This window comes from Lathamus discolor, chromosome 6 (genome assembly GCF_037157495.1).
Source record: "Lathamus discolor isolate bLatDis1 chromosome 6, bLatDis1.hap1, whole genome shotgun sequence".
NCBI lineage: Eukaryota > Metazoa > Chordata > Aves > Psittaciformes > Psittacidae > Lathamus > Lathamus discolor.
In genome coordinates, this window is record NC_088889.1 from 38,766,108 (window position 1) to 38,909,118 (window position 143,011).

Consider the following 143,011-nt stretch of genomic DNA (forward strand, 5'->3'; position numbering starts at 1 on the left):
CTCTTGGTTGTTTTTTTTTAATTCTGCACATTCTGAGAAGCCTCACAAGCACTACAAAATGCACATGGACACAATTCATGTCTCAAAGGGTATGTTTCTTTGCGCTTTTTAGATGTTCACCGTAGCAACATGGTCTTGACCACTGCTGGCTTTTTTGGCAAGTGTGCTTGGTATACTTGCTTCTGTGCCTGCTCTAGACAAGCACTTCTGTGTTGCGCCCTGCAGTTTTAATTACCTGTACTATATGTCAGGACAGACAGGCATGCTCACAGCAGTCTCCTGCCCCAGCCCATGTGGCCACTTTGTTGTTAAAGCCCAAGTGCTCTCCACTGTCAGAGCTTAAGAAATAGGGAAGGGGTGGTTTTGTCCCACCCAGCTTCCCAACTGCCAGTGTCAAAGACTAATAAGACAAAGACTTTATCTTCATACTGTAAAAAATCCTGTTTGTTGCAGACATGCCTCATCAAAGGCAAGCATCACAGAGCCATGACTCCTGCTCCTGTGTCACAAACCCATCTATACATCTCCAAACAACACTACCAGTTTTGAGGAGTGATGGGAGAGTTGCTTTACATTTCCACTTCCCCTTCCCTCCCTCTGTAGTGGCAGGACAACTGTCCCTCTGTAAAGCTCAGACAACTGAAAGATACAAGTACCAGTATGCATGTAGTAGGGAATAACATTAATACCTATTCACCTCAACCACTTCTGTAGTACCATGTCAGTCCTTTCATTTTCAGTAGACTTTTATTAACTGTTTCAGTTTGTTTTCACATCTATTCATAAAGCTGCAACCATCACTTTTGGCATGCAGAGAGAGGTCCCTGTTCAGCTAAACAAGGACAAAAGCAGCTGGACTTTTAAAACATGGTTCACATGATTTAAATTTATACACCTTTGAGATTACTCAAGTTAGAAATAATTTAAAAATGGCTATTGTACAATGGAAATCACTTATTCACAATATTCATAGTTATTTCATTCTTTATTTACAAAACGCTATCCTGAGGATTTTCGATTAAGCTTCAATTTGAGCAAAACCTAAGTAACAATGGTTACTTAACATAAGGAGAGATGCCAGTTGCAGAGTACAGGAAGGGTTCAGCACAGCACTCAAATGACTGTCAAGTCTCCTGCTGTGGGTCAGGTTGTTCTACTGCTGATGAATTTGACTGAGGTGGCTCAACTCTGTTTTCAGGAGGAGGTGGTGGAGGCAAAAATCCAGGGTGTGGTGGTGGATAGTGAGGATAAGATCTCACTGGAAAAGGATTTCTTACTGTGGGATAATCAGAGCAGTCCAGTTAGCATCACACTAACCACATCCCCGCTCCTCCCACCCCATGCTACTGCTGCTCAGCACTGACCCACCTAACTAGGTGGAGTAAAGGTAGTGGGCAAAGTAGACTTAGGTCAGGTGTTAGGCTTCCAAGAGACAATGGAAGGAGGAGGACAAAACAATCACTTTTCTCCACAGTTACCTGTGACAGGCTCACAGCAGCAGCCAGTCACTGTTAATGGGCTGCTGCTGCCACCATCCCGTTTGGTCTGCTCTAGCAGCCCTTAGTTGTCATACCTCCCCCTTCTATTTTGCAAGACAGACAGCTTAGTTCTTCACAGATTAATCAGAAAACAGCAGAAGGCAGAAAGAAGCCCTTCAGTCTGATACTTAAATATCTCTCTGCTAATGCAGACTCCAAGGAAAACCAATTAACAGGTATGTCCCAAATGCCTGCCTTTGCATGGACACTGAGTCAAAGCTAAAGGCTGAAAACTTCAAGATCTATATATGATGCAACCTTGTAGGAGAAAAAGGATTAAGGAAAGCATCTACTTGCTTTCCTACTCCAAATAACCCTTTAAATGCTGAAGAGTATGTGTATGTGTCTTTTCCAGCCAAAGCTATCTGTAAAAACTTTTATCAACGAACGTGAGCAACTGTGGAAAAGAAAGTGCAATTAACCTTAATCAAGAAAGATGCCCTGAGTTGGCTGAAATGAGAAGTACGTGCAAGCGAAGGTGTAAGTGTTCACCGAGCGTGGTTACTCACTGCCTGCACAAAGCACTCATGTGCATCAGCTTGAAGGAAATGCTGGCAAAAGCTACGTACTTGGCAGTGGAGGGCGTGGCATCCCAAAGTCTCGCACTGGAAAACATTCACGTGGCCCATACATGCCAGCAGAGGGAGGGGGAGGAAAAGGAGGTCCCCGTCGCATTAAAGGTGCTCTAGGATCCACAGGCATCATTGGAGGTCTGACTGGAGGGAAAGGTGGAGGAGCAAACCCTGAACTGACAACATCGCCTTCAGATGCCAGCGACTGATCAGGTAGTGAATTCTGCAACACAATGAAAACAGGGAAGTTAGCTTAAAAGAAAAAGCTAAGGAGAGGAGCATCCCCAACCCTACCAGGCCCACTTCAGTGTAGGCTGGCACACTTAGTAACAGCTAGTTCCAACTCTTCCTCAGCTACAGCATAATCCTGAGCAAGGCTATCTGTGTGCATTGGCCATAGTTTAATCGTTTGGGTTTTAATTAGTCATACACCAAAATTAATTGACCAGACACTACATGCTGTGATAAAAGTATACATATCATTTTATAATTTGGACTGCACAGTGCAACGTAATGTGACCAATGTACTGGAGACAAGTTTTCCTAGATATTTCCTAGATATTTTGCATAAAATCAAGTTTCTTTTAGCTACTTACACTAAGGCTAGAATGGTCTTTCATCCCATTTCCACTTGGTTCTGTTCGTGGGCTATTTTCAGAAGACGTTTGTCCATCTGCATGCAAAAGTTAAACATGTTACTCATTGCAGAGCTCCCCTCCACCACCCATTGCTGTATTTTTCAGCACTGTTCTTCTGAAATCAGGATATATGGGCAAGGAGAGAAAAAAAAGCTACAAAGAAAAATACTGCTGTACCCAGAAACTGTTCTGCAGGCGGCCTAAAAGACAGCTGAGGAACACAAAGCTAAGCCCCAGTATTGACTCCCAGCTTCTGTACAAGCTACACGTGGATTACAAGGTTGCAGCTTTTTCCAAAGTAGTTACTTGTATCCAAATAAGGCTTTTTCTTCCATTTTACTATTTTTAGAAGTTATAAATGCACTTGCCCAGCTATACATCTTAACATTACTGTCACAGCTCCACTCTTCCCCTCCCTTCTGGCTAATATTTTATTTCTTTGGTAGAAATCTCACTCTGGGACTGCCCTATGATAGGCTCTTGGCATAGAGCTTGACAGCAATCCCATTCAAGTCCGACAAAACCTGGTTCCTTCCTTAGTGGCTAAACATCAAGGAGACTTTGATAACTACACCAGTTCTGGATGAGCACTCAGAAATAAGAAGAAAATAGGAACTTCAGCATTTTTACCTTTATACTTCCCTGAGAACAAAAATTTTCAGTAACTGGAGAAAATTATTAAATGGAATTGTCAGAAGAGAGTCTGACTGGATACAAATATACTAAATATGGACACTAAAGGTACTCCTTTCTTAAAAAATAAATTAAAAACATAAATCAAAAACCCCAGAAAAAAACCCAAAACCTGAGATTTAATAAATGCCGATTTCTTCCACTTCTGCCTGAATCAAGACAATACTAAAAAGCACAAGACCGAAACCGTACTTCTAACAAGTGACAGATTTTTCATCTACGTGTTGTATTCCTTCTCCTTTGAAGCAAACAAAGCTCTTTTCTTAATGAGCAGACAGGTCTTTTCCAAAAATCTGCCTTGTCATTTCAAGCAGGTGCTGCCTTTGTCAAAGATACTGTTACTTAACTGTCTGAAGCATTTAAACTCTCTGTCACATAGAGAATATTCATGCCCTGATAGTGCACAACACTTTCCATTTGAAATCCCTGGAAAGTTGCTCACAAACTCTGTCAAGCTTTAACCTTTCTTTCTGATGAGACGTTTCCTGCTCCAGGTACCTGCTTCAAGTCGAATGCTTATGTAGAGTTAGCCACCCCAGCTTAGGGAAACACATACTGGTGTGTTCACTTTAAATAACGTTCTCCTTCGAGTTGGAGCCTGGATTTCAGTACCGACAGACATGCTACTGTTCTGCAGCCAGGCTCTGTGGGTTGGGGGGGGGTTAATTTGTTGGAGGTTTTTTTGCTATTTTTTACAAATACCCAAGTCTAGCGAAATTACATGTCTCTAAAATGCAACATTCACATACACTTCATGACTGCTGAACGCCAGCAGTAAGATTATCCAAAACCCTGTTTCCATTAAGTAGGTTTTGAACTGCCCAAGAACTGAATACAGCTTTTACATTGTTGGGGATCTTTTTTTTAACTGTTGCTTGCCAGCAGCTGAACAAAAGGGTAAAAATGGATGCAACAAGTGAGTGCAAAGAAAGCACACCTCTCCTGTTTCTCGGTCAGCATCCAGGTGCTAGAAGAGAGACCTCAGTGGAACACAAAGTATTAGAAAGCCGAAGTGAGAAGTGAAACAGAATCATGGAATGGTTTGGGCTGGAAGGGACCTTAAAGATCAGCTAGCTCAAAACCCCCTTCCACAGACAGGGACACCTTCCACAAGACCAGGTAGCTCAAAGCCCCATCCAAACTGGCCTTGAACACTGCCAGGGATGGGGCAGCCACAACTTCTCTGGGCAACCTGTTCCAGTGTCTCATCACCCTCACAGTAAAGAACTTCTTCCTAATATCTAATCTAAATCTTCCCTCTCCCAGTTTAAAGCCATTTGTCCTCATCTTATCACTACATGCCCTTGTAAAAAATCCCTTTCCACATTTCTTGGCTTGGGAAAGAAGGTAGGAAGGTGATTTGCTATACAGAAACAGAACTGTCTTCCAGTAGAGAACAACTTACTGTAAAACCTGCACCTTCAACCTGAAACAGAACTCAGCATTCCCAGTTCTCACATCATTACACCAAGTAACAAAGCTTCTCTCTCCTACTGCCAGAAACCGGGCAGCAAGTATGGTAACTCACTTCTAATTGTATCAGTAGCTGAATGCTGTGTGGCAAAGTTTCTGTTGTGATTTAATGTCTTCAGCCTAGCTGATGAATCAGACACATGTGACTTACTAGGCATTACATAAGGATGAAAACTGCTTAATAAGTATTAGGGCTTAAAGCTCTTAAAACTGTTTCAGTGATGAGGTTTAAGTCACCAAAACTTTGCCTCTGAGCTTCTGGCTGTTGCTAAGTACCACAAACTAGAATTTATGTAATCGGTCAATTTAAAACAAATGGTACTTGGGTCAGTGAAATGTGTGATCAAGTTGAGGGCAACTGCACTGTGAGCTACCAGTTGATAGTACCATGGAAGCAATTCCCACCTATTTTATCAAAAGACTGCACATTGTAAGATCGTAGTTCTGCTGGTCCAGAAAGTCTTCCAGTGTTCGGAGGATTAGGGAAAAATCTTTCTTGTCTTCGAGGAGGAAGAACTGGATCAGCATAAGGCTCACCTAGCATTGAAGAGATTGCAAAACAGATCAGTGAAGATTTATGCCCCCATTCCATACAATTTTAGGCCAGCAAAAATCTCTGGATATGTTATGCTTTTGTAAATATCCAAAGTCACTATTAATCAGGGTGAGTAAACAAATCCTAGAACAACCTCAAACACAGGATCCCACCAAGTATATAGTATAGCTTGTTTGTAAGAGCTGCGAAAGAGGAAGTTCGTTGATATTTTGGTTTAACACAGTAGCATTTCAAAAGTTATGACTGCCTAAGTTATAAACAGTGAGACCTTGAAATGAAGGTTCAGCATAGCAATGAAGGTGAAAAGCAAAATAAGTACTGCACATATTAAGCCATTCTTAGACAAAAGTGCTGTTTTCTGTTATGTTTCATAGTGCTATAATGTGTTTTCACCAACTTCCTAGCATCAGGTGTAGCAATCTATCATGCAAGCTACAAGGCAAAAACTGTACGAATGAGATCCAAGTACAAAGATGGGGTAAGAGCACAGCTCAGGTCAATGAAACAAGACAACCTCTCTGCAGTATCATGTCAACAGATCAGATCTGGCAAATGTGAAACTGCATCCACAGTGGACTTTGAGTTTTCTAATCATGCTTTCACACAAAAAGTGTAGCAACTACAATACTGCTTGCTGTATCTAACAACTGAGGCACCGTAATCTGTGTACTTTACCTAATTTATGTGTTTAGCTTTAACTTTTGTAGCATTTTTTCTACTTTACTGTAGGTATACAGGAATGTTGTCCTTTCCCCTGCATTGTTTACTTGAGATATATCAGTAGTATCCTTTCTGATCCATGTCTGTCTTCCTTGAGTGATAAGATGCAGTACAGATGTTTAGCTGAAGAAGTGAGCTAAGACTAATTTTATTGTTAATTATCAAAGAGGCAGTATCAACATGAAAACGTGTCAAACAGGTTGACCGTACCACGGTACTCCTGCACTATTAATATAAATGTTTGTTTGACAAACATAGTATTTTCCAACATTAACTACCTTCTATTCATTTGTTTCTTTATTTAAAGCTAATGTACGATTGAAAGTTTACACTTTCTCAGATTTCTTATAAACTATCCACCCAGACCGGTCTTTTGATGCACTAAAACTCCCAGTAAAACGATGAAACTGAATGTCCTGGGTTTACCAGGAGCCGTTTTGCTCCTTCTTAGTAACTGGTGCAAGCTCTGTGTTTTGACTTCCAGCCTGGGCAGAGAGCTGATAACACCAATTGGTTTTAATTGTTGTTAAGTAATGTTTATTCTGGCCAAGGACTTTGTGAGTCTCATGTTCTGCTGGGGACGAGGGGAGGCCGGGAGGAAGCAGAGACAGGACACCTGACCCAAGCTAGCCAAAGAGGTATTCCATACCACAGCACGTCATGCCCAGGGAGGTAACTGGGAGTTACCCGGAAGGGCATGGTCTCTCTTTGGGGGGGTCGAACTCATTCGGCGGTGGTATCGTATTCTCTTGTTCTTTTCTCTTATCAATATTATCATTGGTGGTAGCAGCAGTGATTTGTGTTATACCTTGGTTACTGGGCTGTTCTTATCTCAACCCGTGGGAGTTACACTCTTGATTCTCCTCCCCATCCCTCTGGGAGCGGGGAGGGTAGGGGCGGGGGGTGAGTGGACGAGCTGTGTGGATCGGTTTAAACCACGACACTGAACAGTTGACAGTGCACTGCTAGTACCAATATAGATTTAAAAGATAGCATAGAAGTGCAAGTGAACCACCCTATTCAAAGAAAGGGGAAAAAACTACTATAAAAAACCTTTCCAGTGGAGTTGCACACACAGTTCCGAGAAAACATTTCATATTTTTAAGCAAAACATACTTAATTATATACACTGAAAGTCAGTAACTCTATTTTTCCATAGATACAGTAGCTAAGCAGATTTTTGTACCTGGTGGAGGCAGAATTAGTCTGCGTTCTCTATCCCAAGGAGGAGACAGAGATCCAGTATCTGAAGGTGGTCTGTGGGGATCAGAACTCAGCTCTCCTCTTTCATCACCAGCTTCATACATTGGTCCTCTGGATCCTAATCGAAGAAACAGATAGTTCTTTACCCAGGTATTTTAAATCCTCTATTAAGGCTTTCTTCCTTAAGCCTGAAAATAGTAAAATAAATCAAGGAACGCCAACACTGTCAACATATGAGAGGCGCATGGCTCCACAGGACTCTCCAGCTGTTTGCTGACGACCAGTTATGTTTACTAGAAGTGTTTAAAAGGCTGGTTTGGAATTAAAAACTTTGCACTCCTGTTGAACTAAAACTAGAGTATCTGCATTTATTTTTTTTTAATAATAATTTAAGAGTTTCAATTTACTCAAATCAGAGAAACTACTGCCCTCATGAGAAATCATTTCCTCAGGACTAAAAAACATGCTGCTAAACTAAAAATTAGCACACTGAAACTTAACACCCTCATCATAAGAAAATATCCACATTACATTCAACACTTCTGGTTCTAATTCTTTATTCAAGAAAATAAATAAGAACACACCTGCTCAACACACAAGCAGGTGCAAGAGGAAGTGCAACAATGGGTGATTTTAGGTTGCAAGCTTCCTTTAAAATAGAACAGGTCTGAAGAATTACAAAAATACTGAATTCTGGTCTAATTCTCTATCCTAAAATTCAACCTAAATTTGACGCCATTTCATGACTTGTGTAAAGTGAGATGAGCAGTATAATTGCTCTGCAGCTGCCATTATTTAAACACATCATTTGTTTAATCTGCACAAGTTACCTTAGTGCATGACTGTGAAATGGGCAGTGGTTATGTCTTTGCATACATAGTCTCTTTCCTTGCTAATACTGCATCCTGAAATGCAGTTTTTACTCTTCCTGACCAGGAACAGCTGAGCTACAATTATAAGATACATTGGACAGCTCAGTTTCATTACTTACTGTCTCGCTGCAAATGAATTGTCAAGTATGATTTTCATTGTGTGTGGTACAGCTACAGTTGAACACTGAATCTCAAACTTTTCTCACTTAGAAAATTAACCAATTTCCATATGCACCCAGATATACTTTTTACGAAGAATTAAATAAATAGTCCATGCTGGTCTTTTAAAAATCAATGTTGATTAATTAAATCCTTACAGAAGAGACAGTTAGACATATTTCCCATGAAACATGTACAGGCTTCAAAGGGTTTAACAGTAATAATAAAATAAATAGTATCTTCTTTATTACCTGTAACAGATGCTGAACTCCACTCTAGCATTCATCTACATTATCTCCATCAACATCAAAAATATGAACAGTGTTTTTTCTTCCCTTACAACCCATGACACCACAGCTTGCTTTTACCTACTCCTCAATCTCTGAATTTTACTCTTTACAGAAAACCTTCCTGGTCCCTTTTATCAGTAGGAAAGAAACTGTCTCCACATATAATGACTGCCTCAAATTTAGAACAAAGGGAGGAAAACAAGCATCATGACCCCCAATAAAATTAAATGTTTTTGACAACACAGGTACTCTCTCCTCTTGCCAAATGCAGACTTAATGAGATAGAAGAGGCAGTACTCTTTCTTCAGAAAGCTAATCTTGTTTACATTAAAATCACAAGTCTATTTCAGCAGAATCTCATCTGTCCAAGAAATAAACCAAGACTGATTACATTTGGCTTTTCACTTTCCTCAATCTATGCTTCTAAAGTGAATCCAACTAACCTAATACTAGTAACAACTGCATTTTCCATTGTACTGTTTCATCAGAAAGCTTTAGAAGCAAGTTGAAAAAACAGGGAGAATTTGTCCTATCAACTGTTTATATTGAATTAGATGTTTTAATACTTTTTGTCACCAGCAAGAGGAAAAGGCGTGACAGATTTATAGTAGAGGAGAGAGAAATCCAGAATAGATAGATTTTCAAGTTTAAGAATTGTACCTCTTCCTCCTCCTCCACCTGGAAGCATAGGTGAAAGCCTTAAAGGACCCTCCAATAAAGTTGGAGGAGAAAGAAAAGCTCTTGTTTCAGATGAAGGCCGGCCCATTGGTGAGGGTCCATATGGGGAATGCTCTGGAACAGTTAAAACAAAATACTCAAGTTCACAATATTTAGTTTAGCAAATTGTATAATTAACTTCTCAGGTGAAGTTGAAAACTAAATTGTAAAGGTGAAATGAAAATTGTGCTCTACACACGTGTATCATGTTCCCAGTCTACTCTCATCAACACTACAAACACTCTTAGTTTCAACAAAATACTCAACATGACCTAGAGCCACTTGTGACCCAATGATTCTTTTTAAATGACTGTTACTTGCACATACACATGGCCAAGACAGTTTTCAAACAATTACAATTCAATACTGTACCTCTGCCAAATGGTCTAGCTGGAACATCAAGAGCGTAAGGATCAAGTTTAAATTCTGCTTCAGTTAATCTGCAAATAAACAACAAAAATGTAGTAAATAACCAAGAAGTGCAAAAGTTTCATTGGCCTGCACTGTTTACTGCTGGGTTTTCTATTTCAAGGGTTAATGAAGCAACATATTTCCTAAATAAAAAGAAAAAAGACAAGGATGTCACAGAACTCTAAACTTAAGAATTCCTGTAAGTATTTCTCTATGCTGCTGTATTTAAACTGTAATTCAGAAGTCAAAGTGGCATGTTAGATGTCACATTTCCTAGCATGATATTAATGTCATGAGTACTCTAAACTGCATTCCAAGTACTGGTTAACTTCACACCTAAAGGCTTCTACCAACCACCACCACCCGACTGGTTAGCTCCGTATTAACTTCTCAGATATATAAGTTGTAAAATCACTAGGTAACCACAACATTTGGTGGAAACATACTTATTTAAACCAAACAAACAAACCAACGCACTCCTAAAGTCCTTGAGTCCCAGTACTACATTCTGCTTCATTCCTGAAATATTTCAATCCTTTTCATAGCTCTTAAGTTCTTGCTTTCTTACATGTTATCATTACAGGAATGCTCAAATGGCTCCCTTTCAGAACTCCAGTGGAACACTACACTCCCTCTGCGCTGTTTAGGCCACTACTGATTAACGCAGGTCTAGAAAACACCAAACTGCATCAATCCAGAACATACTCACGTGCCAAATTGTATTTGTTCACAGTCAGATCAGGAGCACACTTACTTTTGTCTGTTATGTGCATTTTCTTTTTTTATATCACTGAGGTGTCTTTCAGCTGCTCGGGCTGCAAGCTTTGGGAAGGGACAAAAGTCAGATGCTTAGATATTGCTATTTAGTAATTAAATGCTTCATATATGTGACAGGTCCTAGATCCAAGACATTTTTTTTTCCTATCTGAAGTGTGATACGACAAGATATGACTTGTGTATAAAGCATGTGAAACAGAGCCTCAGATCTGTCACCAAATGACAGTAGCAGCTCTATTACCCAAATTTTTGAGGAATGTCATGGCTTTCCTGCAGGTTCTTAAAACTGCAGAAATAAAATTCTTTGGCTACAGCTGCTTGAAGCATCTACAGAATATGTAGAAGATTTAAACTCTCAGATTTTATAAAATAAAGTTTTATTTTAAAATTGGATAGTAAGCACTGTAAAATTATGACCATGAAGCACCACAGCTTTTAACGGGATTCTATCTTACACAAACCACTCTGTGAAACTGCAGAATGTACTAGTCAGGAGATATTTTGAGGTTTCCTGTTTGGAAGAACAGGTAAAAATGGATTTTGCAGCAACATTCTTAGGAAGCTGTCAATGGAACACACTGTTCTCACAGGACATAATGTTTTCTATTAGTAGATAAAACGAGTGAAGTACATCCAGAGAAAATACCAAAATGGCATTGAAACAAGGCCAAAAATTTTTATTATTAGAAAAACGTCACACACTTGTTAAATGGTAACGTGTTATTTCAGCAGATTTATTGCTACAGCAAATAATACTGTAACATCAGTGTACTGTGCTCACAGGTAGCTGGCTTAATTATTCCAACTGTTTTATATGATAGAAGTATTTTTTACATGCTTTTGTGTTGGTGACAGGCTAGAGTTAATTTTGATTATCTGTTTTTAATAAGAAACAAAAAAGTGATAAAGCAAGCTATTCAAATTGTGGAAGACACACAAAGCTTAGAAGATCCAGTAGCTGGAACTTACCCAATTATCATGAGCTTTTTTCTCATGTGAAGTAATCTGTGAAAGAGAGATTCATTAGATCATTATCCACGTAAAACAAGAGAACTTCAGATTGAGTATATGCTCTTATTCATAAATTTAATGTGTGGATAATCTATAATGAGACATCTAAATGTCAAATTTAACTTTTTAATAAAGTTATCTGGTGATCTCTGCTATGAAATTGTGCAGTCAGAACCAGATGACAGTGCTGGGGGGAGGGAATGGCAAAAAAACACCCAACAAAATCAAGCCAAACAGTATCACAACCTCGCTGAAAGTGGTATTTCAGTTGCAGTAAGATCCCATCTACTTGGCTTAGCTGGTAAGTAACACACAGCATATACCTGATTCTGGTAAGAACGAATGGTTCTTTCTAGCTCTTCCTCAAGATCTTTTGCTCGCTCTCTGTAACAAAATTGAGGTTTATAGCATTGTAATAAAATGTGGAGGAAAGTAATTTTAAATACAGTAAACACAATGGTAAACACAATGTATAATTAAGTTTGGGTTTTTTTTTTTTATCCAAACACAGTATTGTCACTTAGGCCCATGGAATACATGAAAATTCTAAGTAAATCACTAAGGGCGAATTCTGTCTTCCTGTATGAACACTGAAGAATATCCTCAAGAATTTTACATTCTAGAGATAGAATTAATCTAATCAACATTTCAGGAAGCATTGTTAATCAGCATCTTTCAGTTAGAGTCAATACCGCATAAACATTGAAGGGAGGTGGGGAATACGCATTGCAGATTGAAGAATGATGCCATAGTTCCAGAAACAACAGAAACAAATTAGAAGTACACAGCTGGTGTAACACAAAACAGAGCCAAACAGTAAAAAAAAACCACAAAGCCCCAAAACAAACTACAGAAAATATTCCAATATTTTACCAAAGAATTTCTAAACAACAGTCCTATTTTAAAAGCTCAGACATACAGAAAAAGTATACTGTAACTATAAAACATACATGTTAGGAAAACTGAACATTGTATTTACTTCACAGTATTCTCCTAACTTCATATTTTTATCTCTGTTCACTAAAAGGAACTAGATTAAAGACCCACTTCTACCATTCCACTAAAGCTAACATGTCAATACAATTAGCATTCTAATGGAAAAAAATGTTGCTAATGGTCTTAAATACCCTAATTTTTTAGCAAAGCAAAAGCTTCCTTAGTATATATTAGTACACACAAACCAGCACATAACACACACACACAGAGCACAAGAAACTGCAAGAAAATACATTCACTTATGCTGGTGTTTTTATTAATTCTCTATTGCCTTTTGTTCACTTTGGAACAAGCGATTACAGCAACTGAAATCTGTAATTACCTGTAGCTGTTCAGTTCCTCAGCAGCATGATTTATTTTTTCATCTACTTTAGAAAGCTTTTCTTCCTTCTGTAGGCGTTCTCTCTCTTCTACTGTCAGCTTTCTTTAAGAAAAATCAGAAACGATGGTTAATTCTGTTTCAAGTCAACAATTTTGTCATTGGTCTGTCAAGAATGTATGATAAATACATGATATGTATCCAGATAAAAAGTTTTACAGGCACCATATGAAGTGTCATAAATAGCACTAGTTTGTATTCCTATCAGTTTATTCAGTTCATTAGCTGTTCTACATTACACAATTAGATTATCACTGTTCCTAAAAGGATTCTGGAAGACAATGCACATTACCAAAGAATATTTCTATATGGGGGCAGGAGGGAAGCAGATACAAATCAAATCAAATAAAAATAAAACCCAAACTGCACTAACTTTCAGTGATTTGTTCTGGTACTTCTTTAACATTTTAATGTAAAAACCTTTCCAGACAAGAAAAAAGGTTGTTATCAGCTATTACAAAATAGTTAATAAAAAAAATACATATATTCTTTACAGGTCTGTCTTTAACGCCTTATTGGACACTACAGAAGAGAAACCCCACATTCCACATCACAGAATATGCACAAGGCAATTCTGCAGAACACACGTGGACACTACTGTTGCATACAGCCCTGAACAGGTAAGCTGGTCATTTTCCTGTAAACAGCAGTCCTTCATAATCAAACTATCTAAACAACAGATCTTTTGAATATGATATAAACTTTTACTCAATCTTTATTTCCCACTTTTCTATTTCCCTTGTTTTGAAAAGATGCCTTGTTAATACTAATAGCCCCTTTTATTCTGCTATCTCACTTTGGCTTTTCTAAAATCTTCAGTAAGCAGCATACATTTGCTGAGCTTCAGTGTGGTATTTTTAAATATCATCCACACAGCCTGCTAACATTTTTCCTTTCTGACTGCCCATCATCGCTTCTTTTTAATAGGTTCCTTCCCACTCCCCCCTGCATTTTAAAAAATCAGATGTTAGTGTAGTGGATTTCTAGGTTTTGCTCCATCTACAAAGATATTTAATATCTATACAAACATAGGTATTTCAGAGCAGATTACTGAAAATAATACTTAAAAAGGTCCTGCATACTGCTCAGTAGAGGATCAAGACATGTGCTGCTTCTCTTGCTGCCTTCGTGATTATGTCTGCTCCTTAAAGAAATAATTTCTGGCTAGCAAAACTGTAGTTCTACCACTGCACCCTAAAATGGCATATGCTGCTCCTTCCCTTCCCCATACACAAACACACACACACACACACACAGAGTTCTGAAGGTTATTACATGCTCTATCCCAACTTATTTCTAGACCTTAACATATTTCTGATTTCAATCTGTAAGTCTTATTTCCTATGATCATCCTGACTGTGAGGCAGATAGTACAGCCCTCATATTCTATCCTCCTTGGTGAGGAAAGCCTGATTCACAGGGGTTCTATGTTGCTTACTGAAAACAGCTTGCCTATGTTTTAATTCTAAGCTTAACTTTATAAGAGCAACCCTCCTCTGCTGTTACTAGCTCTCTTTACTACATAAAATACACCTCAGTTAAAACAGCTACTGTTTATCATTCTTTCAGCAACTTTGATAGCCTTACTACATAATAAAAAGTAATATTTTAAATAAAATTTATTATTTTCAATAACTTAATAATCAACCTTTCCCACCTTAATAATCAAACTTTACCCACCTTATTTCATAGATTAAATATTTGTTACTCCTGGTTTTATCTTTGTTTCTGTACTGTACTTACTGTGGGAAAGTCCCAAAATAATATACCACTACTTTAGTGGAAACGAATTCCATAATATTACTGTGATCACAAATGTAAATGAAGCTGAAACTCCATGTAACTTCATGCACAACTTTATCGGATCTTCACAATTCAGAAAACTCTGGAAATCAGTACTCAAATTTTCAGCAATTTTCAGCAACCCAAAAGAGGAACAGGCACCTGTGTAGTTTCATTTCATTTTCTTGATAAAGCTCAGTCATTACTTTAAGTTTCTGCTGAAGCTTTTGAACTTCACTTTCATAATGTTCATTTTCAGACTGCAAGGAAGCCTGTTGACTCTGAAGATGTTCTATACGTTCTGTCAAATTTAGAAATAATCATATTAGGATAATGCATAATTTACAAAAATCAAAATATTTGTAATATTTTAGTACATTTGGATTCTGCAAAACTCTTTGATCCTATGTTGATTTAATAATATAAGCAATACTATATTAGTGCATATCTGAGCTTATATCTAGCCTTTGCTCCAAATTGTATAGCTTCTTTGAAAACACTGCAGTTTTATAATTCATATTATAAATTTTCATTTAGGGCTCTTATTGCTATTACTCTGCTACAGAAGTAAAATCGGTACTATCATACACTCTTTGCAGATTTACCTACAGGTCTTATTGAGTAGCCTGAAGGGCTACTACCCTAACTACCTTATCTTTCCAAATTGAAATCTGTCATGTTTCTTTTCCTGTTTACTATTTCTATGCCTCTCCTCAAGAAACATAGAATGCTTAAAGTAAGTTTAAATACCTTTATAGGACAGAATTACAATCAATTTGGGAAACACACTAACACAAAGACTCAGTTTAAAGGATTATCAAAACCTGAGAAATACAGTTGTACAGAGCATTTCATCACGCAGAAACCAAATCATAGTACATTCAAATGTGATGGCTGCACTGCTGGTTGTTCTCTATAAAAGTAATAGCTAATGACAGGCTTTAATTTGAATCAGGGTGGCAGTGTTTTCATTTCATAAGGTTTAATTCAGTATGTTCTACACGACAAAAGAAAAAACAGAAAAACAGAGCAAGATGCTTTCAGGTACAATTCTCTAAATGCAGCATTTTGGATTTTAAGAAGTACTGAGCTTGCATTCATTACAAACTAATAACAATTAAGGTGCCATTTTTAATAGATGGTTTTAAAATTTAGATTAAAACTCCATTATGTCCAGAAATTTTGCAATGAAGGTATTATATACTTATTAACAACTCTGTCCATTTAAGACGTGTAACTATCACGTTATAGAACATTCCAGCAGAGTACAACAAAATTTATGAAGTGCTTCAGCAACTTCAACTGCTTTACCTCTAAAATCAAATACTTAAAATAGCTAAGCAACTTAAACTCAAACAGGCATTTTAAAAATCAAGTAGAGCTATTAATGTAAGTTTAATTCAGTTTTTCCTGGAAGTAACACTTCTGGTCTGTAACACCACTTCACAAAAGCAGCACCTTATTAAATTTTAAAGGCGAAACAACGTTTAATTACCTGTAAGTTCTCCTTTAGCTTTATTTTCATCAGACAGTTTTGAATACATTTGATCTCTTTCTGTTTCCAGGGTCTTTAAACAAGCATTTAACTGCAATCAAAATAAAATCAAACAAAAAACAATCAGAAACTAAGCACTTTAAGACTACCAGAAAATTTGCATGAAAAAATATCTAATTAAACATTAAAAGATGCTGAATTCTGTGTTACTGAGATCTATATGCAATTCAAGTTACCCAAAAAATAAGTGTTATGTTCCCTCTAGTTCCCCCAAGTTTCTTAAAAATCACATACCTTTGCAGCATAGATCAATTTCTTCACAGTTCGTTTTTGCTGATCATCTGATTGACAGAATAGAATAAATCACATAAAAAGTACTAAAAGGCCTGTGACAGAGCTTGCTTTTATAATAAAGCAATCTTCAAGATATCATGAGAGGCATAGCAGATTTGGGGGAAAAAGAAGAAAACAAAAAGCAGTGTGTGTGTTTGGATATGCCATGCCTGTATTTTAGGGCTTTGTTTGCCAATCAACTGCCAATCAATCAGACTTAGAATGCTAAAAGTGAGATGTTGAATACACACTGTAAGTTTTACTGTGATGTGCCTTGTGGAATAATCAGCACCAGAATAAAAAGAAGCTGCAGCAAGAAAAAGGTGAGAGAAAGGCTTTTCTGTGCTGCTGTTTTGAAGGGACCAACATCTATGCTCATCTGACTCCAGTGCTATTATACTGCCTGCAACAAGTAATAACACCTGCATAAGGACAAGGAAGCAGAAATTAGGCTCTAAGGACCCTCAGTGCTATTGCCGAGAGAAGTTTCAAGAAGAAACGAAAGCAAGATTTCCATCTACAAACGTTTGAGAATCACTACTTAATACTAATATAGGCTAAAGTCACTCTGTAAGAGACTAAGTACTGAGTCTTTACATTGCTCTATGGTAATACATATGCTTTAGCTATATCCACACACTACCAAATAGTAGCATAGGCTGTTATTCTGAAGGTGTCCAACCATCACTTAACTGTCTGACACGAATAACAAGTGAGTTTCAAAAATCTGACTTCTACAAAGCTAATCCTTCAACTTTCCTGGAAGTTTGTTAGTTCTGTATTTCCAGAACATTTATTAAACTAATGCTTAAGATGAGAAGCTATACAAACTGTACCTAAATGCTCTCCATTCTCTGTTTCACCCTTTATATCTGTGTCCCAGTGATTATCTTCAGCATCATCATCTTCTCTTATTGCTGAACTCCAGTCTTTCATCTTCAGTAAGTATTGTGTCAGCGACTAAGAAAAAGCCCAGACAAAACACAAAGAATAACATAAATACCAGCCATGAAAATGTAGTTACCATTACAATTACTTTTTTAGGAGTTCTGTCCTTTATTTAGTTCCCTTTGTAGATTAAGTGAGTCCCCCTAGATGTCTGATATGACTTCTATTGCAACATACACCTGCAGGTCAACAGGTGTGTCCTTGTGAAATTTTCAAATAGCCAAGCACGCATGTGTTTAGCAGGGCTTGATGTACATGAGGTATGCACACACATGCAAGCATACACCCCCGACTCCCAGCTCCAAATAAAAAAAAACCAAAATAAATGCAAATACTCGATCAGAACTAGAAGTTTTTTCTTTAATGTGCTTCCAAAACTATCAGACTGCTGCACTGTGCTGCTAAGCAACCCTGTTTAGCAGGAAACAAGACATTAGAGGATGGAAACAGCAAACAAAACCCCAGAACAGCTTAATGCATACTTAGACAAGGAGATTTTGTTGACTTTCTTGGAGCTCCATTATTAGCATCAGTCTGAATAATTTAGTTTAATGCTAGCTGTCATAATTTACCTTGACTTGACTCTCTTTATTTTTCAGTACTTCTTCTATAGCTGCTTTAGAAGACTCAAGCATCTTAGTTTGTTCATTTAATTCACTAAATCGTTCACTCCATCCCTCAGCTTCTTGTAAAAGCTAAAAAGAAAAACAGCAGATTAGCACTGATTGTCTATCACAACCAGGAGTCAAGGATGAATAGTACTTGAGCCTGTTATCTATATTATCTGTACATAAGCAGAATTTTAACCTCTCACCCGTCAGTAAGAATTAACAGAGATAAGACTACAAGACAGAAGACAGTTAAACCTTGAGAGTTGAAAAGTAAGACTTTACTGTTATTGTCCAGTTGCTTTACCTGCAACAGCTCTCCCCTGTAATTAGTTGTTAGGATATTTTTAAACGTTTGTAAGAACAGTTCAGTTAATATTCCACTCAGTTAAAAAACCCTGATGTGACAAAAGCAATGAATACAAAATAGCAACAATTTGTGTAACAGCTACAAACCCTGGCGATTGGATTGAGGGAACACTCATTCTCCAATATGCACACACACTTGTGAAATTCTACCTGGGTCTTTTTGACCTAGTAAAGACTGGGAAGGTCAGGAAAAACAGGAAGCTTTTTAGAAAGCTATTTAAATTCATGTGAATTGTAAAACTGTACTATGGCAGGGGTTTGGAACTAGGTGATCTTTAAGGTCCCTTCCAACCCAAACAATTCTGTGATTTCTTCTAGTCTTGTCCATACCTCTTAGATTTTAGATTTTTAAAACTTTATTTTAAAAAAGCTTCCCTGTTAAAGAAAGTCACAGCAACTGCATGCATTCAACACCTGCTAGTATGTATCTTTGTAACTAACTGTGGTTAACTAAAAAGACGAGTAAATTCTAAGGTTATATTTTAGACATTCCCTAGAAAAATCTCATTTCACAAAAATACTTAACAGCAGTAAAAGGATTAGCGCACTTAAGCACCAGATCATTAAAAATAACTACTGCAACATATTATCTAATTGAACCATGCCTTCATATTGTGAGAATAAAATTGAACTGATGCAAATTTCTGTTAAAACAAAACATGCAGTACAAAACATGGCGTACAGCACAAAAAATTTTGCCTTAGAGTCAAAAGAATATTGCTTAAAATTGCACAACAGGCAACCAATTTGAAAGCAGTGAATGTACAGAAAGGAATAACTGGGTTGAGCAACAAGAACAGCCAGTTATACTAAAAATAAAATCAGAAAATGGTAGTTAAACAGGGGAACTGCCATGCAGATAGACAAGCAAGCCTGAACACTACTTATCAAAGATAAACTAGAAGGCATAAACAAAAACATGTGACTAGAATTGGGTGAACCCCACTTGGCAGACAACTGCACCTTTTCATGCAGTCAAAGCCATGTATGAATTTGCAGCCTCATGCAAACTATGTTATTATAGATAAAACAAAAATACTCTTTAAGCTGCTTAGAAGATGTACACAGGCAACTACTTTTCTCATTAATTGTCATCCTCACAGGGAAGCTAAACTTTAAGAGATTCCTTCATCATGAAGCCAAAGAGAAAATAAATAGCCGTGACTTTATGTACCTGTAAGAATTTCAATACAGAGAAATAGCAAGGATTTGCAATAAGCTAAAGCAATATATATTTCTGATATTCCTGCAAAAAACAAAGCACAGAAAGTTTGGAGTTCATAAACAGTTCCCTTGTTCAAACTAAAAGGCCCAATCCTCTCTCTGACACATCATAAATCTGAGACAGCACATCTGTTAGAATGTTTAAGCTATGATGTGCCAGAAGATGATGACCCATTAGTGCAAATGGACAGAGGAAGAAAGTACTCTAGTTTCTGCGAACAAGTAACACCTTTGTTACCTTTTGAGCACAAGTGAAATTCCATCTTTAAAAAAAAAGTAAGAAAGAAAAATAAAAACGGGGTACAGGTATTCTAATATAGCAAACTGACTTTCACATGCTTAGAACAACCTCATAAAAGCAAATACAAATAAGCAAAGCAAATACTTTCCCTTCTTCCCTTATCAGCTTCCATTAACTCTAATCAGGTTATTTATCTGCTAAAAAGCATAGCAAAATCCAACATACACAAATGTTCTCACATTACTAAACAAATGCAACAAAGCTCAGTTAACAGCGAAGTTTAGTTATTTTTCCTAAATAATATGATTAAGCAACTATGCCCAGGCTATTTTACTTGGAAGGAGTGCAAAAATCTCATTCTTTTTACCTAGGAACCTCGTAATTACATCCCAGGAGTTGGGTTTACTGGTTTCCATGCCCCCACCCCTAACCCACCTGAGTATCTATAAACTGTATTGTCTTACTCCAAGTACTATTTTTTTAATAAAAGATGAAGAATCTTTTCACATGCATAAAAATAAATCTCTTCTTTCTTGTCAAACCCAATAAATTACCAAAGAAAAAACACGCACACACACAAAATCCCTCTCATAAAATTGTGTACTGCTTCTCAAAATGCTTTATGTAAGTATACTGTGACATTTGGAATAAAGAAACAAGACCAGATCCTTCCTCCTCACAGAAACTAACAAAAAGGTTGCACAGATTAAGTGGAAAAGACTCCTGAAAGAAAGTAATTCTCATGCAACTCCATCTCACAGTGTTAACACCCAAATCTAGTGGTTTTCCATTCACAGCATCTAATAAAATTGTATTCCCTTTTTTTTCAGATATACACATGTACTCCTTCTAAAATTAGAAAAAATTAGGAAGTTTTACTGCTAACAGAGTTCTGCAAAGATGAAATACTCCTGCAGAAATCTTTTTATTTCCAGTAACTGTTTTTTCGCCCTCCTGAATCAGTAAGTCTGATAAGTACAATGTTTTGATAGAGAGGACCAAAGCACTCCCAAGCTTTTTATGACCGCTAAAACACAACAAGCCTGTACTTCTACTCTTTCCCCACCTCCCTCCCAAAGATATCACATTAGCATTCAGACAAAAAGGAGATCAGGAAAACAAGCACATATCCCTGAAACAAACAAACAAAACACAACAGAAAATCCCCCAAATAAACCAAAGCAAACCAACCAAAAACCTCAAAAAAACAAGAACATTCCATGGATTATTTAATGTCCAGACAGAATATTTTTTTGTCAGGGAAAAAAGAAATAATTGTAAAATCTGTTAATGCACAGGACGAGTACTGCTTATGCTGAACATTTTAAAATAATCAGCTTTGGGATCTGACTACAACACTGAAGAAAATTAACAGCTAAAATTTGGGAAGTAACAGCCCTTTCTGTACCGTTGTACTACTTATCTGTCTTTCCATTAATTCATGCATAGTGACACTACAATAAATATTTTACCTGCCTTTTGCATACTCTGCAATTTCTTAGTTTCTTTTCTTTTCTAGATTAAGTATAAACATTTTCTCTCTGCCTATATAGAGGATCCTAGCTGTGGACTTGCTCAAATCTTTTTGCTTTCCTCCATGTCTCAGAAAAACTCTTACCAGTCTTACATTACCATATGCTCTCTTTCTCACTGAAATCTATGTGTGCTTCCCCACAGACTCAAATCATTAATTTTCTTTAAAAACAGGACTATTTCAGACAAGTTACTCCAACATAAAATCAATTTAAAACTATGTCCTCTTCGTCATTTCATTTACCAGAACACACAAGGGGTATTAACAAATACATCTGAGGACGAGCTCCTTGGAGAAATTGTATTTATAGTATTATAAGAAAATACGGTATTTCTAAGGACACCTAGGAAGAACCTACCTGCTTTTCACTTTCCTGGAGATGGCAGTTTTCATCTTCTGCATCTTGAACAGATGTCTTGAGTCTCTCTGTATTAATCTGATATACTTTTAGGGTGGACTTGGCCTAAAGTGAAATAAGGTGTGTTATTTAAACACTATAGGTGAATATATAAATGGGGTCATAATGGTATTATTTTACTTATTCTTAGGTTCTCTAGCTGTGCTATAAACATGTTCTCAGATTTTCCCTACAATTTCAACAGTTTTTGCTGATTCTAGTTTTGCAACACTATGCATCATTGTAGAGTAAGAAAGCAAAGACAAGGTAACTGTGCTTCCCAGTAACTGCTGACCATTATATGAAATTCAAAGTTGCTAAATCAAGTCACACAAAAATGCTAAGACTTATAAAGTCTTGGTTTATACAGCACATTATTTCTGCACCCTGAATAGAAAAAAAACCAACTCAAGCAATCCACCAACAGATCACCAAAAAAACCGCACCAGTAACTACATGGAAAGCAGATACGGTAAAGACTGGAAAACAGAAACTATGAAGACTGTACATACCTCATCAATCTGTGACTGGAGAGATTTTACTTCATTCTCTAAAGACTCCACTCTCTCCTGACTTTCAGCCACCTGAAAAATATTAGTTGTCATATAGCTTCTTCCACAGATTTGACTGAAAAGGTCTAGGCAATTAATAAAGTTATTTTAATTTTCAAACTGAGAAGGTTCTACTGCCACATCAGTAAACACAGATTTCATCTTTTGAGTATCTTCCTTTATGGGTGTCATTTTTCTGATATGCCACAAGGACTATGAAGGGACACAAAATGGGAAATATATTTTTTGTCTGAAGAAAAACAGATTGATTTGTCTTCTCCACTGAGATTTTTATTGTGGGATATTTTTGTAATAAATAGTAACACAAACAGGATTCCATTTATTCTTACCAAGTTATCATTTTCTGATTGCTTTGATTTTTCTTCTTCCAGTTCTTTTTCTAAATTCTCTATTTCTTGGTTGAGTTCCAAGTTTGACTTGTTCAGTTTTTCATGCATTTCCTAAATGCAGTTGTTTTGACAGATAACATAAAATATTTGACATTAATTATATATGAAGATGACAAGTATGTTTTAAATACGACAGCAAAGTATATTTAACAAATTTAACTATATCAAGGGTAAATCTCAAAGTACTCTAGAGACTCTTATATGTTAACAAACCCTGTAACAATCAGCTTTATAGGATCTGAGGTGCAGAATGAAATAAATCTATTTGCTTGTCAATTACATAAACTTCACAGAGCCTACTAGGTATTTGATTCACTTTTTTTGAACTCTTTTACAAATATACTCTCAGTTTGGGCGATATAAACAATGTAGTGGTAATTTCTGTTTACAACTGTGCTCCAGTAGCCTATAAAATATAAATGAATTCAGACAGATTTGAGAAAAAAATACTTCATGCACTACTCCCTTAGAAACAATTTACTTTTTAAAAAAATAAATATTGTCTAACATGCCATTTGCTCCAGTATCAATCATTTTAATGCAATTGCTAAAACAACTTCTCTTCATTTAAATATCTTACTTATGTCATTTTCAGTAATCCAAGACTAAAATAACAATGCTCTCAAAACAATTAAGGGGTTTTCTGCTTTGTTTGGCTTTTTTTGCTTATTTGTTTTTCTTTTGTGGTTTTTTTTTGTTTGGTTGGGTTTTTTTTTTTGGTTTTTTTTTTTTTTTTAGTACAGGCAGCATTTTCCTGAAATACTGCCTTAAGCTGTGGAAATTACAATTTCTATTTATCTTTTTACCTCAAAAAAAGACGTGTCTGTTAAGTCTTTCATAACATTACCATCCTTCAGGGACAATTCTAAATCTTCAAACTGAAAAGGAAATATTTTATGTCAGAATGTATATAAAGAATTGGCTGAAACAACAATATTAATTTATGATGCCCCAGTCTGAAACATAGCAACCACCTAAATATTCACAAATATACTTTGCTGTAAATGAGGAAGGCCTTAGTCCTATTAGATTATTACAGTGCCATAAAACAAAGCCATTTTGAAGTTGCTTCCAGTGAAATATATTGCATTAAGAGTTAAAGGTAGAACTTTCTAAATAATTGCACTTAAAGGCACTGACAGGAAAAAACATTTGAAGAATCACTTTGAAAGCCTTTAAACATCTTACTTTTACATAAGTTTAATACTTAAAATACTTGATAAATAAGCCCATTTCTGTGACACATCTGAAAGCAATAAATGAGAACCATTACCTCTTTTTTGCAAAGGCTGAGTTTTTCAAGAATTTTGCATTTGTCTTCAACTAGTTCAGCAATTTTATTGGCAAGCTGTTTTTCCCTTCCTAAAAAAAACCCAACAAAAACCAAAGTAAACCAAAACAAAACTGCAATAGTTAAGTGTTGAAACACTCAAATAATTCAAAGGAGGAAAAATAAAAGGAAAACAAAAAGTCATACACACAAAAAAACAAACCCCAAACAACAGGATGAAAAATAAGCTTACCTACAGAAAGTCGACTTCTAACCTGAAATAAAAAGAATAAATACTGAAAATGTTTGATCAATTACTCTTCCATAGTATCTGAAAAGTAATCTTTTAAGCTGCGGTTCCACAATCAGTTTAACCTTGGAACTTTAAAAAAAAAAAAGAGAGAGAAGTACAGGCTGCTGTTAAAATGGGCAACTGCATCCTCTGCTCTTGCCCCTTCCATAGCTATGTTTGCCCTGTCCTTCTCCCACTCTAATTAGACAGAAGAGGTGAAAGGAAGTTAGTTGTCACCTGGATCACTTTTATAATACACCTCTGTGTCGTCATCATATAACCATGACTGTCAACAACATGATACAACAAAATGGTAGTGCACATACATAGCCAAAAGAGCAGAAAAGGGGAGGGAAGGGGAAGCTCCACTTGCTAGCTCAGACTTAACTTCCTATGAGGAAAAAAAACCCATGTTATAATACTTAACAGTTAGAGCTGGAGTCATGGTACTACTTGATGGGCATCCTGCCCAGATGCAACGTGGTGGGAAGTGCCAAATCTGCAGCTGCCACGTGGGGTCTAGTGCCCTAGAACCAAAATCTAACAAACTGTGGGACAAAATCTGTCACAAATGGCCTGGACAAGAGATGCAGAACTTGGCTGAACCTACAGAAACTTTGTAAAGTCATAACTCAGCAACCTTCTCAAGGCTAGGCCTGGATCACGTGCCTAACATACAATGGGTCCCTCAGATTTACTGTTTCCTCCTTATTTAAAGACATGGGATGGCCAAGGAGTCTAAGTAACAGAAAAAGGGCAAGAAAGTTAAAAGTACACCTTAGCCTATCATCCCCACAAAACCAAACCTTGTTATTTTTGAGTAAATAACAATTATTCAAAGAGCAGTCAGTGCAGTTTTAAGTATTTTCTAAGCTATCAGTAACTTCCATAATATCTAACACTTTAGTGACGTGTTTAGGAGGAAAACAATACTAGAGCTGCTGCTTGACTGATTTCAGCTGAAATGCCTCTTTCATACCACCTAGAGGGATGCTACTAGAAAAAGGAAGGAATCACCCAAATTATAAATACATTTACTTATATGAATATAGATCCCCTTCCAGACCATCTGAATCACTGCTGCAGAGTTAGGTGGTATTTTTCCAGATTTAAGGTGATGTTAGAACCCTAAAAATGCAATTGCTCATGTCTGAAAAACTAAACTACTATGTAACCCATCTTCAAACATGAGCATCGTTACATTTTGCACCAAAATCACATTCAGAATACTGAATTACGGACACTGACCCCATTTCATTAGTAGGGAGAATGTGGTAGGCAGCTGTTACTACAGAGATCCTTATTTACTCAGAATAGAAAACCCTTACCTCAAAAATATAATCTGTTAAAAGGTTTCAGTACTGCATTTCTCAAAGGCATCAGCTTAGTGCTCACAAACAGCACACAGTGAAATTGCTTCAGTATTCCAGTAAACAGAAACAAGGTCACTGTCCAAAGAGTTTTAAAATTACCCCCTTGATAGGAATCCATCTGGATTGCTTTTGCTTACAATTAGCTTGAAAGATCTGAGCTGGTCTGGTCATTGTCAAGGTAATCAGAGATATCAATATACATACACCCTAGGGAAGACCTCTGTATCCCAGAGAAATAACTTAAAGGCTGACTTTGAAAGTCTGGTGTAGAAATTGAAAATGGAAGAAAAAAAGCCTTATTACAACAAGTTTCATTACATTTGCTCTAATGATAGCAGTCACTTAGTACATGTCCAAACGCTTACTGTCTTGACAAAACAAGCTACTTCTCAGTTTCTCTTTTAGAGGGCTTCTAAATTCAATCACAACAGATTTAAAACTCTGAAACACTGTATATTTTGAAAAGAGTAACGATTTCAATTCAAGCCATTCAATTCAAACCATTAATGCACTCTACATGTCTGTATGTAATTTTAACATTGCTGGTTTTGGCTGGGATAGAGTCAGTTTTCTTTATAGGAGATACTATGGGACTCTTCTCGATTTGTGCTGAAAATGGTGTTGCTAACACAGGGATGTGTCCATTACTGCTGAGCTGTGCTTACACAGAGTCAAGGCCTTTTCTGCTCTCACCAGTGAGTAGGCTGAGGGTGCAGAGATTGGGAGGGGATGCAGCAGGGAATGCTGACCCCAACTGACCAGAGGGATACCCCAACACCATATAAAATCATGCTAAGCATATAAAGCTGGGAGAAGAAGGAGGAAGGAGGGAACATTTGGAATAATGGTGTTTATCTTCCTAAGTATCTGTCACACATAATGGAGCCCTGCTTTCCTGAGGATGCTGAACACCTGCCTGACAATGGGAAGGGGTGAATAAATTCTTTGCTTGCACTCACAGCTTTTGCTTTACCCATTAACTGCCTTTATATCAACCCAGAGTTTTCTCACTTTGACTTTTCCAAGACTCTCCCCCATCCCAACGCAGGGGGAATGAGTGGGAAGGCAGCTGCACCGGGCTTAGCTGACAGCTGGGGTTAAACCGTGACACTTACCGATTGGTAACTTCTGTACAGGAACAAAAGAATTGTAAAGGCTCCAGCAATGCCAGCACAAATCACTATTTCGTATGGGAAACCATACAGATCAGGACCAGGTCTCATATCTTCTGGCAGTGAAGCCACAGCCTGAAAAACAAAGTGAAAAGTTTCAACTAGAGGAAAAGAGGTTAATATTTTCAACAGAAACAGACATTATACGTTGGCTCAGTTTACATCTAAGGCTTGTAGAGACTTGCAAATCTATTTTTTTTTCAAAATTCTGAGAAAATTATAACAGAAGCCTTTGGTTTTTAAGTTACACATATACCAAGTGAAGCAAAAAAATAAGAAAACTTCCAACAAGATATGATGATGAGATAAAGCTCTGAAAACTTTTCCTTCTGAACACACTAATTATGCAATTATGGCAAATTCTCCTTCATGTGGTCTACACACTTTGCTGTTAGAAGAATCAGTACTAATAAGTATTTATTTATAAGTATTTTATGATTAAGTGGTAGAAAAATTGCTTGGTATGAAAACCACCTCCTCCTCCTAAAATAACACACCAGTCAAATGATTTAACACATTTAAACACTTAAATACACGCACATTTTATTTGTAGATGCATATCACTATTTGCTCAAACACCTGCTTAATGCAGCTCACATTTACTACGTGTGACCTGTGCTTAAGGAATGTGTTACTGTAAAAACTTAAATCTCGACTTCTGGGGGTGGGGTGTGAAATCAGAGAGCGTCTGCTTCACTGGTTTGGCTCTTTGGGACTCCTGGCATTCCCAAAGAAAGCTTCAGCTTCAGCAGGGGCCGCTCAGCCCCGGTGCCGTCCCCGCCTCCACTTCCCGGCTGCGCAGCCCTGGGCAGGCTGCAGGGCCCGAGCACACACCACCGAGGCGCTCCCCGGCTCACAAGGCCTCTGAGCCACACCCGCCCGTGCGGGTCCGTTTCTATCAGCCTCGGGCCCCTCGCCACCCCCGACAGCGCCGTTCCCCTCAAAGCCGAGGGCCGCGGCGCAAGACCCCAGCTACGGCTGAGGTGTGCCGAAGCCAGCCGCGGGCGGAGGTGTGTTCCGGCTCACCCTGCGCGCCCCTTCCAAGGCCAGCCCGCAGTATCGCTGCGCGCTCTCCCGCAGGCCCAGCCATAAGCCGGCAGTGGCCACATCCAAACCATCGCCGCGGCCGCCGGCAGCCATCTTGCCGCGGGCGGCACGAGCCGACCGCCGTGCGGCCCCTTCCGGACACCCGCTTGACAACCGGCCTGTACCACTACCGGGGGGGAGGGGGAGGAAGGAAAGACCACTGCTGAGACGGAAAAGGGGGGGGAGCAGCGCGGGCACAGGTGGGAGAAGCCAGGAGAGCCTGAAGGGGGCGGCAGATTGTACCACTGCGACAGGAATGGGGGCGCAACTCCGCTGCGGGGGGGACGGAGCGGGACATACCACTGCCGAGAGAGGGCGGCGGGGGCAGCAGGCTCGGGTTCTGAGGGCTCTGCCTCAGCCCAGAGCGGAGGTGCCGCTGGCCGCGGCTCCAGACTACGGCGCCGGCACGGCCGGGGGCAGGTGCGCCGCAGGGGTGCCGTCGTCCCCCCGGCGCAGCCGGGCCCGGCTGGGGAGCCGCTGAGTCTCCGGGACCCCTCCCACCAGACTCTGCCCTTCGCACTTCGCCCTCCGACGAGAAGAACAGCCAGCTTCCCTCAGCGCACCGCCACCGCCCCCCCTTCTGCTACCGACGTTACCCCTCTGCCCCCGCGCCGACTGCCGTTCCTCCTTAAAGTTACGCGGAGGGATACTCGCCTTCCCTTCGGCCCCCGCAGCCCCCATCCGCCCCGCGCGGCAGCCGGCCTTCACAAAATTAAAACCGCCGGCTGCGCTCCCCGGGCTCGGCCTGACCCGGGCGGCAGACGTGCCACCCCGAGAGGCGGGCACCCGGAGCTCGCATTGGCGCGGCAGGCGGCGGGGAGGGCCGCAGGTGGCTCAGGGACCGGCCGCGGCCTCCTCAGTGTGCGCAGGCGGGAGGCGGTGGCTGCTGTCCGCTCGGACCTGCTCGGCAGGAGCTCGGCGTGGCTTTGGGCTGAGTTCTCTTTGGAAAACTGGTCGTACTGGGGAAGCTGGCACACAAATGCAGGGAAAGATGCGAGAAACAGCAGCTGCAGTGCTACAGAGCAGCGGGGTCTTTTCATCTCGTTCGCTAGGACTATTTTGATACCGTATTTATTAAGTTTTTACCTGCGCTTAACTGCACTTTGTTTTTGTTTGGTTTGTTGTGGTTTTTGTGGGTTTTTTTTTCTTTGTTTTGTTTTTTCCCCTTTCTAGCATGCGCTAACAGAATACTCACAGTGCAAGAGTTGAGTGACTTGCCTGGAAAGCTGGTACCACCTAAGTGAAAGTGATCGGTAAACGGTGAAGTGGCTTTTTTAGCCGTGTCAAACAAGACAAGAATGATAGCAGTGAACTGGCAGCGAGCATCGAAATCCAGTTCATGAGGAGAACAAAGCAAAGCTTTTCAGTTTTTGTCTCCTTGGTTGCAAAATTTAGCCAGAATCTATAGAATTTGGTACTGGAAATCAGGAACAAATTCATGTGGTGGTTAAACTTCAGTTACGAGTCAAACCAAAGTAACAAAATTGAGTTACCATATACCACTTTAGCTGATACGACTTTCGTTTTTAGAGATGGCAGTGCAACACTGTCTCCCTTTCCTCACATACCTCTGACAGCATTGTTTCTTATGCAGTTATGTCCATTAAAGTCCACCTTCACTCTGTCCCTATATTTTGATACTTAAGACATCCCCATAGCACTCATAATCCTATTTTATGTTGCTTATATTTGCTTAGAGAAGTTTTTTATGCAGTTTTGAACTATAGGGATGTTTGGAATGAAGGCTTAGAAAGTTCAGGTTAGGATGAATAAAATAACCAGAATACTTTGTCTTTAAAAATTTCAAAGTCCAAGCAAATCTAATGAGTACTGTCATGGGAACTAGAGGGAGCTGTGAGTTTCATTAAAACAAAACCAGAAGCAACAAAAAGCTGGTATGTTGACCACCGAGGTGTTTCCTGGCTGTGATGTGAAAAAAGCCAACACACTGAGGCCATCAGATTCTGCAGTACCAGCGACAGAGGCAGATGAGTAACAGCTAACCTTAAATTTTCTTACTCTTTCTCATTTAGCATCCCCCCTAGAAGCAAGGGGACTGCAAAGGGTTTATTTAAAAGGCTCTTTTTCTTTTTTTTTCTTTTTTTTTTTTTAGGAGATTCGTTGCAGAACATAAGGGATAACTGGCTTAATGTCGCATTAACATCAACACTATCACATAAAGAATTCTTACCTTTTTGATGGCACTTCTTGTGGCCAAAAATACAGATCTGATTGATTCCCTGATCTCAAGATCATTCAAGCACAGAAGTATCTGATACACCCAGCCTCCTGGTTTGTTCATATGTAAAAAAGGAGAAAAAAAAAAAAAAAAGGTTTTACATGACAATTGTCCATGTCATTACAACTTCTTTTAATACTGCATATTTATTTTTCTTACAGTTAAGAAACTTAATGCTTACCATTACTTGGGACATAGTTCTGGATGGCATCTGAGAAGGGCTTCTCGACATCAAGTGGTGAGTCAACTACTGAACTGTCCATTTTTTCTTCAGAATTTTCTGAAGGAATCACTATTGCTTTTGAATATTGGTCACTGCGGCCTTCACTGACTGCAGCTGCATTCATTTCATATTCCTTCTCTGGTGTTTCTCCTAGTAGCTTTCTTCTACTGCCTACTCCTGCAAATAGTTATGAAGGGAAATCATGCTTATTTTCAGAGGATTAAATTTATACACACATACTTGTATGAGATATTAACCTTTACCAAGATTTTCATTTTTTGCTTCTATTTTCCTCAAAGGCAAGCACTAGAGTGCTACATGAGAGTAAAAATCTGCTAGAGATTTATGATTTAAGAAATACTTGTTCAAATAGTGGACTCAACAGACTCTGGAGGATAAAGCTAAAGCTTAAAAGCAAAACTTGTTCAAGAAAACATCTGCTTAGTTTTGATAATTAGCCTATAGATTCCCTGTTCAGGATTAGTAGGTGTCTTTCTTGCATTATCCCAAATACAGCTGGGAAAGCCTTTACAAAAACAACAATTAAATATGCCATGTAGGATTAAAGATTAACAACTTTCACAAGATAACAAACTTCACTGCGAAATACAAGAAACCACAGGCATGTTGATGGAGAAGTATAACTGAAGGCACCTTGCTGCCTCAGTTTCAGTGACTTGGAGTAAATTTCCTAAAGCCAATAAAATACTGCTTCCAAAAAAATACCATTTACAAATTGATTCCTTTGTTAACAAATTGATTAATTCTGTGCTTCACGACAGTACTGGCCAAAGATGCCACAAATAGTCCGGTAGTCAAGAGACAGAAAGAGTAACTGGCTTTCAAATAGCTTTCGACTGCTTTGCCTTTCTTAGATGTTTCCAGACTCAGTCTTGGTTCACTACCACATAAGAGTTGTCTTGATGCCCGAATGATTATCTGCTGTTCTTGGTATTTCTCTATAGCTTGGTAATTTGCCTTCTGAATTTACAGATTCTTGAATACACAAGTCTGGGTTTGTGGGGTTTGTTTACACTCTTTTAATGGTTTCCATATTTTCCCTGTAGATGAGTTCTAGTTTTCACTCTTATTAAAAAAAAAATTAATTTTGAAAGTAAATGTAGAGAATCTTTGGAGACAGTTCATTACAGTAGCCTTTTATATTGGCGTTTTCCTGGCTTTCACTACTTTTAGAAACATTTTTTTCAGCACTGGAATCTAAACAAGGGTACGTATTGTCTCTGAGATACTTCAGGTTGTACTACTGCTTCAACAGTGTCCTGATTTCTGCTGGGATAGACTTATTTTTCTTAGCTGGTGCAGTGCTGTGTTTTGGCTTTAGTCTGAGAATAATACTGATAGCACACTGATGTTTTAGTTGTTGCTAAGCAGTACTTACTCGAAGTCAAGGACTTTTCAGTTTCCCATGGCCTGCCAGTGAGGAGGGGCACAATAAGCTGGGAGGGAGCATGTACTACCCAAAGTAGCCAAAGGAATATTCCAAACCACAGAAAGTAGCATTCAGTATAGAAACTGGGGAAAGGTGGCCACCAATCACTGCTCAGGGATGGGCTGAGCGTTGGTCAGTAGGTGGTGAGCAACTGTACTGTGCATCACTTGTGTTTATTGGGGTTTATTCCTTTCTCCCTGTTATCTCCCTTTTCATCATCATCATTATCTTTATTTCAATTATTAAACTGTTTTTATCTCAACACACAGAATTTGTCTTTTTCTGATTCTTCTGCCCATCCCACAGGGGGCTGGAGGCCAACAAGCAAGCAGCTGTGTTAGTGGCTTAGTTACCAGCTGGGGTTAATAGTGATGCATTTGTGAAGCATCACTATTGCTAAACTAATTTCACGAAATGTTTTGCCTTTTCATTACTGTGTTCATTATTTTGCACAGCTAGTGAGCAAAACGGATTGCTTTCCTGAATTGCACCCATATCTTCAGACAGCTCCTCCCTAGCTCTCTGATTTACTTGTACTTTCATTGCTCTGTTACTATTACCTTGTAATATGTTACCATAACTTTCAGTTTGAAGGGTTTCTTCACTAAATACATCATCTTGCAAACTCTGCACTTGTTTCTCTTTGGCTGATGAACTTCTGTATGTCTGCAAAGTGACTGAAAGAGAAGAAACGGCTCTGTTCTTCAGCTATGCCAGGCTTCTCATCTGTATTTTTTTGTCTGAGGGATCACAATTCTGGTATGATAATCCCTGCTGAGTATAATATATGTATGTGTTACAATTAACAAAGCTATTTCAGATATTTGTATACCAACCTGACTGTCCATATTTACTTTCTGACTCCTGATTTCTCTTTTTAGCTTCAGTGTCTTTCAGCAGTTGGCTTTCTGATACCAAGTCTTGCTCTGAACTGTAAGGTTCAATTGGCTTCTGTTTGTCACTTGTTGGCATATCAAAAAATAATTCTGTGCTTCTGGTGTCACTAAGAGTATGCACACTTGCTGCTATCTCCCCAGGATTTGGGATGTTTGAATCTATTATTTCTTGTGCATAATACTCTTTATCATCTTCACCCATCACTGCTTTAACCGTCTCCTTAGATTTTTTGTCCATGTGTGATTCTTTCTGGTCTGAAGTTTGCACTTCGTTATTATTCGCTTCATCCTGTGTTTCTCTGCTTTGCTGGTCTTGCACAGCAGTTGCAACTTTCTCAGCATGGACAAAATTAAGAACATTACTTAAATCCAAATTAAACCAATTTGATACAGATTCTTGGCTTTCACTCTTTTCTTCTGTCAGTAACTCTGTGACTGCTGTTTCCTGTTCATTATTGAAAAGTTCAGGCACACCAGAAACATCATGGATTTGTAGATCATTTTTTTCGGATGCCAAACCAACATCCACATTCTGTTCACCAAAATACAGGAAATCCGTCAGTCCACCTTGAAACCAAGCAGATGCTAGGGATTCCTGTTCCTCCTTATCATTTGACTCCTGTAAATCATTTTCAGCAGTTACCATTATTTTTCTGCTTCGGTAGGTATTTTCCCCTAAAGGTTCTGTAATGGCTTCTAAGGGCTCTCCATCATTTTTATTTCCTGTGGTGAACCATCCGGCAATCCAGCTGGACTGAGTTGGAATGGGTTCTACTGGGAAACTGTTTTTCATTTCTGGCTTTTCAGTATCATCTCTTCTGTTCTCATGTTTCATAAACAACTCTTTGCTTGCAGACTCCTCCTGAGTATGAGATTCCTTGGAATCATTTTCAGAAACTGATTCAACCTTTTCTTCCTTTTGCATAGATTCTCTTGTATACTTGAAGAGTTCATTTTCATGCAGCTTTGATTCTGCATCAGATGATGAATATTCTCTTTCTTTGTTGCGATCGTGTAATGCACTATTTTCATTTTCATGAGTGTACTTATGTCCATGAAGACAAAGGAAATCAGTTTCCTGAAAGAACAAGATAACTTTTAAAGTGTCTTCATGTGTAATTTTCTACAGCTCCATGTAGCACAGCAATATCTTTATTCTTTTTCTTTCTGTATAGTTATACATGTGTATAACCTTACACAAAGGCCTGTAATTACATTATCCCTAGTGGTTATGATTTATTAGATAAAAATTACTTTAAAGAACAATAAACATGCAAATGGCACAATAATGAAAAACTTGTTTTGATTTATCTGAAAAAAAAAAATGCGCATTGACACTTTAATTTCTACCTGGATATTAGATTTTCAATTGCTGTGAATTACACTGGAAAATCCGGTGATGTTGGTTTACCTTAGTGAGCACTTCAACTTCTTCTACAGTAAAAACTTCCTCAACCTTCACAGCATCTTTTGGGAAATATCCAAAATCCTTTCCTTTCTATAAAACATATAAAAGGAATGAGAGCATTTGAACTTCAGTGATAAGTATGGTGGGTACTTGCATTCATGCTAGAAAAGTATGAATAGACACTAAGTTTATAGGGCTGCTTCCTAACCCATTCATTATGTTTGGTCAAAAGACTGGTTTATTTTTCCTTCACCGAAGTGTTCCATTTGCCAGTTCAGAGAGCAAAGGGAAGAATATTAATCCATACTATTATTTTCTGTATTAACTAACACATGTTGGCCAAAACCAAACCAGTAGCCTTAGCACTGCTTCAAGTGGAGACAGTGTTGTGAGCACAGATGGTCTCAGCCAGCTTCTACTAGAATTGGCTACAAATTTGCCATTGACTCAAGGGGGATTAAAAATCTGCCTTGATAAGTAATGACCCATAACAGGCTGCAAGAAAAGTAGGATATGAAATTCAGGTGCGAGGGCAGCTGCAGCTGAAGAGAAAATGCCAGTGAAGATGGCAACACCACAGAAAGTTCATGATAATGCGCAGAAGAATCAAGTAAGAGTCAGTCCTACAAAAAAACCCAACAAACAACCACTAGCTTTACATCAAACCATTGCACACAGCTTTTAAATAGAGGAATGCAACTTGGAAAGCAAAGAATAGCTAGGTACCTGCAAAGATACTCTCGGATGAAAGAAAGGAAGACGGAATTTCATCGTTACACAATAAATGTGACAGATCATTTACAAAGAAAAAAAAGTTTACCAATATCTTCCAGGTTTGAAGGACTGACACAGTTTTACTAGCAGTTGGGTTTGGATCAATGCATCTATTCCTTCTTAGCTATAGCGTAACTACATGGCTGTTCTACATTATACATTGTTTGTACATTGTCAATTGTTCCAAATCATTAAATATGCATGATAACTTCTCTGGGAACTTTCCTTGGGCACTGAACTGTGAAGTCAGGTCCCAGTGTTGGACTGCTGACTAAATGACTGAAAAACATTCCTCACAGACCTGTGGGTAGGTACCTGACCTGATAGACCTGAATGTTTTTAAGGGAACCAGATTAAATCACTATAGCCAAATGTTTAAAGGAAGGAGACAGAACACTTGGATTCTGATCCTGACTTTTGTTTCTCCGTGGGTGATCTTGGCCAAGATTTGATTTTCCCTTCCTATATAAAGATGACAACAGTGACACATCTCCCAAATACTGTACTGACTATAATATTAACTGATGGTTAATATTACAGAAGAGACGGAAGATTCCTAAAAGCAAGCAGACCACAGTTGTTACGCTATTATCATACTAGCTAAATTATGGGAAAAGTCTTTCAGATTGAAGTACTTACACTTCCTATCCACAAGTTTTCATTTTTCCTTGAAAGTTTGGAGTATACCATTATCTCTTCCCCTGTTTTGAAGTTAAGATACCGGCAGTCAGGCCCTAAGTAGTCTGTAGTGGCGTAAACTCTGCTCATTGCCGCTGGAAAAGTATGTAGGAAGAATGAAACAAGTATAGCAGCTGTAAGTCAGATAGGTTACTGAAGAAATCTAATATATATAAATACATTAAAATGTTCGTTAATACATCAGTGTGCTTTGTTGAGGCTAATGCATTTATATCATCAAACAAAAAGCAGCCCTATCCTGTCTTTTTTCAGGGAGAAAAACAACTTGTCCTGTATGGAAATTTTCCCATCCTTATTCAGCAAAGCTTTCAAAGCCTAAATGCATGTGGAGAATCAGCAAGGTCAAATACTAAACCCAGATCTAAACAGCTAAAAAGTATTTCCCAGGTATGTTTATATATTTTAGAAATTCTAAGTTAAATCTAGTAAATATTTCAGGGATTTTATCCTCTATATTGAATATGTTTATTTTATAAAGAAAATAAGTTTAAACACTATAAACATGTTGTCAGAACAAAGTTTCCAATTCAGTTTGAATTACTTCAGATTCTCTTTGTCTTCACCCCTGCCTCCCCACTGAAACCACCACTACTCATGTGCTCTGGTCTGTTTGGAGCCCATTCCATATGGTGTTCTACAAAGACAGACTTCTCTTAGCATGCAGACTGAAGTCAGTGTGGCTGACAGTAAGAGTCCATCAGCAGAGGAAATCTAAGGTCTCTTCCACTGCAAGATAAGCTGTCCACATGGAAGAGTAACAGTTAAGGCTGCCAGACCAATGGAGGCAGCTTAGAAACAGTTTCAACTGCATATGGTTATGACAGGCTTCACAATGGCAATCAACAGATAATAAATGGGGCATTGTTTATTGCTGCCCACTCGTGATTCAGTGGCTCCACCTTCCACAGAGCTGTCACTCCCCAGGAACTGCATAACTACTCACTGCTCTTAGTTCATATTGAAGAAGAAAAAAATAAGTAAAGAAGATATATTGTCAGGGTCTTTTGTAAAAACAAACAGTCTGCTCACAGTATGAAAACCTGGAGTTTTGCAGGATGGGCTTTGTACTCTGAACCCAAGGTGTACAGTTTTCTCTCTCAGCCTAGAGCCTATCATTTGGGGTTTTTTTTTAATTTCTTTTGTACCTGTAAAGAATGAGTTTAAAATAGTTTAAAGGTGCTTTGTACAGCCCGTTTTGAGGAAACCCGAGAAAAAATAGCCATTCAAGAGTATTTTCACTGAACTTTGATCTTTATGTACTTACACAACGCAATTTGGTAAGTATTTTTTTTGTGGTTTTGTTCGAAAAGTTTAAGCCTATTGCTCATAAACTTACTATAGTGATAACAAACATTTTCTGTGGTTACTAATTTTCAGTCTGCCTCATTGCTGATTTCAGCATTATGGTTTGTAGTAACTGCACATACACCATAGACTCCTTTTAAAAACAACAGCAACAAACTTTTTTACTTACTCTCACATTCCTGGTCACCACAATTCTTCCATTCTGAAAGTACGGTGGTACTCTGCAGACTTGCTGAAAATGAAATTACTAAAAGCAAAATTCTCTGATCCAAGATCCTTGACATTTTAGGTTAAATCTGGAATGCACTGAAACTGGAAACTGCATCAATGTGTAGATAGCAAGAATATTCTACATTATTTTTCTTAGCCTAACCAAACACTGCAAATAAATTTATAAACCTTTTTTCCTTCTCTCATCTGTTTAAATAGAAGTACACTCTGCTAACCTGCTCGGCAAACTCAGGTGTCCTGATCATACACACACATTTAATAATTAACTATGTTCTGATAGCTAGACTGATGTTTTGAATAGAGAAACTAGTTCCGGTCACATCAAAATTTAGTGTATCAGACAGCTCAATTTGTACTGAGCTTGTGAAAGACTGTTAGCAGAAACTCATCAAGAGCTTTATTAGGATTTTTCTGGATTATGAATGCATTTTTAAAACACATATTTCATCTGATATTAAGGTGGACTGTCAATTTCATGCTTATATTGAGTTGCATGATTGCTAGTATAGCTACTGACAGTTTTCTAGCTTTTTTAACAAACTGTATTTTGCATGCAGTGATATATTTTAGATAATAGGTGGTCATTGGAAACTTCAAACAGAATTTTTTTCCACATATTCTGTTGGAATTTTCTCATGCACTCGATGAGGAGTACAATCCCTTAGCATGGGGAATACTTTCTGAACTCCGAAGTCTTTTAAAGGCAATTTTCAGTCTCTTAAAGTAACTAGAAAATCCATATGCTGTCTCTAAATCAAGTATCACAGAGCAATATACCAAAGCTAAGCAGATGATACGTCCTGGTTTTTAAGGAAAACCCTCTGTTTCTTAGCAACCTATTATCCAATATGGATAAATCATTATAACGTTTCTCAAATACAGGTTATGCTTTAAAATAGTGATTATGCAGGGACTTATACACTGGTTATATTAGGTATGGAATTGTGCTATAAATGAAATCCTGAAGATGTTTGCATCACAAATAAGCTCTGCTTCAAAGGCTTTGCATTGTTGTCCTGCACTTCCTTGGTGACCTAAACACAGTACCTCTAATCTGCCTACAAAAGGGGCTTCACCCTTCCCACTCTCCTGCATGTGGTAGCCACTCCTCTCTTCTCTCTTGACAGGACCCGAAGAATCTGCATTCCTTCCCAACCTGATAGTATTTGCAGCATAGGCTTCCTGCCCCTCCTTCAGTCTCAAGTGTGACTCACACAGAATTTGCTCTGCTTTCTCTCTCTCCATGAACCTAAGCTGTACCCTACTTGCAGCATTGTTCCCCCTCCCTCCATGGAGTTGCTCCACAACTCAAACCTGCCAGACACTTCTGCTTAATCTGATCTACTTGAACCACCAAACTGGTCATCTACTTGTGAGTGGGAGAGGGCACAAAGTGCGCCAGGGTCATGTTAACCTGCAAACAAAACCACCATGGTAGGTGACGTTCTCCAGTTGCAATCTAACACTTTGGCCCCTTCCTTCACCACATGACCTGGTAGTCAGACAGGCCTATCCTATGACCTAGCACACTAGCTGCCTCTGCTGTTAGGTAATCCACCAGAGAACTGTCCTTGGCACCTGGGAAAATACACTAGATATCAGCAAGCCCCACTCACTCCACTCAAATTAGCTCCAATGCAGCCCCATCCCCAGCATAAACATTCTCTTCATCTTGTGTGGTTTAGGAAGTCACTGATTTGGGACCTTCCCTGGGGTCTTCTAGGTTTACCTGTAGTAGGTATAAAGGGAGAAATGGAATACCAAGCAGCTAAAACATGACAAACGCAAAGAAATGGAAAGCAGAAAAGCAGGTGGTAAGGCTTTGGTTGGTTTTGTTTTTTTTTCATTCCCAAATCTCTGCAGATTAGGACCGATTGATGAGAAGGAAGATATAAGAAACATATATTGGGGGGGGGGGGGGGAGGACAACATTTTTATCCCACCAAGGTTAACAATGGCTCAGAGGAGTCTTTACAATGTTGCAAACCAACCATGAAACATGGGATGAAACCCAATAATGGGCCTAGTTTGTGTGGGAGAGCAAACTATCAGACCCACACCTTGGGGTCTGCACATTGTGTTTGTCAAAAAAGCCCTGAAAATGGCTCTGACTTCAGTTTCATGTTGATACCCAAACTAATTCTCAAGGCTTTATGCGGAGATAAAATGTTGCTGGCCGCCTTGGCTACTCAGTTTAATCTATGTCTGCTATTTTCAAGTAGCCTAGTCTCAAGTCGTTCCAGGTTTGAAGCTATTAAAAGGCTAATGGGCACTGCTCTGATCCTTGTTCTGTATTATTTGTTCCACTAGTAACTTCAGTAAGAAATCATTTATATAAAATACTGTTTTCTTCTGGGTGTATACCCTATAATTGCAGGTGTTATACAAGCAGAACTTCTAATCACCTTTGAACTACAGTCAAAGATAAAGATTCAGGGAATTTATCATAGCTGGATTTCAAAGGACAAAGTTGAAAGCTTTATAGCAGATAGAGATTTCAGTTAACTTCTGCAGAAATGAAGCAACAAATGTAAGTACTATTACACCCATGAAGACAAACAATGCTAATGAAAAAGGTCTATTTCCAACAGCTTTCATTAGGATGAAACTATTAACTTTTTATTTGCAATGACATCTTGTTAGCTACCACGCTAGAAATGCAGAGATCCCTTGTATTAAAATTCACAGAAGGATCAACTCAGGGTTAATGGTATAATTTAGATAAACTGAGTAGTGTGGCACCCTGAATGGCTCTTTTAAGATATTACTTTGTATAAGCAGAAGAGATGTTGCATTTCCTAGACTATTCAGTATCTGCATTAACAATAAAGATCCAAAAGCAAATAATAAATCGGTAAAAATTCTCCTAAGGACATTAAAGTCAACGTCTATTTTATAATAACAACAGTACATACAGCTTTGGTTATATTCGTATGATAACACCAAAGAGCTCCATACAGAATGTAGGGTTTCACTGTGTCGAATATTGCACTAATCCATAGAAGAATATGGTCCATGGCAAAAGCACTTCAAAAATATACTTCTCTTGACTCAGGAGGTTTGGTTGAAAATATAGATAAAATTTTACACTGAATAAAATGTTAAAAAAAAAAAAAAGAAAATCTTTCTGGTATGACATTTATCTTTCAAAAAGTAAATCAAAGGAAGAAAAGGAACATCGCTTCACTCTTCCAGTTAGACAAATCTAAACAGGTAACAGTCATTCATCATTCAGATTTAAGCCAACTTTTTCAGCCAGGATGACAAATAGAAAAAGCCATATTTTTCCTTTGTTACAAAATCAGTTAGAGGCATGAAAACTCACAGTGCATTTCTAACAAATCATTGAATTCATGATTTGTATTACTTCGAATCTTGATAATACGTTTCCAAGCTTTGAATGCCTCATGTTTTGCCAGGTAATAGAACACTGTCACATAATAACAACTGCCTCAACAGGGTTTGTGGTAACATACAGGTTTGCTACGAAAGACAGGGGAGAGGGAAGAAATCTCAAAGAGCAAAATTTTATCCTCCAAAACACAGATCTCCGTGTATTACTCATACCCCACTGCCACAGCATGTGATCCCATAATATATGTAACCTCAGAGAAATACTTCCTTGAGCAGGAAAACTCACTTTAAAAGATGGCAGGCACAGATAAAATGAATAGGTTTGCCTGTTGTGCTACAGTACTGGCTGTAAAATCAGCAGCTGAACCTGCATCTCAAAACTACAACTGGGACCTAACCACAAGACCATACTGTTGGGATAAACAAAAGATGCTCTAGCAATCTATTTGCAAATATACCGGCTTTGAAAATTAATTTTCCTGGAGGGGGGTGTTTAGTTCACAAATACCTACTTTCCACACAAAAAATATGTTTAGATTTTCTTTGAATACACACAATGAAGCTGTTCTAAGCACAGATACCGCCTTAAACAAAGGAGCAGGAATCTGAAGAGATGTACCCTTATAGCAATGTCATGTTTCAGCTTATGACAGTTTAACCATGGCAGTTTCTTCTAACAAACTTTGAACTACCAGCCTTGTACTCGGCAACAAAGCCCCTGTATCTTCACCTTGCCAAAAATACATTCCTGCCTGTAATATACCTGAAACAACAAAACCAACCCAATCCCGACTTCCGTTACCAGGAAACACATTATTTTTTATGAACCCTGTTAATTCACACCTCTGAAACAGTGGTTTCTGACCAGCAATCTGCATGACTGCAGTATCGGCCATTAAAACCTGTACAGTACATATACTACAGCAGTGAATCACCCAACTAAACTCAAAATAAGAGACCTTAAACATACCCAATGTTAGGGTGGAGAGTGAGGCTTCCAAAGGCAATTTGAAATGTGAAGAAACATGTAAGCCAGTAACATTTACTTAGCTACTTAGTATAAAAGTTTGCTCCCTGTGGTAAGCTGCTGTTTAATGTCTCCAATAAGGCATTTGAATTTGTGCTTGTCCTTCAAAAATGGTGGCACATTAAATCACATTCCTTTGAAAAAACTATGGTTGGAGACTGAACAAGAACTAAAACTGATTCTCAGTTGTAGAGAAGCAGAGGCAGAGAGTACTCGTGACAAATGGACTTAAGAATCAGAGTAAGGTATTAAACTTGTTGAGGAGAGCCTGAGGAACCATCTCATTGCTTCTATTTGTGCTGAAAGAACACCCCACTTCATCCCTTGCTAGACACATTTGTTGAAGCCAGGAAGTTCAGCACTTTGTAACACAAAAGACTGTCACTACTCTGAGTTCAGATGAAAAATCCAGAAACTGACACTGTCCCAAAGTAGACCTTTCCAAGAGTTTGCTCTATATTCCAGAAAAATGGGGCATATATGGCATTTCTTACATTAAAAGAAGCTTAAATCTCATTTCCATTCCAAAATCTCCCTTGGACTACCTGGTCTGCAATATGAGCATTCTTCCTGCCAAGACAACATGGATTATAGCAGTGTTTCATATTCAGTTAATAGGCATTAACTGAGGCCTATGAGAACAATTTTGAATACAGAGCTTCTAAGGTACAGCCACCTGTAATTATGATTCACACTTTAAATGTAGGAAGACTAAGGAAATACACGTGTGCTACAGAAAACATCATAGGCATTGAGAGTAGTCTATAAAGCCACATTTATTTGCACATGTACAGAACAGCAACATGTTATCGTTTTCCATACAAAATTATATAAAAACAGTCCACTTTCATGGATAACACCATACCACTTCCAGTTGTATTAAACACATTCAGAAATCATTCTTGCACACATGTAACATTAGTATTAGGTAGTCCCAGGTAACTCCAACACTGCAATGTAATTATTCCTAGTGGTATGAAGGGATCAAATATTAGTCTGTAGCTAAAATAAAGAGAATCCTGGTTGAGAAGCAAGCTGAAGTCTTTCGTCCACTGGCCATCAAAGCAAGGAACATCATTAAACAGATTAACTGTCTCCAGAACATAGATGTACATACTACCAAAGCACCTGCAGAAGGCAGATAAGAATGGTATTCCAGACTGACTTGAGCTATCTTGGCATTGTTAACATTCTTATCTAGTCACTGCTTGCCTACAAATAGGAAAAAGTTTTATAAAACTGGAAGACGGAATTGAGCAAGAGCTTGTGATTACAGAACAAAAAAGTATAGATTCAAATCCATTATTTTCCCTTCCTACCCAGCACTGGAGAGATTGCTCCCTTTAATGGGTCTTAAGATGCCCAGTCTCACAAGGAATAGAAGGGAACAGCAAAATTTTACATTTCCTGCAATATTGCCTCCCTACATATGATCTAAAGGGGGAATTTAATTGTCAACAGGACATCGCAATTTATTTAAAATGCACATTTATTTCTACAAAAAAAAAAGTGTATGATACAGAAGTGATGGCACCTACTTAAAGATTTGCCTATTAAAATATACAGAGGATCTTAATGAGTACAGGATATTTAAAAAAAGATGCAAAGGAGTGTTAATCCTTTATTTTTACATTTTCAGGAACTTCACAATGTTTTGGTAAGTAACCTTTTACAAAATTATGTAAAAAGTACAAGAATGCCTGATAAACAGTCTGCATTTGTTTTCCAAAAGATTTTTTACAGCATGCAATTCTTAAGGCAGCCTTCTCCTCCTCCTTATAAGGAATCCTTTCACTCAAATAATCTTCTGCTGCAAAGATTACACTAAGGAAGCTTGGTCTCTTCTGTTAACGCCTTTTGTCTTTCCTGTCTGATTTACGATCTCTTTCACTCCGTGAAGTTCTCTTCCCTGACCGACTGCTTTCTGATATGGATCTCTTCCTATCAGATCTTGAACTTTTATCCTTTGAGCTTTTGGTATCTCTACTCCCACCTTTTGAAGACTTGTGACTTCTATCTACTCCTGAAGCATCCCTCCGCTTCCTGTCTGTGCTCCTTCTGCGTTTTCTATCTCTGTTATGCCCTCTTCCTCGGCTACGACTTCTACTTCCACTACTGCTAGAGCTACTGCTGCTACTGTCCCTGCTAGTACTTCCACTTGTAGTGCTGCTGCTGGTGGAACTACTACGGCTGCTAGTGCTGCCAGTGCTGGAACTACTTCCACTACTAGTACTGCTTGAAGTACTACTACTGCTACTGCTGCTGCTACTATGGCTATGAGTCTTACCAGTTTTGTTCCCTGCCCTACCCCTGCTTCTACTCCTTGTCTTACTCTTAATTTCTACACTGGGTGTCTGATTCTGCTCTGTCTGTGCCTCAACTACCTTTACAGACACCACAGTATTTTCATCCTTGTCTGCCTGGGGCTCTGTATCCTGAGTGGACTGAGACAACTGAGGTGACTGTGACAGTGGCACAGACTGTGGCTGAGACAGAGGCTCAGCCACAGGTTCTGGCTGACCTTCAGTTGCCTTCTCTTGTTTTTCTTCAGGTTCAGCTTCAATTTCTGGTTTGGTACCTTTCTCCTTCTTGGGAGAAGGCACGTTACACCCTTTTTCTGGCTGAGCATCACACTCTGGTTCCACTTCCTTGCCATTTTCATTTTCTACAGGTTCTGTACCACCTGCATCATTCATTTCAGCCACATCCTGCTCATTATCCACTGGCTGAATGTTTTCACTTTCCTCTTTTACAACTGCGACCTCTTCATGCTGACCATCCTGTTGCTTGTCATTCTCCCTCACCTCAGTAGCCTCTTCTACCTTTATCTCCATTTCATGTTTCTGTTCATCCTCTTCCTGTTCTTTCTCTGCATCACTATGCCCTGAACCTGTTTTTCCCTTGTCCTCCCCTACCTCCTCCATTTCTACATCATTGTGCTGATTACCTGTCTCCAACTCTTCCACCTGCTGAGGCATCTTACCCTCCTCCTGCTCCTTGTTCTGTTCTTGCTTCTTTTCTTCATTCTGCACCTCCTGCTGTTCTTTTTCCTTCACAGACTGTCTTCTGGGCCTGGCTTCCATTTTGTTAATCTGCTCCGCAAATTCATTTCGCCTGCTTTCAAAGAGTGCTAGGGAATAAATGCATAAATAGTAGTTTCAGATAATGTACAGACTCTGAAGTCTATGTTCCCCTTAACTATAAGATAATAAGTTATCAAATTGTTTTCACTTATAAGTACTGCATCTTTGCTCGTTCTGAATTAGCAAGCCATTCATGCATAATGAAAGATTGCTAGTTACCTTAAGAAAACAAAGCAAAGGGAATAGTGACAGCTCAGCTGAGCATCAGAACAGTAAAGCCCTAAATCTAAGCTAACAAAAAGTTTTTGACTTCACTTACATCAATCCAACCAAAAGTATATCAAAATAATAACAATTTCCTGGTATTTATATATTAACAAGGTTATACTTCCTAAGGTAAACAAAAGACAGTAAGGATCAGCAAAAAGCTCGTTAGGTATTAAGAAAGCTTAAATGATGTAAATACTCAGACGAGCTAGCTAGCTTCTCTTATCCCCCAACCCCACATGATGAAGCAGCTCCTTAACAAAAAAAGGAAATAAAATAACCAACCCAAACCAAACCACCAAATACATTCTCAGTTTGATAAAAAAGAACAGTAAGACTACCATCAACCGGAGTATTTTAAATTGTTTTCCAAAAGAAAAATATAGTCATCCTGTGAAACAGAAATGAAGACACATTAAGGCAAAAAAAAAAAAAAATTATAAAGTTTAGTGCTGTGCTTAAGAAAATGCTTCTCATATCCTCAGTAAAATCCTGCATTTTCTCAGGTCTTCAATCCATAGAATCTGCTTTTTCAAAACCTAAGTTGCTGCACTGGTATACATCTGAGCACTAAAGGTAATTAATAGAAAGGACTGTTTTAAACATATCTCTGTGATCTTGCAATACACTCCTTTTGACTTCTCTTAAGAGAATCAAAGCACATCCGACAAAAATAAGTCACTGAAAGAGTCACGTTCACTTACGATGACCACCTATGCAAGAACAGTTTGTCCTGAAATCTATGTATTTCAGCACAAGCTTAAAAGAAACTTATACAGCAAACAAAGGGAGGCAGGAACAAGGGCCTTTGTATCACAAAGGCCACTTACCATTCATCTTTTTCTGTGACTCTTCCATCAACTTCTGCGTAGCAGGACACATTCTGCCAGGTATGTAGAATAAGTGGGGTTTTGTCTTTGTTCTTATGTATTTAATTATTTTGGCATTATGTTCATTCCATTCTTCTTGCTGAGAAATAAAAGAAAATAACCCTAAGATACACAAGAACAGTTTAAACAGGAGAAAGATCAAGAGCAAAACTAAAACTCACCAACTGGGCAAGCTCAACTTTTTGCTCCAGTAACCGCAGCTCTGTCTGTTTAGCACGTCTTTCTTCAAACAGTTCTCGCCTTTCATTTTCAACTTGCTTTCTTTCTTCCTCTGCCTGCACTTCAAGTTTTTGTTCAATTTCTTGGCGTCTCTTTTGCTAAGATAAACAAAGAAATATCTTAAATATTTTTTCTAAATCAAGAAAGTGTTCTAGTTTGGGCCACTTAAAATTTTTATTTATACCACTAAAGGCATTCCTAAAGACCCATTAAGAAGCATCTCCTAAACTACAAATAATGGAAGAAAATAAAGTGTCAGTGCTTGCTGGCACCTCATTTTTTGTGGGTTAACTATAAAAATTACAGGGGCCTATTTCCGTCTGCTTTTTTATCATTCAGTTTGGATTTGAATTTTCAGTACAAGCTTCAATATGGTTTTTTTCCCCCCCAATGGCAAAAAAAAGAGAGAAAATAGATTTCATGTATTCCACTTGGAGGGGAAAAACTCAACTTGCCCAGACACAAATGAAGGACTGCAGACTGGTGTTTGTGACCAACAAAATGAATTACATTGCAAATACTTCCAGTATATTAGTTGCTAATTAGACATACTACTATAATCCAGGAATGTCCTGTTTGTATGTCCTACTCAGCCATATGCTCAGACTATACAATAGTTGTCTAATAAAGAACACATTTTAGTGCCTGAACAACTAAATAGCTATGTTGTAACACTTCTCAGGCCTCTACTTTGATTTATAGCAGCTTTTTATGTATGAAGAAAACAATGTCTACACAAATTCTCAGAAAAATGTTGCAAAAAGCAGTAACTCCTCAAAATCTTTTTATGCAAACACACTACTATAAATTAGATAAGGACTCGGTTTCTAGACCATCCTCATCAATATTTTCTTGTTCTAAAGGAAAGCAGGCAACAGAAAACTCTGGTCGTTTCTCAAGTGCTACATCACAAGATAGATAAAACAGGAGGATATCAAAATACCATATCTGAAAGTAATCAATACCAGCACTGCAAGCCAGATATGCTAACACTACACAGAAAAGGTTTTAAGGACTTTGTATTTGCTTCCACCAGACTGCTGAAAGTTGAACTTTCAAGCACTGTTTTTAATCTAAAGGTTTGTATCAACTGAATAACCCATTTAGGGCAAATGTAAACAAATACTGTACCCTTCACAATTTAAAAGGACACACTAGGAATAAAGTTACTGCCATGCTACACGCAAGTTCTTCTAAATTGCCACTACACTAAGCAAAGCCTTCACTTCAGTACAATTACATTGCCTGCTTCTAATGAACAGACTTCTTGTTATCCATGCTGGGTGGGGGAAGCCATCTGTAGTCAAACAGATAGCACGATACAACCATATGTTTGTATACTTGCTTGGTTATAATTTAAGCATCTGGAACACATCAGGGTGGGCACTGCTTCAGCAATACCGTATCACCGCCACTTACAGAAGTAGCCTATGGCCTATTAAATAGTTAACCTGATTAAATTCCATTTACTTTGAAACAATACCCAAATAAGTAAAACAAGAAGAAAAAGATAATCCACTTTGTGTTTTAAATATGGACAGCAATTAAAACAATCAGCAAAACCTTGCTTTTTCACTTCTGCAATGGTCAGAAAAAGTGCTGTGAAATTGTTAGTGACCCATTCCTGCCTCCCACCCCAACTCCACTCAACTAAACCAAACCAAAACCTACATGCACTTTTATCAATTTGTTGTACCTGCAGCCTGAGGGATTTTCATTCCTATATGAATCAGCTTAACCACACGATTTTGCTTTATTATTTACAATCTGATAAAACTAAAAATAAATACCCTTTCAGTAGCAACTGTGGACTCCTGTTTAAATTTTTGAAGAGTGCCCATCAACAAGCCAAATATACGTCGATTCCTGAATAATAAAAAAAAAAAATAAAGAAGATTGAGATTCAGTCCAGGTCCCAAGATTTTTATTTCCATACAAATCAGAGAAACTTCCTACCTCAGAGACATTTATTTTTAAAGGCTCAGTATTGCTCTATGCCAGTAGCAATAGAACACATCAACTGTGCCAACAGTCAAGGGTATAATTTACAGGACATATCATATTCTGCTTAAGAGTAAGGCACTGCTCTTATCCATAACACAGCACAGATAGCACAGGAAAAATTTTAAGCTTGCACATTTTACATCTGGAAATAATGACACTAAGGAAATGTAAAAAATTTAAAAAATGCAAAAGCAGAGAGTACTGAAGAACAACAGCTTGAATAAACACAGTGTGAGCCATCGATAAAGCAGTGAACTGGAAGGTCACTGGGCTTTCTGAAAAAAACGAACTCCCCCACCTCGCTCAGAGGCTTAAATAGAAATGGAGCCAAAGGGGAGTTAAAGTTTATCTGTCACAGTCTGCCTAACAGTATCTTCTACAAGATGCTGCACTTCAGTTCTTCAAGGAATTCACTTCTTCTGAACAAGAACTAATTGCTTGAATTTCATCTTTTCTTTCTTTACTGCAAGAGGCAGACTCTTACTTGCCTTGAAATTTTACTCATTTAAGAAAGGAAATGTTACTGTCTTTACTACCCTACTACAGTGGCACAAACCTGACATGGAAAGGTAAAGGTACTTGTATATTAAACAGTGGAAATAGAAACAAATGAAGAATTGAGACCCAGAGATTACTCAAACAGTATCTCTATATGAGTGACATCCCAGAAGACACTGAGCAAAATCAAGAGTCCAATGGATGCTGTCCTCTTAAAAAGACTCTTTACACCACAAGTCATACAGAGACCAACACTGGTTCTCATCTCCCCAAGAGACTACTGAAGGGCAAAACAGTACAACTACAATTCTGAGGGAACAAACTTTTAGTGCCTGAATCTCTAGGAAGTCCACTAAGAATTCTGAAATTCCTTCTGTGAGGAAAGCTGGAAACTGGTGATGGAAGTAACACCAGTCTGCTAGCAATGCTGCAACTATAAACAGAGCAAGCAAAGTGACTTATCTGTGCTAACTGACCTGTGGGCATTATCAGAGAACCTAGTAAGTTCCTTATTCCAGTTCTTATCCTTCTACTTATTTGACGTATGGGTTATTATTGCACCAGCAGAGTTGCAGACTGAAGCAGACAGAATCTAAGAGGTTGGACAGAGTTGCAAATTTGCTTTGCCAACACCTCTTCCCAACAGAGCTGCACTTCAGCAAGAATTTTCAGGAGCTACCCTGACACAAATAAAATATGGGGGGAGAGAGGGAGAACAATATATGTAGGAGGAATCTAAAAAGCGGGCAAAAGGACAAACTGTATACACAACGAGTCTGAAACTAACAGGAAAAAAATATGATGGAACTTGGAATGACTGCTTTAAAAAGCCAATAAACCACAACCCAACAAAACAAAAAACAAACAAAAGAAAAGCTTCCTTCAACCAACAAAATAAATGATGTACCAAGACAGCTGTAACAGTCCAAAATGTTAAATAACCACTGAAGCTATATGTCTTACTCATGGATGATCACCAGCAAAGCCCTAGCAAATGCATTCCTGTAGCTGGCTTAAGAAGTAGAACTGTCAGTTAAGTGAACAATGTGTTGCTACTGCTCGGAAGTATTTTGAGGGAGTATTTTTTTTTAAAAACCCTAAAACATCAATTTTATACCACTATGGTACATCTTCAGTACATCATACATCATATGTATCATTTCTGATACATAACAGCACATGCACAATACTTTTAAAATGTAAAACTACTTCCTATGCTAGCAGAGAAGTACCATGTTGGTGCTTAAAAGAGATTTCTGCATACCTTTGTTTTCCTTTCTCATCCATATTTTGATCTTGTATAAGGTCTCGACGTGTTCGCTCTTTGGAGGTAGCAACAACAGAAGATGGCAACGCTGGCTACAACAAATTAAAATAAACTACTTCATTACTGCTCCAGAAAAGTACGTTGCTTCCTGCACAGCTCCATTTACCATGTATTACCTTTTTAATATCGTCATCCTCTGCGTCGCTTTCTTGGCGTGATTCTCTTCTTGTCCGACGTTCTCCACCCAGCCTAAGAAAAATCATTAGCGGTCACTAGAGAACATATATTTAGGGCATCATCTGTTCTAACATGAGAAAAATACAAGTCGGAATATTTAGGCAGAAGAATCAACACTTCCAGTAAAATTCCCTCGACTGTTCCCCTGACCAGTAAGTAGCATTTTACAGACAGAATCTACTGTTGGTAAAAATCAGTGAGAGAACAGTTTTAATACAACTTGCACAATAAAGGAAGGCAGAAGAGCCCACATCACTACCATGCTTGACTTTTTAAGATACCTTTGGAATTTATTTCTTGTTTTTGATGTTTTTACTTTTCTGAATCTCTAAAATGGCTACTGGTATAAGGGGTTCATGAGACAAATTTAAATGTATCAAGATATAAAGGTTGGTGTGATTTTTCAAATGGAAATAATCTTTATGTTATGCAGCCAAATATGTACAGAACGGGGCAGAGCACTTACAACCTGAGAATTTGGATGAACTGAAGCTTTAATAAAGAACAACTAGACAGTGTATTAAATAAAAGTTATTTTCAGCTTTCATGCTCAACTTTGTGGCACAGCACTTTATACTACTGGTAGAGCTGCTTTACAGTATTCATTTTGCATTAACTCAAAAATTCAAAAGCTCTGAATTTTTCAAAAGCTTGCTTTAGTCAAGAACTACCACTGCAATGAAGTGCCCATAGAATGAAGCTCACTGTAATCAGTCGCATCTGATCTGCATCCAGATGCGAACACTCAAAATCCGAGTCTACGGTCACACTGTACGCATTCAATTTATTGAATGGGAGATCTCAGTCATAATTCAATTTGTGTCTACTGTAAAACAAATCTGGACTACAAAGCACAATATCATATAGCCAACTGTACACAAAGTAAAGAAGAAAATTCCAAGGATCTTTGTATTGCTGTATCTTTTTGTTATTGCTATAATCTTTACATTGCTATAAGGTATGAAAAAAGATTTTATCACAATCAATTACCATAATCCAGATTTATTTCCAGTAACTCTTGAATATGTAATCTCTAAAGAAGACAGTGAAAATCATCACTTATTAACAGCTACTGAATCTAAGTATTTTAATTCTACTATTATAAATTCTCATCCTGATAAAGCAAGTTCTCTGTATCAGTTTCACACCCACCTACTGGTTGCCCCTTCAAGATCCCTCTGTTTGGCTGGGGGTCCTCCTCCACTATCCGAGAATCCACGCCTAAATAGAAAATACTTGTGATCTCAGAGCAAGTTTAGCTAACTTTAGGCCCACCTTAAGCCTACATAATTAAACTGTATTTTGGCTTTATGGTCATGATATAACAATAAATACTCAGCTGTATCATCATTCACTGTTACTATTGCAATAAAGCATTTAAGCATATTGTTTGGGGACCAACTGATTTAAACTTCAATTTCTGCACTCACTTAATCAAGTAGCTACATGAGAACAAGGAGCTCCATGATGTTCAAGTGCTCATATTTGCAATAATTTAAGATGTATTGAGCCTTAACCAGCAGTTTAATATTGAAATCCAACAAAAATATCCACTACATACTCCATTGAGAAAGAACTACTGAACACAACTTGGTCTTTCCATTCTACTTGGGAGAAAGGAGGAAAAACATAAAAACGAAATAAAATAAAATAAAATAATACCCCCCCCCCCCAAATAAACCACTACTGGGTTTACCTACAAGTGTTTTAAAATTCCTGTCAACTTCAACTCTTACTATTCTCCCTGGAACAGTTATCAGTTTCTTAATTATTGAGAGACTGATTTTGAACGATTTTACAGAGACAAGGTCGCAGAACCGAGATAACACCTCCCTTAACTTTCATGTTTCCCATTATATTTCAGGCTAACAGCTGAAAGCATTAGGGAAAACCATTAGTTAAAATTTATTATAATTCAGAATAAGAAGGTACTTTACATTACAGGTGGTGACATATACCCCCAAATGCCCCACTGGCCCGCTTTGGTGCCTGCTCACTGAAACAGCAGTACACTAAGCAACGGGATAAGAGGAGAAACGCAGAACAGCCCGGTGCAAAGACAGCAAAGCAATACCAGGGCAAAGGGTGGCGCAAACCCCACCGCATGCTTGTGCAGCTCCTTACCTTAGCAATAAGCTCCCACGCCCCCTACCTCCACCAGGGCCTGTGATGGCTAACAGTCTGTTTTGAGGGGGCCTGCAAGAGACACCGGATGCTGTTAGCGGTACCTGCCCGGCCTCCCTCCCATGCCGCGCCGCAGGGCGCCTCTTCAGGGCGCTGCAGCTCGCCCAGCCAGAGGCGCCCGCGGCCATCACCGTCCCCCCCCGCTTATGTCCCCGCCACGACAGACGGACACCGCCAGCCAAGCCAGCCCCCGCCGTGCTGCGCCGGAGAAGCGGGCACGGCCCGGAGCAGCGTAGGGGGGTCTGGCGGAGTGTGCGGGCAGCCCCTCGTCACGCACCCGCCGCACGCCTCCCCCCATCTCCGGGACACCAGCACGCAGCCCCGCGGCTCCCCTCGCCTCAGCCCCCGTCCCGTCCCGTCCCGGCCGCACCTCGCTCCCCGCCTCACCTCACATCATTGGGGTCCCTGCCCGTGAGCTTGCGGATGTTCTCGTCGACGTGCCTGAGGCTCTCCTTGGCCTTCTCCAGCTGCTCCTGGAGCGCGCGCACCGCAACCGCCATCCCGCCTGCCGCGCGGCCTACACGGGGCCGAGCGCAAGGCACCGCTGGGTAAGCGAGAGGAGAGACTCCGCCCACGCGCGGCCCGCCTGGCGGCCCACCACTCCGGCCGCCGCGGGCTAGGACGCCGCAGCCAATAGGCGCTCAGCAGCACTCCTCCGACCGCCAATAATCGGGCACCGGAGGAAAGGGCACGTCCCGCGGAAAACGCTCCCTGGTGGCGCTGACCAATCACAGGGTCCAGAAGCAGACTGGCACCCCAGCCCACCAACTAGAGGAAACCTCTGCCCGCCAGCTCCACAAATCACCACGGGTGCTGCCGGAGTGACGTCGCTGAGAGCTATAAGCATTCACGTTCGTCATTTGCCTGCAGCCCAATCAGAAAGCCACTTCGAGGGCGTTTATCCTCACCCCCCTGGGACGCATCCTACTTTTCCACCCTCTATGGGGCCTACGAGCTAGCACGCGGGCGGCTTAGATAGGGGCCAATCACCGCCTCGCTACGGTCGCCGCCATGCTAGGGGAGCCAATAGGCGGCGGCGTTACGCAAGGCTGGCGGGCTGTCCAGTGTCGTGCGGGCCCGGGAGCAGCGGCGCGGGCGCTGCCTCCCATCGCGTCTCCCGTGGCTGCGCGGGGTGGGCCTCGCCGGCCGGCTCTCGCTCAGCGGCGGCAGGGCCCCGTCTCCGGGTGTTACCCCGGTGCCTGCCTGCGCTTCTCCCCGGCGGGCGGGCGGGCGGCCGCTGCCGTTACGCGCAGGGGCGAGAAGTGGAGGGCGAATGAGCGAGTGACGTTCTGAAGGCAGTAACCCCCCGCCCGTCTACCCCTTCCGGGTTCAGGAGTGAGACGGGAAGGGGCAGCTCTGCAGGGAAGAGACGGATTTGTCCCCCCCGCCCCGGTTCAGTCCCCTTCAGGGCACTCGCTTGTGGAGTCCCGGTTCGCGCCACCGCGCAGGCAGCGGGCTGGGAAACCGATACGTGAACGCCCGTTTTCTGCCTCAGGAGAGGGTTCGGGGGCGGCGGGTGGGAACACCGAGCGGCTCTCCGTCCGGGAGCGCCATCCCGGCCGCTGCCGCTGTGCTGCCCCTCCTCAGCCGGCCGCGCTGTGCAGCCGGAAGGGGCGGTGCGGCGACGGCGGCAGTACCGGGTCTGCCGGCAGCTGGCTGTTGCGGCGGCGGCTGGCGGGGGTCTCCGCTGCGGAGCGGGGATGGCTGACGAGGCGCTCTTCCTGCTGCTGCACAACGAGATGGTGGCGGGGCTGTACCGCGCCGCCGAGCAGGGTGAAGGGGTGAGTGGGGCCGGGGCCGCCCGGGGAGCCGCTCGGTAGCGGCCGGGGCTAACGCTACGGCGGCGCCTTGTCTCTTGCAGGAGAACGGCCGCTGCACCACTAAGCTAGAGAGCATGGGCTTCCGTGTCGGGCAGGGGCTGATCGAGAGGTGAGTCCTCGCCGCGGCCGGCCCCTTTCAGTGCCCGTGTTCCTGCTCCCCGGCCAGCGGGCGCTGCTGTCTTCGGGGGGTTACGCTGCAGGAGCCCGTGCCCCTTTCTTCCCGGCCTGCTGGGTCCGGGCGGGGTTCGCCAGCTCGGTGGAAAGCTGCCGGCTCCTCTGGGTGGACAGAGGGCTATGATGCGGGTGTGCTCCTCTTACTAGACCTGCCATCCTGTCTTTTGGCATCTCGTTCTTGCGGGGACCTGTGTTTGAATACCACAGGGGCGTTTTGGAGTATGTATTTTTGCAGCACTTTCTGGCATGAAAACGGAGTCAAGGTGTATGGTTACTTTTAATGCTTACAGTCCCTTTTATTTGCAGTTTTTGTAGACCTACTTTGGTATGTTTCCTGTTTCTGGGATGTTTCATGGTTATCTCCTTCATAAATGTAATTTTACGATTGGCTACTATGTTTCTCGAAAACACTCAGAGTCATTGGAACTTTGAAACCAAGCACGTTGCCTCCTTGTTTCCCCAGGCGCTTTGGGGATGCACATCCAACTTCTGCACCCTCCTTCTGAGGCGGTGTGGAGACTGAGCTTTGAAATCATGCTTTCATTTTACAAAGTGGTGCTTTCGTGTCAGATGAAGACCCTTAAGGAGGATAAAGGGAGAGAATTCTGAAATAAGCTGGAGAAAAAGATCCCTTTTTGGGAAATGGGAACAAGTTTCACATGTTTGTTCCTTTGCAATAGTGCTTTTTTGCACATTTGAAGGACTCCTTTGAAGCAGTAGGTGTGATCTTTTTATCTTCTGTTTAGATGTTTAGTTGAAGATAAAACTGATGCAGTGCTTTGCATCTTTCTGTACTTCGACTGTCTACTAGTCATATAATGAAAACATTTATTCTGCTGTCATGTTGCAGGTATTAACACTTGCTCTTAAATTAAAATAGTTGAGGAATATAAAGTGATGCCACAACATGCTGAAAAACTAGTTTCTTTAATAGCCTCAAAAATAACGTGCATAGTACTATTTTTTCCTGTTTAATTGGTCAAGTTGTGCATACCTCCGTTATTGATATATTTCTCACTTATCTCTTAGGTTTACAAAAGATACTGCCAGGTTCAAGGATGAACTAGATATTATGAAGTTCATTTGCAAAGATTTTTGGACAACTGTGTTCAGAAAACAAATAGATAACCTAAGGACTAATCATCAGGTACTAATGCTGTAGAGTAAGATTTAACTTGCAGATCAGTTAAGAGTTTTGAGTTAGTAGCACACTTTTGTTTTCTTTAGTCTAGAATAATAAGAAACGCAAAATGTTCGTTGTTTTGTTTTAAAAGTATGTTTTTAAGGTTCATGTTAGCATGTAGCTTCAGAACACTAGTAATTGCTTGTGTTGTCTTTATTGCCACCCTGTTTGGAAAGACTAAATGCTTTGAATTTCCTATGCCCTGCTGCAGAGCTACAAACTGACAGGACAGTAATGGTTACAATTGATTAACACTTAAACAGGAACTTTTTACTGTTATTTCCCAATAAATTTTAGTAGAAAACTAGTTTGAGAAAGTCATATTGCTGTCTTGACATGTATTTAAACAGAATGGCAGTATGACATTACATTGTATCTATGTCCTTTCCTGCATCAACAGCCACAGTTCTTGCAGCAAGATTAAAATAATTCTGCTAGAGTAAAACAATCTTCTTCCTTTTGAATGACATTCTTATGGCCATTTTCCTGTTATATCAAAATTGGAACATGAGAATTTGTACAAGGATTGTGCCAAATAAAACTGGTTTTATTTTTCAGTGAGCTGTTTACCAAGTAATAACTTTAAGAGATAATTATTACCTTAGAAATCTGTTTTTGAATTCAAAGAAAGCTGCAGTATTTAGCTTAGGTCTCGATTGCATATGCAGCCTTAATCTAAGTTGAACGGTTATGACGTTCCAAGGTAGCACAGTCATTAACAAAGAAATTAAAATGACAGGTGTCGAAGAAGCTATACTGTGTTCGTAATTTATTAAAATGCATATTGTGGCACAAAATAGTAATACAGAAAATACCAGACTTTTAATTTGATCATCTGCTCGGTGTTGTTGCCTGTATCACTATTAAAGAAGATAATTCTCACTGAACTTGAGAATAAGAATGAAAATTAAGATTTTAATGTAAAAATTAGCATGCATTTTGTATATTGACAAAGACTTTCTAATATGGAGCTATTGTTTCTGAGCACTGGAAGGACTCTTCCAAAATGTAAACAGATGTTTTTTTAGGGTTAACTAATCATACTGTTATGTAGGGGGTTTGTTGTAAATTCACAATTAAGTATCTTTTTTTTTGATATTTCATATAAGTAAATAATACCATTTAAATCACATGTACCTTAATCTAAAATTGCATTTTTTAGATTTTTCAACCTGTGAACATTTATATCGTATCTACAAATCAAATCACATAAAATGCTGATTCCATGTTACTGCATATGCAATTAAAAAAAAACCTTTTTTTTTTTTTTTTTTAATAGGGTATTTATGTCCTTCAGGACAACAAATTTCGTCTCTTGACACAAATGTCTGCAGGAAAGCAGTATTTAGAACATGCACCAAAGGTACCCTTCAGTTTTATCTTTGAGATCTACCAGTTTGAATTATCTTGATTTATTAATAACAACTTTATGTAACTGAATGGATGCAAACTCTTCAAAAGGGCAGCCAAAGTTTATTTGCCAAAACCTGAGCTTTTAGAAATGCACCTTGTTTTGGAACACTGGATTTCATTTATGGCTCAAGAAATAGTCATAGTTGTTGTGAAACTTGCTGTTGTCATGTTTGAGTTACTTGATGGTAGTAGTTGGTCTGCCACCACCACACAAATTCTTTCTCTTTGGAAAGCATGTGCTTTCTGAAGCTTTTAATTTCCAAAAATGCTACTTGTTACCTAGAACAAGCTTCTGAGATTATATGAAAATGTGGAAAGATCTTCCACCAATTAAAAATGGTTTTGAGTGTAGATGCTGAGTGAGAGTAATAGTTTAGGTAAGTAAAATCAGTGTTTCTGCAGAAACTCTTATACAGCACTTTGGTTCAGGCAGATGTAAGAAATGGGGCATTCAGTTCTATTTTATGGCCTCTTAGTCTTCATAGTCATCACAGTTGCAGGCTACTGGCCTTGGGTTTATTTTTCTTAGTGTTTGGCAAGATGTTTCTTCTGGTTTGCAGCATATATTCTAGGTATCTGTAGGCCTTTGTATTCTAAGACGTGGTCTGTGCAAGAATGCTGTCTCGGACTGTTTCTCCTTCATTGACTTTAATACCAGTTGCTAATTTAGCCACATCTTGGGAATAATTGCTTTAAGGATATGAAGTTCTGACAGGTATAATGGAAACAGAAACAAGTGACTCAAGATAGTGTCTCTAACAAGACAAATCTGTATTGTGAGCTCTGCTGCACCATATATCAGAGCTTTCATCTGCTGGAGATGAGGAAGTCTCTTGAGCACAGTAACAGAACCTCCATAGTTTTATGTTGTCCAAGTGCTATGTCTTGTTCTTGAGTACTTAGTTTCATCTTTAGCAACAAGCTTCAACCTTCACATTTATTAAAAATGCAACTTTATGTTTAGTATTTAGCATTTACCTGTGGACTAATCAGAGGAGGCCTATCAAATTTGGGAATAAAGAGTATTGTAACAGCTGAAGTTTCATCAATGCCTGCATGTAAGTAGTTCTTGGAGTATTCAATTATTAGCTTACTTGGTAACTTTCCTTACTGACTTCATCACTGTATAAGCATTTTTCAAGGTGGGATTAGTTTGAAGCTGCTGGGTCATAGGAGTCATTATGAACTTCAGTGTACAGCTTGTCACTAAATGCTTTAGTATTTAGAAATTACTGACAGAAGGTGAGCCTCCATGATACAGATTGGAAAGCAAAACTAAAAAGTTGTATTTATATTTAAGCATCAAATGCGTAAGGATGCATGTCCAGAAGGCCATTTGAACAAGTGAAGATAAAAAACAACCAGAACAGCTCTTTCTCTACAGAAGTCATTAAGAAAGCATAAGAAATCCATTGTAACTACCCAAGATGCTTAAGGTGGATTAAAAACTTTCCACAGTCTGCATGAATTCTAAATGTAGCTGACGAAACTGTTGTGATGTGAGAAATGGATCAACTTAAAAAAAAGAAAGAAAAGAAAGGAAAAGCAGTTCAGCTGGAGTTAAATTTAATGCTAAATTGCTTTAAAAAAACCCAATGTTGATGCTTTGATCTGACTCTTTTTCTTTGCAGGTAAATTTCAGGTGATGATACAGAAGATGTAGAGCACATTCAAATCTGGGTGTATACCTTAAAAATCCTTTGTGTGGGGATTCTGTACCTTGGTTCAGCCTTGTATATAGCTTGTAAATTATAGCAGTGTGCCGCACAATTCCAAAATATATAATAAACATTCAACAAATTAACACTATCCTTGCATCTTAGTATGAAATTTATTCTATACCGAAGTATTCATGTCTGCACGGTAAAAACCATCCAAAAGTTTTCATCAAAACATTTCAGTTACCAAAGCAGCACTTATGGAAGACAGGAGGCATGTCTTGAGAACAGAGTAAAAGCCTGACCAAGACTACACTGCATTAAAGAGCTAATGTTTTGTGTCACCTCATGTGAATGCCCAGCTGCTGCCTTCCTCTGTTCAACTCTGAACCATGAGGCAGCAACTGCTTTTGTATTATTCTGAGGAAGCCATTAGCAAGTAAACCAAAACTCTTCATTAGTGGTGTGTTCAGTGGAGGCTTACTTCCTCTGTAGAAATGATATAAGGCAGGAGAGAACTTATTTCTACATAGTTAAACAGTTCCTCCTACCTAATTAACAACCATTTTTTGTGTCAGAATAATTTTATGGCTAAGGTAATTTATCCTGGCTTGTACATAAACTCAGTATTAATGTAGTTGTTTTTAATTGCTAGCTACAACTTACTTCAGTTATGAGAATGTGCAGGAAGATGATTAGGCCTGCAAGAAGCTACAAAGACATCACCAAGACTCATGAGGATGTAAGGGTTTGCTAGATACTACTTCTTAGAAGATTTGCATAACAGTATGTATCTTGCTGTAGGTAAGCATGAAAACATCCTGTTAAAACTTTTAATGAATTCTGCCTGAGACTTTCTGTTGGCAGGTTCAGCCTTTATACATTCAAATAAATCACAACAGAAACTTAACCATGTTCATTTAGAAGTGTGAGAATGCCTTGTGAGAGTGAAGCAGTTTCTACTTTGTATGGACTAGCATACAACAGGCTAACCAGGAAAGCTAATGTATTAAGACAGCACCTTTGATTGTTGTAACACACTCTGTGTTGGGAGAAATGTATGTTGTCCAGTTTCATGGGAGGCAAGACCCTCTGTAAGCTCTAGGGAAGGTCTGAAGTTTGTAATGGACCAAGCCTTTTCTAGGGAGCTGCTACAAGCTGGCAAACTATAGATTGTAAATGCACTAACCTGTTATACTTGAGCTTAAGATGCATGAAATTCAGGTCTTTCCAGGTACTGTGAATGCTAGTTCAGATTAGTTGTAGCTGAATAAATTGACAATTCTAGGAAACAGCTAGAGCAGAACTCAAACTAGCCAAGTGCTGTACCACTGTTTATAGAGGAAAGTAATTAAAGTGGTATGGTACTCAGTGGGGATCAGCTGTTTGACTGAAAATGCTGGGTTCTTATACTAGTGGTTTATAGGAAGGCTGTGGTGGTTGTTTACCTTCATTCCTCAGACTTATTTGTAACTGTAGGGGCAGAGAATCAGCTAACTAGTATTCTTGCATTTCATGGGTTCTTCAGTTGCCAGCTGCTGCTTTCAACATGCTGAAAATGTTACTAAAAAGACTAGAAATAATTTGCACTATATAATAAATGGACATCTTAATGTCATCACTTTAGGCATCTGCAGTGTGGTAGACATTCAGTATCACCAACCATATAGAATCATTTCTACTTACATCTCCAGAATTGAAAGTCTAGTAGTTACTGTAATTCAGTTTGATTTTTCTCTTGGCATTTAGGACTACTATTCCAGATGCAAAAGTGCCAATCATTCAAAGACATACTACAGGTTTATTGGCAACTGGTTGTAGTTAATGACTATTAATAGCAAGGGGAAGGACTTAAATTCTACAATAACCCAAAAGCAGCCATCAGTTAACACTGTTTATCAATTTGCTGCTGTCAACAGAATTCATAGTTCTTTTAACATGAATTTAATTACTGAAGATTATTAGAACCAGAGGGAATCGTGTGTACCAAGCAGATACTGATACTCCTAATGAAGCACTGTGTTAAATATATAAATAGGCAAGCTCATGTATTTGTCAAGATACCATACAGAAAATAAACCTGTTCATTGTTTAATAAATGCTACTATTAAAAGCACTGAATACAGCTGTGTAAATTTCACTGGTTTCTGCAACTGTACTAAAAGGAGCACTCTTACTCCAAAAGTAGTAGTGTTCATGTTTTATTAAATTGTTTAAGGAACTTAGTGGCTAAGTTGAACTGCTTAGCCATGCTTAAGCACAGGAACCAAAGCTTGAACAACAAAAAAAAAAACAACACATTCCATCCTAGTTGTGTAGATTTCTATGGCAAGGCTGCTGTTGAATACAAGGAAGAACAAGAAAAGCCACAATATGAAAACTCTTCAGAATGCTTCAGTTTCTTAAAAGAAAGACTTCAGTGGGTGTGTGTTAGATAAAGAACAACCCATTTGTAATGTAACCTCAGATTTCACTTAATAGCAGTGTCCACAGGATTACACATACGGTAGAAATTTCTAACCAAGAATGTAGTTTACAGAGACAGTACCTTGAAAGATTATGTCAGACACTTCATTAACCATTTTGTGATGATGATGATACCAAAGACATTGACAATTTGTGCCACAGCTCAGCTGAAGTTATTCACAGTTGTCCGAAGTGCATTATCATAGGGTGCTCTGAAGGGGTTTATCATACTTCAGGTCTGAACAGTGCAGTGTCTTGCTGTTAACTCCAACAATGCTGTTTGTACTATGACAACACAAAATAGTTCATACTCTCAAAGCAGTCTAGGAAGGCTCATCAGCCAAGTCACGCTGATCGAAGTACCTAGTGGTGAGAAGCAGAATATGGTAAGAAACCTCTAATGCAACATTACTATGCTCCAAGTTGTTAGATCCCTTGCTTTCTAGCACTTCTTTCAGTGTTTTTACCATAACTATAGCTTTGCAGTTCAGGGGACTTGTCTCAGGATACCAGTATGCTTTCTTCACCCTTAGGTATCTCAAGTCCTTTTACCCAAGTGTATTTGCCACATAGGCCCCAGGGTACTTTATTTGCACTTTTGAAGAATCTAGGTTAGAACAAGTAATCACACATTTTACTCCAGACATCCTTTACTGTTTTAGGTATGTAAGTCCCATTACCTGCTAACTAAGCAGATTATCAAGTTCAGAGCTGATATTTGTTCTTCATTCTTGTTCTCCTGAAAGAGGAATAAATATTATAACAGGTTGGTTGTTACCTGTGTCAAACAGAAGAGATGTTACATGCTATACTATGTGCTTGTAATCTTCCCTTCACCCTCAAAGCAAATTTAGGACATGAAAAATTACTTACCAAGAACTGAAAAAAAATCATTCATCTTATAACTTGCCAAGTCCATCAAGTCCTTTACACAATATAGCATTAAATTTTACCTCTAGTACTCTGACTTCTGAGCATCGTCTTGCCAGCTGTCGAATAAGGGAGTGAGCTTCAGGTAGCAGAGGCTTTTCAAGGCATGCCAACAGTGCGTAAAGCCATCTACCCTGTGTAGATTCAAATAACAAAAGTTTTTAATTATGAGCATTGAAGTTTCATGCAGTTCTTGTTATATAGAGCAGGACTGGAGCATAGGTCTCAAAATTGCATTTAAGTGTTACTGTCAGAATTGAAAATTTTGAAAGCCCAATGAGACACTACCCTAATCAAAGTTTTGACAGTAACTGAAAAGGATACATACTCTTCAGAGCCTAAAACATTTTCATAGAGAATTATGAACAATTTATCCCTTGTTTAATGTGTTCATGTGCAAGTAATTAGAATAAATCAAAAATTACCAGTTCTGGAGTAAACTTTTTCTCCCCAAACCAGCTGATCAGATATTCCAAGACAGTGGTTACTGTTGCCTTTAAAAGAAGAACAGAAAGGGACAATAAAATACCTGAAATGTTTTTTTTTTTTGCTGTCTTTCTACCCAAAGGATTATATTATATAAAAAGCAATGTGATTTTTAAAAATTATGCACATTATGAATTTCTACTCTGTGGTGCTATATGCTATTTATTCCAGGTTGAAATTACATATAAAGGTAAAACAAGTGTTAAAGCACCAGTTCCTGGAATGAATTAATTTTCTGTGCCAACAAAAAGTTATGGGTAAGTAGCTACAGATAAGGAAAGAGGCATCATGCTGACTGGTTGTTTTCTATAAAGGTGACTAGTGGAAAACATAATAGTAAAGATAAGTGCGATAATTACAGCCTTGCAATGTATGTAGGAGTTCACAATTGAGTGCCAGGACTGCACTTAAAACACTGAGAAATCTTTAAACACTGTTAAGCACCTAGTGGGCCCTTCTGCAAAAAAAAAAAACAAAACAAAAAAACCACAGGAAGTGTTCTTGAGAAATTACAAGGACAAAATACTTTGAAAACAGAATGTTTTGTTCTCACAATGAATGTTCACTAGTAAAGCTGATTGTAGCTGAAGGTCAGATTACTTGTTTTTCTTGTAAGTGTACAATGAATAGCAATTGTAATAAGCAGTTGCCTACTCTAGCACGCAAAACTAGGTAATACCTGCAACAGATAGAATATGAGAAATAATCATTTATGCAATGTCACTATTCAGTTCTAAGAGACAGGCTTACCTGATTCATTCTGCTTACAATACTTAGCAGAGGGGGAAAGCCAACCTGAAAAAAAAAAAAATTAAGTTGGAAAATGCAGACATTATCATAGACATTTTTGTTCTATTTTAGAACATGCTAACATTTTAATGTAGTGCCCAGACATTTGTAGTGAATTGAAAGTCTGTTCTGAGCTTTGAAATCCTTTTTTTAAAAGTCCCTTTAAAATTTGGTATCAAAGAACCTTGCTTTTCCTGGTATCTGTTAGTTTTGTTTTTTCAAAATACGACAGCGAAGGACACATTTGTAGGATAGCACATATAAGGAGAGGGGACATATCGCCATTCAACAGAACATTAAAGCAGATTACACAGAAAGCTTTCCCTTCAGTTCAGTGAGCAACAAAGTACTGTGCTTTAGCTGGCAACATCAAGAAACTTTTTGACTAAAGGGATAGACTTGTTCTCTGCTTCACTTGGTTTCTACTTCAAGGGGAAGAAAAGGGAATTTCAGGGCTCACATGAGAGTCTTTCTACCCAGCACAAGGTGGTAATCAACAATAGGGTTGTTTCTGGTTTCAAGTTATTCTTGAAAATAGCATCTGAAAATTAGATGCAAGTTCTATACTCGCCTTTATGTAATCAATTCCTAGACTTTCATCATCAGATTGTGTATCTGTTTCCAAGTATATTCTTTCACCCAGGCAGAACTTCTTCCAGCCTTCTTCATCCTCTGGTTTTGGCTAAAAATAAATGAAAACTGTGAAATACAGCTATATTGAAGACACCAAAGAAAAGACTTGATAATATGATCAAGATGTTGCATTAGACTGTAAAGCAAGACTAACCATGGATTTAATGACCTGAACCACACCACACCCCACCCCCCCCAAGCAGTGCTATGAATTCTACTCACCATAGTAACATTGCTGTCCAAATGTTGTGATTGCCAGTGTTTTCGGTGCTTGTTCAGGTTCTGAGTAATTAAAATGAAACCACAGTTCAACTTAGCAGTTATTTTATCCTAGCCATAGCTACTCTATTGTTCTTAAAATGCATAAAAGGTCTATTTTATGATGTTCTATAGATCAGTAGAGGCATAACTGGCTAAACAGTTGCCATGCCTCTTAGTATAAATGAAACTATGGCACTGCACAGCACAAGCAATCCAGGAGGCTCCTCTATTGTGTGGAAGACAACTTCCTTCTGCAAGTAATAGAGGAGCTGACAAGGAGAGCTGGCATGCTTGACCTTGTGCTCACCAACAGGGAAGGGCTTGTTGACCATGTGGTACTCCAGGGCAGCCTTGGATGCAGCGATCACGAGATGGTTGAATTTGAGATCCTCAGGACAGTGAGAAGAGCGTGCAGAAAGCTCACTGCCCTGGACTTCAAAAGAGCAGACTTTGGCCTCTTCAGGAGCCTGCTTAGTAAGGTTCCATGGAATATAGCCCTGGAGGGCAGGGGGGCCCAAGACTGTTGGTTGATATTCAAGGATCACCTGCTGCAAGCTCAGGAGTGCTGCATCCCAACTAGAAGGAAGTGCAGCAGGAGGGCCAGGAGACCTCCTTGGATGGATAAGGAGCTGCTGAGGAAAATTCAAAGGAAAAAAAGAGGCTTATAAAAAATGGAAGCAAGGACAGGTGGCCTGGGTAGAGTACAGGGATGTTGTCCAGGGAGCTAGGGAACAGATTAGGAAGGCTAAGGCCCAGTTACAATTAAACCTAGACAGGGATGTTAAGGATAACAGGAAGGGATTCTACAGGTACATAGCAAACAAAAAACAGACTAGGGACAACACAGGCCCCCTGAGGAAGCTTTCGGGAGAACTGGCTACACAGGATTTGGAGAAGGCTGAGGTTCTGAATGACTTCTTTGCCTTGGTCTTCACTGGCAAAGGCTCTGACTGCACCACCCAGGTCTTAGAAGGTAGACGCAGGGACTGTGAGAATGAAGACCTTAGGCCCACTGTAGGAGAGGATCTGGTTCGAGACCATCTTAAAAATCTAAACGCGCACAAGTCCATGGGACCTGATGGAATCCATCCGTGGGTCCTGAAGGAGCTGGCGAATGAAGTTGCTAAGCCACTGGCCATCATATTCAAAAAATCATGGCAGTCAGGTGAAGTTCCCGACGACTGGAAAAAGGGAAATATAACCCCCATTTTCAAGAAGGGGAAAAAGGAAGACCCGGGGAATTACAGACCAGTCAGTCTCACCTCTGTGCCTGGTAAAAATCTTGGAGCACAGTCTCCTGGACAGCATGCTAAGGTACATGAAAAACAAGGTGCTTGGTGACACCCAGCATGGCTTCACTAAGGGGAAGTCCTGCCTGACCAATTTGGTGGCCTTCTATGATGGGGCTACAGAATTGATGGACCAGGGTAAAGCAGTTGACGTCATCTACCTGGACTTGTGCAAAGCGTTTGACACTGTCCCACACGACATCCTTGTCTCTGAATTGGAGAGACATCAATTTGATGGATGGACCACTCAGTGGATAAAGAATTGGCTGGATGGCCGCACACAAAGTTGTGGTCAACGGCTCGATGTCCGGCTGGAGACCGGTAATGAGTAGTGTCCCTCAGGGATCGGTGTTGGGACCGGTCTTGTTTAACATCTTCATTGCTGACATGGACAGTGGGATTGAGTGCACCCTCAGCAAGTTTGCTGATGACACCAAGCTGTGTGGTTCGGTTGATATGCTGGAGGGAAGGGATGCCATCCAGAGGGACCTTGACACGCTTGTAAGGTGGGCTGATGCCAACCTTATGAAGTTCAACCATGACAAGTGCAAGGTCCTACACCTGGGTCGGAGCAATCCCAGGCACAGCTACAGACTGGGCAAAGAAGAGATTCAGAGCGGCCCTGCAGAGAAGGACTTGGGGGTGCTGGTCGATGAGAAAATGAACATGAGTCGGCTTCAGTGTGCGCTCGTAGCCCAGAAAGCCAACCGTATCCTGGGCTGCATCAAAAGGAGCGTGACCAGCAGGTCGAAAGATGTGATCCTGCCCCTCTGCTCTTGTGAGACCTCACCTGGAGTATTGTGTTCAGTTCTGGTGTCCTCAACATAAAAAGGACATGGAACTGTTGGAACAAGTCCAGAGGAGGGCCACGAGGATGATCAGGGGACTGGAGCACCTCCCTTATGAAGATAAGTTGAGGAAGTTGCAGCTGTTCAGCCTGGAAAAGAGAAGGCTGCATGGAGACCTCATAGCAGCCTTCCAGTACCTGAAGGGGGCCTATAGGGATGCTGGGGAGGGACTTTTTGTCAGGGACTTTAGTGACAGGACAAGGGGTAACGGGTTAAAACTTAACCAGGGGAAGTTTAGATTGGATATAAGGAGGAAATTCTTTCCTGTTAGGGTGGAGAGACACTGGAATGGGTTACCCAGGGAGGTTGTGAGTGCTCCATCCCTGGCAGTTTTCAAGGCCAGGTTGGATGAAGCCTTGTGTGGGATGGTTTAGTGCAAGGTGTCCCTGCCCATGGCAGGGGGGGTGGAACTAGATGATCTTGAGGTCATTTCAAACCCTAACTATTCTATGATTCTATGATTCTAAGAAACTAAGCTGCTCATGCTGGGTTTTTGGAAGTAATGTTAAAGCTGAAGTAATTTTGAAGTCTCTAAAGCTTACGGAAAAAGCTTATTTAGTCCAAAACCACGCATAAAGCCAATATCCTGTTTCCAGCAGTGGTCTGTACCTCTATCAGATATCTACAGAACTGTTAGGAAAAAAGTGTGCTTTCCTAGGTTACTTCTTCTACCTGACAAGGATGCCATATAATAAAAAATAGCCTGCTGGACAGTTTCCTGTACAGAGTGTAAACTTCTTGTAAAAGAAGAAATTTCCCCCCTAACTCAGTTGGTACTGTAGCAGTAAGAGTGACCACTAAAAATGCTGTGTGTAACAACGGCTGATGCATAGCGTTTGAACAAGTAACTTCTGATGCTCGTTATTCTTAAATATTTTTTAGAATAATACTTCTAAGTGTTAGTTCTGGCACAGATGAGAGGACAATTCATTTGGGTATAAAAAGGAGTATCTGTACAATGAATATACCTTTAGATATAAGTTTGCTTGTTCTACTAAAACCTCAGATTACGCACAGTACATATTATGCAATGTGACGCCTTGCAGAAATAACTGCTAGCTCAGCTAATGTTTACAATGTAGATGCAGCAGTACAGACCCCCACCTTCACTAATTTGTTTCAGGGAAACAGGGAAAATGGGCTCATGAAAAATTGAGTGCTACAGCAGCTTCAGTGCAGTTGGTTATTTACGAGCAGGGTGCAGTATGGAAAAGTTTGTGCTAACACAACCTTGCAAATACATTTTACCAAATCAATATCTCTCCTTGTAATGGGTGCCACCACTGTCAATATTCTAAATGGACACTGTGTTATATATACATGAATCTCCTCATGGGTTAGAATCCACTTGTTTTTTCAGTTGATCTTGAGTTCTGTAGAACATTCCTGCTGGCATTAGGTTTTAGTATAAACAGGTAACATCACAGGGGCTTATGTCCTCCCTCAGCTATTCAACAGCATTTAATCTAAACACCAACAGATATTTTGCTGAAGTTGAAGCAGATTTTTCTTTAAACATGACTCAAGAGTTTTATCAGCAGTTTAAAAGCCACATAGCATATAATGAATTTCTTTCCCCCAAGAACATAAAACATTTGCCTACAAATATCTGTCCTACCATGAAGTCATAATATTCTATACTAGACACGAGGTTGTCCCCCATAAACACAGGGGTGTTCTAACCACAGTCCCCTCACCCCCCAGCCCCATTTTGTACCTGACGAACAGCTGAGAAATTGGCCACTTGCTGCTGCTGCCACTTGAGTGTTGGGGAGTATCCTTCAGGAGCAGGCTGACATCCGGAAATCTAAGAAAACACAATAATTATAATGCAAAGAAAGCTTTATAAGAAGAATCCTTAAGAGCAAGAGAGTCAGTAAACATTGACTATCAGGTAGACAATACTCTTTAAATCTTCATTTAAGAAAGGTAATTTCATGACCACATCCGAGACTGACTTATCAACTGGTTTAGAAAAACTTTCTTCTGACTTTTCTTGTATGCAAATAAGAAGAAAACTTAAGTATTCAAAAAGTATTGTCAATTACTTAAGGTCTTTCTAGCAATGTTCTGCCTTAAATTTCCCTGTTTATAAAAGGCAGGGTGCTATCCTTATCTTGGACAGTTGCTATGAATCAGAAGCATTCTACTTGCCAAGATAGTAAATCAAGGAAGAAAGAAGACCACAAAAACATGCTTTAGAATTAACTGACAGTTAAGTAGATACAACCTCTTTAAAGATTAAGGTGAAGGAGTTAAAAAAAAATCTTTCTACAAGTGTTTAAGAACATCACTACAAAGACAAATGAAGAGAACGGTCACAGAAGTTACATGGCTGTGTGTCAGTACTAGAAACTTTTCTTGAGCAATGTAGAAGTGAAATTTCAGATTACAGAGTTTTCACTAGAGAAAGACAATCTTGGTCTCTCAAACAACCTGAAAGTAGATTGAAAACCAAGCTGGCAAGGGCAATGTGACAACAGAAAAATCCACTTGGGCAGTCAGGAAATAGTTCAACAAAATATTACACCAAAAAGGAAAGAAGCAGTGCTAAAATTTCATCTAACTTCAGTAAAGTATAACTGTATGTACTGCCCTTACCCTAGATACATATTTGAACCTAAATATAAATATGGAAATAGCTTTCTACAGTTTATGCAGGTTTTATGATTAAATATTTGTGAAATTCAATATTAGATTTCCTGAGACAAACAGAACAGCTCGCTGTGCATCAAGTAGCATAGACATTATCAGTTTAGAGCAATTACAAAGCCTGCTGTTACCCAACAGTGGAACAGGCATTTCTTCAAACCCTGGCATTTAATGTAATCCTGTAGATGCTTTTAAAATCCAGCAGTGCTATCTCGTTATGCCAAATATTTCCCAAAGTAGTACAAACTTGATATTAACATCTTTCCCAATTTTTTTTCTCTCTCTCAAAAAACCCCAAACCAAACCCGAAAACAACATATAAAAGTTTTCAGACTTACTGAAACATTCACCGTCTGCTTCTTCCTCAGTTTTCTGGAGTCTATTTGCGCCACGACCACATCTGGACATCGAGCTGCTTCAATCCTACAAAATAAAATCCAGTTTTTCGTGTTTATAGCATGTGGTCATACACAGCACACCCCTGAAAGACTGCACCTGCACAAGTCTTCAGGTAATGTAAAACACTGGATACAGAGGGAGCCCTTACAGAAAGTTCGACTTGAGAGTGATAGGTCAAGAACTCTCAGCTTCTACACAGCTGCTCCAGCCACTTCGGAGCTTGCTTACATTCTAACCCCTCTAAACCGCGCACCGCTTCCCGCAGCGAGGCCTCCCGAGGCCTCGCACCGCGGCTGGTATAGAGAGCCGGGTACCAGGGCTCCCTCCTCCCGGGGAAAACCAAGCAGCACCGGTCCCGGCGCTGCGAACAGCGGTGTGGAGCACCGCCACAGCCCCAGCGAAGCAACAGCAGCCTCGCAGGAAGCGGGCAGGTTTAGCCGCGACGCCGGACGGGATCCCGCTGTCCCGGGAGCACGGGCGAAGCGGCTCTTCTGGCTGCGGCTGGCGGGTTAGCGGCAGCGCAGCAACGCGAAACTCGAGCCGGGCAGCACCGGTTGCTGCGCCGCTCACGGGCAGGTGACGCCAGCCCACCCCCACCACTCACTGGACGCGCTTCAGATACTCCTGAGGTGTCCTGGGAGGCACCGTGGGGTCGAAGTCCTCAGCCAGGTCACAGTCTTCCACAGGCAGCAGTCGCGGCATCAGCTCCTCTATACCCGACTCCATGGCCTCACCACCACGACAACTACGAACGCCCCGCGACGGCAGAGACCACCTCGCCGGGAGCCACTGGGAGGTGGTGCGAGTGGCTCTCGCGAGAACGGCAGAACGGAGCCAGGTCCTCCCGGGTACCCCGTGCCGGCTGCCTGGGCGGCAGGGGCGAGCGCCTCTTGAGGCAGTGTGGGAGGTGGTTGTGCACACGTGCTGCCCATCAAAACAGAACGAGATGATCTTTAAAGTCCCTTCCAACCCAAACCATTTTGTGATTCTTCAGTTCCTTGAAGTGCTTTGGGATTTATGATTGAAATCAGTTACATAGAAATTGACTGCTATAAACTTAAATAGACATCTCAACCTGTAAGGGTTAATGCCTGAATTTTTATTTTGTTGCTGTATAGTGGGAGTATTTACATGCTAAATCAAAAATAAGGTACCATTAGCACAAAGGGGGATTGTTTCTTAGTTAAGATAAAAAGTGGAAAAATAATGCTGTAACAATTTACATTGTGTATTATGAAATCCCTGTTACACAAAATGTCAATCTGTATATTATTTTGCCCATTGGTTCTGCTGCATGCAGTCAGTTTAGTGCTACCCACAGTCCATCTAGTAGATCGGAGTTGCTGTAGCACTTCTGATACCAGTTCAAAAAGAGCAATACTTTTTCTTCCACAAGGCTGTGTTTTAGCAGTGCTGAACAGACATCTACCTTAACTCCTCCTCTCCACTGGCTTTTGTTTGTTTTAAGGTGTTTCCAGAACCACCTACGTGTAACAACGAGTTTTAATTCTGAAACCCGGATCTAACGTCCTAGTTGAGGACCATGCAGCTGCTGCAGTCACCACTGGCTGTAACACCTGCTTAGCTAAAACTACTGTGATACCTCTGGAAAGGCTGACCAATGGGCAAGACAAAAACTTTGGTGAGTCCACCTGTAAAAAGTTTTCTTCCTTCAGTAATGTTCAGAACTTGTTTTTTCTGTTTGTCATGAAGAACTGTGAACAGAAAAAGAATCCACAGATATAAACACAGGTTAAATAACTTTCTATCCTTAGATTTCTTTTTCTGGAACTTTCCATGTATACATTTAAAATTAAGTAACATATTTTTAATTATTACAGGGAGTCTTCCATGGATAATAAAATTGTTTCTAGCAAGTTTTACCAACAATATTGATGCAGTGGCTAGCCAATATGACTCAGTGGAAGAAGAGGAAGAAACTAGGAATGAATATTCTTTCTTCTCAACTGCCTAGGCCTTATGGAAGAGTACTTTTCCAAAGAAAGGGTGAGTCGTCATCAGTGGGCATGCAGTGCTGAGGGAAAAAACAAAACAACTAACACATGAACTGAAATTTCTGCATTAAAAAAAAAATACATGCTTTAACTCCACCCTCTAAGATTGGGAGATAATACAGTATTTTCCTATAATGAGTATACACCATGTTAGGATCCTATTTTCTACTCTATTGTTTTGCTGCTTCTTGCTTTTCTCTGTGGCACCATCCTAACAGCTGCAAGACATAAGTTTAGAGTACTGGTTTGAGTCATTATGTAATGCAATTTAATTGTGCTAATGACTGATTAAGAATGTTTATACCTTTCGTTTGTAGTGAACTTTAAGAATAGTATACTTTCCTGTTCTTTCTTTCCCTTTTTAAGTGTCAGTTGCCTCTTTTTCTCTTGCAGTCTGCAGATTTCATCCTGCCGTTCTGACTTCGGGATTTGCCTCTTTTCAGTGCAACTTTCTGAGAATGTTTCGCATAGTGTTTGAGTACTTTTTAAACTACAACACTGAACTGCTCTCTGTGCATCTGTCTGAAGTTACTTTGCCATGTTGCCCATTTTGGTGGGGGTGGGTGTTTTTTATAAACCGAAGAGGTTGTGTGTCCTTGGCAAGCTCTCGCTTTAATACTCCCACACCTGGCAGTGGTACTTGTGGATGTGAAAATTTAACATCCCCCCTTTTAAGTTCTTCTGTTGTTTACCTAGACATGTTTTTGGACTGAAGAGGACTGGCAAACGTTACTGGAGATAGTAGTGGGATAGAAATTCTATTATGATTACATCTGATGTATTAGAAAAGAGAATAAGTAGTTTTAGTCATTTAGTTGGTGGTCATAGCATGTTTTCAGAGTCACAGTGAAAGAGGACGTGGTAGCCAGTAGAATTTTCGCAGGCCTCCTCCACATCCGTGTTTGTCGCACTGAGGTATCTCTGGAAAGACGGAAGGTACTGCTCCAGCCTTGTGTGGCAGGCTTGTTTAATACGATTCTGAAGTGCCCAGTGTCACCCTTGCTTGGGTTTGGCGGGGGGGGGGGGGGAGGGATAACCACACTGACAAACTGGGCAAAACTTCATGGTTACGTTTACGTGACAGTTATTGTGCGGATAGTAAATAAACGTGTTCTATTGCTAAACAGTTATGAAGTAAAACACTCCATCAGGCTAAACACACCAGGAATATCATTCCAATATCTTTTTTCCCAGGCAGCAAGAAGAGCAAGACTGGAAGGAAGCGATCTTTAGAGACATCTGGAAGTCGAGCGGGGAATTAAAAACGCAAGCACACAAACGGGCAGGAACCGCCGGGACGGTGAAGCGAAGGTCAGCGCTGCGGGATGCCTGACGCCGGCCACGCTCCGCTCTCCGGGGTGCAGGCCGCGAGCTGGTGGCAGCCGGGCACCGCGCCGGGCCGGGGGGAACTGCGGCGCTCAGCCCGCCTCCCGCTCTCTGCCCCTTGACGTGGCGCGGCCTCCTCTATCGCCATGTTGGCTGCGTCGGCAGCGCCGGGGCGGGTGCGTGCGTGCGTGCGGGGGAGCGAGAGAGGCGGCGGTGGCGGCGGGCGGTGCGCGGTGAGTGGGCAGGACAGGGGCTGAGGAGGCAGCGGAGGGTGTGGGGAGCTGGAAGAAGGCCACGGGAGGAGAGCCCTTCGCTGGCGACGTGGCGCTGCACGGGTATGGGGGACACTCCGGGCAGTGGGGCCGCCGCCCGGCTGCTAGCCCAGGAGGGAGCGTGGTGGGGAGCTCCCCGCCGCCCCTTACGAGGCTTCGGGCGCTTACACCGCTCTCCATGGCGGCGGTGGGGGGGGTGGTCCCGTGCGGCCTGAAGCTGCTCCCGGGGCCCCTGAGGAGCCGGGGGTGCCGCCGGTGGCTGATCAGCGCTGGCCTCCGTGTCCGTGGCGGTGAAGCCCTGCAGGGGCCACGGGAGCAGCCACCGAGAGCCCCGTTCTCTGCAGGGGCTGTCGGCCTCCAGGTAAGGCCGGCGGGGCACGGCTTCGGCGCGGCCTCTGCTCCGCCGGGTGTAAAGTGCAGCTCGGTTCTGCTGCGGCTGCCCTGTCCTGGAGCTCCTTCTTGGAGCTGACAGCGGTGTCTTGAGGTGTCAGTAAAGCTACACAGAAATCGTGTGTAGGCAGGCCCTGCTGCCTTTGCATATGGGGTTTTTAATTTAGGTGGGGTGTTACATACACCGGTTGTTTAAAAAAGTCCTCGGTTAACATACCTGGGCCAGCAGGTTTGGACGGTGGCTGTGTTTGAGTAGCCAGAATGAAATTCTCATGTTGTTGCTTTGACAAGTTGCAGTTGCTTTAGGTAACTATTAAGTTATTCTCCTTGTATATTGATGAATTCCTCCTTGGAACTGAAATAGATACGTATCTGAAATGCTGATTTTGGCATGAAAAAATAACTGAAGGTTTATCATTAATCTCATTTTGCCAGATTATTAGTGTATAATAAACTGAAAGAACAGGTTTGTTTTAAGAAAAGTGTGCAGTGACCTGTTCTGATTTAGTGGCATTTGAATACATAGTGAAGTACTTCAGTACATCAGTGCTGGAACCTTTAAAATGCTGTAGAGATAAATGTTTTAGTTTTGTTTGTGTGTGCTTGCAAGGACTAGTTGGTATTATTTTGGTGATCTTCTGTGCTGGGATGCATTTACATGTAGTGTATAAATGTTTAATGGCGCTAGAAATGAAGGAGGGGCTTCAGATTATGAGCTGTTTGCAGTTGTGTCTAGAGACATTTGAAAATAATGCAGTTTCAAAGTAATGCATTTCAAACCCAGGTACAGGATAGCTTTCTGAATGGTGTGTCAAACACATTTGGTATATGTGGTTGTTAGGAAGACCTAACTGTACTCTTGCATCTAGTCAGAGTAATTATATAAATACTATTGTTTGCCTGAGAATCAGGCCTTCATAGTCGGGTACAGTCAGCCTGTGACATTATGCAATTCAGGTGTGGCTTCTTTCTGTGATACAGAGTGAGATTGCCATGGTGCAGGGACGCGAAGTAAATTCAGCTTCAGCAGTGGAAGTGAGACAGCAAGCCAGGATGGACTGACTGCTGGTCTTGTTGGGATGTCATCTTCTGCAGCAAAGCTAAAGCAGTGACACCCCAACATGGGAGCTGTTGCTGTTCAGCTGTTTTGAAAATCATTTCTCTGTGTTTTTTTGAGGTGGGCAATACGTGTTTTGTGGCATTCAGGTGTATGAGGTTTGGTATGTAGCCTGTCAGTGAGGAGGGTTTGCTCTTCTGGTCCAATATAATAATACATTTCCACACCTGTCCCAGAAAATGTGCCTGCATAGTTGTAGCACTGGTGCTGAAATGTAAAGGAACTTGTCAGACTGTGAGTTTCACATTTAGTGAAGGATAAAATATGTCAGCATTATTGGCTCCTGGAAAGGAAGAAAAGAATGGAAGAAAAGGTGGAGGAAAACTTATTAGCAGGTTCTGCCTTCTGAACAGAAAATACACATTTTACTAGAAAGCAACACTATTTTACTCAGTAAATCCAACAAATCTTTTATGATACATGTACACTTTATTAGTCACCGCACACTGGTGGTTGTACATGGCCTTCTGAGGAGAATAACTGAGTAGTAAAAATAACGCCCACATAAAACCATTTCAAACGTAGCTGGAGTGAAATGTGGAGAAGAGACTTCAAAGTCCAGTACAGGAAGTAGGAGTTCATGTTGCAGTGTATGGAAATGGAATTGGTGGACTTTGTAGCAGATGCCTATGGAATACCTGAAATAGCCTTTAAGTTGTAATTTCTTATTGTCTTCTCAGAAAGAGAATGTGGATATAATACACAGGTGATAACACCTGGGGAAAACTTTGAGCAGGGTACTCTGTTAATTTTGCCTGTTAGTCTGTATTCTATAGAAACAATTTTTAGACTGCTTTTCGTACATCACATGCTGACAGTTGATTATTTCCTAATAATGCTAACTGTGGAATGTGCAGCTTCTGTTTGGTTTATGGATGTTGCTAATGTTTTCTTAAATGTCAGCATTAGAATAAAATCATTAAATTAAACCGTGATTTAAAAGAACTTGAAAAGCTATTAGCAGTCATAGAAATTAAAGGTGCCATGCCATTATAATTTTAGTAAAGAGAGCTAGGTCTTCATAAATGGAGCTTCCAGGAGTCTCCCTTAGCATATGAAATTGCAGGTCAATTCAAGAGGATTATAGTGTTTCTAAAAGCTGTTCATTAACTTAGTAGAGTCTAAATTGGGATTTATGAGTATTTTTCCGGACTGCTTTCTAGGTGGTTCATCTAAGCTTTTGCAGTGCATTCTTATTAGGCAGTGGAAGTTCAGCTGTTCTAGTTACTGGAAAAACCCGTGCTATATGTGCTCTAAAATGTACCTGGAAGCATGCAGCAGGTCAGGAGCAGTGTGTATATCGCTGGGGGCTTTGGGACTGGGGGGAGAGGGCATACTTGCTGACTTTCCCAGATCTTCACAGGTACCTTTAGACCTTTTCAGATAAACCTGTGTTCCCCAGTGCTCGAGTTTCTGAGTAATTAGCTGAAGAATTAGAAAGCCTTAAGTTGGTGCCCAAAATGGTAAATTTAAGTTCAATTGTTGTAGGTTGAATCTTGATAGGTAATGTAGTGGAGTGTGACACTTGTATTTCTGACGGTTACCTCCTAGCACTGCTTTAGGAATGTATTCTTGTGGAGTATCGTGTTGCTGTTCCTTTATATTTACATGTAGGCTGTGTCGTGAGTTACTGAAAATATGGTTAGAAAACTCTACAAAATTTGGTACATCCGAAGTCATAAACCAAGTACACTTAGAAGAAATGTGTTTTATTTGATTCTTAAAAGAAGTTAGAGGATTAAACAGTTTGCAAGAATGAATGATTCTTGAATAATGAACAGAATGAATAACTAAACACATTAGTGAAAGTCCTTAAGGCAGTGTGTATTTTTTTTTTTGTTGTAAGCAAGTCTTTTTTTATAGTGTGTGCTGCATGATCTCTACACTCAGCATAGAATTATTGCTTTAGTTCCAGTATTCCTTGCCTGAGTTTGTTGCTTAAGTCAGGAAATGATCAGAAGATGAACTATTTATTGCTATGTATTTAACTTGTAACATGAAATACTTCTTATTTTGAAGAGTTTGCTGCATCCTAGGAGTCCTAATTTTCTTTTGTTTCATCTTGGAATTCTGTGCATTGCTTTTAGTACTTAAGAAGTGTTACTCTGTTTATTGATTGTAACTCAGTTACTGTATTTGAGTGTGTGACCGTCATTAAGTGCATTCAGTGATTAAAAATGTTTGCGTTTCAACATTCTGCTAATGGTTATCTTTTTATTTTAGTGATAAACAGAAAAGTTGGCCATGACAACGTTCCTGGAATTTATCCAGCAGAATGAGGACAGAGATGGAGTTAGATTCAGCTGGAATGTTTGGCCTTCAAGTCGTCTTGAAGCCACAAGAATGGTAGTTCCGGTGGCTGCCCTCTTCACGCCATTGAAGGAACGGCCAGACTTGCCTCCTATTCAATATGAGCCAGTGTTGTGCAGTAGAACCACGTGTCGAGCCGTTTTGAATCCCTTATGGTAAATCTAATACATATGTTATGCCAATATTTTACCTTACAAACAATCTTTAGGATAGTGCCAGTTGAATTATGCAAGAGATCTGATGTATTCAGGCATTCCTCACATGAGTATCCAGTTCAGACTTACAGATCTGAAAAGTTTCTGCATGTACATTTGCATACGTAATTTACATCCTTAAAATACAGCTTTTATTTAACCAGCCTTTTCAACATATTTAATTTAATTAATGATGAGGTATGTTATTTTGCAGGAACATCCTGTGAGTTAGTATACTTCTGCATTTAGCCTCTAGAAAATTACTTGGATAAAAAAATTACTATGCTGTGTCTTTTTAACTACTAGGCCCGGATGTAGTTGAATTTCCAAGTGAAATAAACTCTTTTACTGTCTTTAGATCATTTGTAGACCAAAGCAGGTTAGCTGGTTTAGTTTACCAAAACAGAAGCTGAAAGATGTGATAGCTGTATCAGAAGTAGGCATGAGAGAGGGTGAAAACCTGTTTAAGCTGAGGGGTGATAGTGGCACAAACACTGGTGATTGTGGCCTGGTCATGGATAAGTTTCGGTTGGAAGCAGAGGAAGTGTTTCACATGTCGTTCCAATCACAGAAATATGGAAAAAAAACAGATCAGTTTTTAACGTGGAGTTTGATGGGCATGGGAAAGGTACTGAGTGATAGTGAGAGATTAGACATGGTGTAAAAGATCCTGTAGAACAAACTTGATATTCTGAATGACTTGTGCCTGCCTGGGAGAAAAGACGGTTTCAAAGCAGATGTAAAGTTATGTTTCAGTATTATACAGACACGGTGGCTGACTATAATGGAAATCAGACTTTGTGGAAGCTAACTTTTTCAGAAGCATTATCTTTTACTGAGGGTTGAAGGAAAAATAATGGAAAGACAAAGCTGTGAAGGGTCAGTCAGATCCCTGGCATTGCAGTGCAATGTGCCTCTACATTTTTCCTGTGTCACGTGTGCAAGTCATGACTGGATATTTGTTTATTTATTTAACAGTGTGTGATTAGAGACTCAATTTGGGGGGACCTTTTGAAGCCTTTGTGGCACAGCGTATCAGGCCAGGTAGTCTGTAGCCTCTGAAATCGGTATAGATCATTTAATCTCAATAGAGCTGTGTTGTGTTTACAGCATGCTGAGATTTATCCAAAGGTTTAATAATGCTTTAAACACTTGCTATTGTAGACAGGAGAGGATGTGCCAGCAAGAAGTGTACACTGAAAACATGTAACATTTACTTTCCCTTGAGATGTGAGTAGGACTTTGTAAGATATCTCTATGGCATGAAGATACAAGTTGCATTTTTTTAACATTTACGCCATAAAAGTGTAGATAAAAGGGGGTAGGCTCATCAATTGAAAACATTAAAAAAAATGCCATTTTCACTATAGAGAGAGCTCTTAAGTTGGACGCTGATTTTTTTTCTTTAGGGCATAATGCCTGTTTGGGATAGTCCCAGCTCTGACAGCTAATAGACATAGGCTGGGAAAGGAGAAAAATGCAGAGGTAGTGAGAGTTAAAATGATTTGCCGAAGGTCATGCAGAAAGTCTCTAATAAAGGTGCTGAGACTCTCTGTTCTTGAATTTTGTTCTTGCTTGTTTTCCTTGAATACCATTCTTCCTCTCTAATGACATTAATTTGCCTGATGTGTAAGACTACACTTATTTTGAATTTGTAATATGGGTATTTAGAGCAAAAATTATATTAGGAGAAAGCTTTTTGAAAGTCAGTGTGCTTTTGAAAAATAAAAATAAATGTATTTTGGGGACAGTGGAGGAAAACAAATTGTTCATACTATGTAATCTTTTCTTATTGTATTTTATAGCCAAGTGGATTATCGAGCAAAACTCTGGGCTTGCAACTTCTGTTATCAGAGAAATCAGGTAATAAAATGAAACATTCAGCATATAGAAAATATTCTTCATAAGGTAAAAATGAGCATTCTCATTTTTCAAATTATAGTTACAAACTGAAATTGGCAGCAAGAGCATGAGTGTGGAGCTGTATCTTCAGATATTGCACGGAAGTTTTTTTCTGACAGCACTAGTGAACATCTGTTATGGAGGAAAGTCGTCTGTATGTATGGTTTTGTAGAAGTTGTCATTTTTATTTATACTTAATTTCTGTGGTTTTATTTGCAGTTTCCTCCTACCTATGCTGGCATATCTGAAATGAATCAGCCAGCTGAACTTTTGCCTCAGTTCTCCAGCATTGAATATGTAGTACAGGTAAAATAATTAAGTAAGATCTTTAACATCTATAGCCTTGCTTATACAAAATAATTAATTTCAGTTTCATTTCTTCACTGCATTTTAAGGGCTGTGAGTCTGTATGTGCTTATTAGTACATTGAACATTTGTGTCACCACATGGAAATGGAAAACATAACTCTTTATAAGAATGTAAGGATAACTAATAAGACTGTTTAAAAGCAAAACAAAACACTGTAAGAAGAGTGATCTCTTCTCTCTTACTATATTTCTGTTAGGTCTGTTTCTTTACCAGGAGTTTCATCTGTGTTTGTGTTAGTGGTCTGCTTACTGCTGTTTCTTGCTCAAATGCATTTGAATTTCTGTTTAAATTTGTCTGACTGTTGATTAATCTCTCATTAATAATTTGACTCTTAAGTTTGTGTTTGAATGATTATGAATTAGTTTTAGGGCTAGCTGGTTTAGAGGAAAGGACTACTATGTATTCAATTCAGGTGTTTGAATTTTAGTATTAATTCTTTTCATGGTTACTTAAATAGAAATAAAAAATGGACCTAAATCCCAAAATTGCAAGCATTTGCAGTTGCAAATTTGTAAACTCTAAATTCCATTTTTGAGGATTAAAATTTGTAAGACTTCAGTGAGGCATTCAGGTTATGAAGAGTGAACACTGAACAGAATCTCAGCTTTTTGCCAACTCTTGTAACACAAAGTAAGGGGGATATCTGCTCACAGTACAGCAAAATTAGTTTAGAAAGAATAGAAAGAACTGATTATCTCTAGAGTAAAATTATGTGGTGAAACACTATGGAATGTCATCACATTGGAATATTCTGTAGCTGTGAACAGCTTTAAGACTATTACATTCTCCCGGAGCAATAGAAGCTCATTGTATGTTAAGAGATTTATACAATTGCACATGCTTCACATCCTGATGTCCTGAAAGGTTTTTCTGTTTTCTGCTGTAGTAAGCATTGCATTTTTGTGCAGAGTTCATTATGGTAGAGTTTTTTTTCCGTTTTGCCTAGGATACTGATTACTACTTCAGAGGGAGCTAAGTTAGATGGAACATTGACATTACTGGTATAGTTGAAATGAAAACTTTTGCAAATAGCTTTTCATGTGATTATATTTGTGTTTCTTAAAGCGTGGTCCTCAGATGCCTTTGATATTTCTTTATGTTGTGGACACATGCATGGAAGATGAAGACTTGCAAGCTCTGAAGGAATCCATGCAAATGTCGCTTAGTCTCCTGCCACCAACTGCGTTAGTAGGTCTCATTACCTTTGGTCGCATGGTGCAAGTTCATGAGCTTGGCTGTGAAGGAATTTCCAAAAGTTATGTCTTCAGAGGAACAAAGGACCTCTCTGCAAAACAGCTTCAGGTAATGCATAAAAGCAAACAAAATGAAATTGTCAAGGTGATGATGATGAAGAACTTTAGATAGTCTGTAAGCAAATTTTGTAATAAAATCTTATGTATTTGACTACAGGAAATGCTAGGGCTTACAAAAATGGCTGTTTCACAAGTCGGTCGGGGTCCTCAAGTGCAGCAACCACCACCGTCTAACAGGTAATGTGCTTAAAACATCTGAATAACCTACTTTGGCTACACTGATTTACTGGAAAACCTATGTTTTATGGCAGTGAAAAACAATCAAATCAGTTGAACCTTTTGATCAGACACAAATTTACTGGGACAGTAATAGTTATAGCTTGTTTCTTTCCTACAGTTTGCACTGGGAAGAAAAGACCTAATGGGTGATAGTAAAGTCATCTGGATGATGCTTCAGAAATGATCTGAGAGAATGTTACATAGGCGTATTATAGATGGTGTGGTGGAAAGTGTTAATGGCTGCTATAATGCTCCTTCTTTACGTGGATATCCAGTTTTGCCTTCCCTTTTTCTTACTCTTCCACTCCTCTCCCTGCCCCTTCACTTCTGTCTCTTATTCGGAAATTGCAGGTTGGTGTTTGATTCTCCCGTGTTTTCCATTATGACATAGAAGAAATCTACGAAATGATAAAAAAGAGAGACAGTTTAGCAGTCTCTGCCTTCCAGTAAATAGCTGCATTTGTAGACAGCCTGTAGCAGACAGCACAAAGAATCCTTTATATAGTTAATGTTTCTTCTGATCTCCAATTATTCACTGAAGTAGTGAAACTTGAGTTTCTTTTTGAGATTCCTAGGTTATCATCTGCTGTATTCATTTGAGTACTCATTGTTCTTTATGGATAGTGGCAATAAGTCTTTAAGTCAGGAAGTTTTTGGTTTACAGGCTCTTCGCTGAAGTTCTTAAGCTGAGCTTGCTTAATAACACGTAGTAACACCAAACAGCATTATTTTGGGGAGACAGAGACATTGCTTTTAATTCAGATTAGAATGCAGAATTAGACATTGCTAATATATTGTTAGTGAACAACTGATAAAATTTTTATTTAACAGTTTGAATCTAAACTAATTTCATTTATATGTTTACAGATTTTTGCAGCCAGTGCAGAAAATTGACATGAATCTTACTGATCTTTTGGGTGAACTGCAGCGGGATCCTTGGCCAGTTCCACAAGGAAAACGGCCCTTACGTTCTTCTGGAGTGGCTCTTTCTATAGCTGTAGGGCTCCTTGAGGTAATAGCTTTAACTACAGTTACGCTGATACGTAAAAAATTCATTTTGTTGCAGAAAAGCTGCCACAATCAATATGTAAGTAAAAGCCTTATAACTGATGCATATTAGATTTATATAACGATTCTGATGGATATCATACCTTACATGGAAAGAATCATTTTAATGAGGCAAAACTGAACTTTGAATTAACAACCAATCTGCGTTTTGGGAGGGAAAAAGTACAGTTATTTTTAGAATCCTGTCAACGTGATGCATACCTGAATAGCTATTTCTTTTGTTGAATTTATAGCAAAACTTGATAGTTTTATTTGTCTTTTATTTCCTTCAGTGCACTTTCCCCAATACCGGTGCACGTATAATGATGTTCATTGGAGGACCAGCTACACAAGGACCTGGCATGGTTGTAGGGGATGAACTGAAGTTACCTATAAGATCATGGCACGACATTGAAAAAGATAATGCTAAATATGTTAAAAAGGGTACGAAGGTAAGAGATGGTAATGGGAGACATTTATAGGTGTGTTACCAGTAAGTAAACATTTACATTGTCTGGCATTGCAAAATACTGCTAGTAGCAAATGTCTGAAGAGGTGAAAATTGTGTGGTTTTGTTTACCTGTCTCTGAATGTATTTCTTCAGGAGTTGCTTCAGAAATTTCAGTGTATTGAGTTAGGACTTTGTCTAGCTCACAGTAAAGTTCTTTGAAGTGTTTCTCTGGTTTAAGTCAGAAAAGATTTATGTGATTAAATGATATATTGAGAATAAGACTGTTTGCTTCTAGGACAGCTGTTCAAAATTGTGTCTGTTTGGGGTGGGTTAGACAGTAGGGTTTAGGCATAGTCCATTTCAACTTATGTACATTTCATTTGGGCAAGTGAACTGCGTCCAAAACCTGTTGAATTTGTCTTAACTGATTATAAGCTTAAAGTTATGAGCTTAAGTTAAGAATTTAAACAGTCAGCTCAGTCATAGGCACCTGTCATTATAGGCACTTGAGATTAGAAAGGTATATTCAGTTCTATGTGTTGGATATAATACTTAATGCAAAGCTTAAAAAAAAAAAATCAGTGCCATTTTCTAGTTTAAATAGCAACCACTGGACTGTCTAGTATGAGTCAGGTTCTCAGCTGGTCAGAAATAAAACACCCAAGTGTTAAAAATTCCAGTCTTAATTTTAACTTCAGGAAAAAATGTATTTTTAGCTTGTACTGGAATAATATATAAATGAAGTCTCTTAACGTTGTTCTTGAAAGATTTTGGGAGTTAGGATTTAATATGAAGATGAGGCCTGTTCACACTGTAGATTGCTATGAACTGAGTTTTCATCTTGGTTTTAGCATTTTGAAGCCCTGGCTAATCGGGCTGCAACAAATGGTCATGTTATTGACATATATGCATGTGCGTTGGATCAGACTGGTCTTCTGGAGATGAAGTGTTGTCCCAACTACACAGGGTATGTGCCTATTAATTTTTAAGTTGTATATGGAGATGCGGTTTTCAATTTTATTTTATGGATAACTTTTAAACAGGGGCATACCCACTGTTGCTGTTCTTCAGTGTGCATGTATGTAAGCTGCAGCTTTCAGTAAAGATAAAGAGATGTCATCTTTTTTTTTTTTTTCTTGCTGTTCAGAGTGGTAGAAAACCCTGTGTTATTCTGTCTTGTTTATGCCCTTCTATATACTGTTTTTCATAGGTTTAGCTACTGCCCTGGATGATTATCAGGTGCATGTGTTGCTCCTAATTTGTGCTACCTCTGTCTAATTCTACATTTCAGACGTGGTCTTGTGTTTCCTTCAGCTTGTCTTGCCATGTTTGTGGTGCTGAAGTCCTGTATAGTGTTTTCTCAGTGAAAGATGTTCTTATGTATTATAACAACAATAACCCTAAAATGCTGATTGGGCAAGAAGCCCAATTAAAATTTTCATCCTTAACATTGTAGGAGAATATTGATTTAATGATAGTCCATTTTAAGAAGGCAAAAATACACCTTACAACGAATTGTCTTTAGACAAAATGTAGAAATACAAATCCCATGTGCTAAATTGTTGCATGATATGAAATCTGTTTTAACTCAAGGGTTTTCTTTGTTTTGTTATTATCTAGAGGCTACATGGTAATGGGAGACTCTTTCAATACATCTTTATTCAAACAGACCTTTCAGAGAGTGTTCACGAAAGATATGCAAGGACAATTTAAAATGGGATTTGGTGGCACATTAGAAATAAAGGTAAGAACACAAAAATGCAGCATGTTAGTTAAACACTGGAATATGATGGCTATGAACTGTGGATTCTTTGCCCTGTAAGGAATTTTTAGGAATATGCTAAACAGATGTGTTAGGGTTGGCTTGGACATGGCTTGTACTGCCAGGCTGTCTTTTTGCAGATCCATGATTATGTAAATGTGAGTTAGGTATAATGTTAATTACTTCTTACCCTGCATTCAGTGTCAGCTGAAAGGGAGACTAAACGTCTCTCAGTGCTGTGTGCGTAGAGTTTGGTATCAGTAGTAAGAGTTTCTTGGGTTTCGGTCCAGGTTCTTTACGTAGTCCAAGATAGCTTTCCTTTCATTTGCCATCCTTACCAGAATCCGCTCTAGCACTTTAACAGTGTTCTTTTTCACCTCCACTGTTGAGGGAAGCTTAGAGCTGAATATGCTGTAGGTTCAAGTACTGTCCTTGCGTAATGTTTCTTGCAAAATATTGCAGTCCTGCCTTGTAGAAGAATATAGGGCTATTTTCTTGATCAGTAAAATTCTGTTTAAGTTTTTACTACTAGGAAAATAATTGAACTCTTTTTCATGTATGTGTTCCTGTGAATTTTGTTGGAAGATTCTGGAAAATGAAAAGAGGGACCCCCAGTTCTTAGAGAGATGTGCAAATCAAGCAGGAAAATGATATTGGAGGAATGTAAAGAACTGGATTTTGCTTTTAGCTAAATGTTTAGGAGATAGAACATAAATTCACTGTGGGGTATGTGCAGTCATATGCTACAGGTGTTCAGTTTAAATCTGATTTTGTGAATATTTTAATTACTTTGCTAAAAAATAGACATTATCCATTATGCTTTCTAGGCTCTCAGGTCTGTAAATAACAGCAGCTTTTCACCATGGGTTACGTTTGTGCTGTTATTTCAGATGTACTAATTGGTACAGCAAACGTACATAATTAAGAATAGTAAGTGAGCACGTGAAAAGTTTCTTTAAATGTGCCAGGCATTATTACATGTACAACCTCTCCTAAAGGTATCAAGAGTCTGACATGGATTGTGGTTTTCATTAACTAATGATAAGACTGAATTCTTCTTAATCTGATGTATTAATGTCTGTTTTTTTTTCTATATATAAAGACTTCAAGAGAAGTGAAGGTTTCTGGAGCAATTGGACCCTGTGTCTCTCTCAACTCTAAAGGACCTTGTGTCTCAGAAAATGTAAGTAAACTTTGCTGAAAATGGAGGTCATTTTCTTCTATGGAAAAGTAGGATTTAGGATTTCTGTATTTGAGGAGAAGCTGATACTTTTCCATAAAACAAATGATGTTCCCTTTTTACCAGTTCTAAATTAAATACATTCAAGGGCTGGTTTTTTTTTTTTTTTTTGTTTGTTTGTTTGTTTGTTTGTTTGTTTTTTAATATTTCGTTTGGGTAAGATTTTGGATTAGATCAGGTTCGGGTTGTATTACAACTTGCAGGTCCCTTGTTACTTGTTTAGATTTGTCCGCTGAGTGGTTGCTTCTTCTAGCCATAGTGCATGTAACAGTGAATAGAAGCACAGTGACAGTATTGCCAGTATAATTTTCCTTGAATGTTTTGTTTGGTTTCACTCAGTCCCTTGTGGATGGCTGATTATTTTAATTGTTTTCACTGGGTATTTATGTTGTTTCGATGGCAAAAAGGAATTGTCACTTAAAATACCTCACTTATCTGTATACAGTTACCTTGTTAGATTCTAGAGACTATGTAACTACACCCTATATGTTATGTAAGCTGTTTGCTTTGAAGTTTTACTGGTGTGCCTTGGAAGAGTCATTCCACTTGCCTGTGCTTCTTACCTCTTCTCTTGGGATTGTTTAAGCAAAGTCTAGTACTTTTTCCTGTTTCTGATTTACTTTTTCCATTTTTCTAATGCCATCTTATTGTCTTTCTAATGTTTTAATCTTTTGCAACCATCTCCTTTTTTCTTACTCCTGCATCCAACACTGCAGTTATTTTGCAAGAGTGCTTGAGAAGCTGATGGGAGTGATCAGGGAGGAAACCTGTGATAGAGTAGTCATAAACAAACACAAATGGTCAGGTGTTGTGCATCATAAACAAGGGAATACTTCTGGTTTGTAAAAGTATAAAATCTCTCTACAGGAGATTGGAACGGGAGGTACTTGTCAGTGGAAGATTTGTGGGCTTAATCCTACTACAACACTTGCACTGTACTTTGAGGTGGTCAACCAGGTAATAAATATTAGTCTACTTGCCTACTAAACGCAGTAATTTTATTTTATGTGACTGCTATATTTTTGTGTGGTTCCCTCAAGCACACTAGCAGGGATGCAAACAATGTTGTCATTTTGTGTTCTCAAAATTTAGAGATGGGTACTAACAGCTTAGTGATGAGCTGATTTTCTTGAATATAATAATGAGAACCAAAGAGCTCTTCAAAATTTAGATAAGAGTTCATAATCAAAATCTAGTTTTTCTTTTCAGAGCGTTACTAAAATCTATTTTAGTTGCAACATATGAAAGCACTGTAATCTGTATATTTAAAAGTGCTTTTCAGTATTTCTCTGATGTTTTGATTACAAGTTAATTACTCCATAATGTTATATTTTAGCTTATGCTTTAATTGATGAGTATTTGTAAGTAAAGATTTGCTGCATTGAAATGCATTGGGGTTTCCTGTCTCCCTGAGGGAGTACTAGGAAAGAGGATAAAAACATGACAAGCAAATGTGCTACTTCCTTCTATTTCTTACCCTTCTCCCAGATATTTGAAGCTCAGGAGCTATGCGAGCTGACAGTAGTTTCTATATATTTAGTATGCTGTATAGTATACTTTATAACCTGTGCAAAACTTCGAAAACTTGAATTTAGCTTAGCTTAGCTTACTTTTTACATATTTATTTTGGCCTAATTTTATTAGTAGCTCTAAAACTGGTCTGGGTATGGTGTGTAATAGTTGATTTCAACGGTCCTCTCCTGGGATTACTTACCTTGTTAGCAGTCTATGAACCTGTATTTCTACCAAGCAGAGTTTTGAAATTAAGGTTTACACCTGGATTCCAGTCTTTGTTTTGATGGCACTTTTGATGGGATTCATTAATCAGCATTTTAGAGTAGTATCAGTTTTGTTGCCCTGTAATTCTGGTGAATCACATGATGTTCAAGTAGAGTAATGAAATCAATAATTTTAACACAGCCCCTTTGAATGTGTTGCCTCTGTAAGGGTGTGTGGAAGGACAGAGCATTGGTTGCTTTAGGGGTATCTGCTGGAGGCAGCAACTGCTCCTAACATCCCTTAGCTGTCTCCAAGTTTATTAGCCATGTTTAGTAAAGGTACTCAACATAATAAAAGCACCAGACAATCCATTTGTGTAACTTAAGCTGCCCATTGCAAATAATGTTATCATTTTCTAGTAATTTGTTTATACATTTTTGAATTATACTGCAAAATCTTGAGTTTCCCCTACATTTAATTTCTTTCCTCCTATACTTAGCATAATGCTCCTATTCCTCAAGGAGGACGTGGTGCAATTCAGTTTGTGACTCAGTACCAGCATTCCAGTGGACAGAGACGTATCAGAGTGACCACAGTTGCCAGAAAGTAAGTTTTACTTGTGATGAATCATTTTCAAAAAAGCAGGATATATATATTTACCTTTTCATCTTTAGATTTTGTAATCAGTCTATTATTCTGGTATGTGCAGTGCCACAGGTGGTGAAAGCATGATTATACCCTTGAGCCAGTTGCTTCTCTTGTTCTGTGGGCTATTTCTTCTTCAAAAGGTTGCAGTGGTTCTATAATGATGTTGTGAGAGTGCTCACAACATCTGAAGTAACCAAAGTGATTTTTAGATGAAGAGGAAGCTTGAGTGAAATTTTATGGCCTAAATGGAGGAGATGGTCAGGCTTAGGGAATGGCAAAGATCACTTTGTAGCTCAACTTGGGAGTGCTAGTTGCATTTCAGGGTGGGGAGGCATTAAGAGTTGTGGAGAAATTGATTCAGCAATGGAGGGATTTGCTTTTTCCACTTACTTTATTAATGACATTCAGCTTAGCTGTGGTTAATGTTCTTTTTGTCTGTGGAATTCAATTTTGTTTGTAGTATGTGAAAATACCTGTTATTCCATGTATAACTTTTAAACTGCAGATTCCTTGATTTAATTTATTCCACAGTTTTAGAAAGCAGTGTTTAATATTGTGCAGGCATTTTTCAATGTCCAGTGACATTTAATTTAAGATGAAGGAAATTATTAGTTGGATAATACAATGGAAAATTCAGTTTACCAAAAAAAGCATTGTCCTTACTGTTAATATAAATATCTTGTTAACTTACATTAGTTACATTAGTAAAATCTTTTTGGCAACTGATAAAAAGGCAGGTTAATAGTTCATCTTGTAAATTGAAAAGAACAAGCAAAGGTGCACAAGGCAATTGTTGGTGTGGGAACATGTGGTTAGCTTCATGGACAGTGTTTTCTGTAACCTTTCATAATAAATATTTTTAAAAATACAACAACTGTTTTGTAAGTGGCATTATATTTTATTTTACTGGTTGCATGACATCTCTATGAATAAAGGATCTTTCTAATTAAAGAATGGTTAATTGAGAGGCTGCTCATTTACACTCTGTAGATTTTTGAAGTTCTAGCGTGAGTTTGTTAAACTACTTTCTTTGCCTTAATTTTGAAGGGATATTTTGAGGTTCTTCTTTCCTTTCACCGTGAAGCAAATACTTGTATTTTTCTTTTTGCAGCTGGGCAGATGCACAGACACAAATCCAAAACATTGCTGCATCTTTTGACCAGGAAGCTGCTGCAATTCTCATGGCTAGATTGGCAGTGTATAGGGCAGAGACAGAAGAGGGGCCTGATGTGCTTAGGTGGCTGGACAGGCAACTGATACGACTGGTAAGGACTATATTACAAGAGTCAGCCTGGTTTCTTGTCTCCAGACATGTCATACTTAAATGACTGGTATTCAGTGACTGTTTCTTTAAAAATAAAACAAAACAAGAAATGAACTGAATGCTTCATTTCCTCAAGTGGGTATGCAGAGTTCTTTTTAAATTGGAAAAAGAACAGATTTGATTTTGATTTGTTTATTAATGTTTCCTCAATCATCAGCAGTTGGTAATTGCCAGCAATTGAAATTCTGGTTTTAGATAAGCAGAAATTGAAGCTTTCTCTACTTTTTGCTGCCTATAATAGTGTAGATGAAATATTTTTAGGGAAAAAAAGTCAAAGTATCTAGAAAGTCATGTGGAATTTCTTTATTTTCAAAAGTTTTTTTTTTTTTTTACTTACTTGTAAGTAATTATTAATAATTTAATTTTAAATATGCTCTCCAGTTAATCATCTAACTGCTTAGCAGTTTTAGAGAGGGGGGGAAAATAGTAAACCGTTAAAGCCTCATACACAAGGAAAGAAAAGGACATAGCAAAACCACTGGTTTTGGTATGTTTTTGTTTGCTTACAAACCTGTAAGCACCTCAAATCATGTGTCTTAAAACCAAACAAACTTACAGTAATGGCATGACCAAGCAAGTTTGTTTCTTAACTGGAATAAATTTTCCTTTTACTCCAGTGTCAGAAATTTGGAGAATATCACAAGGATGATCCAAGCTCTTTCAGATTTTCAGAAACCTTTTCACTTTACCCACAGGTGAGTAGGAGGAAGGTGTGCCTATAGGGATTAATAGTTTCTTTGAATAGTTTAAAATAATTAGACTTTGAATAGTTTCTTTGCTAATAATCCATTTTGATAAATTCCTTCATTCTCATAGCTCCAGGTATGTTGCTTTTGGACTCTTCATAGACTTCCATGATATTTGTGTTTTAGTTACCTTCCAGTCTGTCTCAAGGTGTTCCGAGTTGTGGAGAGATTGATTCAGCAATGGAGGGATTTGCTTTTTCAACTCTGCTAATGACGTTCACCTTTGCTGTGGTTAATGTTCTTTTTTTCTGTTCACATACTATAATTTGTGTGTTCAAGCATAGCAGCCTCCCTGACAGGAACAGTAGAACATCCAGTAAAGGAAAGGGTTGGCAATATTCAGTCATACTATTTATGAGTTAATACTGGGGAAGAAGAAATGATAAACTTTACTCTTAATTCAAAGCTGCTTTGTAGGTTTATCCATTCTGATCTCTCTCTTACTTTCATGAGAGTATAGAAAAACAGGCAGAGGTGCATATGCAAGTTAGAAATGTTGACGGACTTAGAATTCAATTTTGTTGTGGCATCGGTCTTGTGTAGTTTGTGAAAAATATTTGTCTTTGTACAAGTCTCCTTTCTATCTGTGAAAGGTCAAACACGTGTTCTTTTGTTTTGCAGTTCATGTTTCACTTGCGAAGATCTCCTTTCTTACAAGTTTTTAATAACAGTCCAGATGAGAGCTCGTACTATCGTCATCATTTTATGCGTCAAGATTTAACCCAGTCACTTATCATGGTTCAGCCAATTCTCTATGCCTACTCATTTAATGGACCTCCAGAGGTATCATTAAATATAACATAATAACAGGTTATAAGTTTTGGGTTGTTTTTTTTTTTTTTAGATGTACGAAATTCTCTCTATCATAACGCCCTCATCCAAAGCTTTTAATTTTGCTGTGGTTACCGTCGTGTGTATATATACATATATATACAGATATGTTTGGTAGAGAACCTTCCAGCTGACTGGAAATAGAAAGATGATCTTCCAAGAAGCTTGTGAAAGAAGTATAAGATAGGAGACAACAAAAGTTGTCTGGTATGTAAGAGAGAGTGAGGAAATGGTAAGACAGTGAAAATAAACACAGAAGGCAAGGATTTTGGCAGGTTGGAATTCAAATTCTTGGGATTTTTTTGTTTTTAAGACTATCTCATGGAATAAAAAAAGATGTTTAAAAGTGGAGTTAAAACAATGAGGTGGTTTGTGAAGAGCTACTTACAGGTCACTGGAATGGGTTTCCCAGGGAAGTTGTGAATGCTCCAATCCCTGGTGATGTTCAGTGCCAGGTTGGACAGGGGCTTGGGTGGCATGGTTTAGTGGGAGGTGTCCCTGCCCATAGCAGGGGTGTTGGAACTAGGTGATCTTAAGGTCCTTTCCAACCCTAACCTATGATTCTATGATTCTCCCATATGTGAATAACAGTCAGGTGATGGAAAGGAGTTGATTTATCAAGAGCTTCACACCTCAATGTAGAATGAATAATATTTTTTTTTTTTTTTTTTTTAATTCTTGGAGTAGTTAATATTTTTGGTATCCCTAATAAGATCAATCCAAGTAAATCATATGGTACTGTTGCAATTAAATAATAAAGTGCCAGTATAGTGTCACTGCCCTTAAAAATTAATCAGTTCACTTAAAAAGGTGTATTAAAGCCTTAAGTGTTGTTTGATTTCATAAATCATGAATCATCCACCAGTGTTGGTGCATATATGTGCACAGTAATAATAGCTGCAAGGACAAGACTGAAAAAACCCGAACAACCACAACCATCTAGTCTTAGACTTGGATAGTTACTGAATCTTTATACACTGAAATATCATTTGAATTAATGACATTGTAGAGGTAAATATGGAGGTACTTGAAGGACTGGAAAAGTGCATAATAATCAAAGAGATTTCAGCTCTTAAATAGTTGTTTTTTTTAATTACTTTCATGAAGTTATATACTCAGAATCAAGCTAGATAACTTTAGAATGAGATTGTGTGGCTTACAGATGTATAACATGACAACAACCAAATATGGAGCTTCAGTTAGTGATTGAAGAAGTTCCTAAGATTCAGTGTCTGATTCAAAAGCTGATAATGCCATCTGATTGCTCAGTTCTGCCTCAGTTGGTAATTTCTTATTTATTTTTAAATCTTAGCCTGTTCTTCTGGACAGCAGCAGCATTTTACCAGATCGCATTCTCCTCATGGACACCTTTTTCCAGATCCTTATTTATCATGGAGAGGTAAGATTTTGTGATTCTTACATAAATACTCTTTCTATAGGAGTGCTGCATTATGATAGTCAAGCTGCAGTTCTAACATGCTCCAGTGCTTGACCTCTCATCTGCATAGCTGATACCAGACTCCTAGTTCATGTCTGTAGTTTGGTAACCTAACATGCCTATGGATGGATGCTTGACAGTACTTGATGATTTGCTCCTGTTTGTTTTGATGGGTTTAAGATGAATTAGCTATGTGGTTTAGATCAATGTTTTTCCAGCTTTTGAGAGTGTTATTCCCTGCACCATGTGTTTCACCTTCCCTTTTCAGTCGTTTATTGTAGACCTCTAAATGAATTCTTCAGGGATGGGGAGTCAGAACACCAGGTTTTAGTCATCCTTCATCTGTACTGTCCTGGAGGAATGAAACTGCTCCTGGCAGTTAGGTAGATAGATATTCCCCAGTACTGGAAATATAAATGCTTGTGACTTGCTAGTGCTCTACTTCCCTGGAGGGACTGAGCTGCTGCTTTTTACTGCTTTGCAGCTGTAAATAGTTCACAGCTGAGAGTTTGAGAAATGCTGTTCTGGATCATGTCCTCGTAGCTGCACTTTTAAAAATAGTTACTAAACTTTAACTTCTTAAGTAGAAAAACGTTCTGTATATTTTTGTGAGGTGCTGTCAGGAAGAAGCAGGGGAGGGCTGCTCCCTGAGGCAAGGGGACCAGGGAACTGAGTATGATTGCGAGGCAGGCATAGGCTTCACTAATGAGAACCTAGTCCACCCATACACAAGCAAGGGAAGCAGAGCAGTTTGTGGGCAGTAGCCAGGCTCAGTCACCAGTCCAGATCACCAGACAGGTCTATGGGAATGAGGCAGATCCCAATTCAAGCCGGGAATGAAGACCGGAAAGGTATAGGCATGGCTGCACTGTAGCTCAGGCAGGAGCCAGGGATGCGAGCCTCAGCTTAAAAGCAGCTGCTGAGCAAAGGAGGGAGGAAACTCTGCTGAGGATCCCTCCAGGTCTTTCCTGGTAATGGCCTATATCAGTGTGCTGACCTTGAGCAGCCAGCTGGACTCCTGGGAGGTTGGGAGGCTGTGCTAGAGGACCTGAAAGATAAATAGCAGTATAAACATGGATATTACAGAACTGTAAATAGTAACCTTGACCTCATGAACTAAATATTTAGCATAAAAAGGATTACAAAAAAGGAAAGAAAGGTGGACCACAAATTGTTAGTTAAAAAACCCCAAACATCTAGTGGCATGTTACTTGCACATCTTGGCTTTCAAAAAATAACTTGCATACTATAGGGCAGAAAAGGGTGAATAATAGAAAAGAGGCCAGCAATGGTACATCCTTCTCTGAAAAGCTCTGTGTATCCTCTAAAAAAGATACGTGAATCAGTTCTGAACTTCTTTCTTCTCCTCTCCCCAGACCATAGCTCAGTGGCGTAAATCAGGTTACCAAGATATGCCGGAATATGAAAACTTTCACCACTTGCTACAAGCTCCAATAGACGATGCTCAAGAAATTCTCCATTCCAGATTTCCAATGCCCAGATACATTGATACAGAGCATGGAGGAAGCCAGGTATGGTAAAATATGTATTATAATCTAGGAAGTGATGTGTTAATAATATGAGTGTGGGTTTGTTTTTTTTTGTTTTTTTTTTTTTTTCAGTGAACATGCATTTCTGTGCTAAAACACATGGAAATTGCAAGTGAACATTTTGAATTTTAAAGCTTTTACAGAGCCGGATATCTCATAGTACCTTTTTACCTAATTTGTGAATCCTGATATTTATTGCCATTTTTATCATACTGACTTGGACTCTGAGATTCCTTGTGTGAGATGTGTAGGACAAAGCAGAGAGTGGTTGCCAGGGCCTCTGGGCCAATACCGTAATTATTCATGGTGTTATTATTATTTTTTTTTAAACTTGTTAATTAATTGTCTTGCTGATAATCCCATTGACTTTGTTAGTGCTTAGAAAAAGACAGAAACGTACTTTCTGCTGCATTGAAGAGTTGTTAGCAGTTGTGAATTATAGCTATTGAAGCCAGGGAGTGGCTTTGTTTATAGAGGTGCTACTCGTTCTTCTGAATAGGTATCTCTCCAACTAACAGAAATTCCATATTTCATACACATGTAATTTTTTTTTTCTAAATGTAGAAAACTTCTGCTTGAAAAAGATTAATTTATTGCCTGTGGTTTGTTTTTTAAAGGCTCGTTTCCTGCTTTCAAAAGTAAATCCTTCTCAGACTCATAACAATATGTATGCATGGGGACAGGTAAGTGTGAATCTGGTGATGAAGCTTGTATGCATTATTTTCTTTGTTTCAGAAATCAAGTGACACATTGTGTACATATAAGGAATAATATCTAAGTTTTAAAACTGAAAAATAATCTTCTCTGGTTGCCCAGAGAAGTTGTGGGTGCTCCATTCTTGGAGCATTCCAAACCTAGCCATTCTGTGATTGTATGAAATGCAGTTTTGGCCTGATGTCACCAGAATTGCAAAAGTTAAGAAAAACTGATGTAATTTCTTTAGACAAAAATGATGTAGTTGCTATTTTAAGCTTCTGTTAGGCTGCTTTCATATCTAGCCATTTTTCTTATACAGATATGTTCAGATTCCTTAGAATGAGAACACTTGCCGCACGTAAAGACTAAGGGACCTTTTTACATTAGGGGAAATAAGCTTTTAAATTAGGTGTAAGCAAGAACTGGAAAGTGCACCAGTACCAGTGTACTGATGTTTTTCGAATGTTTGTGACTGAGGTAACCAGGAATTGATTTTTCAAATCTTGTCTTTAGGAAGGAAGTTATGTGAGAGTTTGAAAGTTAAACCTTCTGAAGCAGTTTGTATTCTTGAATGCTGCATCCCAGTTCCATGTTCTCCTTCCACATTTAGCTTTTATAGTGGGAAGAGAAACTCTATGGTGGGTGAATGCTGGGGCAGTGTCATTTTCCCATGCAAATATAATGGCATCAGAGAGTTGAAGCTACATATTAACTGTAATTGTATAGTATTTTGCTGAAGGACACACAGTGTTCAGGTGATGAGTGTGAGCGCTCTATAGCAATTTTATGGCAGTGATGTTTGTTAGGTGAGTGTCATCAGGGCACTTTTTCACGGGAAGCTGTTGGTTCTGACAAAGCCTCTGGCAGTGAATAGCACCGAGATCCAGAGTGAAAATATTTGAAAACTTCGTACTGAGTCAGGGACAGCATGATTTGAACCCAGCTGTCTTGCTTCTAAAGTCGATAACCAGCAATCTGTTAGTGTTGCTCTTCATCATGTTTCCTACACAGCATACACACAAATCCTGTAGTTTGAAAGGTCTTGTTTTTATCTTGACATTACCTGGAGATTTTTAAAGTTTGGTATTTCCAACAGTACAGGACAGCTGTTTCCTGCTCATTTAATTAGTAAGCAAATGAAACAATGCTTGAACTGATCCCTTAGAAAACTGTTCATGCTGGACAAGTGAGACTCTTTGATATGTATTAGAAAAGATGGGTTTCCCTTTTAATGTTGAAAATAAGCCAGTTCTAGGGTAACGTAAGAAATGGTCTCTTTATCTTCCTAGTGGCATTGCAGTCTGTATGATCAACATAATACCCTCCTGTGTTTGCAGGGTGTTTTGTGAACAGAGTTGAACCAAATGCAGTTTATGAAATGAGAAACGTAACTGTTGGGAGAAAATTCTGAACTGGTTTTGCTCTTGTTTTTCTCATGAGCTTCTTGGATTGTTACGTGTAGTTTGGTTTTGTGCATGGCTGAAAGTCTGTGGAAAAATCTGTTGGTCCACATTTACCTGCAGAGGGCACCCACACACCGCTGAAACCGTGTTTCAGGAGGTGATGAATTGACTAGTTTGGTTTTTAAGTAAAGATTTTTTTGAAACTTCAGCAAGTAGCTGCCTTCTATAGAATAGAAAACCTTTTCAGAAAATAATGGTAAACTTTTCATACAGCTCTATTGTGTGGGTTACTCTTTGAAGATGTGGTGGAAATTTTCAGGTTATATTGGCTACAACATTTATTTGAGATCGCCTTTACTTTCAGCTTTTTTTTTTTTTTTTTTTTTTTTAATCTTTTCTTGTTTTGGTAACTGTGGGGAATTTGCAGTTTGAAATGAAAGAATAGCTTAATGGCACAAATCTTATAAAATGCCCAGTAGCTGTCACCAAAACCCTGCTAATTAAATTTAAATTCTCACTGTATGTCTTGGATCAAAATTTTGAATGACCAGAAAACAAAATTTGAGGTGATCTGTGAAAAATCAAAGCCAATTCTCATGTACTTCTCAGATTTCTGCATTGTGACCTTGCTGGTTTTCACTTTATTCCCCAGCAGATAAAATACTCTGCTCCCTTACTGACTAATGAAGGAGTCCTAGTCTTCAGAGTAAAGCTGCTGCTGTTGGTGGTAGCCAGGGTGACAGCAGTTGCCTGTGTGCAGGTGTTGGGTGAGGTGTTCAACTTCAGGAATAAGTGTGTGCATTGGTTTTAATTTCCCTGGATTACCACTAGCAGTCATTGTGAGGGATCTCTTTTCTTAGGGGTCTGTCATCTCCTTTTGTGGTTTATTTTCTAGTGGATGATGTACTGTCCTTCCACGAGTAAGACACAAGATGGCAAATTGTATCCTGCCCCAGAATTAAACTACTTGTAGTTTCCTTGTGGCTTCCTAGAGAGCTCAGGTTTAGCATTTGGCAGGCTTGCAAGTAGAACATCCTTTATTCTCATTTTGCCACCATCAGCTAGCAGATGATCTAGTGGGCCTCCCCTGAGAGTGGCTGTATATTGTGTCAAGTGTATTGTAGTGATCTAAGAACTCTTACTGCTCCTGGGTTTGACCCTTGATCATTACCAGGGAATTGTTTTTGGCCAGTTCTCAAAAAGGGGCACCAGTTCTAAGCATCCTTGTTACGACTTTCATGTCTGTGTTTTCAGAAAATATAAGAGTTCAGAGAGTTCTAATTTGGAAATTATGGATGCTTTGTACCTTTGAAAAGGTTGAATTGTTGAGATTTCTATGAATTCTTTGTGCATCTATAAATGCAAGTAATGGCAGATCGGTTTCAAATGATGTAAAGAGAATTGCAGGGTAGCATTTGCAGAGTTGCCAACTGCTGTTCTATTTAGACTTTAAATTTGTTTAAAAATAGTCATTAAAAGATGACCATTTTGAACTTAATACTTCTGAGATAAAAAAAAAAAATTGCAAAAATCCACCAAAAAAATGGTGAGGTTTTTTTTTGTTGTTGTTAGCTTGTTTGTTTTTTACTCTTTTGTGGTCCGATTTTGCAGTGGCATAACCTTCAGATGTTGCTTTTGCTGTTTTTCTCTGAGATGGCACAGAGCTGTATGAGAGATCTGGCCCAGCTTTCCTTGATAAAAGTTGGTTGACCTTCATTCAGTGTCAAATCAGACCCTTCATGGATTTGTTTCCTCCTTTTATCACTTTGATACCTCTGAACTTCACTGACAGATACTGATTTGTTAGTTGCGTCACTTGCATGTTTCCGTTTCTCTTATCCTTGTCACCTCCTCTGAGGTAGGAAAGATACAGAAACTGTGGTACAGAAGTTTTATTTACTTTTAAAAATTTGTAACTTACTATTTGGCAGCTGTCAGAAACTTGGAGTTTTGTATGGCTGATGTAAATACCTTGCTATACTGCAGCTCATTTCCGTACGCATTAATACGGAAGGGAGTTTTGTGGTTTATGCCTCAATTTATGTAAACATGAAAATTTATGTAAATGTACAGTCTGCTGATTTTGTCAGAGGATTTCAGCAATGATACACTTCTAAGGTCTTTTCTAAATTTATAGTGTTTATTTACTGGAACCTGTTGTGCCTTAAAATGCTTTTTCTTCACAGTGAGTATAATCAATTCCCCTTGTTTCCTTTTATTTTATAGGAGTCTGGAGCACCCATTCTCACTGATGATGTCAGCTTGCAAGTGTTTATGGATCATCTGAAGAAACTTGCTGTTTCTAGTGCTGCCTGAGATTCTGCAGTGCATTAAAGGCACAGATAAGCTGTAGCCATATTTCAGCTTTTGTTTCCTTTACCCTTTTCCATGTCTCTCCTGACAGAGTGATCTGATGTGCACAAGCTGCCTGACTAGATGTAAAGCAGTGTTGTTTTCAAAGAAGAGCTTTTGTTATCAGCAGATGTTTTAATGTGAACTGCAGTTTGTAAAAATGACAGGTCGTAGATAAAGTTATAATTAGAAGAAAAAGAACAATCATTTTGATTATTATGATACCATAGTTACTTTGAAATCATTTATAGCAACTTTGAGATGTGATTTCAGTTTCCTTTTTGAATGGTTGAGGCTGATTCTGCTCTGCACTACAAAGGCACATTGAGCAATAAAGGAAATCTTTGGTGATGTCAAGCTTTCCAGGCTGCCATAAGACTACTTTTCTTCACTCAATTTGAGCACAAAGTGAACAAAGAAGCAACAAAAAGCATGTAAAAATAGTATTAACTCTGTCTCTTGACTTAGGCTGCCGAACTTTTCTTTCCTGCAGAGATATTATTCTATTTAATTTCAAACATTTCTTCCCACTTACTCTGCTTGGTTCTTTGGGAGCAGAGTTTTTATTTCCACATAAAGAATTTGAACTGACAGATTAAAAAAAAAGAAAAAGTTATTGCACAAAATTTAAATCCACATGTTGTATTTTTGTCAAAATACCTCTTACCAAACATAGCAACAGGTGAATATGCTCAAAAGTTAACACTTCTAGCTTGAGCTAAGAAGAAATCCTACACTACCAAAATAAACTAAGAGTATGGCCTTGATTTTTGTCTTGGTGAGTATACTTTTAAAGAATACATATATTTACCTTTTTGCTATTGCCTTTTAATGTTATTACACTAATGCACGACTGCACATCTGCTTTCTATATCCTTTTTGTTATTAATTCAACGGGCTGTAGTTGTTGTTGAAACAGTATTATATAGAATATGATGTAATTAATTTGGTATTTAGCTCATACTTGTTTTTTTTTTTTGGGAGGGTGGATAACATAGGCTTTCCCAACTACTTGTTGAAGTTTACAGATAAACCAGATGTTTACATAGGTGATACGACATTATGAGAATTAAAGATCTGAAATGTGGTAGTGGGCAATAAAAAATTGTGCCAAGTCTGAAGGAAGAGAGAGTTTTGACATAGGAAATTCAAATATTTACTGGTGTTATAGCGTGCGGTTTTTTTTCTTTTTTTTTCTTCTGTAAATTCTCAAAAACTTCATTAAAATCAGTTGCTCTCCATCTCTTTGATCTAAATGAGATGAGCTCCTTTTGCCTCAATGCAAATAAAACACATGTTTTTCTTTCACTTTCTGTATTTATTGTGCTGGTTTCCGTTGGTGCTTGAAATGAAATGTGGAAATAAAATAGTAATAATAAAATTTAGAATAACTTCACCGCTTTTATTCATGTAGTAACTGGTATCAAACTTCTGTAACTTCCAGAGTTACTGAACTGTTCACACTAGTGTCAGTTTTGGAGATACAGATTCAGTAGGCCTCTTGACTTTTTGTTTAACTAGTAAACAGCTTAAAAACATTTTTTTTTGTAACACTAAATACGTCCCATTTATTTAACAGTTAAATACTGTTTGACTAATAAATGAATTCGTCGCCAAGTCATGATAATGGATGGAGTTTTTCATGCTTTCTTTCCTACCCTGTAATCAGCTTTCACCTTCTAATAGGCTCTTTTGTCCAATCTCTTTGCAACATTAGCTTCTTTTGTAACTTTAAGTATTTAACATTGTTAAAGACTTTTTGAAAATCAAAATGTATCGGATGTGTTACCTTTATCCTCCTGCTTATTCACCTCTTCCGAAGACTGTATGGATAGTAAGACAGGATTTTCCTTTGTAGGGAGCATGCTGACTTTTTCCCAAAAGCCCATGTCTGTCTAACTATAGGCTGCTCAGTCTTGTTGTTCATCATAACCTTTACCAGTCAAAGGGAAGGGATTTGAAAGGGCCAGTCAAATCTGGCAAATTAACAAGTGGTGAGAGGACTGGTTCCACAGCCGGGGGTTCAGCTACCTAGAACATTGGACCTGTTTTGAGGAACCTTGTCTGCTGGGAACTGATGGGGTCCATCTGTCAGAGAAGAGGAAGAGCAGCTTTGGTCACAGGCTTGCCAAGCTGGTGCAGAGGCTTTAAACTAAAGTTGACAGGGGAGGAGAACCTCAATCCATCCCACTCCTAACAGGCAGATGCTGATGCTGGCAGGAGATGCCCAAAGCCTGGAGAGGGATTGCAGATCAGCAGGAGAGCACGTAAAGAGCAGCACAAAGGGCTTCCAGTCATTCTGCTGAAGTTAAATTGCGTAAAGATGTACAGATTTGCTAGAAATTCAAATACTGTCAAACCCTTGTAGTTTGGTCTGTGAAACTGGTGTCAATGAGAGGTCCCATGGCTGCCTCCAACACACAATAGTGTGTTTGGAAAACTTCCCTTGGTTAAAAATAATAGTTGGTGAACAGTGACCAAGAGCCTATGCTGTTCTACTGAATCTGAGGTAGATAACTGTATTATCCTTCTGTCAAATTGTGAAGCACAATAGAATTTGGCTCAGTGTAGCTTTTGGCATTTTGGGTTCATACAAAAGTTAAATGGTACATGAAAGCCAACGAGCTTGAACAGAACATATGGAAAAATTAATGGAGCTGTTGCTCTGCTCTGAATTTAATGTAAAAATCTCGTTTAAATTAGCAGGTTGTGCCTAATAGCATAAGCTTTTGTCTGAAGAAAGGATCACGATGTTAAAAGATAAACAATTACATTAATGTCCATAAACTGATTTTTAGTAAAAATGAAGAAAAATAGTCACTGGCTACTTTAACAACAGAGGCTGACCCAGCACCTGCAGATAGTCCATTGTGTGTGTCTTTCCATCCTCTTCCAGGACTGCCTGGAGGTATCCAGCTGTATGGTATATTTGCCACCAGGTGGGGTAAGAGTTTGAATGCTGATGTGTGTGGGACAAGCGCTAGGCTGTCCTTTGCCTTTCTCAGGGAGAAATAAGTGGTGTGTTATGTTTTACAGTCAGCTTAATGCATTGGGCTCCTCATTCCGATGCACATTCAGGGGGAGTTCCTGTGGCTAGACAATGGCCAAAACCCGATACATTTTATTGGAAAAAGAGCCTGCATCTCTCAAAGGCCAGGCATGGCAGCCCTGTTATTTTTTCCTCTTAACACTAGGCACAGATAACCACTCAAGGGATTAGCCACTTTCAAAGCATGCATGTATATTATGCTACCAGGATAACTTGGAACCATAATGGTTGTTGAAATGTGGTCAAAATAAGGTGGGGATGGCCTCTGAGGTCCCTGAACATGCACTTCCTTCTAGATTAGAGCTCAGCTCTGTGTGGTTGCCAACCTTTCAGCCTCAGGAGAGATGCCAGTGACTCATAGTCTGCAGATAGCATGTGGAGCTGTATTGCTTTTATAGGGTTGTTAATAAAAATTTAGCATGGACCATAGCCGTGTGTGAAGAATTGAAGCTAGATGGAGTCCCAGAAGAGCTTAGGTGACACTAGATTGGTATGAAGTAGCCCATATAATTAATACAGTATCGAAGAAGAGGAGATTACATTTCTAGGGTTTAACTGTGAGCTCCTTTTCAGCTGCGTACTGGGGGCTGGTGCCTATTCCACTGTTTCCTGTAGTAGCACAGACATATTTGAGCCTTGGGTCTGAACAGAGTGAGTGCTACCATGGGAGAGGGATTTTTTCTTCCCTGATACATATGTCAGCATTACAGGATAGCTGAATTACTAATTGAAACGTGGAGATTATAAATTGAGCTATCCTAATCTGCAGGCATGTCGTACCTGGTTAATGACATAGACTTATAAATGGTTTGTAGTACTGTTAATGTTTATTCACCTGGAGCACAAGTGTTTTCATTAGCACTGCTTTTTAGAAGGACTTGCATTTAATTTTTCCGGAAAACTCACAGGAAATTTATAGGTGGGCAAAATACTGTTGCATTTTCCTGATGTCCCGTGAAACAGCTAAAAGAGCAGCAAATGACTCTCAGATCTCTTGTTACCACAGCTGCTGTCTGTGTGGAAGCCCAGCTGCTGAGCCCCCCTCCTCTTTGTCCAAGAGCAGATGTGAAAGGCTGTAAGGCGAGGTGCTGGCAGCCAGCCAGACTGGCAGGCAAAGGGCCAGGTTGGCATATTAGTTGCTGAGGAACTCGTGATTTCAAGCAATGATGCCAGTCTAGTTAGGATCAAAATGTGACCCTCCTGCACAAGTTGCTGTAATATATCCTCCCACTCTAGGTATTTACATACTGCACTGGCAAAAAATAGCCCAGATGGATCTAGCACTGTGACATGAGCAGTGCTACAGCATGAGAGGATGTAACTTCTCTGACTTGCTCCCATTCCCCAGCAGGAGGAGGTAAATGGAGATGACACCCTTAAATCATGGCACCCAACCAAACAATGGAACTGTAAAAGCAGAAAGTGAGAGCACTAACTTGTTACAGAACTTAACTGGAACGAGTATTTTCTCCTTTAGAAAATGAGGATTTTAGGCTCTTTGAAAGTAGAATTGTTTGCAGAAGATATAGTGTTATTTCACTGGGGTAAGGACAGGTATGGAAAGAGAGATTGCCATTGGAGCTAATCCCCCACAACTGTACTTGCGTAACAGGCGCTTTGCTCAGGCAGGTCTACTTTGTGCCATTTCCACTGTCAGCCACACTGAATGACCAGTCAGCCACAAAAGTTACTTTAATTTCTGTTGCAGAACTAATATTTTTACCACAAATGCAAGATGAAATTTGCTCTGTGTCATGGGAGAAAAGCAGAAGAGATCAAAAATATAGGATAGTGCCTGAGGTTCTCTGCAATAGCAAAGAATTTTAAGGGAAATGCCAAGGTGATAGTCCCTGCCAAGCTAATTAGAGCAGAAAAATCCTTGCTAGCTTCCAAACAGGAAGCTAACTGAACCCCGAAAACTAGCAAGACACCTTGGAGCTTTCATTTGATTATGAACATTGGTTTGGCATCCTAGAGCAAGTGGTTGTTAATGGCTGTTTCCAGGGAAGGCAAGATGCCCCAGAAGTAAAGCTGTGTGATGGATGGGTGGAGGAGCAGACTACTGCAGCCTTTGCAGAATAGGTTATTCAGTGTGTTCATGACAAACAGATTTACTCAGTCCTGTTTTCTGATTTTTAGTCCATCAAAGGTAAATTGAACCAAGCACACAGTGATTGCTATCTTTATAATTTGGCTGACTAAAATGAAAAAGACGGTTGTGCTGAAATTTTAGCACATAAATGCTCTGCTGTTAACTTCCTTTCTTTTGGGAATAACTAAATTGCTTTAGTTTGTACTTATCAAATGCCTTAGTCACACATTGACAGGATGCTTTTGAGCGTAGATGCACAGACTGATGGCTGCTCCTTCCAGATTAAAGTGATTGTTTAAGTGTCTTAATAACCTAACAATCTCTTTCTGGCTAAGGGATATAAATGAATCTTCCTTGAGAAAGCAAGCATACAACCCTTACAGATAACTGCAGAATAGAGAGAGATTTGGTAATTGCAGGTAATCTACCAAGACTGCAGGATACAGTCCCATTACTGTGTATGCTACTTTTCACAGAATCACAGGAAAGGTGAGGTTGGAAGGGACCTCTGGAGGTCATCTTATCCAGCCCCCCTGTTCAATCAGGGCCACCTCCAGCTGCTTGCCCAGGACCTTGTCTGGATGGCTTTTTTGACTTAAAAGGGAGATGAAAGCATACAGCTTTGAAGACAGGTCTTTGCACAGGCTACTTGTTACTCCCCATAATTCTAGCCCACATGGAAATAGTCCTATAAACTGTGGGATATGAACTGAGCGCTCTCTGCTCCCTGTGTCAGCCTCTGTCTTTGTGGCCCTGTGCAAAACTATACCTATAAACATACAGATAATATTTTCTGAGATTACTTTAACTGAAAAGATCACATGTGGGCAGAACGCTTTCAAAGGCTAAAACCATCTTAATCAGTAGACTGAATGCAGATGAAACAAATAATTAAATTGTTCCCTGTGTGTAAGTATCTGAAATCCGTGAAGTGACAGGTCCTTGTAGTAGGCCAGTTGCATCTGACTGGAAAATATGCTTTGCCCTAGTTAAGCAATGTGTATGAATAAGTCTGGATTTATATTTTGAGAAGATGTATTTGGTAACATGACATAATGCCACTCTAAGCAGAGCTTGAAATAACTTGGAATTAAGCTGAACAGACTAAATAGGACATCTGTTTTAGTAAGATTTCTGCAATGTGTTTATCTTAGACACAACTGTTTTATTTGACAGGACAAGGGGTAACGGGTTAAAACTTAAACAGGGGAAGTTTAGATTGGATATAAGGAGGGAATTCTTTCCTGTTAGGGTGGTGAGGCACTGGAATGGGTTGCCCAGGGAGGTTGTGAGTGCTCCATCCCTGGCAGTGTTCAAGGCCAGGTTGGATGAAGCCTTGGGTGGGATTGTTTAGTGTGAGGTGTCCCTGCCCATGGCAGGGGGTTGGAACTAGATGATCTTGAGGTCCTTTCCAACCCTAACTATTCTATAATTCTATGATTCTATAAATACATAAGTATTATTTGAAATACTGCATTGCACGTTGCAATTGAGAGTTCCCATGCCCTTACAAGAATCAAAGAATACTTTCACAGCTTCTGCCTCCAATCTCACAAATACATGGAATAATTTGCTTTTGTAAATTTGCTCCCAATGGAGTAAGTGGTTCCTTTGCTGTGTGTATGTATCAAATGTGCATGCCAATCCTCCGTGGGATCAAAGCTTTGGTTAAAGAAAGATGTTGTCTTCTGAGGCGAGTATCTGTACCTAATGCTAAATAATAAGCCCTGCCACACTTTGGCTGCAGTTCCGTGCTTTTGTGGGATTGCAGGAGCCGGCCTGGTAAGGGTGGTACGGATTTCACAGCTTCCCAGCGAGTGGGAAGATTTTAGGTGCTGGCGTTACCTTTGGCAAACCTCGAGAGGGCAGTAGATGAATGAGGCTTCTAGCCTGATTCTGGTTTCAATTACGCTAGTTACTGGTGTAATCGAGCGTCTTTGATGATTCCTCTTCTACATCTGTGTAAGTGTAGGTCAAATCAGTGTAGAATTTGAGTTAAATTCACCTTCACTTGGAAAAACACAGCAATGTTTCTGGTTGGTTTTTTTTTTTCTGTTTTGAACTTTTATGATGAAAATAATGACAACCCTCTAAAGTAAAGAACCTGTCATAAGCATTTTTGATGTTTTAAGAAATAATCTAGAAAGAAGAGCTACAAGGAGCTGATTTAAAATGTTTTAATGGAATAAGCTGAAACTCCCCTAAGTGCAACAAAACATCTTTTAAAAAGGTGAACTTGTAAAATGTGCACAAATAAACACAAGAGAGGGAATTCAGCAGAGGGATCATATTTTGATCCTTGTCCTCTAAAAAGAATCAAAATAAGCAGAAACACAGGCACTGATTTGCATGCAAGTTGTGATTGACTAAAGGAAATAAGATGTGTTGTATCTATGTGACTGGACAAAGACTTGCCCAAAACATTCACCCAACTGGAACTAATGTAAAAAACCAATTATCTTGGAGGTGTAAAATATCCACAAGAAACGTGTTAAGTTAGGGTTTTTAGTGTTGAATGAATGCTTCAGATACCTCCAGTTTCATTTGCTAACTGGGGGAAACCCCCATGGAATATACAAGGAATTATTAGTTAATAGAACAAGAGGATCATTGCACCTAATCATTATCCAAGGTGTTGTTAAGCAGCTCTGCAGAATAATCAGCTGAGACCTGTCCCATGACATGAAACAGCTAAAACAGGCAAACCTGTGTGAGGAGGTCCAAATTACCAGGAAAGAGAAACAAATTTTTTTTTTGCAGCTGTGGAAGGGTATTTGTGACTCGTCAGCATTGCAGGAGAAGTTTTTACAATGATAAAACTCATGGCTTTAGTGTGTGGAGTCACTGAGGGCTATTTATTATATTCACTGTTCCTCCCTTATCCACACAAGTGATTTCATTAGAGAAAGCAATCAGAGGTGTCAGAGCTGTTCTGCCCTTTGTAAATCTACACTTTTCCTCACTGCCTTCTTGTCCTTCATTTGTTTGGAAATGGGCCCTAGGGAGACATGCTGCATGGTCTTTCTAAGAACTGAGTTGAAGCTGGCCATCATTAGTTCCTCAGATCTCGCTCTCTACCATTCTTAAAGATGGCTGTAATATTCAACCCCTCTCCATTGACCTCTGTGGATCATGACATGTTCTATGAATGATGTGGCTTCCCAATCATATCACTCAGTTTTTTCACCATCCTTCCATGGGTCTCATCTATCCCTGTAGACACGAATTCACCCAGTTTCTGTAAACTGCGCAGGTATGTATGGAAGTCTGGGAGCCTTTTGAATACTGGGGCAAAAATCACTGAGTGTGTTAGTCTTTACTATATTGTTTGTCACCAGGTTATCTATCTCCCCCATTCAACAGTGGCTTCACATTTCCTTTGAACCTCAGTCTGCTACTAGCATGCCTACAGAATTCTTTCCCTTTTACCCTTTATGATCCTCAGCAGCTTGAGGTCTTAGATGGGCTCCATCTTTCCTGATAGCATCACCTAAGCAATGCTTTTATACTCCTCCTTGTTTCCTGTCCTTGTTTCTGCTTCTTGTATCCTTTCTTTTTTGGATTTTAATTCAGTAACAGTTCCTTGCTTAGTCAATTGGGCCTCCTGCTGAAATTTCTGGTTGTATAAAAAGTCAGCCCAGCCTTTAATTAGAATTAGAGGGTATTTTGTTAGTAGCTCTATCTTTTTACTATATTTAGACTAAGGTCTGCCATTGGCTAACTTGTAGGTCTTGCAACCTAATTTTTATGACAATCCTGCCCTTCAGGAATCACTTTAAATCTGAGTGATTCCCTCTTTCAGTAATTCAGAGTTTTGCCTTAACGCAATGCAGCTGTAATTAAGGCGACATTCCCTTGAAACCTTTGCAAGAAGCAAATGTAGCTCAGATCCAGCTGACCTATCTGTTTTGAGATCACTAATGCATACTTGTAGTATTTCTAAGTCTGTAGGATGTGTTTATTATACATGCATATTGCATAAGGGCATGACTTTTGCTGGACTCAGCTTTTGATAAAACAGGTGGGGTTTTTTTGGAACACAATAGTTGAGGTATACTAAGTGGGAAAACCTCAGTGTCTGTTGTTAGCTTGGAAGGCTCAGGCCACAAGAACTTCATTTTGATAGGAGGTTTTATATGCGTGAGGAATTTGGAAACCTTGTGAAGTTCTTCCCATGATAAGCAGGTTGAAGATTTTTTTCTGGGGAAAAGGAGGCTCTGAAGGTCAGGATACTGAGTAGTATGAAGGAAAGACTTGTTCCATACTGTATAAATAATAGGATGTGGTTTTGACCGAAGGAAAAATCTATATGAACAAGGTGATAGTGGTAAATGAATGAATTTTCGGATTCATAGTAATAATAATATTGGAAAGTTGCTTGCTTGGCTTTTTTTTTTTTTTTAAGGAGTCATTCAAACAGAGAAAATGGTGTATTAAAAAAACCCCAACAAACAACAAAACCCGGCAATGTCAATGTACCTTCTACTGCAGGATTATCCAGTGATGATTTCCATGAGGGCGGGATTCAATTTCACTTCCCAAGCAGCTATTACATGCAAAGGGTGGACTGCAGAAGCTGCAGCAGCTCTCACTGTTGATTGAATTAGCTGATTTCATGAACAGTGGCTGCAGATGTAGAGGCTCAGGCTTGACGTACAGCACGAGACATCATTTAGAGGGAGAGAGCTGAGAACAACCAGCAAAGCTATGGGAACAGGCAGTAAGACAGTTGCTTTGTGTAAAATCCTATTTCTGTTTATTGTATTGCATCAAGAGCTCAGTTTGAAGCCGAGCTGTTTATGTGGTGTTCCCTAGTAAAGCTTCATTTGCCAGTGAAGGCAAGCCTTCTGCAGGCTCATGGTGAATGGAAATTTCAAGAGAATTGCAAGAATTTTTCTGCATCAAGGGCAACTTCAGTGACATACAACTGGAGATTTTGTGTGGTTTTAATAATAACAATTATAATAAAAGGCTTGTTTATTTTAGAAACCTGGCTGTCTGCTACTGGCCTGCCTCCCAGCCTGGGTGGGCAGTGGAGCTGTGTGGGGGCTTTGTTCACCAGCAGCAGGTCATGGTCATGGCTGCTACATTAGGTCTCCCAGCTCGGGCCTGTGTGCACCAACATCTCTGCATACAGCCCCTTTCGGGGACACCAGCCCCACAGCTGCTGCTCTCTGGCCTTCGCCACCTCACTCATGCCCCAGCCCTGTGCTCCTCCTCAGGCCAGCTCTGCTGCCCGCCCTGTGCCTGGTCTGGCTGGCTACCCACCGCCTGCCCTCCTCCTTTGTGTGAAGAGGCACAGGCCTGGGTGCTCTAGCTCCAGCTTCAGGTAGAGGAAGCATTTGTTGGGGCCTCCTGGCAGAAACAGAGCTATTTGGCTTCTTCAATCTCTCACGAAACGCAGGACATCCCAGCCCTGCAGCGCACACTGCAGTGGATACATCCGACATGTACCGGCTCCTGCCCCTGCTGTGAAGCCTAGTCTTGGTATCCACTGCGGATACCACAAACACAAAAATGCCCTTCCTGTTAGAAAGCTGCCGTGGTGCCATGCCAGGGGCTAAACACCGGGCCCGTGTTTTCTCTAGGAGGACATCTCCAGATACACTGGTGGACATCTCACTGGTGAGGTGCTGGCACAGCCATTTTCTCCCGAGCGCAGTCACCAATCAGTCTGCCCAGGCTTCAGGCGCTGCATGTGTGGTAACCCTAACTCTAAGGAAACACAGCATGGCTGTACCTCTCTGATGAATCCAGGCTCCCCCAAATGTACCAGCAGGACCTGAGAGAAGGTTTTACTTAAGGCTGTACTGTGACTTTACAGCTAGGGAGAGGCTAGAGTGTGCCTGCAAGGTATGGTGCTGCCCTTATATTGGTGCTGCCATTACTCACGCGAGCACAGGGCAGAACCCGACTCTGTTCTTGACTATGATTTTTTATGAGAGAGCTCAGAAAAGAACACTTGACTTATTATTTGCTGGAAATAAGGACAGTGTTGGACATTATCTGATAACACAAGAAGGAGGTAAGTAATTTGGAGAAAATTTCATGCTTTCTGAAGTACTGGTGGTTTAATGTCTTTGTAGTTTTCGTACTACTGTAAAATACCTCACAACCGTGGCCTGAAGCAGCACAGCCAATTTCCATGCAGCATGGCTCTTCCTTCAGTGTGGCTCCCTTATTCAGTGTGACTGCATCCTTAAATGGGATTAGGTGGCAGTGTGTTTGAAGTGCAGTGCTGATTAAAATCAAAGCCATCTATTTCCTTGTATATTGTGTATATGGCTTTGAGAACATAGCCTGACCTGGCTTTTCTTCAAATTAAATAAAAAGCAGAGTCATTCAGAAGAGATCTGAATTGCCATTATCTATGGTTTTCACCAGTCATAGATGACAGGAATTAAGATGCTTTTGAAATAAATGAAACAAAACATAAAGAAACCAATGAAAGCTTCTATGATTCTAGGATTACAGACTTCTTGCCTGCCTAGAGATACTGCTCTATGCTGGCCATGAGCATTTTAGAGCTGGAAATAGAGATGGTGAAAAAAATAATAGAAGTAAATAATAATATGTTGCCTCCATGCTCTTTCATGGTAGAAGACAGAAGTAACTGAAAATCTATGAGGTCTCAGATACAGATGGGTAAGAGCTACTAGCATGTTGCTCCTTGATTACCTTTCTTCCTTCAAGCAGTTTGAACAACTGGGGGCCACCTGGTGCATGCAGTGATGCATTATTCCCTTTGCTTTTCCAGGTGTGTGACCACCAGGGGCAGCTCTAGCTGGAAAGCCTGTGGGGACATCATTGATTTTGTTGAGCAGCACTGTGCAGGTGAATTTCTGTTGGGGAAAGCAGGCAGCAGGTTTGGTTTTGTGATCTGACAAGATGTGAAAATGTTTTATTCCAGGAAAAGCTGGAAAAGGTTTATGTGAGTTCTTATTTCCTGACAGGCCAAAGCCTGCTGTTATCTTGAACTTTGAACTGTAAATGCTAAACATTTTAGTAGAATGGTGTTGTAGTCTCTGTGCTTAATATGGATATTTATTTGTTGTGGTGGTATACTGTTTTACTGAAATGGTTAAACGAATACAGTCCTGCAGTGTAGGATTGATTATTTTGGCTATATAGTCACAAGTTAGTCAGAAGTGTTTTGGGAGAAAGTGCTGGTGAACGTTCTTTGTTGGAGGAGAAGCTGAATAGAGTTTCTGATTGAGGGAGCCACACCAATCCTTTAGTTAAAATTAGCTGAATAACCAAGGGTACTACATTGTCACTGGGGATCTGCTAATGCTCTAATGAACCAATTTTTGCTTTTGCTTCAAAAGTGGTGTCCTTGTATTGATTTTCTCTTTTCAATAAAGTCGATTTTTCTGTCCAAATTCAAGGTGTAGAAGGTTATAAAGCACTTTCACACTGGGATAACTGCTTAACGGATGGATTATTTTGTTTTCTTTTCTTTTGTTTTACCACTGTGAGTTGAAACAGTCTAAGTCTTTAAAATGTGTACAATGATTTTATTAAAACAACTCCTTTACCTGCTCATTGGTAGAAGTATTTTATACCCTTAAGAGAGCACTAAGACTTACGATGTTGCCCTTTGTGTTGCATCAGTCTTTCTTTGCCTCCCATGTTTAGGTGAAACTAAGTAAAATCATGAAAGGCAGAGATATTAGGAAAAACTGTAATTGTTTTCTGAGTAATTTCTACTGTTTTTGCCTAGCTGAGTGCTTACAGAAACAGCTTTTTTGCAAGACCATGTGCTAGATTGTTTGCACTGTTACCATTTTCACTTTAAGGAATCCTTTTGAGTTAAATGAGGTTACAGGATAGTGAGATTATCAAAAGGACTGAGAGAATAGACATCTAAAATAGCAGATTATGTGCTGTTATGGCTCAGTGCTTTTGTATTTGCTGTTCTATTTTCACTTGCAAATGCCTCTTAGTTATAGTGCTTGGAGAATTTCTGTCTTAGTCACCAAATGACACTAGAAAGACAAAAAGGAGGCTCCTGAGCTGTCTCACTCTTTCAGCACCCAGCTGAAAGAATTACTGAGACTACAGCTTCCAGTTAAGATCTAGGTGAACAGTGAACAGAAAATGTCAACATTTGAAGATATTACAGGCATAGAATAATCTGTTGCAACTTCCTCTGGCCCTAGGAAGCATTATCTTTCTTTTATAGGTAGTGGTACTGAAAGGCTAACAGTCCTGCCCAGGAGTCTATGTCCAGTCATGACATCACCAGACATGGTGTTCTCAACTCCTCAATGTTAATCTGGCAATTTAAAAGAATTGTCCATTCTGTGCATGCTCCTGTGACCTAGTCAAAAGTTTACAAGAAATCTAATTTAACAGATGTATATGGACAGTCATTCCCCCGTAGCATAAAAAGTTCAGTGTCTCAACTTAATTCTGGGTCACCACTGATTCTCTGGTTATGTTAAGTTTAGGTAAAACTAATCATGAATACATTTCTGCAGATGCACTATTTCTTGGGAATATGGCTCTTGCTATGCCAGTTTATTTTCTGTTTAGGACAGAGTTATAATATCTCTAAATAGTGGTAAGAGAAGAAAAATATTTTAAAATCTTTCTTCAGACCACTGGATGTCTGCCACTAAAAGCCTTTAGGATACTAGCTTCTCAACAGTATGCTGGGCTCTTTTGCAGTCAGTGGAAGGTGAGAGTGGATGCTACCTTCAGGAAGTCCTTTGGGTTTCACTACTTTCAGCATGCACTAGGCAGGAGCCTCTATTAATGACTGCAGTCTTCCTACTGTAGTACCCTGAGGTGAGCAGTCTGATGGCACAGTTGGATAAAAATATAGGTGGATAACTAAAATTCTTGGTCTGAAATGATATAAATAGGTTTCTTCACACAAAGATTTTTAAGAACGATTACCTAATTTATAAACTAAAGGTAGGTGTATAAACCTGTGATTGAATTGTCTCATTCACGTTATACAAGCATTTTTCATGGTGAGTTCTCATACTGAATCATTATTAACTGTATAATAGGCAACTTTACAGATGACCTTGAATGTGTTTTCCTTTGATCTTCTCTGTAAGCAATGATTTGTGCCTAATTTATTCAGAGCCTATTGACTCTGAAGCTGAAAGAATTGGTCATGGACAGTTTTCCATTAAGTCATGAAATAAAAAAGTTATGAAAGCTACTATAAATGAAATGTAAAAGAAGTAAGGTGGCAGCTATACAGCCAGGTTGTCCTTTATAGTATTCTAGAAATAATAGTGACGTACATGAATACAAAAATAATATTCTCACCGTTATAGTTTTCAGTGGGTATGCTTTTATCAGACTGTTTTTTTCCTATGGTATAAAAAAAGATTGCAAAACAGACAGTGATATCTGTTTTGATGACATAACTTAGTTATTGTGTTGGTATTAGCAAATCCAACGATCTTCATACTAGAAGAGAGGAACAAGCTCAGATAAATGGCCTGTTCATATAAACTAGCTGAAAGGGTTTGTAATCTAGTTGCATAAAGAAAGGTGTTTTTTTTAAAGCTTTATTGAATTGTATACCTTTGGTAATAGGTGTGGTGGTAAAAACAGACAACAAGAACAAAAAAAGACATAAAGGGCAAAATTTTGTTCCTGCTAACACTAGCAGGAGATGTACTGGCCTCACATCCTCTTACATTACTTAGAGACTGAAGAGTGAAGCTGACTTCAGCTTTCTTGAGTAGCTGACCACTTCAGGAATATAAGAGAAATTTCTGTAGTGGCTTCTTACACCTTTGAACAATGAGTCCAAAGAATATAGTACCTTCTTGTGCTGTTAAGAGTATGCTTTCACCTGCTGTATTCAGCAGTCTCGTTCTATATCTGCTCAGACCACCTCTGGCAGGTCAGGAGCATTTATCATCTTTCAAAATCTGTGTTTTAGTCTCCCCCAGGGCATCCTATTATCTACTATGGGTAACAGGCAGCACCTCTTTCATCTTGTATCCATTTAAAATTCATGAAGTGGCCTTTAGCAAATAGCAAAATGTGATAAGAAGCTTCAAGCAGTTCGCTTGTGTGGAGGAATGGGAATGAAAGGTAGCCTGTCAAATACAGAGAGGTTTGAATAATTATAATAATAGTGGCGGTGATATATAGCAGGTTTCTTTGGTCTTTTTTCGGAAACATGCTGAGATCCGTTTAGAGAAGTAGTGAAGTGCTATAAATCCTGCTTGGATCTGGGAGGTTAAGGGTTTGTCAACAGCCAAGCACAGCTTACTCAAGGTGAAAAGCTATTGGTACATCAAGGCATGTGTCCGACGTAGGAAGCTTGAAGATACAAAATCAACAAGTGTAGGCTCTACTTTCTATTTTCGAATAGTTGCTCCATTGTTTCTTCATGGACTGGATGCTATTACTGCTGTTTGCCAACTGACATGTTGTCAGCCTCTCATACATTAAGAAAAAATCTTTAAGTGCGTACTGCCTCTTCATGCTGGTGTGACCTTACGTTGAATTTAAACATTTAATGTGCCACTAAAGAACACAGCTGCTGCAATGAGCTTCACAGCTGTGCTTGAAATATCATTGCTTGCTGACCGGTTGATCTGTAATTACATCTCTCCAAGTGTACTCTAAACCCTATGTCACTGTGAATGTTGGTGTTATGCCATGTAGCACCACAGGAAGTCTTTTGTAAAGCTGCAGCTCAGATAACTGTGAGCCTGGATCTCCTATACTAATTTGCTGCTGTATATCAAGCCCTTTCATTTTGTTTCTTTTGCCAGTAAGAATTCCAGTAGTCTATCAAACCAAGTAGAGCCAGTGCAGAATCATGTTGCTGCTGTTGCTGGAAAAGTGTCCTGTTAGTTTTTGTATTTACAGTTCAGTGGCCTGTTTCAACAAAGTCTGAACCTGGATTATATCTATGTGCCATAGCTAACAGCTAATGGCAGATACAGACACTGCTGTTGAGAAATGCTCTTATGAAGCTCTTGTCTGTTGAAGTTGGACAGTGTTAAGCAGCAACTGCTCCTTTCCTTGGTAAAATTAGGTTATAGTTTAATTTATCCCTGAGTTCTTAGTTGAAAAATTACCTAAGAGTCTGCACAAGAATACTGTAATTTTGCCAAGACTGTTTCGCTTTCCACTTGGTAAAGTTGGCATTTACCACGTGAAGAGAAGGTTTTGGTGAACCAGCGAAAGTATTAAATGTGAGAGCTGGTAGGAAATTTAGTCAAGTGTAAATCTCTGCACTGACAGAAAACGCTGTTCAAAGCAATGTCAAACCTCTCCATGCCTATAATACAGAGATGCAATTTTGTGGAGTAGGTGGTCTTGGTATATCTTGAGCAACTTGATAGTTATGAAAGATCTTTAATCTTTCAGCAGCCTTATCAGCCTTGGCTTCTACTGAAAACAGTACTCCAAGTCCTTGGCCTGCATTATTTTCTGATAATACTTGATTTATCTGTGTCATAGGCATAAGATCCTAAAAAGCAGGAACACTGACAGAGCTTCAGGTGTTAGCTTGTTCTTAGCAAGAATGTTTTTCTTTGGATCCTCTTATGTAGGCATTTGATTACTCTAAACATTGAATTTATGCAATAAATTAAAAAATTAAATAAGGAATATGGAAACTTTTTTCTTAATCTATGCTGCTACTTTCTTCTGGATTCTCTAGGAGACTAAAGAAAGTCCTGCAGGATTAAAGATTGTGAACACAGCTGCTCAGAATTTATCGTGTCCTGTGAAACCTGGCGCTTTTGATGCAGATGAGTACTGAGAATGTCTCAGAAGAACGGGTTCCAGTTCGAAGAATGGCGTGGCAAAGGCCTTGTAGTTCTAACTGTGCAAGCATGTGTAGTCAGACTGTGTACTTCAGTGTGGAAAAGGATTTGTTTTCCTCTTAAAGCTGTCACGACACACAGATAGTTGAAATGTGTATGCATGAGTTTTGAGTGGCAAGTCACATCCTGGTTTTTCACACTACCTAGGCCATAACACTCACTATTCCTTTTATCCTCCATGTAGTAAGTCATTCTTCATAATACTTATTGTATCACATGTGGAGACAGGAGTCCCAATCTACAAAGACTTTTGATATCCCTTTTTAACTTGAGCTCAAGATCAATCAATGCTATCTTTTATCATCAATTTGGGAATATAAACCTGTTTTCTCATTATCTCCTTTAGATGTTACCTGAAACGTGCAGAAATCCTGTGACTATTGGTCCAATACTTATGTTGTAGACATGAGGAAAGCTGGGAAAAAGAATCATAAGACTCTGTAGAATCTGAGTACAATGGATTTTTCTCCTCTCCAGCATCAAAGAGGACAACAAAAGCTATGGGTTCACAACTGACGTACTGCAACAAGTGAGGCTGACATAGCTAGAGAACAGAAGTGTCTGTGGACTTAGGGAAATGAATAAATGGGAATGTGAGATGGGAATGTGCATGAATAGATGGGAAATGTGAGTTAAATCACTTCACCTATCCGGGCAGGCTGGGAAGTTTGCCAGTTTAAACAGCATCAGTGTTCAGAATCAGAAAATTCTATTTGAACTTTAGCATCTAGTTGTCTTAGATTTTTTTTTTTTGAACTTTATCATTGTAGGATCCCTCAAAACGGGCTGAGATGAAAGGCACTTTATTAGCCATGGAGTTGAAAATGGGCAGAGTGGGCAGAGAGCAGGGGCTGGCTAAAAATACCTTGAATGTTAGAATTTGTCTGACTTCTTAAAACTTCAAAACTTCTGCTGCTTACTCTTTGGCTTCTTAATGCCAAAAAGGACCACTGTTTTAATGTGTTTTATATACCCTGAGTTACAATTGCTCCACAGCTTTAAAGTTTGTTGATATATGTGTTTGCCCAGGAAATACCCCAAATTATCAGATAAACTCGCCATGTGGGATGTATGGGGTAATTGTCCCCAGCATGGCAGTGACAGGAACAGAAGATTCTTTGGACATTGTAACTGCCCAGACTTGTGTTTCTTTGTGTTCTTCTTAGCCTCTGAGTTGCCTATATACACAAATCGTTTTCAGCATCAAGTCTTAACTGGAAGAGCTCTGAAATAGAAGCTTCAGCTAGTTATTTTTCCCTAGAAATTAACTGCAAATTGTAGCACATTAACACACATCTTGGAATAATTTTATTTTGAATATGCTTTTCAAATGTGTAAGTGAATCCCATCTAGACATCTGCTTACTATTCTTTGAAGCTTTCTTTAGCCTGGGGGTACATGGAATCAGTCACATAGAAAACAACAAGTGCTTTGCACTTAATTTTTTCCTGAGATACTTTGCTGGCAAACAGTAACCCTGGTAGTATGTTCTTCATATCCAGATCCTCAGAATGTGCTCCAGTGACCAACTCCTATTACAAAAAGCAATAAATGCACCTTACACTTATATTGTGACTCCTGTAGCTGATTTGTAGATACCAATCAGTTCTGTGTGCTTGCTGCTGTTGGGGTCCTTGGAATGAAATAGGACCTTTTGGATTGCATGGAGCCTTCAAAAAATCTGGAGTGCTCATGAAGAGGATTAAAAAGGCTAAAAGTAAATATGATCATATGGTGTGAAAGGGAAACATTATTTATTAACCTAAGTGTGGAACAGGAAGTGATAGATGCTGACGATGACAACAGAAACAGAAATAGCTTAATGAAGTACAGTGAAAGTTTGTGTTAAGAAATGTACTGCACTGGTAATCTTTCATGTTCGATGAGAAGTTCAATATCTCAGTGGTGGTTAGACATCCATGACACGTGTTTTGTGCAAGTTGCCTCCAGCTTGGTTATGAGAACCAGTCCTTGGGAAATTCCTCTGAGCACGGTATGCTGTGGTAGGCTGCAGCGAGGGCTTTATCTCTGCCACTGTAGATATTCCCTGGCTCAAGGGTGTATGAGAGCAGGCTGGGAAAAAAACTGGGGCAATAGCCACTGAGTGCTGGCAAATAGCATTCCTTGAGGAATCTCTGATATGCCTGCATGGTCTTTATGCTTGACAGGATGAGAGCAATATTTATCGGTTTCTTTGGCCATCTTATTGGTGGTGTCTTATAGAAGGAAATCAAAATTAATTGATAGACAAGTAAACTTGTTTTCTCCAGCACTTGAGTTTTAATATCAAGAAGATAATCTGATCCCAAGTGCATGCTCCCTAACATGTTGAAGGGAAACTACGACACTACAATATTCTGGCCTGACAGGTATGGCAATGTAGTATTGATCTTCAAATACACAAACCCAAAGCTGAATGCCATACTCTATAGAGCTTCCTCTCCAAGTGCAGTGCTTTCATAAGGCTATTACTGACATATACGCTACTGATATTTATGCTACTCTCACAGTAACTAAGGTTGCCTTCTGACGTATTTTATTTTTTGAAAATGGATGAAATTTCACCACTGCTTGAACTGGTAGTCTAGAATATATCCTCTGCAGTTTGGGATGTATCTCAAATGATGTCACTGTATTAATTACAGGCTGGATAAAGGTTTATATTGTCACCTTGTCTGTTCGCAAAATGGGTCTGCAGCTTGCAACTAGGCTATGACTAGGGCTGTGGCCTGGCCAATTTAGTTTTGATGGGTGCTGGTAGTAGGTTTTATGATAATAATTTAGCCATATCAGTCCTCAAGTTGTAATCTTGTTTTAGGATTATGATTATTTTTAGCTGTATTATCAAAATTGTTTTAAGAAACTTTTGATCTGCCCTCAATCTGGTTTATAGTCAGATAATCACTGTCCTGACTGTAGGAGCAAAATCACTCAGTGTGTATGTTGCCTATCCAATGCTTTTCTGCTTTTTTTCAGTGAACTTGCTCATAAGTTTAGTTGTGCAGTGATTGTTTAGATTTAGTAGTTCTTCTCCATGGGTAAAATGATGTTTTAAACTGTCTCATGGCATACACTGGACATGTGTGAAATCTTAAAACTCCTCCAAGACCCTGAAAATATCGTGTCATACCTGTACAGGTATTTTTGTTAAAGAAAAAATATTATAGTTCCAAATAACTCAGTAGTTCTGGAGGGATTTCTTGTATACTTGTAGAAGCAGAAAATGGATAAAAACCATTTGCTTCCAGAATACACCAACATAAAAACATTTTATTTCTTTAAAAACTGTTATTACAAATACAGGTGTACATCAGCAGACTGTGGATTTGAAATGATTTTTCAAACATATGGGATTTTATGTAACCTCTAAAGGTAATAAATTTCTTGTCAAAATGTCTGTTGAACTTCAGCACACTAATTTAATCTTTGCAGATAAACTTTCTGGAGTGTGGGTGAGAGTCCAGGTTTGTTGCTGTATCTGTGCACATATTGTTATGCTATGGGCAAGGATCCTGAACTGAAAAGCCATCCTCTGGTGCTAATTAAATTAATCCTTAGATTACTATAACTTGTGCTGGGATTCAGCCTGGACTCTCCCTTTCAGTAGCTGTCAGATATAAGATAAGGTGTGATAAAATGCGTATTATCATCCATACTACCAAATCCCCCAGGACCACTCTGTGTTGCTGCCATGTTCCTGAAAATCTATTCTTGGTCTGTTATGCCAGAGTTTCACTAATGCTGATAAAATGAAGAGCTGTAATTACTGTGTTCAAATATAGCCCACTTTTCTTAAGCTCAGCAGCCTCAACTCTTTTCTTACCCAGGCTTAGTTGATTTGCTATTTAGCATTTTTATTGCTGCTCAGTAACCACAAAGGATTTTCAGTGACATGACATATGAATAGATATCTGTGCGTGACTCCCAAATCTTCCACCAAATTTCAGGCTAGGACTTAAAATATTCAAATAATTTCTGAAACTGCTTATAATAGTAACACTAACTGATTCATGACCTCAGCTCTGCCATATAAGCTGTTAAGTTCTCAGTCTAAAGCTTTAGTAAGTGAAGCAGACCTGTTTATTAGCTAATCCTATGATAAACTGCAACAAAGACATGAAATATTCATGATGGAGTAAAATTTTCATGTAAATGCAGTATTATGAAACTTCCATTATAAAAATGCATCCAGATCTAGGACAACCTTGTTATACCTAATAGCAGTAAATTATTATTCCTGCTCTTGTAACTCTTACATTCTACAGCCAAGTCTCTGTAAAAGTTACTGTTTATTTTCATCTTCGAGTTGGCATATGCAGGGCAGATTTCTGACCATCTTGGTAAGCTGAACTACTCCCCTCACTTGAGGAATATGGGAAAATATCTTTTTTTTCTTAGATGATGGCAATAAAACAACCTTACCAGACAAGATCTCTTCTACAGTAGTTGCCCATGTGCAAGTTCCCACAGGAAAAAAAGGCAGCAATCTTCCCTGTGTGCTATTCAGACTGAGATCTAATAGATTAGGTCTTAAGTTTACTATATTGACTGCACAGTTTCAATAATGTTCTTTTCACTCTTTTCCCTCTTCCAATCAGCTCTTCTTTGTATCCTTAGAAATGGGAGCATGATTCTAGTCACAAAGTACACACAGTCAGATATTTCTAAAGTATGCTGTTGAATGGAAGCTAGTACATTTGATTGAGAGCTAATTACATTGGTTGGGAATGTCTCAGTGATAGGCCAGAGAAGTTATTTTGTCAAGTAGATTGGTCTTGTAAGTGATGGCACATCTCTGTTAATTAATTTACAAATTATATATGTTATACTGAATTGCATTCTGGTGTAGGAAGGTTTTTAGTTCTCCAATTAATTTCCTTTTGGCTAACACAATGATGTGTTTTGTCTGACACTGGTTAAGGACATATTCACAAGGAATTAAACAGAAACACTGTTTTTATTCTTGCAAGTGTTCTGTGATGCTTATAAATACTCCACTGACTTTTAATAAATTAATTTCAGATAAAATGGAGTGATGTACCAAGTTAAATAATCAAAAAGGTACATTGTTTTTCCACAAGTTCAGTGAATACATACATAAATCTTGCACAGCTTTCTAAAGAACAAGACTTGCAGCTATGGTATCTTTGATATAGCTGGTATGTGTGTGTGTTTTGATGGTTGACTGCTCTTTAGGAGGTTTTTGGACAGACCTCTGTGGACTGATTCAGAAGCTGGAAGACTTCCAGATGGTGAGGTCAGACTTGGCACATCGAGCACCTTCAATTTATTTGTAGATGTTGTGTTGGTCACCTTGGGTTTTTAAATTAGTGCTTTCTTATCTACCTCATCAAAGGAGGCCAGTTGGCCCCGCTTATCTGCATGGCTGATTTCTCCCTGCTTCCCCACTTCCAGTACTTCCTGTTAAGAAATAAAATGATCTTTTTATTCTTACCCTCTAGTCTTCTATTCGAATTAGCCCTCTCAATGTCTTTGACATATGGTTACAGTAAACATGTTTACAAAGCAATAAAGATAATCGGAGTTTTCATGGTGACTTGGGATCAGTCACTCTACCCGTGAGTATTTGTTTACCACTGTGCAGCTTCACTTAAGAGCAATGAAAACCAGGCAGCACTAATTCTATGCATGTCTGTTTTGCCATTTTGAGACGGAAAAAGGAATTCTCTGTTTATTTCATGTACAGACCATGCAATGTATAAATGGTTTATTTCTAGCTTAGTAACCTTCAGAACAGTTACAGTTTCTGTTTCCTGACAGGATGGGAGATGTTTGCACTTGCTATGGAAAGTGATATTAATATTTTTGGGAACAGCGAGTAGCAAGGGAGAGGTGGAAAGAGAGTGGAAATAATTTCTGTTTGCAGGTTTAACTTCAAAATAGCTTTTAAGATAGCTGGCACAAGAAGAGGCAAACCTTTTGACCTGCATTGAAGGAAAGAAAGATGGGATTAGTAGCTTATCCCATGCTGATGCAAATGGTGTTGGGATGGAAAAGAAATTGGAGAGTATTGTGAGGTTTACTTGTTGAATGAGTGTATCTTCTAACTGCTGGCTAACAGGTTCTGAATCAAACCTAAATGACACCCACTTATTGCTGAGTTAGTACCTGCCTCAATAGCTGAAATGATCATTTTATAACACTGCTTAACCAAACTATTCAAGAATGTGCTGAGGTTCTTGGCTTCATAGTGATATGTTTCTTTGCTTACGTGCTCTACTTGTATTTAGTAATGACAATTTTTATCTGCACAGATCATCATCAGGATTCAAGAATTCTGGTCTAAATATTAGTCCTGTGTTGATTTGCATTTTAGGCTTCACAACAGATTAGTAAGAAAGCTAATGCTGAAATCTGCAGCCTCCCAGATAGCACATTCGATGTGTCCTCCATGGCCTCCACTGGCTAGCTGGGAATTTCTAAATGAAGCACACAGAGGAGATGTAGAGAAATTTTACTTCATATACTTCTGCTGAAATGTATAGGCTTCTGTCTAGAAAATCTGAAATTGTATGTTGAACTGAACCACTGACTTTAGATAGATGCAGTGTAGTGTTTTTAATGACAAAAAGTTCCACAGTTTATCCAGGGAACTGTAACTTACAGCACCACTCTCTTTACTAAAGCCCCATGTTCTTCCTTGGAGTGATGAGCTTTGAGCTTTACCACCTCTGCAAAGCCACGTGCTTTGGTGCATTACAGGATACTGGGCTTGTTTCAAAGGTTTGACCCACAGGGGCAAGAGGGTATGAAGTATCCAAAAGACAAGTATTATGAGCTGTTATGAACCACACGTAAGAGACAGACCTTTTGAGTGAGCCTCTCGCTCATTGCAATGATCTCTTGATCAGACACACCTGCCTTAATTCCTCAAGACTTTTTGAGCTGGAGCCTTAACTCCTGAGCAAAGCAAGGCAATTGATGAAACTCGAATATCCAAGCCTCTTTGATTAAAGCAATGATGGCAGAACCCTTCATGTAGAGGGAAGAAACAAATCCTGAAAAGTTAGCTCCTCAGGGCTGCACAAGCCAATGATAAACCTTAGCACTGAGCTGGAGAAAAACACCCCAACCAAGTCCCCTTACCTGTCCCCAGCAGAAAAACAGTTTTATTGTAATTCAAAGAATTTGCTGTGTGGGGTGTCAACAGATAGGAAAGCCAGACACTAATGTTCTAGCTCATGCTAGATTGGATTGCAATTTAACACTTAAATGGGTTAGTCTGTCCATAAATCTATCTGTGGCTATTTCTAATCTTCCCCTGAGAAAAGCAAGGAAAAGTGGTCTATAAATCATGCTGTTACAAAAAGTCTTTTATTTCCTGGTTGGTTTTAGGGAGGAGAAAAGGTATATTTATTTCTTCATTTCCCTTCACTTCTGCTTAAAAAACAGTTTTGGTTTTATCTTTGTTAAACAGAAACGACCTTTCTGTTAGTAACTAGGCTGATAATGTTGTGTAAGCATTTGACAACGACCATGCACTGTGCAGATTGTGTCACAAGGGTGTAGGTCTATTCTGTCAAAGCACCAGCAGAAATGTAATTACACACTTGTGTGGCACCATGTAAGAGCAAGTACATAGGCTTACCTGCTCCGCCTGTTGCAGCAGTGATGCGTCTGTGCTGCTGCTGGAGAGCTCTGGGGTGGAGTTCTTAGGGTGTCAGGCAGGAGTGGCATTTGCCACCCTTACCAGCTGCTTTCTGCACTTTGCAGTAAAATGTGTTGGTTTATGTTTTCTGTGCATTAATCCTCTTCCTCTCCCTCTGGCATTTAGTAACACATTATTCCTTCTGCCTTTTACAGTGATCAGCATTAAGAATCTGCATTATTATTATGGCATAGTGTTACAAAACTGCTTAATTTAGAAAGCACGGCTGTGTACTTGGCAGAACCTAGGGAAACAAGCCCATGAGTGGAGCTGTAAAAAGTAGAATAAAATCAATATTCATTTCCTTAAGTTTAGTCAATGCCCCAGTGATGCTAGGCTGTGGCACATTCAGTCAGATGTACTAGAAGAGGTGGAGTAAGTACATCTTCCCCTCTTCTACTGTGACCAGGGATAGCTGTCTGAAGCCAGGAAACCTTACATCATTAGTTGGTGCTAGGTTGAGGAGAGCTTGTCAGAGACTTCTAAGCTAACACTGAAGAGGTTTTCAGCTAAATATATGTTCCCTAAGCATATTTTGCTTTAACTTTTAAGCTTTATTTATGTGGTTTGAAGATAGATGGCAGATTTGCTGTTCTATGAGTGACTCTGTTGGTTGTTGAGGTTTTTTTTGTTTGGTTGTTTTTTTTCCCTTTTTTAGGATAGAAAATTTTTAGGTACTCATAGGAGGAAAAAGGAAGACATTTCTCCTTCTGACTTTTTAAATTGGTTTTCCATGTTGCTTGGTTTGCTTTTTGTTTGTCTGGAGTTTCTAAACACAGTTACAACTTGAAAATACAGCCTCGTATTATTAACAAAAGTGCAATGAAGCAGAAGCAACTCAGTGAAGCACTGTGAGAGTTTCAGCTTACAGCAGATGTAAAAAGGTCTTATTGGTACAAGAATGTTTAATAAACTGTTAAGTTCTTACTCTCATATGACCTTCTTGAGCGCAAGTGAGTTCTGATTTCACTGTCAGTGTTTCCTAGGTAGAAATTCAAATAAGTAGTGAACATGATGTATTTGTTGCCTAAGGCAGAAATAACCTGAAACCATGGTGGGAAGGTGTCTGTGCTCTAGCCTGAGCCACAGAAAGCTGACTGTTTTTGTCGACTTACAATTGGTCCCTATGCCTCTTGACCCTCCAATCCTTTTTCTTTCAGTTAGTGCTGTCAGATGCGGTTGTGTTTTTGTGTGTGTGGTGCTGAAAAATTACTGTAGCTGTATGCGGCCAGATTTCTTTTGCAATATGACAAATAGGAAAGTAAGTAGGCTGTAAGATCATGACTTAAAATCAGAGCATAGTTCATAGCATAAGCTTCTATTGCACAGGGTCTTGTGAAAAAATCTGAAAATCCTGCTGAGGCAGAAACTATAAAACAGGGAACCATTATTTCTCTAGCCTAGATTCCCTACAACTATTTTTTTTTGAGTGCCTGTGTCTGAAATAAATTTTTTTTTGCTTAGAGAAGAAATAGTTGTCTTTTAAAAAATAAAAGCAAATTTGTATAGATGTGAAAGAGGGAACAAAGCTTGATGACCTATGAGACTGCATATTTCCAAAGTTGTGCAATGAGGCCTATGATGAAAAATGTGCTAAGCCAGAGAAGTTTACAGTAAATGGAATTACACAAAATTGGAACTGAAAGCAACAGACCTTCTGAAACTTTATCATATCTGTGATAGTACTTGGTATTAAAGGAATAAATATTCTAATATTCTATGAGAGTTTTGATTTATTACTTTACCTCCAGATTTCTTTTTCACAGTCTTGTTGCTTCTCTACCTCTTGAAAGATTGGTGATGACTCATCTGTCAAACAGCTGCATTATGGCAGGTCATGTCATTCTGATTTCCTTTCAGGGAAGAACTAGTTTGCAAGGCTGAACAAACAGCAGGATATACTAATAGGCATCATTCTTTCCTCAGATCTTCCTAAAATTGGTTTACACTGTCTTCAAACAGATTAATAACTGAGGGTCAGGGAGCAGAACTGAATGTAACATTTTATTATTGAAACAGGTTGTTTTGACTTGATATTGGTTTGAACTAATATCTTCAGAATCCACTCAGATTGTCCTATTTTTTCTTAAATGGAGTGTTGCTTAAAAAATAATTCTTTTTTTTTTTTTTTTTTTGAAAGGCTGCTTTCCAATAATCTCATCTCAAAAACCTAAGGATTTGTCTGTTGTCACATGTTTTCCACAGCCTAAGGCCATGCATTGAAAACAATCTTGTGTGTTCTCAGGACTTGGTGGTTGGATAGAGAAGGACTAGAGTGTCCTGGATGGCACTGACAAATGCCAAGGAGCTCTAGTTTAACAACTGGCAAATATTTGACTTGCAGTTCAATGAGTAAAACATCAACTTTTGCTCTAGAGCTGACAAATTGAAATTTGTATGTTTTGCTAATGGTTGCAACAAAACAGGAAACAACACTTTTCAAGTGACTTCAAGGTACTTTGCTGAAAGAAACTTTTATATAGATCTTTAATAGCTTACAGCAGCAAGGAACTTGGTGGTACCAAACACAAAATACATGTTTTTTTTTTCAAAAGTTGGATTATGACTCTAGAATATTGTATTTGGCTAACACATACTTCTAAACACCATTCTTGAACCAAGATGTGTCAGTGACACTTAATAATGGTCCATGGTGGAACACACAAAAATGGAAAAGTACTGTTTGGCTTTGGTAGCTCCTCCCTGGAAGGTCCTGCTTTGGCTCCTCCCCGGAAAAGTCTCGAGCCTTGGACACCCTTCTATATATAGCTGGCCACTTCTTCTGATGTAGGCTGGCTCCGTATGTCAGAATGAGTGTGCATTTTTCCTAGTATAAAAGCCTGAGCCTCAGGTAGCGCAGGGAGGCAGAACCTCATACCACCTAGGTCAACATTGCCTCCGCGGGGACACCTTCTAAGGTTGAGCCTGCCACCTCCCACTGATGTTTCTTGGAGCTGGTTTCCTGATTGTTATTACATGGTCCTTGGGGTTGGTAAGATAACCAAACATCAGAGATATCCTTTACTGTATCTTTTGTTACCTCTGTATTTTGCCTGTACTAATAAACTAGTTGTGATTCTTTATTGTGTTGTGTTTCTCTCAACCCGGAATCCTCGAACTCCGGAACACAAGAACATAGGGTTGGCTAAAAGGACCATTTACAAAATATGTTTATGATTCTTCAAGTGAGTTAGTGTGGCAGTTATGTTCCCATTACTTCATGGTGGCAACAAAAGGTCAATGCTATTACCACAATGCAAGCACTAAGACTTATTATTAGCTTTCCTATGCTGATGGATTAATGATGGCTAAATCATGAGTTTGTCACCAGAGTAACTGGCAGAAGATGCAGCCAAATTTTTTATCTTCCCATACTTGCACTGTTTCATGCCAAGTCTAAAGAGCTTTGTTATTCTCACTTGCAAATCTAATGTAGAAATTCTAAATCATTGCTAAGGATTTTTTGTTTATTTTTTTGGCAAAAGATGTTAAAGTCAGCATGTGCAAGTGCTGTCTTTCACCTAGTCTGGTGGGGAAACCTATTTTTCGTTAAACAGATAAGTTCCAACTTAAATTACATGTGTCACAGCTTAGTTGTGATGTGGTCAGACCATTGAAAAAAGTGGGACTGCACAGGTGGAGGCACACTGCTGTAGAGGTGTAAAAAAAGTGTGGGTAGAAGTCAGGTGGAGTAACAAAGGAAAGGAGAAAATTTAAAATACACCCACAGACTCCTGAACCTCGGAGAGAATTTTTGGGTTTTAGTGTTGAGGATTGGATATTGACCTATGGAAAAAAGCTGAAGGTGTAAGAAAAGATTCTTTTTTTCTTTCCTTTTCTTTCTCTCTGAAGAAACAGGATTTTGTATGTTCCTTGTACATAACGATACCAGATTCCATTATGAACTTTTTATCTGAAGTAAAATTAACTCATATATTTTTGTTGCTTAGGTCAGCTGCTTGGATCAGATGGCTTACAATAATTGTGGATATTTGCTCAGAAAAGCTCCTTTGCTTGCAGCTATATGACTATTTCAGTGTGCCCCTTTGTCATTCTGGAAGGCATAAACAGAAATCATTGGTGACTTCTAGCAGGTCTGTCACTTAATTCTGTAAACATGAGATGAACAGTGATACCCACTGCCAAAACCTAAGCAGGTTATCCCCAAAATTGAAGTCAACTACTGTCCTGGGTTCACATACTACAGTAAATAATGAAATATTAATTTAAATGCATTATCTCAGAGGAAAATTTGAAAAAGGCCAAATTTTCAGCTATATTAAAAGAAAGAAATAGGTTAGGACAAAGAAGAATCTGCCATCAGCAGAAAATGTAATCAGGAACCTGTTTTGTGGTGAGTTTCTTATATAAAACGGGAATACGCAGTTACTACCTGGAAAAAATAAAATTGATGAATCACAGAAAAAATGGTTTCAGGGCATAGTGAAAGAGATAGCTATGCTAAGGAGGCTTCAGGATGACAGAGAAAGAATATATAAAGGAAAAGTAAATGTCACAGAGAACAAGAAAGTCAACAAATGCAAATTACACCACAACGGATTAAATGTCTGGATGTATTGACTGTATTGAAAGATGAAGGCCATAAAAGCGATTGGAAAGCTGGCTTGCAATGCCGGTACTGGGCTGCATGATTTTGTCTTCAAGTATCCATTGTCTTGTGCAAATACAACATATTCTCTCTGCTAAGAAGCAAAAAATTTTGGGAATTGTGGTCATTGTGCAAGGGTTGTCAGATTTTCTTCATGTTCAGACCTTCCAATGGTCTTTTGAAACAATGCAATGGTCCTTGGTCATTACTTTTACTCTAAGGAAGACTTCTATTGTGAAGAATCATAGAATCATAGAATAGTTAGGGTTGGAAAGGACCTTAAGATCATCTAGTTCCAACCCCCCTGCCATGGGCAGCGCCACTGCACACTAATGGGTTAAAATTTTAACAGGGGAGGTTTAGATTGGATATAAGGAGGAAGTTCTTTACTGTAAGGGTGGTGAAGCACTAGAATGGGTTGCCCAGGGAAGTTGTGAACGCTCCATCCCTGGCAGTGTTCAAGGCCAGGTTGGACAGAGCCTTGGGCAGCATGGTCTAGTGTGAGGTGTCCCTGCCCATGGCAGGGGGGTTGGAACTAGATACTCTTAAGGTCCTTTCCAACCCTGACTATTCTATGAGTCTATGTGTCGTGGTTTAAGCCCAGAACGTAACTCAGAACCAAATAGCTGCTTGCTCACTCCTCTTCTTCCCCCCTGCTCCCAGAGGGATGGGGAGGAGAATTGAAAGAATGTAAATCCCATGAGTTGAGATAAGAACAGTCCAGTAACTAATGTACAATACAAAACTACTACTACAACCACTAATAATGATATGGGAAATAACTAGGGGAGAGAATATGAAACTAAAAGGGAAAAGGAAAAGAAAGCAATAAACACAAGGGATGCACAATACAATTACTTGCCACTCACCAACCGATACTCAGGCTGACCTGAGCAGCGATCTGGGCCTTCCAGGTAACTCCCCCCAGTTTATATACTGGCCATGAAGTACCGTGTTATGGAATGTCCTTTTGGCTAGTTTGGGTCAGGTGTCCTGTCTCTGCTTCTTCTCAGCTTCCTGTGCCCCTCCTCACTGGCAGAGCATGAGACTGAAAAGTCCTTGATAGGAGTAAACATTACTTGGCAACAGCTAAAAACATTGGTGTGTTATCAGCACTGTTCTCAGACTAAAGTCGAAAACACAGCACTGCACCAGCTACTGTGAAGAAGAAAAATAACTGCTACAGCTGAACCCAGGACACTATGAGATGATAAAAGGTATTGTATGCTATTAAAAGAAGCCAAATGCTGTGAGCTATTGTACTGTGAATTATAGATGCAGATTATTCTTTTCCCTGACCTACTAGATCATCCTTAAATGTTTCAAACCATTGATGTTAACACTGATTCAATAGGAAATCTTTCGTTGCCATTACGGCAAATGAAGACACTGACAAATACATGAGGATGTTTCTCCCTTTGTATTTGCTCCTTCTTCCTCTCGGTGGCTCTGGCCTGCATATTTTACCTATGTGAGTATGAGTATAGTGAAAATGCTATCTTGTGAAAGCAATCAATCCAAAACATATACGTTGACAAGAACAGAGAAAGTAAGGGGCAGTACTGAAACTTGGTTTTCTTCTGAGTTCCTGTTTGAGAGGACATTATGACTGCCACTTTATTTACTCTCTTTGAGTATGGATGTTTTCTCTTCATCCATGCCCTGCTCCCCAGAGTATTTTGCTGGGTGGGAAAGGTACATTTTGATGATGGGCTTCTTGGGGAAGCCATTGAGCAAGGAAATGGGGTACAATCTTATGGGCAGAGGCATTCTGAGCAGGTTACAGAAAATGTTCCTTGTTCTAACTGAAATTGGAGGCACTCATAAGTAATACAGAGAAACTCTATTACCTTCTATCGAATTTCTGAACTCCTCTACCTTTCCTCTGCCACTCCATCTCCTGTTGTTCCATGGTTGGTAGTTCTGGTCTGCAATGTTTGTTAATTGCCTTCTATGTTCTCAGTCTCTGCAGAGACTGTTCAAAACCTTGGGGTTGGTAAAAACCGGTTCAAAACCAGCTATGTCCTTTTAAATCACTTAGTACAATTTAATTTACTGATTCTGTGGATTGAACTGTACAATTTTCTGAAAGACAGTACCTTTGTGAGAGTGAATGATGTTGTTTCTCTGTTCATTCAGTTTGTAATATGTACTGAGGAGGAAGGTGTATGTTTAGATCCATCATCCAGTAAAATTGAACTTGCGAATAAACCTTTCAAATAACTAAAGAAGTAATTGGAATGAATAAATCAATTTGCAGTGAACAGCTGAACCAAGCTGTTGCTTACAGGTATTTAAAAGCTTAAAAAAACAACAAAGAAATTAATGTAATTTAAAGAAAAAAAAACCCCAACACTTATATAAATCCCACCAGGAGACCATGGCTTGCAAACTTTAGGCATCAGAAGCTTTCTTAGCATTCCTGATGTGTTGGGATGCGTGAAGCATCATTTCAGGATGTCTGTGTTTAGACAGTATGTCTAAAGGCAGAATCTAATATGAATTAGGATTCCATTTTTATTAAAGTAACTTCAGTTTAATTGCATTCTTAAGTTGGGCAGTATTAGTTATTTAGTTAACTAATTGCTGAGTCATATTTTAATACCATAGCATCTAAAAACCTTAGATACTACTCTAAAATTCTAAGCAAATGCCGTCTTAAATGCCATTTCATGCCCCGGCGCTCACAGATGCAGAAGCTGGAGCAGGCTACTGTCAAATATTCAGCTCTGGCATATTGGCATCAAAGCTGTGTGGGAGGAAATGCCATCCGTCAACCTTTAAAAGATGTGATTTCCTGCCATTCTGCTGCTAGATGGAACATAATTGCATTTTTAGTATAGTCCTTTGCATATTCCATCAGTGCACCCTTCATTATGTTTACAACCTTTCTGAAGAAGATGGTGGTTCTCATCCTGAACTTCACCACTTGGCTACCATTCTCCTAGTGTAGGTCTTACACATTGTAGTACCTAAATTAGGTAAAGGGAGATAAAGAGAGTTTGGTCTTCCCTTGCTTCAGTTCTCTGTAGGCTCGCATTTACAGATGATGGGCAAGATTGGCAAAGGGTGAATGGTACTGGGGGAAGAGATAAGTCTCATGCTGGAAGTGATGTTTCATTGTTCTCTTCTGGCAACTAAGACGGGTGTCAGGGCAGAGCAGGAAATGTAAGTAACACTTGTGCCTGTCAGTGCTTAATTTGGAAGATTCTGACCTGCCTGAGCTGTCTCTACAGTCTGGAAACTCTTATATGTAAACAACAAACACTTCTACAAGCTATGAAATATTGCCTCTCAACAAATAATTTTTCACAATATAAGATGCATCATTTACTTCAACAGTCATAATAAATGTTATAAATGGGCCCAGACAGCAAACCTCAAATCCTGACATTTATTATCTGTTAGAAAACCTGGTTTGGCACCATCCCTTGAAAGTGGTAGTGGTAATTGCACTTAAAAATGACTGTCTGTTGAGTTCAAGCCAATTTTGAAAGTGCAGCCAAAATTCTTCTTACAATGTTTTCACTCCCCCCACTAAAAATAATCAACCAGCTGACCAAACCCAGAAGTATTCTGGTCCTGTGCCAATGTGGTTTTTTTTTGGGTTTTTTTTGTTTGTTTGTTGTTTATTTTTTGGGGTTTTTTTCCCCAAAGAAGTATTTTGTTTATAGAAATTGTTTACTTTGCATTGTTTCAATTATTATTATAGCTTCTTAATGTTCTGATTACTTATTTTACTGCTTTGGGTATCAGGTGCAAGAAAAATGGCATTTCACTTTTCTGCAGTGGGTAGAAACCCCAAATATTTCAGAAGTTTCAGTTAAAAAAAATCATTTGTTAAATGTCTACATCCTTCTTCTGAGATCAATAGCTTCTCAGTACTTTTTCATTCACAATGCCCACCATGATTTGCTATTCAGATAACCAAAGCATACCTGCTGTAAGTGAAAGCAAATATTAACACTAGTGTGGTAGCTTTCTTTTAAAATAGCAAACAGAGACTCCAGTTCCCTTTTGTCTGTGACCTTTTCCATAGCCTTAAATAGAATCCAACTCTCCCACTGAGTAATCATCATGAAGAAATAATGAGGCATACATGAAAAAGTTAATATAATAAGTAAAAAGACTTTTTATCATAGCAACTGACAGTGACATTATATCATCTCAAACAGAAATCTGTTGGGATGTGTGTTTGTTAAAATGGATTTATTGTTGTGTGCTAACACATGGCACATTTGGTGCTAGTTAGATTAAGCAAAAGCAGCAACATGTAACTTGAAGAGCATAGCATTAATGACATTAATGAAAACTTAATTGTGCATAACGAGCTACCCTGTAATGTCTATCTCTATTTTCTGAAAACTAGTTGTATATTGGAAAATCACAAAACTAAATCCAACACAGTTTCCACAATTTCCTTCAACAGTTGCTGGACTGAAGTCCTCTTTCCTTCCCTGGAAACATCATTATTGTGACCCTTTCATGATCTTAGTCCATTCCAAGGACACTTCTTCCTGTCTGGGCAGAACCAAAACAAATCTTTCAAAGGAAGAAGGGAGGTTGAAATTAGTGGAGAAATTAAGAGCAAAGTGCACTGCTAAAAAATCATGTAGAATATGGTCTCTTTTCTGTGTGTGGGAAATTACACTCTACATATCTAAGAATCTGTTCTTGTATAGAGTCCTCTGTTCTTACAGATGGAGCTTTCTCAGAACTCAAACCACTGTTGTTCCCTGTAACATTTTTTGAGGGCTTATTTTCTGAGTCTTAGGCTGGTTGAGGTGGTTCTTGCCTTCATGCATAGAAAAGATCAGTTTTCACTTTTCTCACCAAAGTTGATCTTATTTACATTGACAGGAATTCCTGCTGATAAGCAAAGAAATATAACATGTGAATTAGGATTGAGTGAGACTAAACACAGAGGTGATGTATTCCAGTCAAGGCTTTAATCTAAGTGGGATGACTATTAAATTCCCGTGGCTGGGTTTAACATGAGTACATTTTTTGTCAGAGTACTTTCAAAAGTCAACAAAGCAAGCATTATTCCAAATTTATGTTAATATGTTTAATAAAGTACATAGTTTGTAGTAAAATAAAAAAGGTAATTACTTAATCTGAACTTCTCTTCATTCTCTGAAAAGTTCTATTTTTTTTTTAGATCTTTCTTGCGATTAAATTTTAACTTGTTTTATCTGTTTCTGCTTTCTCATAGTAATACGGGATATTGTATGTTCCATATGTCCAAAATATTTATCATAAATAAACAAAGAACATTTTGATAATTAAAATGATGTATCTAGTTACTTCATTCTGGTTTTTTGTTGTTGTTTTTGTTTGCTTGGTTTTTCTCTTTTTTCCCCTTATGTACTTAACTAGACACACTTTTCTTCCTAAATACTACAACTTTCGGACTGAACAGGTTGTAGTCTAAATGATATCTTTCACTTTTGGTTGATTATACTGACTTGTTTTCCTTTCAGCTTGGCTACAGTAGAGCTTATTTATTGTGTTTCCTCATCAGTCTCCTGCAAGGAGTGGTCTTGAAAGTTCTTTAGTGTAATGGGTGATTTTAGTATTCTTTTCTTGCATTTAATCTGGGGAAAATAGTGTAATACCCAGCAAAAATTTTTAGCAACACAGTGTAATCTCATTTTTGTGAGATTAAGAACATCTTTTTATGATGACGTGAGGGACACCAGTTGTTCCTTCAAGGGTCCCCAGTAGGATTCTGAAAACACCCAGGACAGAAGTTCCAAAGCAGCTGACAGTGATACACAATGAACCAGAAATGAAACAAAATTTGTGTGTAAAGCTGAAGCAAGATTTTTCATTTCTGTTGACAATCAGCAATTTCAGGAACACCTTCAGAATTCTGAATATATAGAGTTTTTTTTTTTTTTTTTGGCTTTCACAGGAAACTTTGATCACAATCTAATATTTGTTAGCAGAGATACCCAGCATGAGATGTGTGGGATTTATATTGCCTCAGGCTTTCTAATGTGCATGATATATGATACATATTCTGTTAACTTCAGTTTGGAGCATACAGTTCTGAAAATTTTGATGTGTGTCTGAAATCAGGCACTTAGGAAATAAGGCAGAATACTTGGACTTCAGCAATTTAAGATTTGCCTGGATTGTCTGTGACAGGCAGGGAAAGACACTTCAGAAGCTAAATTACTTTAACCAGAGAACCAATTTGTCTCTTTGCGAGCACATTCACAGAGTTCAGTGCGCATTTTTCAGCTTATGCTTAAAAAAAGAGAGAGGTCTTGCAGACAACCATAACACATTTATTATGATTCATCATTTATACCAAACTCAGATTTAAAAGGGCTATGTGTGGATGGAGCAGGCAATGAACTTCTGTTGCTGCGATAATACAAATCCTAGTGGGTTTTTGAGATCTGTTTATTTGATGTCACAGTCTAAGTGTTCTGCTGGCATACTGGCCTTGTGTTTTCCTAGATTACAAACAATTAAGAGAAAATCTATCATGTAGGACAGTACTGGAGACTTTGAGCTTCATCAAGTATCTTGGACTCATGTCTAAAACTGAAAACTTGCTGGAACAGCTGTTACTCTTCATGTGGACCTGGAGGCTCTCAAGGACATGTTGTTTTTTAAGAAGGTATGAGGCAAATTATTCGAAGAGGAATCTTTAGAGTTCCAAAATGTAGAGAAACCATATCTGGTTTATATAGATAATGATAGTTTATATAGAAAATTTATAATTTATATAGTTTTATATAGAAATGTATAGTGCATATAGAAAATCTTTGATCCACAAGTTGTTGTGTCTGGAACAGTGGAAGTATAATTAAATCAAGAGAGTACCTCTGTTTCATCATATCTCTGTATGTTTCCCAATTCTACCACTCTTATCATATCATTCGTAGTTCTTAATTTAATCAAAGTGGTCATATGTATCCTTACTACAACCTAGCTACCAGCCATAAGAAGGCTTATTTTATCTTCTTTTTCATGCTAGATACCACAGCAACTCATGTTAGTTAGAACACAAGCTACAGGAAAAGCACAGTTCTCCCACTTCCGACAGGCTTACTTCCTTCCAATGCATGGCATTTTGCTTTACGTAGACAGCACATGTTGATACATAAGAGTTGTGTAGTTGGCAGATTCTTATGGCAAAATGTGCAACTGTAAACCAGAGAAAAATCTTGAGAGATGGTTTTTTTTTTTCCTTTTGGGCAAGCAAGCGGTAGCATTTCTTTCTTTTTCCCAGCAAAAGGGGAGGGAAGCATTCAAGATAATGGGGCATTACTTTTGCTCTATTAGTTTCTTCTCAGAATGAAGGGATAAGTTTTAACTGAAAATTTCCAGATGCTCTTTCTATGGGAAATTCTAGTCAAGACCCTTAGAGCTCAGGAAGCTTATTAACATTGAAAACAGCATCTTTAGTTGGAAACCAAGAGGCAAGTTTTGCTAGCGTTTACCATCTCCCATCTCTGCAATTTCCCAAAAAGCCTAAACAGATTAAGATAGAAGTGTATGGTGTTTGCTATGGTGTTTAATGTCTCATGAACTGCAAATCTGAACATTCCAAGTGAAATGTTATTTTATTCCAAACTGTGAGAACTGTATTATTAACAAACTGCTACAGGGCCTCCTGAGACCTTTACAGCTGTCTTGCTATGTTCTGGTTGAATATCATCAACTGCTATAAATTATCCTTTCTGTTATATTCCTCTTTGCTGTGAAGCAGAAATTTAATGTTAGTGTGCCGCAGAAGACAACTTTCTCTCAATGTCTATTTTAGGATTTTCAGTTACGAGTAGAATGGATACTCCATATTACTTATTGTTATACTCCACTGATTCTTAACAAGGTGAATGACATAGCATAACATAGTTGGGTTAGGGAGAAGAAAACAAACATTTTTAAAAAGCATAAAAAGAAACTGTATCCTATGAATGTTGTTGTTACTACATAGTTGTTGCTACGAAAATTGCTGTACTGTGAATGTTTCCCCCTGACTAGCAGTGGTTCAAGTGTGTACTCATTCAGGAAGGGCAACAGAGATAATTTGTTCTTAATGATTACTTCGTTGTGATTGGTAATGGAAATGCAAAGGAAATGACTGCTTTGTGTTTCAGGAGAGGAGGAAAAAGACAAAAAGAGTAGAAAACTGTCAGCAGTTAGGAGAAAAATGTTAGAGGAAATTAACAGAAGGGGCACTTAAAGAAGGTTCACAGGAAGAATAAGGAAGGAAGCACAGCAGAAGGTTTGGGTGGGTTGAAGTGTTTGGTCATGCTTTGAGGGAAGAGCTAGAACTAAGAAACAAAACTGCTGAAAGCCCAGTACTCAGAAGGCATCCAGATACTCGCAGCAGGAGGCTCCAGCCATATATTCCAGTCTTTCATTGCCTATTCTTTAGCCAGCTCTTAACATGTGAGAAAACTTTCCCTTTTGTCGTGTGATATCTTTAGGTTATTTAAGAGCCTTGAAGAAATAAATTAACAAATTGAAGTGGGGGGGGGGGGGAGGATAGGGAGGAATGAAGAGACATGTTTAACAATGTAGAGGAGAATACAAATCAAGCCTAGGAAAGATCGGAGCATGGACACAGTCATTTCATTGTGCTCAAATAGAATCCTGGGAGCTGAGCAGTGGTGTGGCAAAACTTGTCAAAGAGAAAATGTTCACAGCAGTCAGATGAAAGGTGACTGTCAAAAAGTCTCAGGTTTTTTGTTATCATCACTTTCTGTGCATGGCTCAGTAGCTTTCATCTATTTATTACCACACAGGAAAGGTCTTGGGATCACTCTTCTTTGCACTAGGAAGAGTCAGTTCAGGACTTCATGGTAACCAAATAATAACAACAGTAAAAGTACTAAGGAATAGTAGGAAGGCAGCAAATGGAAAATCTCAGGTTATCATTATGCTTGACATCCTCGTCTCTAAATTGGAGAGACATCAATTTGATAGATGGACCAGCCAGTGGAAAAAGAACTGGCTGGATGGCTGCGCGCAAAGAGTTGTGGTCAATGGCGCAGTGTCCAGCTGGAGACCAGTAACGAGAGGCGTCCCTCAGGGATTGGTGTTGGGACCGGTCTTGCTCAACATCTTTGTTGGTGACATGGACAGTGGGATTGAGTGCGCCCTCAGCAAGTTTGCTGATGACACCAAGCTGTGTGGTTCGGTTGATACGCTGGAGGGAAGGAATGCCACCCAGAGGGACCTCAACACGCTTGTGAGGCAGGCTGATGTCAGCCTTGTGAAGTTTAACGATCCCAATTGCAAGGTCCTACACCTGGGTCGGAGCAATCCCAGGCACAGCTACAGGTTGGGCAGAGAAGAGATTCAGAGCGGCCCTGTGGAGAAGGACTTGGGGGTGCTGGTCGATGAGAAGGTGAACATGAGCCGGCAGTGTGCGCTTGCAGCCCAGAAAGCCAACCGTATCCTGGGCTGCATCAAAAGGAGCGTGACCAGCAGGTCGAAGGGGGTGATCCTCCCCCTCTACTCTGCTCTTGTGAGACCTCACCTGGAGCTTTGTGTACAGTTCTGGTGTCCTCAACACACAAAGGACATGGAACTGTGGGAACAAGTCCAGAGGAGGGCCACGAGGATGATCAGGGGACTGGAGCACCTCCCGTATGAAGACAGGCTGAGAAAGTTGGGGCTGTTCAGCCTGGAGAAGAGAAGGCTGCGTGGACACCTCATAGCAGCCTTCCAGTATCTGAAGGGGGCCTACAGGGATGCTGGGGAGGGACTCTTCATTAGGGGCTGTAGTGACAGGACAAGAGGTAATGGGTTAAAACTTAATTAGGGGAAGTTCAGATTGGATGTAAAGAAGAAATTCTTTCCTGTTAGGGTGGTGAGGCACTGGAATGGGTTGCCCAGGGAAGTTGTGAATGTTCCACCCCTGGCAGTGTTCAAGGCCAGGTTGGATGAAGCCTTGGGTGACATGGTTTAGTGTGAGGTGTCCCTGCCCATGGCAGGTGGGTTGGAACTAGATGCTCTTAAGGTCCTTTCCAACCCTAACTATTCTATAATTCTACGATTCTATGCTGTTTTCTAGAACTTGATCTCATCCATCACACAGTTTGAGTGCCCTCTTCTTATGACAGAAGTTTAAACAGCTTAGAGGTCTTCAATATGGGAGAGAAAGGAGGTAGATACAGGAAAGGGATATAAAATTCTGAATGGTATGAAGATGTATGAGCAGTAATAATCCACTGCTGAGTTTAAGAGCTATCCAGCAGCAGGTTTAAATGAACAACAACAAAATGGATTTTTTACAGATGTTGTCTCAGCACGATTTTCCACAGGACTCTAGAGAGGCAAAAGCAATTGTACAAATTAACACTAGAAAGATTTATTAAACTCTGTTAAACACAATGCCACAATCTCTGGTTTACTATGCTGCAATCTCTATCTTGGGTACTAAGAAGATATCACTCAACTTGCTGTATTCTTACAGATTCTCCCTCCTGGAAGATAATGGTCAGAGGTGGCTTTGGTGATTTAGTTAATCTCTACTTAATAAACTGAGGTTAAAGAAAATGAAGGAAGATGGACAATACCCATCCCAACCATGTCCTAGTTCATAGATCTAGTGATAGAAGGGACTCCTGTCTTTCTAAATATTGCTGTCACAGATGCCATTGCATCTTTCAAGTTAAGATGAGCAGTGTGTTGAGAGGACGTTACATCTAGGTAGTCTATTTTCTAATGATGTGCATTCTTGTGTGCTTTATCCTATAATGAAACAGCAGAAATATCTTAGAAAATATGCAAAGCCCATCCTCATGTACTTTTCTGCTTGCATCAATGAAATGTTTCCTGAAAACTTAAGCTATATGCTAGGAAGCTTGTCCCTTTTGTGCATACAAACCTAAATTTGTATTGTGTTCTTTGAGCCCAGATGCATGAGGAAATTTACATTTCAGGAAAGCCTGTGGCTGCGAGAGAAGAAACTTGAGCCTCCTTCAACTTAGAACTGCTACGGCCAGACCTGCAGTGCAGGTGGGCTGGGCAAGCCATCTATCTGGTCTTTCTCCTTTACAGAACAAAGAGGAAAACACCTCTTGCAGGAGTGAAGTGTGTCCTAACCACTGAATGACCCTGCTTGCTCTTTTTACAGATCTAGGTTTCTGGGAAAGGGTAGAAAATGGGCTTTGGGACCCAGAGGGAGGAAAGAATACCTACCTGCTCTCTAATACTTCTGACAGCTACAGAGGCTGGGTTTTTCCATCAAGTCTTAGCAAATACAGGCAGGTATGTTTGCTTGTCACTGAGGCAAGGAATATCTGCTGCTAAAACTGAACAATGTAGCTTATTTCCTTGGTCCCCCTGAATGCTGGTTATAACCAGATACTGCTGCTGAGGTCAAACCATCCTGTTACGAGAGAGCGAGAGGGAGGCGATGACACGCAAGCATAAAATTCATTTCCTGACTGTGGAAGGAGGGTGTTTACTCACTTGTAAAGTGTGCAATAAAAACCTAGTTTACTGACAAGGTGAACCAGCAGTCTTTGTGCCAAAGACTAAGGGGAAGGGGAGGGAAAAGTGTACAAGGAGTAAGGAAGCAAAAGGGTAGTAAGAGGGGAGGGACAGGTCTGAAGTAAGCACGTATCCTGGCCGAACTAGTGTGGCTAGGTCTGAAAAGTGCTTTTTGCCTGTTTCAGTAGCAGGTCCTCTCTGCATGTGCTTCCTACAGACAAGGAATTGAGTCTAGTGCCCCAGGCTGGGCATCTGCTGAGCAGCTATGAATGCAGGAGATGAGCAATAACTTCGCACATCTCCACGCAGAGAGTCCCTTTCTGACCTTTTCTTGGTGATCTGTGCCTTTTTGCACAGCTACAGAGATTTGTTTATTGATAGTTTTGATATCTGCAAGAATATAATAACATTGACTTTAATAAAAGCAATGTTTTTCTGTGCTGGTTCTCTGCATTCATTCTCAATTAATGCTGTGAAGACAAGTAAGCACATGCTTAGGATTTCTTTTATTTAGTGAAAGCTGAGGTGCAAAGTGGAAATAACTTCTTAAAAATTTCCTTTGGCTTTGTATTAAAAAAAGTAGGCTTTGGCATTTTCTGTGTGTGGATGCTACCGAATACTGATGGTGTTAGTCTCTGCTGAAAACTAGCTCAGATTTGGTCCAGAGCATATGTGAACATACTGTCTCTCAGCACTTAAATTAGTGCTCATATGCTTTTTTTATGACAAGCGAATTTGTAAATATTGGTAGTCTATTATGAAACAGTTTCAGGGAAGAAAGGCTGGTGTAAGTTTCTTGCTGTTTCACTGGCAGAAATAATTAAACATTAGTTTTCATTTATTCATAGCTATATTTGCTACAGAATTGCTTGTGACAGTGCTTAACCTTTTAAAATGTTTAATGTTTTCTGCTTTAGTTGATATAAGCTTCACATTACTATAAAACAACAAGTATTTAGTTTTGCTTTTGCAATGTCCCTGAAACTATATTTGAAACTAGTCTTGACTAGTGTTATAGCAATGGTTATAGTACACAAACTGCGCAGCATTCTATCTATCTAAACTTAAGAATATTACCCAATATAAAGATCTGATAATCTTCAATGGTTTTTAAAAAACAACATAGAGGTAGGTGACTTGATGTTGATGCCACATAAAAAAACAATATGAAGTTTAATAAACCCTCAACAACTGAGCATGTTGTTCCCCTCAAGCGTGATTACTTAACCATGCAAAACTGGCATGAGAAGCCTCCAGACTGGAATGATGATGATGTGCAGCCATTCTGGTTCAGGTTAATATATTTGTCTGGGGGCAGTGCATGGTAGTAAGGCAGTGAACAGATTGCTGGTGGTAATCTGCAGAGGAAGCATACTGACTTAATAACTTGCTGTCTAATGCATTTGAACACTCTGTGTGATGGAGGAAGTGAAACTTTCTTCTTTTGATTTTACAGATTTGAAAACTGAAACAGAGAGCTAAAGTGAGTTGTATGCCAGGCATTGGGAACAGAAAACCTGTCTTGTAGTCCCAAAGCAGCAATTTCATCCAAGAGCTGCTGAGGAACAACTTCCTCATTTGTGAAGAAAAATGTTAATTGCATTAGTAATTAGTTATAATTAAAAATACATATTTTTTTCCTCCTTTCCACTTCTTTTTCACCCTTCTTTTGCTGGTCCCACATTATACTGTCCCAGCTCTGTCCTGAGCTGCTTGGACCCTGACCATTTCATCTAATATCATTCATTTATTCTTATCCTCCATCCTGCATCTTGTTCTTCTGGGCCAGTTAACATAATGTCCTCCTCTGGGACCAGTTTAGAGACTTTGCAGTGGTGGTTCTTGCAACACTTGTTCTTTTTAAAGACCAAACCAAAAATCACAAGTGTTAAACAAGCCAGAAAGGAATCAGCAGAATATTCAGAGAGCTCCTAAAAATTAATCACACTCAGTTATGTCTCCTTCTTTTAGAATCTGCTTATTTACTGTTTTTATTCAGCTGTACTTTGGGCATAGATCTTTTGGTGCCCCCTTCCCATGTTCAATTCCAACTTACGAAAGAAACCTTGTTCACTTGATTGTCCTCTGTGATGTTCTGGAGGCTCGCACTCTCTGCCACTAGTGTGGCATTTTCTGTTTTATTATGCTTGAGTTGACAGGTGTGATTTAGAATATGCTAAAATTTTGAGGCACCAGCTAAGCTTTCAAAAGTAGAGCTTATAAATATTTCATAACATCTTGATCTTCCAGAATTATTCTTAGCATCCTGTGGCATCCTTAGAGACTACCCCAGAGAGATATTTTCTTAGAATTTGACTGCAGTTCCTTCCCCTTCAAATCAAGAAAACAACTTTCTTCTAAAAAAGTTCTTCATTGATCTCCTTTGCTATTGAGTCATACTATGTAGCAGTTCGTAGTAATTTTTAAACTAACACATCAGACAGACTATAATTCTGTCAGAATTTTCAGCCTTCAGTTTTCCCAGGAATAGCCTCATTCATGTCCAAATGAGTGTGTCTTATATAACTGAAATCTTTGACATGCCAGGACACAGTAAATCACAGAAGTCGAACTAAGAATATCACATACCATACCAAATATAAAAAGAAATTGAGCTGTTCTATAAATGGATTTCAATGGGGCAAAAAATATCAATATCTCCTTCATCCATAGGTTTTGTGGGAACAGTGATATATAATAAAGTATTTAAGAACACAGCATATATCACAGTCTTAAGTTTTTAATGTTAGTATTTTTTTCCCCCTCTACTTTCAGAACTTCCACTCTTTGGAAGTTCTTTTCAAACCATTGACCCGTTATTAGAATCCTTTGTATTTTATTCTATCTTGTCAATTGGAAGCTTAGTACTTAAGCAGGTCTTACAACCTCTTATGTCATTTTTCTTTTGATAGGTAAAATCAGAGGCAAATCTCCCCACAATTTCTGTGTATTTGGATTCCTAAAGATAGTGAAATGCTTTCAAATGTTATCCTAAATGGAACAATAATAATGATAATGATATGATAATGATGTAACACTAAAATAGTGACTAAAACCCAACCTGCTAGAGACATATGTCTTTCAAAGCAAACTTCGTGGACTGCTTCATTCCTCTGTTTTATTCCTAATCTTGCAAAAGCTTAATTCACATATAATGAAGCTTGTCTATATGAGCACCCTTCATTTGTATCCTCAGCTAATAACTGACAGCACCCTTTTCTCCCTTAAGCCTCATTTCAAAGAATTCCTTCATTAAATATATACTGATATTTACAGTGTTAATAACTCTTGGTTATTCTTGTTGTGTTGTGGGATAAAGGTGTATGAATTTTGTTTGCTTTTTCTACTCTTCAATCTTAATTTTGGGGTCTTCTTTTCACTATTGACTATTTAGCATATACAAGGGCCAATAAATAATTGAAATCTGGAAAAGTGAGTTGGGCAGTACGAACAACAGGGTCAGTTGAAGGCTTTATAGCACTATATTAAAACTGAATCATGTTACATGCAGGTTGAAGCCTGAGGTAACCCTAACTCTTCCTGTGGGAAGAGGAGCAAGGATGTGAGCCGCATGGAGCTTGTTTTGTTTCTACTGCTGGGAATGGGGGAGGAAGGGAAAAAATAATTACTTTTCCTAGGAGCAGCCAGTTTGATTGTGGCATAGCTGCTGTTCCACATGCCCAAACTACTCAAAAATGAAGATCAGCACACAGAAGTGAATTAGTTTCAGAAGTGCAGTGTACATAGTAACTTGCTCTAGACTAAAGTGACTGGTGGACAACTTAAAAAACCTTAAGGTAACTCTGCAGCATATTACATGATCTCGCTGATTTGATTTTAATTTCAAGTACTTTTATTTCCTGTTTCTGCTGCTATTTAAATAAAAAACTGCAGTAATTTATACTTGATCTTTGTAACATTGGTGCATTTTGGTAATGTCAAATGCTCACGGAAAATTTAAATGCATAACTAAAGCTTTTAACATTATGGTCCTGACTGCTCAATGTTATAAACGTCTGACCCAACTATTTTTGTTAGAAAATGAGTACAAACAGTTAGAAAATGAGCAAGACAGTGAAAATGCAGACTAATTTGAAGAACTTGGTCTTGCATCACAAAGATAACTTTTTAGAGGTATTGGTTAAATGGTAGCAGATTTTACTTATATGATTCTCTGCTCTAGGGAAAATAGAAATGTTCCTATTGGCGACTTAATTTGCAACTTTTAAACTACATTTTATATAGTCTTTCCCCACGATTACGGCTTAAATTTTGAAAGGCAATGTACATAAGGTCATTTAACTCAATAATATGAATTTAATTT

General features: G+C 39.1%; 5 protein-coding genes and 1 long non-coding RNA gene across 15 annotated transcripts; 3 read left to right on the forward strand and 3 right to left on the reverse strand.

Annotated features, from left to right (window-relative positions):
- Positions 1 to 728: 728 nt before the first annotated feature.
- MIA2 (MIA SH3 domain ER export factor 2) lies at positions 729 to 37,538 on the reverse strand. Of its 6 annotated transcripts, XM_065686162.1 has the most exons (30): positions 37,254 to 37,538; positions 35,720 to 35,853; positions 34,310 to 34,396; positions 32,839 to 33,976; positions 32,563 to 32,679; positions 30,511 to 30,729; positions 30,282 to 30,379; positions 26,948 to 27,079; positions 24,421 to 24,442; positions 24,171 to 24,259; positions 23,704 to 23,775; positions 22,838 to 22,948; positions 22,449 to 22,520; positions 21,898 to 22,002; positions 18,136 to 18,258; positions 17,452 to 17,575; positions 16,577 to 16,623; positions 16,283 to 16,373; positions 14,950 to 15,088; positions 12,949 to 13,050; positions 11,954 to 12,014; positions 11,589 to 11,624; positions 10,597 to 10,664; positions 9,804 to 9,871; positions 9,375 to 9,506; positions 7,377 to 7,511; positions 5,320 to 5,451; positions 2,707 to 2,783; positions 2,108 to 2,333; positions 729 to 1,276 (listed from the first exon to the last, which is right to left on the reverse strand). In XM_065686162.1, exons 1-30 carry the CDS (start codon positions 37,366 to 37,368, stop codon positions 1,125 to 1,127), a joined length of 4,224 nt encoding a protein of 1,407 aa, XP_065542234.1. In that variant the 5' UTR covers positions 37,369 to 37,538; the 3' UTR covers positions 729 to 1,124. The 6 variants fall into 6 exon arrangements, with proteins under 6 accessions (XP_065542234.1, XP_065542236.1, XP_065542235.1 ...); XM_065686164.1 differs by lacking the exon at positions 9,375 to 9,506; XM_065686163.1 differs by lacking the exon at positions 32,563 to 32,679 and having other exon boundaries at positions 37,254 to 37,537.
- On the forward strand, positions 28,403 to 40,346 carry LOC136017689 (uncharacterized). Of its 2 annotated transcripts, none has more exons than XR_010614040.1 (4): positions 28,403 to 30,382; positions 30,491 to 30,567; positions 36,032 to 36,166; positions 39,693 to 40,346. It is a non-coding gene; the product is annotated as an uncharacterized LOC136017689 (long non-coding RNA). The 2 variants fall into 2 exon arrangements; XR_010614039.1 differs by lacking the exon at positions 39,693 to 40,346 and adding an exon at positions 38,443 to 39,153 and having other exon boundaries at positions 28,404 to 30,382.
- Positions 40,347 to 42,454: 2,108 nt separating this feature from the next.
- Positions 42,455 to 52,910, reverse strand: PNN (pinin, desmosome associated protein). Its single transcript, XM_065686185.1, has 9 exons — positions 52,733 to 52,910; positions 52,286 to 52,357; positions 51,314 to 51,382; positions 50,101 to 50,173; positions 49,922 to 50,016; positions 47,946 to 48,021; positions 46,098 to 46,253; positions 45,877 to 46,015; positions 42,455 to 44,826 (listed from the first exon to the last, which is right to left on the reverse strand). Exons 1-9 carry the CDS (start codon positions 52,843 to 52,845, stop codon positions 43,544 to 43,546), a joined length of 2,076 nt encoding a protein of 691 aa, XP_065542257.1. The 5' UTR covers positions 52,846 to 52,910; the 3' UTR covers positions 42,455 to 43,543.
- Positions 52,911 to 53,438: 528 nt separating this feature from the next.
- Positions 53,439 to 58,643, forward strand: TRAPPC6B (trafficking protein particle complex subunit 6B). The gene is made up of 6 exons (XM_065686196.1): positions 53,439 to 54,126; positions 54,207 to 54,274; positions 55,369 to 55,486; positions 56,802 to 56,885; positions 57,900 to 57,993; positions 58,567 to 58,643. Exons 1-6 carry the CDS (start codon positions 54,046 to 54,048, stop codon positions 58,596 to 58,598), a joined length of 477 nt encoding a protein of 158 aa, XP_065542268.1. The 5' UTR covers positions 53,439 to 54,045; the 3' UTR covers positions 58,599 to 58,643.
- A 2,135-nt stretch (positions 58,644 to 60,778) lies between these two features.
- GEMIN2 (gem nuclear organelle associated protein 2) lies at positions 60,779 to 70,226 on the reverse strand. The gene is made up of 10 exons (XM_065686195.1): positions 69,951 to 70,226; positions 69,286 to 69,370; positions 68,013 to 68,102; positions 64,120 to 64,179; positions 63,836 to 63,946; positions 63,226 to 63,270; positions 62,415 to 62,483; positions 62,013 to 62,123; positions 61,740 to 61,798; positions 60,779 to 61,422 (listed from the first exon to the last, which is right to left on the reverse strand). The coding sequence occupies exons 1-10, from the start codon at positions 70,070 to 70,072 to the stop codon at positions 61,383 to 61,385; spliced, it is 792 nt and encodes a 263-aa protein (XP_065542267.1). The 5' UTR covers positions 70,073 to 70,226; the 3' UTR covers positions 60,779 to 61,382.
- A 668-nt stretch (positions 70,227 to 70,894) lies between these two features.
- Positions 70,895 to 99,376, forward strand: SEC23A (SEC23 homolog A, COPII coat complex component). 4 transcript variants are annotated; one of them, XM_065686193.1, is made up of 22 exons: positions 70,895 to 70,988; positions 71,188 to 71,353; positions 72,556 to 72,672; positions 76,690 to 76,931; positions 78,776 to 78,833; positions 79,092 to 79,178; positions 80,307 to 80,543; positions 80,652 to 80,731; positions 81,641 to 81,785; positions 82,114 to 82,272; positions 83,123 to 83,238; positions 83,892 to 84,015; positions 85,136 to 85,216; positions 86,141 to 86,230; positions 87,492 to 87,598; positions 88,752 to 88,905; positions 89,582 to 89,659; positions 90,332 to 90,493; positions 91,854 to 91,940; positions 93,356 to 93,511; positions 94,147 to 94,212; positions 97,855 to 99,376. In XM_065686193.1, the coding sequence occupies exons 4-22, from the start codon at positions 76,711 to 76,713 to the stop codon at positions 97,942 to 97,944; spliced, it is 2,298 nt and encodes a 765-aa protein (XP_065542265.1). In that variant the 5' UTR covers positions 70,895 to 70,988; positions 71,188 to 71,353; positions 72,556 to 72,672; positions 76,690 to 76,710; the 3' UTR covers positions 97,945 to 99,376. The 4 variants fall into 4 exon arrangements, with proteins under 4 accessions (XP_065542265.1, XP_065542266.1, XP_065542264.1 ...); XM_065686194.1 differs by lacking the exons at positions 70,895 to 70,988; positions 71,188 to 71,353 and having other exon boundaries at positions 72,550 to 72,672; XM_065686192.1 differs by lacking the exons at positions 70,895 to 70,988; positions 71,188 to 71,353; positions 72,556 to 72,672 and adding an exon at positions 72,816 to 72,920.
- The last annotated feature ends 43,635 nt before the right edge of the window (positions 99,377 to 143,011 follow it).

Bases quoted from the DNA above. Each gene is read 5' to 3' on its own strand.
- MIA2 (XM_065686162.1), bottom strand. From the start codon at position 37,368: ATGTCAAGGATCTTGGATCAGAGAATTTTGCTTTTAGTAATTTCATTT. The intron at 24,443-26,947 runs GTAAGTGTCACG...TTTTTATTTCAG, and splicing joins TGTACAGAAGTTACCAATCG to GTTAGAAGTCGACTTTCTGT. The intron at 15,089-16,282 runs GTAATTAAACGT...TAAATTTGACAG, and splicing joins AGCTAAAGGAGAACTTACAG to AACGTATAGAACATCTTCAG.
- PNN (XM_065686185.1), bottom strand. From the start codon at position 52,845: ATGGCGGTTGCGGTGCGCGCGCTCCAGGAGCAGCTGGAGAAGGCCAAG. The intron at 50,017-50,100 runs GTAATACATGGT...AATTTGTTGTAG, and splicing joins AGGATGACGATATTAAAAAG to CCAGCGTTGCCATCTTCTGT. The intron at 44,827-45,876 runs GTAAGTGGCCTT...TTTATTCCCTAG, and splicing joins GTCACAGAAAAAGATGAATG to CACTCTTTGAAAGCAGGCGA.
- TRAPPC6B (XM_065686196.1), top strand. From the start codon at position 54,046: ATGGCTGACGAGGCGCTCTTCCTGCTGCTGCACAACGAGATGGTGGCG. The intron at 55,487-56,801 runs GTACTAATGCTG...TTTTTTTAATAG, and splicing joins ACCTAAGGACTAATCATCAG to GGTATTTATGTCCTTCAGGA. The intron at 57,994-58,566 runs GTAAGTAGTTCT...TTTTCTTTGCAG, and splicing joins AGTTTCATCAATGCCTGCAT to GTAAATTTCAGGTGATGATA.
- GEMIN2 (XM_065686195.1), bottom strand. From the start codon at position 70,072: ATGGAGTCGGGTATAGAGGAGCTGATGCCGCGACTGCTGCCTGTGGAA. The intron at 63,271-63,835 runs GCGAGTATAGAA...TTTTTTTTTCAG, and splicing joins TAGGAATTGATTACATAAAG to GTTGGCTTTCCCCCTCTGCT. The intron at 61,799-62,012 runs GTAAAATTTAAT...TTCCTCTTTCAG, and splicing joins CAGAAGTCAGAGTACTAGAG to GAGAACAAGAATGAAGAACA.
- SEC23A (XM_065686193.1), top strand. From the start codon at position 76,711: ATGACAACGTTCCTGGAATTTATCCAGCAGAATGAGGACAGAGATGGA. The intron at 80,732-81,640 runs GTAATGTGCTTA...ATATGTTTACAG, and splicing joins CAACCACCACCGTCTAACAG to ATTTTTGCAGCCAGTGCAGA. The intron at 90,494-91,853 runs GTATCATTAAAT...TTTAAATCTTAG, and splicing joins CATTTAATGGACCTCCAGAG to CCTGTTCTTCTGGACAGCAG.